The 144,179-nt window shown below is 43.8% G+C and overlaps 3 protein-coding genes across 7 annotated transcripts; 2 read left to right on the forward strand and 1 right to left on the reverse strand.

The window, feature by feature from the left end:
- The first annotated feature begins 223 nt into the window (after positions 1–223).
- On the forward strand, positions 224–8,098 carry TMEM25 (transmembrane protein 25). 4 transcript variants are annotated; one of them, XM_063437152.1, is made up of 9 exons: positions 224–674; positions 1,359–1,443; positions 1,545–1,778; positions 2,142–2,381; positions 2,508–2,636; positions 2,823–2,850; positions 4,252–4,352; positions 4,836–4,907; positions 7,662–8,098. In XM_063437152.1, exons 2-9 carry the CDS (start codon positions 1,395–1,397, stop codon positions 7,733–7,735), a joined length of 927 nt encoding a protein of 308 aa, XP_063293222.1. In that variant the 5' UTR covers positions 224–674; positions 1,359–1,394; the 3' UTR covers positions 7,736–8,098. The 4 variants fall into 4 exon arrangements, with proteins under 4 accessions (XP_063293222.1, XP_063293223.1, XP_063293224.1 ...); XM_063437153.1 differs by having other exon boundaries at positions 224–545; XM_063437154.1 differs by having other exon boundaries at positions 224–532.
- Positions 8,099–9,677: 1,579 nt separating this feature from the next.
- Positions 9,678–39,214, reverse strand: IFT46 (intraflagellar transport 46). 2 transcript variants are annotated; one of them, XM_063435982.1, is made up of 12 exons: positions 38,999–39,214; positions 35,806–35,902; positions 32,603–32,682; positions 31,036–31,208; positions 29,589–29,663; positions 27,731–27,824; positions 26,217–26,345; positions 25,968–26,089; positions 13,036–13,102; positions 12,450–12,510; positions 11,625–11,710; positions 9,678–10,789 (listed from the first exon to the last, which is right to left on the reverse strand). In XM_063435982.1, exons 1-12 carry the CDS (start codon positions 39,026–39,028, stop codon positions 10,694–10,696), a joined length of 1,110 nt encoding a protein of 369 aa, XP_063292052.1. In that variant the 5' UTR covers positions 39,029–39,214; the 3' UTR covers positions 9,678–10,693. The 2 variants fall into 2 exon arrangements, with proteins under 2 accessions (XP_063292052.1, XP_063292053.1); XM_063435983.1 differs by having other exon boundaries at positions 39,080–39,213.
- A 1,112-nt stretch (positions 39,215–40,326) lies between these two features.
- ARCN1 (archain 1) lies at positions 40,327–69,172 on the forward strand. The gene is made up of 10 exons (XM_063435769.1): positions 40,327–40,431; positions 55,461–55,724; positions 56,314–56,493; positions 56,582–56,790; positions 56,938–57,102; positions 57,219–57,384; positions 62,834–62,981; positions 64,877–64,985; positions 65,790–65,994; positions 68,494–69,172. Exons 1-10 carry the CDS (start codon positions 40,429–40,431, stop codon positions 68,581–68,583), a joined length of 1,539 nt encoding a protein of 512 aa, XP_063291839.1. The 5' UTR covers positions 40,327–40,428; the 3' UTR covers positions 68,584–69,172.
- The last annotated feature ends 75,007 nt before the right edge of the window (positions 69,173–144,179 follow it).

A 144,179-nucleotide genomic window follows, 5' to 3' on the forward strand; every position in this document is an offset into this window, starting at 1 on the left:
GGCCTGAGCAAAGTGAATCTCACATTTTATTCCACAAGAGCTGAACTCAAAACATGGTATACTGAACATTGATAATTATGGAAACCGAATGTCCAATTACTACTTTAACAGATTTATTCACTAAAGTGAGAAGAGTCATTTTAGGCCAAAATAGCCAAACTAGAAAAAAAGTCAGCTGTTTACAGTTCGGCTACTCTGGCCTAACATTGGAAATTCACTTTGATTCAGGTCAGTTCACTGTTTAGTGAACACATCTTCTAAATTAGCAAAGAGATACTCAATTTGCAAAACCCTCATCCCTCATAGTACCTGTCACTGTTACCCGACAGCCCAAATCATTCTTGACTCCTTGCAATAGGCCATGCAGTGTAAACTAAAACAAGGCCATTGCTCATTATCTGGGTGTTGGGCGCCATCTAGTGGCAAGTCATGTCGGTCATGGCTTGGCTCCGCCTGCTGGATGCTGGCCACTTGGAATACCACTGCAGAGGTTGAATGGTTGAACAGAACGTTGTGGTTGCTGATGTTGCAGGTGCAGTTATGGGGTGAGAGAGAACGATGCATGGCCTGTACAATCCAGTTCAGGGCGTCATAGAAACAGTCACAGCACCTTCTCAGAGATCAGCAGATGGGAGGACAGAGTTTGCATCAGACCCCAGCCTCAGCTGATGTCGGTGAGACTCCAAATTGTACACCAGGGAGAGGAGCTGGGGTGCAGGGAGACACTGTACACGTCCCCTGCAGTAGGAGTTGTGGTGAGACTCCAAATTGTACACCAGGGAGAGGAGCTGGGGTGCAGGGAGACACTGTACAAACCCCCTGCAGTAGGAGTTGTGGTGAGACTCCAAATTGTACACCAGGGAGAGGAGCTGGGGTGCAGGGAGACACTGTACAAACCCCCTGCAGTAGGAGTTGTGGTGAGACTCCAAATTGTACACCAGGGAGAGGAGCTGGGGTGCAGGGAGACACTGTACAAACCCCCTGCAGTAGGAGTTGTGGTGAGATTCCCAAATTGTACACCAGGGAGAGGAGCTGGGGTGCAGGAAGACACTGTACAAACCCCCTGCAGTAGGATATGTGGTGAGACTCCAAATTGTACACCAGGGAGAGGATCTGGGGTGCATGGAGACACTGTACACGCCCCCTGCAGAAGGAGTTGTATTGGCACTGTGGAAAGGGGGCATGCAAACCCATCTACTTGCAGTAATAGACAGTCCTTTTATAGTCTCGAAGGAGGGTGTATATAGCTGGATGATGAATTTGAAGTTCAATATTGATAAATATTTTCTGAATTATTCCAAATCTGAGCAGGTTGGGCCTATTTTAAAAGTGATGTTCTGTATATTCTTCTCCTGCAGCAATGAACCTGGCGTGATTGATGTGTCCTGTCCAGAATGCTGCTTAGTGTATCTCTGCTGCTTTTATACCAGCTATTGCATAGAGGTGAGCATCTGCCCTTGCAGCTGTTATATAGCAGAAGAACATTGTAGTATTGTGCACAAACTGCCGTGCTGTGTTTATATCCCATTCCTTGTGTGTTCCAGGTATTGGAGAGCCACTTCAAAATGAGGAGACTCAAGGATTTCCATGCGAGGGGGCTAGTCCTTCCTTAACATGGTACCTCAATGGGGTGAAGCAAGATACCGGGGTGGGCAAGGACCCTCCATTCCTTTTACCCCTAACCCCTGGCAGTTCTAGTATACTTACCCTAGCAGAAAGTGGGGCAGATAACTGCAGCGAACCATCACAGAGAGGAGAAGAACTCCTGAGCGTGCACTGTAAGTGTTAAATTAAATATTATGCTGGATATACAGTGGTATGTTTCATCAGAAATAGTTTGCTGGATATACCGTGCTGCGTGAGACCAAGAACTGGTATGTTGAATATACTGTGGTATGTTTGGTCAATAATTACTATATTGAATATATTGTGGCGTGTTCGTTGTCAGTATCAAGAATGTTGGTTTTTCATTAAATCAGAGAGATGGAAGGGGTCCCTAATTTCTATGATGATTTGACAAATAAATGGCAGAGCAGTTAAAACAGCTGAGCTAGAAGTTTAAAATTTTTGCCTAAAATTTGCTTTTTCTCCACAATTTCTGTCCCGTGAATAGCTTTATCTTTGTTTTTTTCCTTCTCCAGTTCCTGCTGACTCTCCAGGTCATATTTCACGTAGTTCCGGGCTCTCTTTACTCCTACTCCTAGTAATCCGAGCCCAGCCTCCAACCAGCTTTACTCTGCGTGGCCAGGACGGGAAGCTTGCGCTCAACTCTTCTCGTCTGCTCTTACTTGACACCCGAAACGTGGAAGGCAACGGGAGCTTAAAGGTAAAGGTCAGCACTGAAAATGGTGGCATCAGCCGAGCATCTGTATCAGCATTGGGTGAGTGATCTCTTAAAGGCACCCCGTTCACTCAGATTTAGTAATCTAGTGCTCATTCTGCCTTCTAACTTTTTTACATCCACTATCTTTTCTAGTTGCTAACTACACTGCTCCAACACACCTTAGGTCTCCTCTCCACCCGGGTAGAACTCCCCCTCTTGGCATTGGTTGTGGGGGTTGCTGGAGCGACTGCTGGTATTATTTTGGTGAATTCCCTGATCTGCTGCTTCTTGCTAAGGAGGAAAAGGAGGGAACGTAAGTGAGTGGTCTAGGAGCAGTGTGGATGAGTATTGGCATCTCTTTCATAGCTGATGTAATGTGTACTCAGATAATCTAACACATACAGAGGCACAGAGGGATGTGAGTGCTGTATCATAAAGACTAACAAGGACATTGTTGATTATTAAATAATGTATTTCTATTTTTTTTTTTTTTTTGTAGACGGCATGAGAAATCAACTAACGCTAAGGTGAGGATCCACATATTTATTCCCATTCTCAAGGGAATTCTGTAACAGAAAATATTTTGTCTGTAATTTGTATTCACCTGGGAGGCAAACCTTATGCTAAAAGGATACTAAGCACCAAAACAACTTTAATGAAGCAGTTTTGGTGTATAGCTCATGTCCCTGCAGTCTCACTGCTCAATGTTCTGCCATCTAGGAGTTAAATAACTTTGTGTATGCAGCCCTATCCACACCACATGTGGTTGTAACTCTCACAGCCTCCATGAAAAGTTTTTATCTCCTGCTCTGTTAATAGTTTAATCACATACAGGAGGCTGCTGCAGGCTCTATTGGGCTATTAACAGAGCAAGCGATAAGAAATCATTATGGAAAGCTTAAAATGTAGATTTTTTTTCCAGGAAGGCTGTGTGAGTATGAGCCAGGGAAGGTGTGGCTAGAGCTGCATAAACATGTGATGGAACTCCCAAATGGCAGAGACTATGGAGGTATAATATATACATAAAGTTGATTTGGTCCATTGGAAGGGACCTGATCCTGAGATGTTCATTGTACTAAAGCTCTGTATAAATAAATCATCACTGTGTTAATGTTATTAAGAAGATACTTGAGATGGTATCTAATCCACATTTGTCTACATTGTACAGCCAATACTATAAATAATATGCAGGCTATAAAATATAAAAATGGAAAAAGAAATTAAATTATACTCCGTTTCAAAGCTGCTGAACTTTCTGCAGTGACCTATACTCAGACTAGGAAGTACCGAACATCTGTCAGCCATTTGAAGTAATTGATTTCACAAGCACATCACATAAACCTTTGCATAACTTACTGATAAATCCATTTATGCCAAGAATAGAGTAATAGAGGTAGCTGAAGTTTTTTTCTGAAACATCTTTTTTAATCAGTTACAGGAGGAACTGGGTACAGTGTGTACCTGCATTATGGCATGATCCTTACAAGCTCTTCACTGGGTAGAAAGCAACTAATTCATTCTGGGATGTCTCTGAGTAACTGGCATATAGATGTAGTGATGCTTGGAAGTCCAAGGAGTTATACGCAACTGTCCAAGGTCACAGTGATAGGCAACTTCCTTGCACCATCCAATAACCTATGCAAGAAACTTTAAGTTTTATTTGGAAATGTCCCCCATAATACTGCACTATAGTATGCAATATCAATATTACGCAATGATATGCATAGATCTTAAAATGTGTTAAAGACTGTGTTCGGCAAAGATAGATTCAGTAGCTGTGGATATCCTATCCATATTCGTATTAAGAGTTGAGAATAGCTATTGTTCATGGTTGGGTATATCCGGTTATGAATCTGACTCGTTATCAAATAGGGAAAAGTAAACTATGTTTTGGAGGATATCACTGTGTCTCCTGTTTGTATTCTCAGCACATCGAATAACATGAAGTTAAATAACAGTTGTCTCCCTCGGGAACACATGTCTCTACCGTCCAACCTGCAGCTCAACGATCTACGACCCCAAGCCAGAGGTACACGTATCTTCTATTTCCTTAAAGTGTTTAAAATAAACTAATGTTTAGTTAACATGCAGTGCGGTGCCAATGTTTGGCTCACAACGGAGGCAATACCTTCTAATCGTGTGCAGTGAGCGATTGACTCCATGGGGTACATTTATAAAAATGTTCTGTTCTAAAAGGTGGAACAAAAATATAAAAGGGTAGAAGGTCTCCAGTGGAATGTGTTGGCTGGGTCTACTGGTTTCCATGGTGATTGCAGGACTTTTAGAATAGAACACGATAAACATCCCCCAATTTATTATCACTCATTGGGTGCTGTCTCTCAACTGCTAGTCTGGGCAACACATGCCTCACACTTGTTTTTCACCTTAACTCCTAGCTCCCCAGAATTTCTATGGTTGAAGGGTATTGTCCTACAGGGTGATGCAGGTCACATACATAATTTCTTAGTTAAATGCTCCTTCCTAACATTCTGTCTTTGAAACCTTCACCCAGGACTGCAGGATGCTTCGGCAGGTGATACACAGGAAGATGTGTCTCTGCGTTGTGGAATATTGTCTGACACAGGTAGGTGAAGATTACAGATCCATTCAGTTTCACAGAGGTAAATCACAATCCCAAGCATATGGATATTTTATTTCTTGTTATAAAAGCAAATCTTAAAGGGACACTATAGTCACTAGAACAACTACAGCTCATTGAATTTGTTCTGGTGAGTAGAATAATTACCTTCAGGCTTTTTGCTGTAAAATGCAGTGTTTACATTACAGCCTAGTGATAACTTCACTGGCCACTCCTCAGATGGCTGTTATATATCCTTCCTGGGTCATGGCTGCCTAAAATGTATCCAAACATTCTGTGTCTCTTCCGTCTGCATGCAGACACTGAACTTTCCTCATAGAGATTCATTGATTCAATTCATCTCTATGAGGAGATGCTGATTGGCCAGGGATGTCTTTGAATCATGCTGGCTCTGCTCCGATCTGCCTCTTTGACAGTCTCAGCCAATCCTATAGGGAAGCACTGTGATTGGATCAGACCACCACTTCTGATGATGTCCGCACACTGCTTGTTTTTTTTGAGGCAAACAGCATGCAGATCTACAGCTTCTGGCTTGAATACAGTAAGATTTTGCTATATTTATGGGAGGCATAAATACCTATTTTCTGTGCATTATTTTAATGGATACTCTAAGCACCAAAACAACTTTAGTTTAATGAAGCAGTTTTGGTGTATAGATCATGCCATTGCTGCAACATTACTCTATGCCATTTAGGAATTAAATCACTTTTGTTTCTGTTTACGCAGCACAAGACACAGAAACAAACCTATGAAAGCATCGACGGACACAGTCAACACAAAAGAAAATTGTTTCATTTCCAATCAGATCTTATACCACAGTGTATTTATTTTAGAAGTTTTTATCTTTTGCTCTGTTAATTGAACTTTAAGCACACACCCAACTCCTGCAAGCGCTAGCAGGCAATTAACAGAGCAGGAGATACATTCTAAATTAAACAGACGTTGCAGTGAAGGAAGTTTCAAACTTAAATCTCTCTTTACAGAAAGGGGGCAGGGAGGCTGTGTAAGTCACCAGCAGGGGAGGTCTGGCTACGGCTGCATAAACAAAGTGATTTTACTGTTAAGTGGCAGATACTATACACCAAACTGCTTTGTTAATCTAAAGTTGTTATAGTGCTTAGAGCAGGGGTCCTCAAACTCCGGCCCCCCAGATGTTGCTGAACTACAACTCCCATGATTCTTTTAATTACATAGATAGCCAGAGAATCATGGGAGTTGTAGCTCAGCAACATCTGGAGGGGGCGGAGTTTGAGGACCCCTGGCTTAGTGTCCCTGTAAGCCCTCTTTCGTCAGAAGCACCGCCTATCCCACTGAAGACTATGGAGGTTATGAAGTATCAGTGTTATTCACTAAAGTAAGAATTCAAAGTGAATTCTAAATTGATTGCCAAAGAACAGGAAACAAGCTGGCTTAGAGATTCTTTTCCATTTTTACCACAATTACCTTAAATTTGACATTTCATTGAATTCTTACTTTAGTAAATAACCTTGTTTGTTTTCACAAATCAAAGTCATGCACTGGGTATCTAAAAAAAAAAACAAAAAAAAACTCAGTGAGAGGTAAGCGGTTCAACTGCAGCATAAGGAGGTGTTTAAAGCATATGTATGAAGTAGCAAATATATACATGGAGGTAGTGTTACATGGGATCTTTTATTTCCAGTACTACAGCACATTGTAGTGGTTATGCTACAAATAGTCTATGGGTACCACCATCAAAAAATGTGTCATTACTTCCGCAGATTATTATCAACATACCTACTAGATTGAGTTGTAGAGGTTATGGTATATAGTACCCCTTCATGTCATTGGACGTGGTACATTACTGGTAATACTGAAGCCATATATACTCATAAATAACCACATTCAGTTGCTTAAAATTGGCTAAATAAATATTCATGAACTCTGGAAGCTTTGATTACATAAGAATTGCCTGGCCTATCTACTTGATGTCACATGTTATATACCAATTAAAGGAACACTCCAAGCACCATAACCACTACAGTGTGCTAAAGTAGTTATGGTGCCAGGGGTGGCCTGGCACGCCACAGTGTAAAGATTCAAATCATTTTGTAATGGTTTGGCTTCTTACCTTTGGTCTACCATGGGCACTCCACACCAACTCTCCACTGGATGCTCTCTTAATTGAGCTGATAATCTCACTCGAGAGCTTCAAGCCCACTTTCTGGCAGAGAGTAGATGTGGAGCAGCGTCCAGTGAAAAAACGATTACTAAACTGTTTGACTATTTGACACCATAAACACTACAGTGCACTGTAGTGATTATGGTGCCTGGAGTGCTCCTATAAACAGCTCAACAAGATTGTATTCTATACTGGGATGACCAAGAGACTGTTGTAGAATCTACATTTTTAATAATTCTGGTAAAATTCAGATCACAAGTCAAATGCGATGCAATGCATTCCACTATTCTTTGCCGATTTTCCAAGACACTGGATCTGAACTCAGAACTTGTATTTTACCGGAAATAGGTCTTAATAAAACTGAACTCAAATTCAGCTGCCAACGCTGCTTTTCATTGAATATTTCAAGTTCCCAAATAGCACTGCTGAATAGTATTAAAGAAAATAAATAAATCCCATCCCTCCAGTCGCAATTTCTATTCTTCTGTCACAGTGATCAGTGTTATGACAGTATGAGATATATGAATTAAGTTGTGCAATGTCTATGAGAACATGCCATTGGCAGTCAGTTTCTAAACTTTTCTCATCTTCTTTTCTAGGATTTGATCGTTTTCCACTGGTTGGTTACATTTATAAAGCACCCAGTGTGAGCAGTGATGAAATATGGCTGTGATGTCACTTTACCCCACACATTTTTCCTCTCATATACGTGTTGGGCAGAACATGACCTGCAGGTCCTTTTAATACTTGATTTTCCAGCACAATGCATGTAACTTAATGCCCTTCCACCCAAGATGTATTGCAGAAAGGGGTATGGATATTTTAGGATGGTAGGAGGTAACTAGTGCTTCAACCAAAGATGTGTCTATTCCTAGAGCCAGTGTAGGCAAAACATTGGTAGCATTGTGCCGAAATAAAGCCATAGGGTGTATGCAACATTTGTATATGTTGGCAAATTCTGGATGTATTATGTACGAGTGTGGCAGCTGCTTTGAGAGGTCATATGTGTGTAAATGTGGACTGTGCATGGTGTTGTGTATGTATTGTGTGTCCATGCGTTACATATTTGTTTTGGATGTGTGTGTGGTGTTTTGCGTGTATATAAGGTAGTAGTCTGTTTGTGGAGTGATTGGTGGAATTGCATGCATGTGTGTGAGCGGTTTGTGATATTGTGTGTTTATGGGCAGCCTGTTGTGTTATGTATGTATGTGTGTGGTTCGTGGTATTTTTTTGGTGTCTGCCAGTTATGTATATGTGCAGACTTCTGTGGCCAGACTTCTGTGCTGTTAAGCATGTGCATGTTGGTTGATTGTAATAGTTGTGTAGGTGTGGTGTCTGTCTTTGGTATTTCGTGTATGTGAGCGGTTTTTAGTATAGTTTGCGTTGTTTATGTGTGCTGCCTGCTGTTATGTATGTGTGGGCTGTCTGTGATGTTTGCTTTAAAGGACCACTCTAGTGCCAGGAAAACACTCGTTTTCCTGGCACTAGAGTGCCCTGAGGGTGCCCCCACCCTCAGGGACCCACTCCCGCCGGGCTCTGGGGGGAGGAAGGGGTTAAACTTACCTCTTTCTCCAGCGCCGGGCGGGGAGCTCTACTCCTCCTCCTCTTCTTCCTCGCGACGTCATCGGCTGAATGCGCATGCGCGGCAGGAGCCGCGCTCGCATTCAGCCGGTCGCATAGGAAAGCATTCATAATGCTTTCCTATGGACGCTTGCGTGCTCTCACTGTGATTTTCACAGTGAGAAGCACGCAAGCGCCTCTAGCGGCTGTCAGTGAGACAGCCACTAGAGGCTCTGGAGGCTGGCTTAACCCTCAGAATAAACATAGCAGTTTCTCTGAAACTGCTATGTTTATAAAAAAAAGGGTAAAAGCTAGCTGGACCTGGCACCCAGACCACTTCATTAAGCTGAAGTGGTCTGGGTGCCTAGAGTGGTCCTTTAAGGTACTTGAATGTGTGGTCTGTCTATAGTACTGTGGGAGGGCTGTTTGCAAGGTTATGTATGTGTGGTCTGTCTGTAGTGTTGTGTGAGGATTATATGTAAGAAAGGTGTTTGCAGAGGATTTGTAGTTGTTATGCTACAAATAGCAATACATTTTAAAGATATAATTAATATATCTAAAACTTTTTTTATGCCCCATATCCTTCTTGCCTACCTATTCCCAGGGAGGAGGGGCATGAAGCTTTATTAGTCCCTGGTGATCCAGTGTGTGGATCTTGAGGTCTGCACTATCCACAGGTTGAGAACACTTTGCCAATGTTTTCATTCTGGCAAGACAAAGTGAGGCCATGATAACTTGTGAAGAAATGTGAAATAGAGTTCCCTGTGGTGTTTGCACCTGTTGGAGGTGTATACCACAGGCTCCCTTGCGCTCCAGACGCTGGGGCACTCTGGGGGATCCTCTACGGATGATTTGGGCCCAGCAACCTCACATGCCATAGCTTGCCTATCCCTGTCCTAGAGTTGTTGTTTTTGTTAGCAATTGTTCTATATGCAAAATGAGCACCAGACGTCGTGCAATAAAACATCATGGTATAAATCTTATTACACTACAAGTAAAAAAAAAAACTAGAGTACACTTGCCCTCAAGCCTGTTAACATAAAATTTCCAAATCAGTGTATGTATAGGTCCATAGTTAGAAAAACTGACTACGTCTCAAAGATCTATTTTGTTAGCAGGGCAAGGCATATAAAAAGCTCTATTGATTTACCAAATGCTCAAGGGGGCTACATTGCTCTCATAAAATCACAGCAAATGTACTGAAGGAAATGCTGCAATGTGAGCAGTTTGTGCAGCCCAACCACAGAACCACATAGCGCTTTGATATCACTGCATACTGACAGAAGTAGATACAAGTGAAGTGATTGACTTTGTTTGAGAGTCAAAATAAAAGTGTTTGCAGGTCAGAATTGGCTTGTCTTCCAGTATAAGAAAATACCCAACAAAACACTACCCTCCAGGTGTAGCTGTGATGCAATTAAATATAAATAAATAAATACTTTAATAGGCATGAGATTTTTTTTTAAATGAATATAAAACTTATAGCTCTGATTAAAAGCAAGTGGCTAAAAAAGAGCAATACTAATATGTGCATTTGTTAAAATGAGGTGTTTTGAATGTCTTCTCATCTGCATGTTTAAGAGGACTCAATACAAGTGCGGAGATTGTGAATCTTCTATATGATCCAAATCCACCTGCAATAAACTAAGGCTCCGTGTACAATGTTCAGACGTCTTATTTTGTACACCAAACCTTAAATAGAAGGTATCTATTTGCAATTTGTTATGTTTCAATATTGCATATATTTTCCGAAAGGAGTTTATTTTATTATGGAAACATATCTATACATGGTGTTCCATATTATTAAATTATGGAAAAAAAAATAGAACAACATCATAACACAATACTATTACAAAGATAAAAAACAAACAAAAAAAAATATATAGCCCTTTTAATTTGTGCTTCCCATACATAATGCAATTAATTGCAAAGCTATTACAGATATGTATGGGGAAAAGGGCATTTGCGTTTATAAAGGTGAACGCCTTCCATGTGAATATATTACAATTTCAGACAATTATGGACTGCTTGCAGAAGTGCTATATTAGTGGGGCAGAATGAACGAATGAGATCAGTTAACGTGCAGGTCATCTGTGTCCCCAGTAGGTGGAGCAGTATTTCCAGAGGTGCCTCTACCCTTGTTTCCATTGGCTAATGCTTTGAAATGCTATGGAGACGGAGAGAGAGAAAACACTTTAGGGATATTCAGAATAGCAGGAGGCCTTGGGATTATTATAGGGCCCTCATCTACCTATTGTTCCTGTGTAATTGTCACATTTATTGTAAATGCCCCCCCCCCTTTCATAACATTGTAAATCACTGTGGAATTGGTTGGCACTATATAAATACTGATAATAATACAATTAATCATCTAAATTAACTTACAAATATCTAGAGTTTCATTTACCTAGATCTATGTACAGGCAATGGCTATTGCACATTAGAAAAAAAGTAATACATTGGGGCAAATAGGTAATTTAAGAGAATATATATATTCAATAGAGATGCAAAATGGTAAACATTTTACACATAACATGTTTCTTTTAAACAGAAAAATAGTTAATAATGAGAGTGGTGGTTTGCAGTGCTAAAATGTGTCCCAGTTGGTTAAAGCATTAAATTAAAAAAATATTAAAGGTTTATTCACTAAACCCCAAACTATAGTGAATTCTAAAATGTATGCTCTAATAACCAAGCTATGACAGAATGTATTTATGTTAGATCAGTTATTTTGCTTACATTTTAAAATGTAGTTTTAAATCCACTAATTATTTCGTGAATAACCCCAAAAGTGTATACAATTCAAGGCTGCATTAATTGAGGGGAACATGCATTATATATTCTCTTTGAGGGCAGAACATCGTTTAGTGCTGCCATTAACGTGCTTCAAGGTCACATTTCAGCAGTGAATGCTTTTAGTATATTGATCTGGGAGGAAAGACGTAATTGGGCTCTTCAAGTCTCTGATAACTTGTGGAGACCAGGCTACAGCCTTAACTAACCTGAGAATTCTTAAATTCTGAATATAGAGAGAAGAGCACATGAAGAGACTGTATTCTGTTTTTGTAAACTGGAATATCCAGGATTCCTGCATAAAGTAAAAAAGAAAAGCAGACCATTTACATCAGCATTACCTTGTTTTGCTACATGCTTGGAAAAAAACCCTAATCAATAAAATACAGCAGCAAATAGTATATAATGTTCATTGATATACCGGTCTGTGCAAGTAATCAGCATTGAAAATTAGAGGAACATTTTTTTTTTCTCCAAAGGGGAATTCTATTTTGAACATGAGTAAATATAATCTATGAGCTTTCATTCTCTAACATTATTATTTATAAAGCGCCAACAAGTTCTGCAGCGCAGTACAATGGGTGGACTAACAGACACGTCATTGTAACCAGATGAGTTGGATACAGAGGGATTGAGGGCCCTGCTCAATGAGCTTACATGGTAGAGGGAGTGGGTATAGTGACACAAAAGGAACATGCTATGCTCACTTTAATTGATAACTTCCCCTTAAGCAACTAATATATCAATTATCATAAATTTATTTTTCGAAAACTGGCTCTGCTTGGAAATGGCTCCCAACAAGAGCACAACTTTCCTACGATCCACTGATTTCATTACAGGGACATCAGAGTCTCTGCCCTGTATCCCCAAAATGAATTGACAGGAGAGGGATTTTTTTCTTACTCAAATTATTTATTGGAAAACCAATATATTTGCTAGTAACACTGCCAGCAAATGTATATATGAAAATGTATGTCATGTCTTAAGAGCAGATGGTGTACCCATGACAGATACATGTTGTCCTACGGACTTACCACAAATCACATCAATATATGTGGGAAGATCACAGTCTAAATCAGCAGTTGGAAGACCAACCTAAAAGTACAAAAAGAATGAGTTACACACAAGACAGAATGCTGCTTTAAAATGGACCTAGTATGTTCTTATTTTGAAGATATTTTAGCTCTACACCATTTGGATTAAACGTTAATCTAAGGACAACTATTTCATTTTTAAAGACAGTCAGAGGTTTAGGCATCAGAAGGCTTTTATGAATATTAATACTTTTTTTAGACTACAGTCTTGGCAGTCGGTTTAGATTGATTTTAAGACGTCTGATGCCACCAATCACTGACAGCAAATACATTGTTGGGAAGGAAGGAAACATTTACCAGTTTTTTTCGTTAATTAATGTTCTGGGGCAGGGGTAGGCAACCTTCGGCTCTCCAGATGTTTTGGAATACATCTCCCATAATGCTTTTACAGCCATATTGCTGGCAAAGCATCAAGGAAGATGTAGTCCACAACATCTGGAGAGCCGAAGGTTGCCTACCCCTGTTCTGGGGAAAATAAGTCACATTTAACAGTGATTTAATTTGGCAAACAGGAATGTATTGGTACCTTTCCAAGGAGCTCCTCAAACTCTGGCGGCCACTCCTGCATCAGCGTGTCTATGTCTGGCATTGGTCTATGATGAAAGAAAACATAAATTTTACTTACCGAAAATTTCTTTTTCCTGAAGATTAGAGGCAGTGCTTATACCACAGGGATATCCAATCTGGAGGGAAAAAACAGGCAGGCAAATCTCCAAACATTTTAATCCCTCCCCTAATTACCTCCTTTCCCATAAGTAGCAGCTCCTCCTGATCATCCCCAGACAATACATAAGCCAAATAGCTGCAAAATTACTTAGTTTATTAGAAAAAAGGGGCGGGAATTGTAGCACTGCCTCTAATCTTCAGGAAAAAGAAATTTTCGGTAAGTAAAATTTATGTTTTTCCTTTCAGATTAGAGGCAGTGCTTATACCACAGGGATATAATAAAGCAGATCCAGAGGGCGGGTTCATTTCACTACTGCTTGAAGCACCTTGCGCCCAAAAGCTGCATCCTCCGAGGCCAGTATGTCCAACTTGTAGTGTTTTGAGAAAGTATGGAGCGAGGACCACGTAGCCGCTGAACAAATCTGAGAAGGAGAAGCAGCTGCTCGCAGAGCCCAGGACGTCGAAACAGATCTAGTAGAATGGGCCTTTAACGGGCCTGCATGATCCATGCCATTCTTGGAATACGCCAACTGAATACAATCCTTCAGCCATCTAGCCAGAGAACTTTTCGAAACCTTCATGCCTTTTCTTGGGCCCTTGAATAATACAAAAAGACTGTAATCCTTCCTGAAGGATTCTGTTGCTTTTAGATATTGCAAAAGACATCTCTTTACATCTAGGCAGTGAAATTTGCTTTCCAAGGCATTAGATGGATTCTGACAAAAAGTTGGTAAGACCACTTCCTGGTTAACATTTGAAACAGAAAAAACTTTCGGGCTGAACGAAGGATCGAGCTTTAGAACCACCTTGTCCTGATGAAAAACTAAAAAAGGAAAATTTGCCCGAAGAGCTTGGATCTCACATACTCTTTTAGCAGATGTAATAGCCACCAAAAAAACAGTTTTCAATGAAATGAGCTTTAGGGAAGCTTCCTCCAATGGTTCAAAGGGCGGCTCACAAAGCGCGGAAAGGACTAAGTTAAGATCCCAGGGAGGACAGGTTTCCCTAACATAGGGCACCAAACGAGTCAGAGCTCTGAAGAACCTAGAAATCAGAACATTTGAGGCCAGGCATCTGAGGGAGAAGAAACTGATAGCAGAAACTTGTAATTTCAACGATGCAGGTTTAAGGCCTTTTGCAAATCCCATCTGAAGGAAGCTTAGGATCTTCTGAATGGATGCGGAAACCGGGTTGACTTTAAACCTACAACACCACTGACAAAATATCTTCCAAATACTAGTGTAGATCTTAGACGTCGATTCCTTGTTAGTTGCCAACAGGATCTTAATCACTTCAGGATCCAGACCTTTGCTCTCTAAAATCTGGAATTCAGAAACCAAGCCGTCAACTGGAATTTCCGAAGGGTCGGAAGAGGCACCATGGCGTCCTCTAGAATTTCTCCTGAAAGCGGCAACTTCCAAAAGGTGGCCCCCGGAAAGTTCAGGAGAACCGAGAACCAACTTCTCCTCGGCCACCATGGAAGGATTAGGATAATCCTTACATTTTCCAGCCTTACTTCTTGAAGTATTCAGGGAATAAGCACTACTGGCGGAAAGATATAAGCCAGGTTGAACTTCCATGGAACTGACAGGGCATCTATGAAATCCGGCCTGTCCGCTGGATTTAGGGACGCAAACCGTCTTGTCTTCCTGTTCATTCTGGATGCCATCAGGTCTATCTCTGGAACACCGAAGCGGTCTGTGATGAAATTGAAAGTTCTGCATGACAGGGACCAATCTGCTTGTTTCAAATGATGCCTGCTCAGGGCATCCGCCACCACATTGAATTTTCCTAAAATGTGAACTGCAGAGATGGACATAAGGCGCACTTCTGCCTACAGCATGATCATTGAACACAGGCTTTCTAATCTTGTTGATCTCGTACCTCCCTGTTTGTTCAAATATGCCACTGTCGTACGATTGACTGAACGAATTTGAATATGTCGCTTTTTGATGAGAAACTGAAACGCCAAGAGTGCCATCCATACGGCCTTTAATTCCCTGAAGTTCGAGGAACTTCTCATATCCTTCACTTGCCAGGACCCCTGCTTCTTTATGTCTCCCAGATGGGCCCCCCAGCCCAGCGCAGAGGCGTCTGTTGTTATGATAGTGAAGGACTTCATCCGGAATGACAGACCCTCGTGGAGGAAACGAGAAGATGTCCACCACTGCAGACTTTTTAAAGTTAGATTGTTGAACCTCATCAGCCCATCTAGGCCGAGTTCCTGTCGATTCCAGACTAGCAGAATGTTTCTTTGAAGAGGTCTCATTCTGGCTTTTGCCCAACCGACGGCCGGAATTGAGGCTGCAAACAGACCCAGCAAGCACATGGCTTCTCTGATTGAAAACACTCTTTTTACTCTGAGATTCCGGATTAACCGCTTGATCTTTAGTTTCTTTTCTTCTGGCAGAAATAACTTCATTGCGATAGAATCCAAAATTAGACCCAAGAACTGGATCCTTTGAACTGGCACTAGTTCCGATTTGTTGAAATTTATTAGCCAGCCATGCTTTTCCAGCGATTTGATGGCTGTCCCCAGATCTAACTGTAGTTGAACCTGGGACTCTGCAATCAACAGCCAGTCGTCCAAATATGGAATGACAGCGATGCCCAAACCTCTTAGAAAGGCTGAAACGACTACTAGAAGCTTTGTGAAAACTCTGGGCGCTGATGATAGGCCGAAAGGCAGTGCTCTGAATTGGTAATGTTTGGTTACCGATTGGCAGCACACCGCAAACCGTAGAAAACTTTTGCTGGATTCCGCTATGGGTACATGAAGATAGGCATCTTTCAAATCCAGGGACGCAAACCAACTCTTTGGGTGAATAAGCAGAGCCGCTGATTTTACTGATTCCATGAGGAATTTCTTTTTGATAATCCGCTTGTTTACGGCTTTTAGATCTAGAATAGGTCTGAATGAACCATCTGGTTTTGGCACCAAGAAAAGTCTTGAATAGGTGCCTTGATGTCTTTCCTTCATAGGAACTTCTTCCACCACTCTTTTTAGTAACAGAGTTGACACTTCTCACATCAGAGAGAGTTCCATATCTAGAGACTGAACCCTGGAACATAGAAACATGTTTATAGGGGCTTGTGATAATTCTAGAGCGTATCCGTGCTCTATCACTGTAAGGACCCAGCGATCTGATGTTGTCTCTTTCCAGTGCTCTAGGAAGTGACTCAACCTTCCACCCACCGGCCTGGCGTCATAATTTTTTATTTCTCTTGGCAGCAAACCTTTCCTTCTTCCTATAATCAAAGGCTCTTTGCTGATGACCCCTGAAATAGTTTCTACGAAAGGAACTTCTGAATGAAGGACGTGTCTCTGCGTGACGGCTTCTAGACTGCTTCCTATATGATACTGGTAAAGCTTTCCTTCCTTCCTTCATCTGTTTCAACAGCTCATCCAGCTTAGAACCGAAAAGTCTTCCTGGTTCAAAAGGTAGTTCACACAGAGAATTTTTAGATGCCGCATCTGCAGACCAATTTCTAAGCCAAAGCGCTCTCCTGGCGACTGTTGAGATACCAATATTCTTGGCCGACAATTTCAGGCTTTCTGTAGAAGCATCCACTAAAAAATCAGACGCCATTTTGATATTTTTTAATAGCTTTAACGGGTCTTCCTTAGCTTCTCCCGTATATACCTTTTCTAGTTCTTCCAACCAAAGTTTTTGGGCCTTGGCAACGGATGACCCCGTAATCAAGGCTTTAGCTTGGGCTGCAGAAGAGATGAACAACTTCTTTAAAGAGGAGTCCATGCGTTTATCCATGACATCCTTGAGCCCGCTTGAATCTCCAATTGGTAAAGTAGTCTTTTTACTTATTTGAGCAATAGGGACGTCCACTACAGGGACCGCATCCAGCTTGCAGTCTTGCTCTGATTCTATGGAAAAAAGAGTTTTAAAATGCTTAGACATAAACGGCTTGTGACTAGGGAACTTCCATTCTTTCAAAATCAATTCCTTAGTCTGTGGGTGAAAAGGAAACACTTTGGACTTTTTCCCCGTTACCCCAAAATCAAAGATGCACTGCACTTCTTTAATCAATTTCCCAATGGCTTCATCTGGGAAAGCAAATTCCTCATCTGAGGAATCACTGCCTGAATTATCTTCATACTCAGAACCACTAGTTCCCGAACTAGTATCAGATGTTTCCCAAGATCTCAGTCTTTACTTAGCATGCTTTACCATCTGAGAATCCTGGGCAACAGAAGCCTGGACTGACTGTAATGCAGCTGACTGCATATCCACAAATGTTTGCTGCATACTTTGCTGCAACCAGCTGAGAAAAGTGGACATTTCTGTTCTCTTTGCTTCCTCTGAAGCTTCTTTTGAACACACTGAGCAAAGTTTCTTTTACAACCATCAGGCATAGGTTGGCCACACACAGAACATATTAAATGCTTGGTTTTAGATGCACATTTCCCCTTCTCAGCAACTTTATCCATACTTTCCGGATTAGACATACTGGAAAACAAGAAAACAAGAAAGGGGAAAATAATCAAAATTTTCTCCTTACGGATTCAGGCTAAGAACCATTTAAAATGAAAACTTAACAGTCTTACCTTAAATGGCCTGAGAGTGTGTTGGAGGGCAGGTGAGAAACACAACTTCACAACCGATCTGAGAGCTCCTGGCAAACAGAGGTTGCTGCTGGTACATGCTCATATAAGTCCTGTAACCAAACGGAAACGTCCAGTTCGAATTTGGCGCCTGAATCCAGGTTCGCATTGCGCATGTGCATAGCGCTCTGCGACTCCCTGGTGGAACGCAACGCAACCTGTGTGTGCGTTCCACCGCAGGACCTCCCAGCCGACGCACGCCTGCGTCCTTAGTCATACCGGCACCTGGCACGGCAAAAGACGGCAACATAAATTTTGAGTGACCACGCCGGCCAGCGTGTTGAACGCTACTTACCGGACATCAAGGAAGCAGAGCCTCCAGAGCCTCAGCCCTTCTCACCTACTTCCTGGAGAACCTTCCTGTCTAACCTCCCCTGCCGAAGGCAGGCAAAGAACTGGGGATGATCAGGAGGAGCTGCTACTTATGGGAAAGGAGGTAATTAGGGGAGGGATTAAAATGTTTGGAGATTTGCCTGCCTGTTTTTTCCCTCCAGATTGGATATCCCTGTGGTATAAGCACTGCCTCTAATCTGAAAGGAAAACATGAATTAACAGAATTACAGGTCAAGTAAAAGTATTCTAGAAAACATTATTATACAAGAGAGAGAGACCTTCCATCTAAAACCTAGTTTTACCTACTGTTTCCATGATTTCAAACAAATACTTCTTCTAAAAGTCTAACTTTACATAATTTTATTCTATTGGTAAAGAAACAAAGATACTGGACCAGGTCAAAATGCTATATTAACCCATTAAGGACAAGGAATTGTACAAGTTCTGTTTAAAACAAAAGCTAGAATTTGAGCTATATATCTGTACAGCCATAGATTACCTCTTTCATATTAAAGTGCACCCACACATATATAAATTTTGTTTAAAATTATTTTTGGGGTTTTTAGAATATATACCGTATATACTCGAGTATAAGTCGAGTTTTTTGGCACATTTTTTGTGCTGAAAAACCCCAACTCGACTTATACTCGAGTCAATGTCTGTATTATGGCAATTTACATTGCCATAATACAGACAAGGGGCTGTGTAGGAGAGGGGCTGGCAGGGAGCGTTTACTTACCTCTCATGCAGCTCCCGTCAGCTCCCATCTCCTCCGCGCCGGTCCGGTCAGCTCCCACTGTAAGTCTCGCTAGAGCCGCGGGATCATAGCGCGGCCACAAGACTTACACTGAGACTTGCAGAGGGAGCTGAATGGACCAGCGCGGAGGAGAAGGGAGCTGACAGGAGCTGCAGGAGAGGTAAGCGCTCTCTGCCAGTCCCCCTCCACTGAACTGCCAATGCCACTGGACCACCAGGGAGTGAGAGCCCCCCTCCCTGCCATGTATCAAGCAGGGAGGGGGGACGAAAAAATATATATGTACAAATAATAAAATAAAATATTAAAATATAACAAAACAAATTATTAAAATAATAATTTTAAAAAAATTATAATAAAAATGCCCACCCCCCACCAAGGCTCTGCAACACATACACACGCTGCATCACACACACTCACACTGCACTCATACACACACTGTAAATAAATATTCAATTAAGATAATTATTTTAGGATCTAATTTTATTTAGAAATTTACCAGTAGCTGCTGCATTTCCCACCCTAGTCTTATACTCGAGTCAATAAGTTTTCCCATTTTTGGGGGGTAAAATTAGGGGCCTTGGCTTATATTCGGGTCGGCTTCTACTTGAGTATTCATCATTTTGTTCATAAGAAATAGGGATTTCATTTCACATCTCATTTATATATGAAATATATATTATTATGAATACAATAAGAAGAAAAAAAAAGGTGTGAGAAATGAAGACACTTTGATATTTTAACAGTTAAGGTTATAGAACTGCTGGCTTTTACTGCAATAACATACAGATATTTGCATGCTGTGATGTTCCATGAGTACAACAATGGCCCCCAATTTACAGGTTTTATGGTGTTTTGGAAATTTACAGAGTCAAATATAGGGCTTGCCCATTTCAGTTTTTACACTTGGAAATTTGCCAGATTGGTTTGCTGGGCCTATGTTGTCTTTGAGATTATAAGGGAACCCAGTAATAATAATTACCCCCATCATGGCATATTGTTTACAAAAGTAGACAACCCAGGGCATTTAAAATGTAGTATGTTCAATACTTATGTTGGCAATAATAATCAAATCACATAAAATTTGAACACATATTTCACGAAAAATATGTAAATGGGAGATACTTGATATTTATTGCCAAAATCAACGATATTTTATATACACTACTAAATATATATGCCCCAAATCAATCTCCAATTAAATTCTTAAAATAAATCATGTAAAAATTAGAAAATCTGATCATCAGTAAATTAATACTAGTTGGTCATTTCAATAGCACAGTAGAAGGTGGAGTAGATAAATCTTTACTGAGAGGGTAGTGGATGCATGGAATAGCCTTCCAGCTGAAGTGGTAGAGGTTAACACAGTAAAGGAGTTTAAGCATGCGCGGGATAGGCATAAGGCTATCCTAACTATAAGATAATGCCAGGGACTAATGAAAGTATTTAGAAAATGGGGCAGACTAGATGGGCCGAATGGTTCTTATCTGCCGTCACATTCTATGTTTCTATAAATCTAGAGTGAACTCTCAAAAGGTTCCCCTCATAAATCCAATATTACAAACTTTTATCACTCAATACTCTCTATGTGATTGTTGGAGGTTGCAACATCCAGGAGAGAGACTATTCTTTATTTTCCCAAGTCCACCAATCATATTCACATGTTTTTTATGAGACCACAAGACCTAGAAAATATACCAACTACAAAAATTGGTCCGATAACATGGTCAGACCACGCTCCTGTATTACTGGAAATAAACAAACAATTCAGAGTATAAAATTCTGAATAATTGGAGATTGAACGAAAGCATATTAAACTCTTCAAATTTAAAATATATTGGATCAGCCGCCAAGAGTTTTATTCAAATCAATGATACAAATTAAATAAGTAAATAAACCCTATGGTGTTCATTTAAATGCTATATAAGAGGCATAATTATACAATGAGCTACAAAACAAAAAAGTACTCATCAAAACGATCTACTACATATAGAGTTGGCAAAGTTAGATTGACAGAATAAGGCTTCTCCAGACCCTTCCAATATAGAGGCTATATTAAAACTTGGAAAAGAAATACATTTAAAAACATGACAAAGTAAATAAGCTAATACAGTATTTAAAACAGAAATGGTATTATTAGAGTAATAGAATTAGGAAAAATCTTACACAAAAAAAAAAACTACAAAAAAATAACACAATGAAGAAAATAGTAGTGAATAATGTAAGTTATATATCCCCTAAGGAAATCGCGAATGCTTTTGCGGATAACTATAATTCAATATATAATGTAAAAAATTCCAAATGATCTAATGGTTCACTTGACACTTTTTTAGGCTCACTGGAACTTCCTAAATGAACTAAGGAGAAATTAGACATCCTAATCTTATACATATAGATTACTCTGGATCTTTTCAGAATAGATCATCATCGGATAAGGAACAATTTCAACTTAATTCATAGGGTAAACGAATGCCAGTAGGGGATACACAATTTTTGGTTTCGGTATACACTGATGGTGTTTTTAATATCACTCACAAACCCAGTAGGGTCTATGGCAGCACTACAAGATCTCTTAATGACGTATGGATCAATCTCAGGTTATAAAGCGAACATGAACAAGTCTAGCGCCCTTCCCTTGGGCATGTTGGTGGCAGGCACGGCACACATTTAATCTACCTATAGCATTCAGATGGCACATCGCTCTCTCAAATACTTAGGGACTAATTTAAGAGCTGATCCCACCAAATTGTATGAAATAATCTACGGACCTTTATTCAAAACGTTGGTTAGAGATATAGACAATTGGATGGATAAACCAATTTCGTGGATCGGCCGTGTTCACTCCATAAAGATGAACATATTACCGCGATTTCTAATCTTGTTCCAGGCGCTCCCGATTAAGATTATGAAAACTGATTTAGCACCCCTTCAAAACGGTGCATTTATATGGCAGAACAAGAGGCACAGGTCTCCAGAAATGTTCTCTACCGTCCTAAAACGAGGGGTGGTTTGGGTCTACCTCACCTTTACTATTATTATTTAGCTGCGCAGCTTACACAGATAGCGATGTGGCACGCACCAGTGGATTTTAGGAAATGGGTCGATTTGGAGTCCTTAATGACAGGAAAGGACCTCCCCCAATACTACATGTGGGTTCCTAGTGAGAGCAGAGTGATATTACGGTCCATGTGCCCGGCTATAGTTAACTCCCATAGAATCTGGGATGTAACAGCATCTAAATTTGGCCTATCTTCCTCCCCCTCCCCTATTACTCCGATACTCAGAAACAGAGCGATCCCTCCAGGTATGGCAGCCCAGGACTTCCAAATAAACAGGCAGGCTTCCTGCCATCTATACGAAGGGGGTCAGATAGTGTCCTTTGACACTCTCGAATCGTACTAGACTTACCCCGGCGGACTTTTTTCGATATTTACAGATTAGGGATTACGCAAAGCAGACATGCGTGAAAGAAGCTGCGCACAAACAAACAATTGACTTTTTATGAAAGACTGTGTCTGAATGAGACTCCCCAGAGAGGCCTCATAACTTTATTATATGCACGGAAACAAGGGACTGGGGACAACTGATTTACATTTCCCAATGGGAATCAGACTTGGGGGAGGTGCTAGAGGGCATCGACTGGCAAGATATCTGTGAGGCGGCTGTGTCTTCCTCTATATGCGTTACGTTGCAAGAGCAATGCTAGAAGACCATGTTTAGGTGGTGTACTACTCCAGTGAAACTTTATCGCATAAACAAAACTCCAACTGACTTGTGCTGGAGGGGCTGCGGCCTCAAAGGCACATATCTCCATATGTGGTGGAAATGCCCCCAGATTAGATAATGCTGGACGCAGTAGGAGACGTTTTGGAAAACCTCTTTAACAGATGGCCGGACCTAACCCCATGAGTGTGCCACTTGAATAGGCCATTAGATGGGTGAACACGAACAGAACAAACCTTGTGGCAGAAAGTCACCCTAGTGACTAGACGGGCTGTGGCCCAGACCTGCCTAGAACCTATTGTTCCTTCCCTTCAGCAGATCCTTGATAAAGTTTGGGACACCTGCCTGATAGCGCAAGTGAGGAACACGGTACAAAAGTTTGAGAAAATATGGGAGGCCTGTTTTTTTTTAGCGGCCTTGCGGACTGAGGTTGGATGTGGGCGGGGACTGGTGGAGAGTGGTAAAGAGGAGCCGATGAATACGACCCTTGCCGGCTTCCTCGTCTTAAAAATTTGTATCACTTCGATTGGAGTAGAACAACTATCTGGGTATAAAAATATAATTTGATTTCAATAAAATCATTGAAATTAACTAGAAGGATTGCTATAAAGAAATGGAAAAATCTGGAGATTTCCTGGCTAGGAAGAAGTAAGGTTATAAATGCATATATACAGTAGTACTATATCTTTTTTAGGGTTATTCCTTTAAGATTAAATTCTAAAATTCTATTCCAATATCAACAATTTGTTTTCTTCCTACATATGGCGAGAAGGTAAATCTAGAATTTCACAAATCATATTTTAAAAATCCATAAAACATGGAGGTCTAGCGTATCCAGATATTTTGAAACTATATAATTCTAGTATGATATTTCATGCACTACAATGGGTAAATCCAAAAACTGTAAAATGTAATAATACAATTGTAAAAAGTAAATATGACATATAAATATAAGCCTGATTTATACTATATTTACTATGTGAAATGTTGAATGTATTTTTCTGTTCTGACGTATAAACCTAGAAAAAATATTGGAAATAAATATTTATAATACAAAAAAAGAAAAAGTAGTATGTCCAGTCTTTTTTTAGTAGCCACTTAGTCACAAACCCTGGCCAAAGTTGGTGTGAATATTTGTTTTGCATTTGTCACACAAAAACTGCACTTTCACTGATGATATCATCATTATAGGTTTTACTGCTCGGAAACATTCACATTTGTTTTCAGCCAAGTCTTTTGAGTACAACAGTACCCCCTCATGAACAGGATTTATGGGGTTTTGGAGAGTTACAGGGTCAAATATAGGTCTTGCCCATTTCAGTTTTTACACATTGAAATTTGACAGATTGGTTTGCTGGGTCTACGTGGCCTTTGAGACTACATGGCATCCCAGGAAAAAAAATAATAATACCGGTAATTACTCCCATGATTGCATATCATTTTAAAAAATTGGCAACCCAGGGTATTCCAAATTGCGTCATTTTAGTTCTTTGATTTAGCCACTTATGGCAATCAATGGCGATGTATTGAACAGATGGCATATGATAAATAGAATTCACTTTGTCCCTTCCCGGATTGTAGGAATGGTATGATCTTTGACAGCTGAAGGGGTAGAGCTGTCGTTTCCAGGACTTTTGCAGACATTAAATTGTTGGAATTGGCTGCTGGCAGAGAATTTTTTTTCTCTACAAAATGGTAATCATTCCTGTAGTATAAATGAAGGTAAGTGAGGCTTCGTAGATAAATAGCTTCTTCTAGACTGGTGGAATCTATTAAAAAGGGAGACATTAGGGGGCGAGGCCGGATCGCCAATTTGGACAGTCGCAAAAAAGATCAGCTCCTGCAACTTACCAATCTCTAAGCCTCTAAAACATGATTTTTGACCTAAATGCAGATCAACAGCGATGGTCCTCAGTGCAAATGGGACACTGGATCCAGGTTGAGGCTAGCTCCTCGAGTTTTAGTCCCCTGGAGGAGAAATCTTCGAGGTTGAAGCCTTCTCAAGCGGTGAGTGGGGTGGACGGTTGCTCCACTATCCTGCCTAAACAGTGCCCAAATCCGCGTGGACCTGGCCCTGCCCCCCCCTCCTGGACCGGTGGGGGTGATCTCAGTCCTCATCCTGTGGCCCCGACCGCTGCAACGCAACCAAGGTCCAGCGACACTACCACCCCGATCTTCAGCCCGGGCGCTTCACCTAAAATGACGGATGCCATGTGCGCCGAAGTCATAGGGAAGGAATGCTTTCTCCCTGCGCTCACGGCAATCAGTGAGGCTTCCAGGCACAAGCTGGCCCGATACCTACAGCAGCCAGCTATAAGCACACATCATAGCGCCCTGGCAAGACGCTTACCCCCTGAGACGCAACGCAGGGCTTCAGCTCCGGTTCAGCCGCAGGCCCGAAGCAGGTGGAAGAGATGGAGGCACAGCAGGCCAGCGCTCACAACACAGCAATGGCTACTGAAACTCAGCAAGTAAAACCCTACCCTCCAGACGTGCAGGGGAGCCCGTCTCCTATGCTAGGTGCTGCACCCTACTCCTGGATTGCCATACAACATCTCCCAGCCAGCTCTGACAGAACCGCAATGCATACTGACAGCCGGCTTGCAGCGGGACCATGCTAAACCCACAGAGGGCATCGTCTAAGCGGAGACTCAAGAGGACATTTTCCTACATTACCATACCGTCCGCCTACCGGCTGTATGTCCCAAAGCGACAGACTCTCCACTAAAGGGCTGACAGGCTCTACAGGGTTCCACTCAGATGGGCACTACATAGTTACCTTACTCATTGCCTGCTTTGGCACCTCTACTGAAGCAACCAGCAGAACATAAACATAAATGTTGTTTAGCATATAAATGTTGTCTAGGATATAACTGTTGTTTAGCACATAAGCCGTTTTAGCATGCCCAATGATGGGAATATTGGGATTTGCATTTAACAATGCTCCATCTTAGCCTTGGGCAGTAAAGAGTTTTGCTAGCTTGTTTGAGACCAGCGCTCACCTTCTAATACCTGCTATATTTTAAACTAAATGTCTAACTATAGAAACCAATCCATATAGCTAAATGTAATCTCAGTGCATAGGCTCTGTCTTACACTTATCGATTTAATTATTGTCTGCTAGCCTAGTACAGTTAACTTCGTCAGTATCTATTATTATAAAAAGCGCACGTTTTACCTCCTACCCAATTGTAATCCGTGATGCCAAGCCTGAGGAATGCCGTTGGGGTACCTCAAGCATGTCTGTACTAATCTTTGCATGACAAAAATACAAAAAAGGGAGACATTATATTTTATGAAGTCCAAATACTAAAGTGAGTGAGCGGATCTTTAAACAACGCGTTGCAAGTCTGACTCTCACCTTGTGTAGTGTACAGTAGCAGCAGGCTTGGATCGATGGAGTTCACTAATACTTTCTATCCACGTGTCGATTGCCTTAGTATTCTTTTCTGCATTCTCCAGGCTTTTTACTTTAATCTGATGCTGTTTAAAGAGACATTGTGAAATCAGATAAGATGGAGTCCCATAAAACATGGTCCTAATGGTCTCACTGGACATAGAACAATCTCCACATTCCTCTTTGATTTACAGCATTCACCCTGCCACTTACTGTGACACTGTGCTGCTTAGAATTCTCAGTTAGCCACAGGGCCATGACTGTAGGGTCAGACTGCTTGGTGGACGGCTCATCTAGGGTCATAAGACCAAGGTTATCTGGCTTCCCATCTGGCAGAGGGACCTACATAAATAGGGAATACAATTATAGTGAATTAAATATTTCAAGAGCTTAAACATTATTCTACACAATCAAAACCATGGAAATCTTTACATTGGGAGAGCGTAGAAACACCTTAAACACCATAACCACAAAAGCCTATTGTTTTGTTTATGGCGTAAGAAAGCTATAGGTGCAATTAATGTGACAGACTGCTGTTACTGTTAACCCTCTTGGTTCCACCAATCTGACAGTCTATGGTGCCCATGACAATTGGCACTAGATAAAAGGGTTAACTGTGATTCAGCACAGCAGGATCCTGCCTAACCATTGAAAAATGTAGTACAAACAGAGAGGAAGTGAAACGTCTTTATTATACAGTTTGAAGCATGGGGTTACTTGGATATGCAATGGGTCCTCCTGTTTTCACCAAATATCTCGAAAAACTATTTTTAAAGAACCAGAGGAATGAAATCAATAACTGCCGGGTAAGCAATCCTAGTCAAAAGACATACCAAAACGTAGGGCTCATTAAATAAGTCAGGTTTTGAAAACTGGTAAAGTGGACAGCTCCTGCAGTTAATTTACTATTCCCACATAGAAGAAAAGCCATGAAATTAAAAACTGCTTATTAAGTGCTTTTGCTACGAAGGTATCTGTTTACATATAGAAGAAGGTAGAATTATAAACAATACTTTGGCCAACCGCCAATATTTTCTGTAGTGTCCAATCCTTTAATGCAGCTGAATGATCATCTTCAAATATCCATGCAGGATCTTTACAGATTTGCATTACCACATCAGAAAAGGGGTAAAACGAGGTTTAAGAAGACTATTTATGTCAATGATATGCATTTACACTTGAAGGTTTACTCTAGCCACCATAGTCACTTTTGCTTTTAGAAGTGGTCATGGTGGTAGTAAACTGTGTGTACGGAGTTTCTGCTTGAAACACTGCACATACAGAGATATCTTCACTTGCGTGCCAAAGGCGAGTTACATCCATGGTCCATGTGACTTAGACATTCCGGAACTCTGTTCAGGGCTGCTTTATATTGAACCTTGCAAGGATAGCAGTAGTGTCAGAGTGGGAGTGGAAACCAGCACAGGGAGCTTTGCCCGGTGCTGAGTTCCAGGTAAGTTATCTTCATTTTATTTGGTTTTACGAAGGGAGGGGGGTACGTAATAAGTAATGCCCAATAGGGCATTCGAAATTAAAAAATAAATTAAAAATATATATATATATATATTTAATTTAAAAAGGTTTAGAGTAACCCTTTAAAAATATAAACATGGAGAGACTACGGACTTGAGTAGCGAGGAATAAGAAATATGATCCTATATTAGGTCTATAGTTTTCTTCTGGTTTAAGGGGAAGTTATGAGAAACTCTTCATGTTACATGATCTACCTTTAGAAATGCATCAATGTCCCCGACAGCAGGAATAAAATCTGGAATGAAAGGTTTCAATTTGTGATCCAATTCTACAGTCTGTGCAGTATACCTGGGGTAAAGGGATAAAAAGGCATATTATGGGATTATTGTACATTTTCATAAAACATCTATTTAAAAGGACACTCAAAGCCATAAGAAATTATGCTCCTTGTATAATGGCACAAGGAGGATCCGGTCCTTATCTCCCTGCCCACACTTGATTTGAACTGTCATGATTTGCAAAAACTTGTCATTGCCTGAAATCATGGCCTGCAAGCACGTATAGCTAAGAGCACAGGCAATCAATGCACAGCTCTGTTAACAAAACTGAAAGTGATCTCAGCTTAGGCATCAATTCCATTCATCCAATATTACTAATGGAATTTCTGCCAGGCGCCTTGATACATATCTCGGAAATTTCTGCTGGTCACAGATGTATGGGATATATTCAGACTTCAATGTACAGAATGATTACCTGAGCCATTCTCGTAGAAAATACAGGAATTGTAAACAAGAGTATTCTATCTTTTAGAATTAAATGTAAACTATTGAAGGGTTACTCCAAGCATCATAACCACTTCAGTGTTTTAAAAAGCGGCAATAGTGCCTGGAGTCTGTATGTACACGGTTTCAGTTTGAAATACTGCACATACAGAGATATATCAAAGTGCTGCCGGGGGTGTTATTTCACCTCCAGGAGCAACATTAGTCAGCTTGGAATCAGAGTTTCAGGCTGGTTAGGGTTAATTTGGTGCATAATGCTTCTGTGCTCAATATAAACTCAAATCTGGCATGAATATATTGGGTTGGTGTAACTAAAATGAAGTATGCCGAAAAGGAAATTTATTAAACTGAGTTGTTGGGAATTCAAAGTGAATTTAAAATGTATGCCCAAAGAAAATTATCCAAGTAAACTATGCTTACAGTTCTACTGTATTGCTACTTTGGCCTTAAAGGAACACTATAGGCACCCAGATCCCACTTCATTGAGATGAAGAGGTCTGGGTGCCATGTCACCTGAATTGTAACCATACTGCTGAAAACGGTATACAAACAACACTATTGTGCAATTACATGCAAAAGTAGTGCAAAAAGGTGGAGCGCTTAAAATAAAATAGAACACTGTCTCCTGTGGACTTTAGGAGATAATATAAATGATGTTAGAGTCCTTTTAGGTATTCATAGAATTTGAAGAGACCTCAAAATGGAGAAAAAAAATAGGAGAGACAGGGAAGCAATGCTAACCCTGGTGTAGAAATCCTTAATACGTTGGAAAATAAGGTACGAATAACAATTTACTTCTCACCTTATTGGGAGCCTATAACTGGGTAGGAAAGGCAATGTTTTATTAACCTGCCTCTAGTGGCTTTCATACTAACGGGCACTAGGGGCGCTTATGTGAAGTTTCACTGTTTTAATCAGATGGTCTCAGAGAAACCATCTGCCTAGAGCAGTGAGGTGTTTTACAGCACATGCGCACTAGCCACTCAATGCTTTCCTAAGGGAAAGCATTGCATTGGCTGGGATCTACAATGATCTCAGCAAAGGAGGTGGGACCGGCCTCAGACAGAGCAGCGTTAAAAAAGTTAACTTTTAACCAGTGACTAGAGCACTATAGAGTTACAGTGTTTCTATAACATTTAAAATTCCTGACATTTCTCACTTTAGCAAATAACCATGTGACTATTTTAGACTTCTATACTTGGAGGCTTCCTGATAAAAGTCATGCTTCTCTATGTTTAGAAATATATCTGTTTCTGTCATATTAATCCTTAAATTGTCAACATAATCATGTGTTGATGTACTACTGTCATGCCCTGGACCATAATCTCACCTGGTAATATACTGAAATAATTCCTTGATCTCAGCTGTCACTGGGAGATGTTCAAAGTCTGCTGGATTATAATAACTGTATAAGAAAGAAAGGGGAAAACACATTGGACACACCAATAAAAGAGAAAGGAGCAGTATTGTCCAGTAAAAGAAAGAAAAAACATGAATGCCTGTGGCAAATTTTAAATGGTTAGTGTATTCAGTAAATAGTTTACCAATGGCTTTTAAAATGAGAAGTGTTGAGCAAGCATAGCATTTTCATATACACACAGTACAAACAGATAGGCCAATTGACTATCTTCCAACACTTTAAGCATGAGCAGTTCCTGTTTATTACCATTACAGATGGAGTATAAGATGCAATTTCTTAAAGGATTACTCCAACCCTTTGGAGCGGGTAAGGGGGGGGGGGCTTTTCTGTATAATATGCCCTTACTGTCTCTCATTCAAAACTAAAGCTAAATGTTCTTTGTGGTGGAACGTGCCATTCCTTTCGACTGTTTTATCTTTTCTGGAGTTATTGTACCCGAACCCACTTTATTCAACTCCCGAACGAGGACCACACCTGTACCTCACTAGAATTTCATTAAAACACCAGTTAACATAAGTGCGAAACTGCAAGGAAAATAATTAGTGCTTCCCCTGGGTGGCTGCCATTTCGTGTAACTGAACGCACGTGGTCAACAAAAGGATGGCGGACATTTTGTCTCCCAAACGTAGGCAGAGGTACTTGCTCGTGGATTGCCTGGAAAACTCAAAACTCTTTTCGGATATGCACTAGCACAAAACCCAGCAAAGATTGTACCGCTGCCTGTTCCACTTCCTGACCAGCTATGTGAACGACGTTCGGGAGATAGGAACTACCGACTGGGGGAAGCATTCGCTCCTTGAAACCAAGGAAATATCTTGTACAGTGTTCGCACAGGAACCCCGGAACAAGACCGGTTATTGCACCTATTTCCCTTGAACTGTTTTGGGCTTTTATCTCGAGGCCGGCTGGTAGAATAGAATTGCTCCCAGGGTAAAATACTGACCTAACGGATCTGAGCGCTATTCGGCCAAGTTTAGGCGCTCAGATCAGGGATATCCGGAGAATAAGAATCTTGGGGGGTTCCTGTTAATATTGGGGGTATTTTTTTTTGTATTGTATAAATATAATGTAACTGAGAATGACCCTTCAATTCCCTTGCTTCTAGTACTTTTCTGTGTTATTTTGAACTGTATGACCAGGGCCACTCCTTGGCCCCTGCTCTTTGAAGACTGTTTCCTCAATTACAGCTTCCATTTATTCCTACCTCAACATGGCAAGTCTGCCTCTTGCCAGATATACAAAATGTTACAAAAAGCCATAGGTTATGCAACAAAAAGATTTAAATAAAAAACAAAAGAAAATCTAAGATACATTTGTTTTTATTTTCCTATACAAATCAAGCTTTAGCCTTGCTTACCCATCGTTAGAGTCTCCATGCTCTTCATCATCGTCGTCATCATCATCATCGTCATCATCATCATCGTCGTCGTCTCCATCATCCGTGTCCTCTGAATCATCATCATCATCATTGAACCTTTGTGGTGGGACCCCTCGTACTTGACCAAGCTTCTTTTCCTTCTTATTACCATCCTGGAAAAATGTTTTTTTTTTTTTAAAACAACCAACAAAGTTAATCAGGTCATAGAAGGGTATATATTTCCTGCTGAATTTCTCATGCAATAAGTTCGGGGAAAAAAAAAAAATTAATTAGAGTTCCATTAAACAGAATCACTAACATTAGAAATACAACAAGTATTTCTAACAATAGAGTTTCCTACTGCCTATTAAGATTTACAGGCCTCGCAGTAATTCTAAATTAAGAATATCTACATATCTTTCACCTCCGGCATGCTGGTCACGCCATGGTCACCACTCCGCCCCTGCTGAGATCATTATTACTGATGATCTCAGCAAATCCAATGCATCTTCATAGAGAACTAAAATGCATACCAGGCTCAGCCAATCACTAAAAGAGGTTAATTGGAGTTATATTCAACATAGGCTGAATATAGACTTATGTTTTAACTACCACCAGCCTCAGTCAGAATAACAAGAATTGTAGTCCAGCAGAAGCAAGTAACTTCTTCTATTTAAAATGATGGGACATAAAAGCCCAAAAGAGCGGCTTATGGTTTTTTTTTGGTTTTTTTATCTGTCAGCCCTGCATAGAAAGAGAAGTATAAAAACAGAAAACAACAGAACAGATTTATGCTTACAGAATAGTGAATACATTTTTTTTAATTGCATGACAGCCAGACAGCAGGTTTGATAACGTGCTTGTAACTCACTCAGCCATGGGCAGCATGCGAGTATAACTTGCCTTCCATATCGACAGATACTTCTCCAGAATGGCGGCATGGGTGCTCTGTGCCAGATTAAAAAGGGGCCTATTTTGCCTGCACTTCATCTAAGTAGCCAAAGGGAAAATCAATGCACCCGGCAACTGCTGCATATATTTATCTATGCTACCAATGTTAGCAAAACTTAACAGCTGGTTGTGTGGCAAACAGTATCTGGAGCATGCTGTGGGTTTGCAGACACTAAACACAAAAGTGCATAAAATTGATAATGCTAGTCATGACGAATTTGTACTGACTGGCTGAATGATGGCCAAGGAGACAGTCATTCATATACAATTACCCAAACAGTTCTATTTCTAGAAAGAAACATTCTTAAGAAGAATGGCTTGAGGGGACAGAGTTTTGGCACTATATCCATAAGGTGCTTAGAGTGACTAATTGACAGCTGATTAATTTAGAATTTTTGCTCCAGAATTGTTCCTTAAACATATCTGTCACTTGCTCAAGAAAGAAAATGTTACATCTAAAAAAAAATAAAATATGAAAACTCCAACAACATTGCCAATTCCTTCTATGTGCAAAGAACAATATACAGGGATGTCTTTGTTTTGCATTGGAAGCTATAGTGAGAATGTATCTGGTGTACCTGATTACACACAATACTGTATCTGCTTGTGGTATTACCATGGTACTATCCTCCTCTTCACTGGTTACATTTGGGTCTGTCATTCCTCCAAGTCTGTTCAGCTTGGGCTTAAAAAGAGCTAAAAAAAAAAAAAAAAAGGACAAGAATAACTCAATTACACACAAATTGCTATACTTATTTATTTTTTTTCCTTTTAAAAGATCTTCCAGTATTGTATTATTTTAACTACCCAAGGCCAATAAAAGGCCAAAGAGTCAACGAACCATTCATCTTTAAATTGAAGGGTCCACACTAAGGACCTTCGGACAGTGGAATGGCCGATACCAACCGTTTAAGTTTTTTTTTTTTGTTTGTTTTTCATTTTCTTAACCATTTAAATGCTTTTCATTTATTGGATGTATAGTTGGGATCTCTACTGTAGCAGGAAGTTAAAACTGTGGCAGTATCGGTCATTCAGTAGCAGTGTGACTGTATAGTCCCTGCTACTATAGCGATATTAAGCATACATACAATTGTGGCAGGCAGTGTAATAGTTAAGCAAACTCCAGAGTCAGACTCCTAAGAGAAGCTTACAGTGCAATATGCGGGCAGACAGTCACACACAACCTTTGGCTCACTATATTGGACAGTTCGGTAGCAGCACTGGTGTCTTTTTGTTATTTCCAGAGTTGTCCATGACAAGGGCAATAAAGGTCTCACCAACAGGTCCCATTTCTGGGTCACCATGGTGACCTAGGATTTCTCAAGCCCTCAGCTAAAGGGCCTCAAAGTAATTCAAAGCACTTAAACGAAAGATAGGCAGAGGACTAGGCAGCTATACCCGGCATCTGTGCTTTTCTGAATATATGTGGACTGTGCATCTTTGATTGCAATTGTAATGCATGAAGCTGTGTCACGGACATTTGCACAGTACACATATGAAATAGCTGGCAATGTCAGTTGTTAAATAACTGGTGTCTTGTATAGACAGCAGATACCCCCAGTCTTGTATTATTGTGAACCTTTGTGGGACCTGAAAGATGAATACTTATGCTCCAATGGTCATCTATGACTTCCTGCAACAGCTAATATAAAGTCACTGTGATCAAATTATAAATCGTACTCCATGATTACAATGTAATACATAGTTGCAGCTAAGGGTGCCACCACTGCTGCACAAATCCTCTCTCCACCCCCTACCATTTTATATTTATGAATAAAATTGAAATTTCTTCTCCAATCTCTACCAAAATAATTTGACCACTTACCAAGGATCAGCCCCATGGTTTTCCTAGCAATATCACCACTATAGAATGCCACACTCGTTATGATGTTTGGAGTGTTCATTTAAAGGTGAAAAGTCACAGTTTGGGATAGTATATTTTGCACAATTTTGTTTAGGGCTATCAAAAAAAATGTGAAGGTGGCGTGGCCTGACTGCCATGCTGAATGGCTGCACATGGAGTGAACGCTGTGCAAACTATCATAATAGTGAAATTACCTACAGCTATCTGCTTGAACAAACTTTTGCCACATGTGCTGGGGAAAACTTACACTCAACAAAGCTGACATCTAAAGTTGATGCACAGCAGGCAGTTTACCTTTGACCAACCTCTGCGGCCTACCTAAGGGAGCAGGCGAGGTAGAAGCGGCTGATCTCACCGCTGGTATTCCATCTGGTCTTGCGGACGACGGAGAGGCACCAACAACTCGGCCCTACTTTCCTACTAATGGAGGGGCTGCACAAAGTCTGCAACACTGTTCCTGCTAACATGGCAGACAGTAACACAATCTTTGCCAACTTCTGGCTGAAATTGAGCCATAAGTAACGTCAGGCTAAGGAGGCTAGATGGAGTGGCAGATCATCGCTGCACTCACCTGCGGATGGCCAACATTTTGCATCTGCAGCTATTAGTTGGAATGCCATCACACCCATCTGCCTGAAGCAGCCAAAGAAGAAGACACAATCCTGGTGCACAACTCACACCCCAGGAGGGGGAATTGTCTGAGACATGCTAAACCTCGATCTATCTGGCACTTTGATTGCAGCACCAAGTGTGACTGAATCATTGAGGATAGCACATGGGCTCTCCCTGAGGCCTGGGGCCAATGGCATAGCCAGTCTTGATGACCAGGACAGTACATCCTAATGGGAATCTCATAGCTGGGAATTGGGTGATTGCATTTATACAGGGTGGTGAGCATGGTGCATGGCACGGTTTACAATTAACCTTTTAGGCGAGATCAGTTCCTAGCACCAGGGAAGATGCTATAACATACCTACCAGTGGTATGTTTATCATTGGCACTGCTGTCTAGCTTCTCTTTTTTCTTTGAAATTGCGGTAGAAATCAGATGTATGCTTTAGAATGTTTTGTATACAGTTTCAGTACCATTTCACAATTTGAATAGAGTATTGGTGTCTAATATGAGCTGAGAATCCTACCTGGGCGACTGTTATTCTGCTAGTTGTTTTCCTCTACAGCTCTGGCTGTGTTATACCAGTCATCCTTTTACATCTCAAGATGATCTTCTTAACCTACTCAGCATTTTCTAAATATTTCAGAAACGAGACATGTTTATCCTTGTGAAGAAATCCCTCTTTGTGTTCGTTATTTCTCCCCTTTTCATTCGGTAGATGTAACTATTGAACAGAAACCACCCCCCGGCTTGTTAACTTCAAAAGCATGCTTCAATTAAACCCTCTACCTGTGTCATCTTGTTTGTGCGAACAAAGGCAGTGGGACTTGGTCGTCGAGTGTCTGGAACTAAAATCGGACATTCGACTTCCCGAACACTGGTCGCAACATACGAACACTGGATCTTTGTTTCCCAAACAGCTAGGAAAGCGCTGTTCGGTACTTTTGTGCATTTGTATGAGGGGAACAATCGCTGCTAGGAGCCAGGGAAAAAACGTTTGTGGGATTATTTGATTATTTCAACTTCATGAAATAGACCGGCAAAACCACCCAAACTCATGCTCTGGCCGTTCGGAAGGAAATTACCGAATGAGTATTGGATATACTTGGTTTCCTTACAATCCTCTTTATCTTCTGTTATAATGCTCTACTGTATACAGGAAGTCTAATGTTTGACTGTTGACCTCCTATGTCTCAGTAAAAAAATGGTTGGCAAAAAAAAATGTAAACAATTTGAATATGTTAAAGTGAGTCACGTACAAGGGTATATGCCAAACTAATCATTCATATTTGCATACAAATCTCTAGTTTAGGAAGCCATTATATAGTGCTAGTCTTCCTAACCTTGGTTTCTGGGAGTTGGAGTGTACAGACTTGCAACCTCTTCTGAGTCGTTGACCTCAAGACTTTCGTCGTATGGCTGGTTCTGAAATAACTTTGTCTGTAATAAACAACACAACAACCCTGTTAACTGTGCGGACATGTATGACCCCAGCTCCCATCATCTTGAAACACACTTTTTTGACCTATTTTACTTTTCTTGCAATTGTATTTATCTTGTAATACTCATCATTTAGATTCCCAATATAAATATTTGTTATTAATAGAACAGAGCAACAGCCCCTTACTACAACTCCTAATGATCTAACTTCAGTCTTTCAATAGTAATATTGTAAAGCGCTACGGAATCTGTTGGCGCTATATAAATGGCAATAATAATAATAATAATAATAATAATAATAATAATAGTACACTGCTATCTACCAATTAGACGACAATAGTATAGTATTATGGTTCTCCATACAACTAATTTTGTGGTTCCTAACATTTTCTTACCCAAATTATCTTCATTCTTCAAATGTATTATAATATATACTAAACTCAAACCTGCACAGCACCTATGGTATTAGACTTTGCAAGAGTATAAAGGGCACCAAACCCTTGAGAACTGCCCTGCGGCTGCAGTAATCCCTTTATTGTGGATAGCAAGCTGATGCCTGATTAACCCCTTAAGGACTGGACTGTTTTTGCGATGTTGTACATTTGCGACCAGGCATCTTTGTTTGTGTTTAGCTGTAATTTTCTGCTCTCTCATTTACTGGTCCCATACAAATTATATATTGATTTTTTCAGGACAAAAGGGGCTTTCTTTACATACCATTATTTATATAATCTCATGTAATTTAATTTTTAAAAAATGAAAAAATATGATGAAAAATTGAAAAAAATACATGTTTTTTGACTTTTATGTGAAAAATCTTTTACTCATCTACAAAAGCGAATGAAAAAAAACTGATAAATAGATTCAAAATTTTGTCCTGAGTTTAAAAACACCCAGTGTTTACATGCTTTTTGCTATTTTTTTGCATGTTATAGGGCTATAAGTACAAGTAGGATATTGCGGTTTCAAAACATACATTTTTAAAATGTATCAATAGTGACATTGTAACACTATTATCTGTCATAAATCGCTGAATAACACCACACATGTACATATTTTTTTTAAAGTAGACAACCCAGGGTATTCAATATGGGGTATGTCCAGACTTTTTTAGTAGCCACTTAGTCGCAAACACTGGCCAAAGTTAGCGTTCATATTTGTTTGTGTGTGAAAAAAGTAAAAAACTAAATTGAACGCTAATTTTGGCCAGTGTTTGTGACTAAGTGGTTACTAAAAAAGACTGGACATACCCCATTTGCAATACCTTGGGTTGTCTTCTTTTGCAAATGGTATGCCATCATGTAATTCTCATTCCTGGGCTACCATACGCTCTCAAAGGCAACGTAACCAACCTGGCCATTTTCAATATTTGACCCATATATTTGACCCTGTAACTTTCAAAAACGCTATAAAACCTGTTTCCACTAATATTTGTGTTCAGCAAAGTCTCCCGAGTAAAACAGTACCCCCCATGTACAGGTTTTAGGGTGTCGTAGAACGTTACAGGGTAAAATACAGTGATAGCAAATTAAATTCTCTGTACTTTCGGCCTGGGTTGGCAGGCAGGTCCCTTAAATTGCAATCAATAAAATAATGTAATTATGTAAAAATATTACATAAATACGCACGTAGAATTTAAATATATATGCATATTTATATATTTGAAGTCTACGTGTATATTTATATCATTATTTATGTAATTTTGTATATGGACATATGAATAGTTCGTATTCTTTTTATTTATTTATATATACATAGATATATACAATTTCATTCTAAGTGTATTTTGATATAAATATATATATATATTAATATCAAAATACAGTTAGAATAAAATTTCGTATAGATATATAATTTTTAAAAAAAAAACATTATTATTTTTACATGTTTAATTTAAATTACTTATTTGTATTTTATAATAATATATATACAATATATATAGTTATTATATATATTATATATATACACGTGTGTAATTTAATTATAAGTGTATTTTTATATTAATATATGTGCATATTAATATAAAAATACACTTAGCATGACATTATATATATTATTATTATTATTATTATTGCCATTTATATAGCGCCAACAGATTCCGTAGCGCTTTACAATATTTTGAGAGGGGGGGATGTAACAATAAATAAATAAATATCTGTCTATATATCACATATATACATATATATATATATATATATATATATATATACACACACATATATAATAATAATTTTTTTTTATTCACTTTAACTTAAATTTTTTTTTATGATTTTACAGCAGCAGGGAGACTGCCTGTCAGCACAGACAGTCCCCCTGCAGGCAGACACATGGACACCTATTGTGACCATGTGGTCGCCCTGTTGAGCGATCACATGGCCACAGGGGTCCTAATCCGCCATGGGGAGACTGTCTGAGCTGCAGGCAGTCTCCCCACAACGGGAGCACCGCCGATCGCCGCCGGGGGAACAACGGCGATCGGGTAAGTACATCTTAAAGTTAGGACGGTTCAGGACCGTCGTCGGTCGGCAATGGAAAAATGCAGATGACGGTCCTGAACCGTCCTAAGTCCTTAAGGGGTTAAAAGACCACTATAATCAGGTGAGGAAGGGGTTCTAGGGTGAGGAAGGGGTTAAACACTCACCTTTCTCTAGCGCCGGGCTCCCTCGGTAGTGGGGACTCTCCGCCTCCTTTCCCGTCATCGTCTGAATGCGCATGCGCAGCACGAGCCGCGAGCGCATTCAGCCAGTCCATAGGAAAGCATTCTCAATGCTTTCCTATGGACGCTGGCATCTTCTCACTGTGAAAATCAATGAGACAGCCACTAGATGCTGGATTAACCCTAAAGTAAAAATAGCAGTTTATCTGAAACTGCTATGTTTATAGAAGAAAGGGTTAATCCTAGAATGGACCTGGCACCCAGACCACTTCATTAAGATGAAGTGGTCTGGGTGCCTATAGTGGTCCTTTAAACACAACTGGTCTCTCCAACCACTGGGGACCCAAAAAAGAGTTATATCAGCTAGAAATTGGTACCCAAGGTCTATCTATTCTACCTTACATCTACCTTATATCCAAGGAGCAATAAAACACAGTTACCTTCAGCCCCTCTGACTCTGCCTCCTCCATCCTTCTCCTGCCCTCCTAACTGCCGAATACAGCCACAGCGGCCCAGGTTACCTCGATTCTCTATTTCAAGGGGGGGGCAATTCTCTCGCAGGCCTACAGTTCAGTCACCATGGAAACGGTGGCCACACTTCCGCTGCCATCTAAGCCATAGCAACCAGGACTTCCGTCTCCTGACATGTCGAACGTCACTTCCGCCCAGGAGGCAAGAATACCACTGACACGACCGAGTGTGTGACGAGCACCTGACTCTGCTACCATAGATGTCTTTGGAAAGACAGTCTTCAGCTTCCGGCAATCTCCTTTTGCCAGCTAGCGACATCTCATGGCCAGATGATGCACATCACCCCAAATCTGGACTGGATTCATTTTTCTAGATTTTTATTACTTCAATTTTCCATTTCTCAGCGTTATCAACCATTAGCAAATTTAGTGACATAGTAGTTTAGCAACTTATGCAGTTCAACTATCCCTGGGATTATAATATATATATATATATATTTTCTAACTTCATTCCTGTGCAATGTGGCATATATTGTTAACTGGGTTTACAAACTGAAGTACCATTGACAATTACTGAAATATGCACTATGTGCTACGGCTTCAGTATTCCCAAGTGACATTTAGACAGGCCTGCCCATTAAAAACTAAACTGAGAAAAGGTGTGCAGTTATTTAAAGCCTGCTGGAGTGTGTGCAGTGTGTCCTCATTTTTTCATTTTACAAAAAAAAGTGCAGGTTTCAAAAGAAATTGCCACTTTTATACCTAAACCTTGTTACACCCACCCCATCCCCGGCTGTCAATCAGCCAACCTGTCTTGTTATTCCCTGGTAGTTTAGCTCATTGGAGGCAGCAATTGCCCAGAGCACCTGCTTTCCAAAGACTTCTCATTGACCTACAAGTCTGTGAGATCATCAGCTTTTCCAAACTGTTATTAGATGTACTCTCTGTAATGGAGAAAAAAAAAAAAGCATAATTAAATGCATGAATGATTTAATGAGGGGTACAGGGGTAGGTAACCTTCAGCACTCCAGATGTGTAATCTCCATCTGTGTAATACTGGCAAATCATCATGGGAGATGTAGTCCACAAGATCTGGAGTGCTGAAGGTTGCCTAGCCCTGGTCTAGTAATTAGTAATATTTATGTATTTATTTATTTATTTGGGTAGTGGAGTGTCCCTGTAAAGTGATTCCAGGTGTGATGCTGCAGTCTACTTCCTGGCCTACAGAGGGCATGTACCCGCATCAAAAATGGCGCCTCTTTCGACTCCACCCCTTCCTACCCCGGATCTCACGTTGCTTCCTGTTGAGACGTGGCTCCGGGGCGGCCATATTGTGCGGAGAACCGACAGAACCCAAGTAACCAGTCAGGCCCGCCGTCCACTCCTAGACCCCGGCAATCATGGTGAGTATGGGACCGTTCCCGGTATATCGGCGGTTAGAGGGGAGAGAATGACAGCTCGGTGATATTATTATACAATGGGAACGGGGGGGCCCCAGCTGACAGCTCGGTGATATTATTGTTATTATAATACACCGGGAACGGGGGCACTGCTGACAGCTCGGTGATATTAATCTTATAATACACCGGGAACGGGGGCACTGCTGACAGCTCGGTGATATTAATCTTATAATACACCGGGAACGGGGGCACTGCTGACAGCTCAGTGATATTATTATACACGGGGTGAGGGCACAGCTGACAGCTCGGTGATATTATTATTATACACCGGGAACGGGGGGCACAGCTGACAGCTCGGTGATATTATTATTATACAGCGGGAACGGGGGGCACAGCTGACATGACAGTCCGGGACAGACTGACTGGCAATCACTGAGCCTTATACTAACTCCTGGGGGATACGACGGACAGGGAGCGGAATAGGACGACGGTATAAACCATGGGGTGCACGACTAGCATGGGAGCAGCCTCCTATATGACACAACAAGGAACTGCTGGGATATACCGAATATCCAGCACTGAGCACAATACTGGGATATACTGAATATCCAGCACTGAGCACAATACTGGGATATACTGAATATCCAGCACTGAGCACAATACTGGGATATACTGAATATCCAGCACTGAGCACAATACTGGGATATACTGAATATCCAGCACTGAGCACAATACTGGGATATACTGAATATCCAGCACTGAGCACAATACTGGGATATACCGAATATCCAGCACTGAGCACAATACTGGGATATACCGAATATCCAGCACTGAGCACAATACTGGGATATACCGAATATCCAGCACTGAGCACAATACTGGGATATACCGAATATCCAGCACTGAGCACAATACTGGGATATACCGAATATCCAGCACTGAGCACAATACTGGGATATACCGAATATCCAGCACTGAGCACAATACTGGGATATACCGAATATCCAGCACTGAGCACAATACTGGGATATACTGAATATCCAGCACTGAGCACAATACTGGGATATACTGAATATCCAGCACTGAGCACAATACTGGGGTATACTGAATATCCAGCACTGAGCACATTACTGGGATATACTGAATATCCAGCACTGAGCACATTACTGGGATATACTGAATATCCAGCACTGAGCACATTACTGGGATATACTGAATATCCAGCACTGAGCACATTACTTGGATATACTGAATATCCAGCACTGAGCACATTACTTGGATATACTGAATATCCAGCACTGAGCACATTACTGGGATATACTGAATATCCAGCACTGAGCACATTACTGGGATATACTGAATATCCAGCACTGAGCACATTACTGGGATATACTGAATATCCAGCACTGAGCACATTACTGGGATATACTGAATATCCAGCACTGAGCACATTACTGGGATATACTGAATATCCAGCACTGAGCACATTACTGGGATATACTGCATATCCTGCACTGAGCACATTACTGGGATATACTGCATATCCTGCACTGAGCACATTACTGGGATATACTGCATATCCTGCACTGAGCACATTACTGGGATATACTGCATATCCTGCACTGAGCACATTACTGGGATATACTGCATATCCTGCACTGAGCACATTACTGGGATATACTGCATATCCTGCACTGAGCACATTACTGGGATATACTGCATATCCAGCACTGAGCACATTACTGGGTTATACTGCATATCCAGCACTGAGCACATTACTGGGATATACTGCATATCCAGCACTGAGCACATTACTGGGATATACTGCATATCCAGCACTGAGCACATTACTGGGATATACTGCATATCCAGCACTGAGCACATTACTGGGATATACTGCATATCCAGCACTGAGCACATTACTGGGATATACTGCATATCCAGCACTGAGCACATTACTGGGATATACTGCATATCCAGCACTGAGCACATTACTGGGATATACTGCATATCCAGCACTGAGCACATTACTGGGATATACTGCATATCCAGCACTGAGCACATTACTGGGATATACTGCATATCCAGCACTGAGCACATTACTGGGATATACTGCATATCCAGCACTGAGCACATTACTGGGATATACTGCATATCCAGCACTGAGCACATTACTGGGATATACTGCATATCCAGCACTGAGCACATTACTGGGATATACTGCATATCCAGCACTGAGCACATTACTGGGATATACTGCATATCCAGCACTGAGCACATTACTGGGATATACTGCATATCCAGCACTGAGCACATTACTGGGATATACTGCATATCCAGCACTGAGCACATTACTGGGATATACTGCATATCCAGCACTGAGCACATTACTGGGATATACTGCATATCCAGCACTGAGCACATTACTGGGATATACTGCATATCCAGCACTGAGCACATTACTGGGATATACTGCATATCCAGCACTGAGCACATTACTGGGATATACTGCATATCCAGCACTGAGCACATTACTGGGATATACTGCATATCCAGCACTGAGCACATTACTGGGATATACTGCATATCCAGCACTGAGCACATTACTGGGATATACTGCATATCCAGCACTGAGCACATTACTGGGATATACTGCATATCCAGCACTGAGCACATTACTGGGATATACTGCATATCCAGCACTGAGCACATTACTGGGATATACTGCATATCCAGCACTGACCCATGTATATGGGATATATTGAATATCCAGCACTGAGCCATGTATATGGGAGATACTGAATATCCAGCACTGAGCCATGTTTATGGGAGATACTGAATATCCAGCACTGAGCCATGTTTATGGGAGATACTGAATATCCAGCACTGACCCATGTATATGGGATATATTGAATATCCAGCACTGACCCATGTATATGGGATATATTGAATATCCAGCACTGACCCATGTATATGGGATATATTGAATATCCAGCACTGACCCATGTATATGGGATATATTGAATATCCAGCACTGACCCATGTATATGGGATATATTGAATATCCAGCACTGACCCATGTATATGGGATATATTGAATATCCAGCACTGACCCATGTATATGGGATATATTGAATATCCAGAACTGACCCATGTATATGGGATATATTGAATATCCAGCACTGACCCATGTATATGGGATATATTGAATATCCAGCACTGACCCATGTATATGGGATATATTGAATATCCAGCACTGACCCATGTATATGGGATATATTGAATATCCAGCACTGACCCATGTTTATGGGATATACTGAATATCCAGCACTGACCCATGTTTGTGGGATATACTGAATATCCAGCACATTACTGGGATATACTGAATATCCAGCACTGACCCATGTTAATGGGATATACTGCATATCCAGTGCTAACACTTATTATTGGTTCATTACATCTGACCAGGTCAATGAAAGAGTTATCCGGAATGGACACAGTGTCTGACTACCAATTCTATGGATTTACCATGGTGTCATAATATGTGAAATGAGTTATGATCCTGGGCTCAACTCCGTTAACAAGCAGTCTGTTGGGGAAGTTTTGTGAATGTTTCTAGGATATTACACGTTAATCTTGTTATTGACTTATTTTTTTAATTGCTGACACGGTTTACAGAGATGTACACATTATTGAGCTACAGTAAAACTGTACAATCTATTACTGATAATGGAGAAGCCTGACTGCTTACTATCTAGCCTTGTGGTACATTTACAATTATAGTTATTTGGTAAATTCCTCATATCAGATATGGTATATTTTTCTCCACATTTTGTTTATATATTTTAAACAGCACTGACACTTGAGTATTTTGTAATACAGATGGACAAACGTGGATCTTCTGCCGTCAACTTTTGAAATTTCTAGCAGCTTTCATTATCGCAATCTTGTTCCGCATCTTGTCTCTGACTACTCTAGTGAACTCTGTGTTATAGCGGTAGCCATTTTTACAAATCTCTGCAGTTATGTCACTCTTGGCAAGGAGAGTGGCCTCAGGGTGTTGTAAGCACATAGCACTTTGTATTATTGCAAAGTACAAAGACTGACCCTTTAAATTCACATTGTTGAAGTGTGTGTATACTATTGTGTGAACAGAAACTAATTGTAAAAAGCACATACTTTAATATTTATAGGAAATGGCCACCATATTTCTGAGATTCAGCAGAGCCTTGCATTTGATGCAAATTTACATTTAGGAGACACAAATGAGAAAAAAAAGCAGAGCTAAGATCTATCCTTTAGTTCTTATAATTTCCCTCTGCGGGAAAAGTTCTTAAATTGCATGTGTCATGTAAAGATTACATGGAATATGTTTATGAAGGAGGAAAATATCCATACATTTTGTAGCAAAAACGTTTGTTTAGCTTTTTATGTGTATGGTGAGAATCTTTCAGGAACCAGAAGCAATCTTCAGCAATTTTATTTTCTGTAATTATTTGCTTGGTACTGCTCCTAGTGTGTGTGTATCTATCTATCTATCTATCTATCTATCTCCTCTGAGCTAGCAGACATCTTGGATTTAGCTATTTCTAATTACTAAAGTGGAAGGCAGTGCTTCTCACAGAGAAACGTTGGATTCAATGTTTCTCTGAGAAGCACTGCAGATGCACAGCAATGTATGCCACACATGCACCCTGCCTCCCAATGCTTCTCTGGAAGCATTTTGTAGGCTGGGGGACCATCTGTACTGACTATCTCCAGGTGAGCAGAGCTTGGCTTCTTTATTTTTACACTGCAGAATTAAATACGGTATCCAGTCAGGCATAGACAAAACAGTAATAACCTAAATTAAGTACTGGATGGACGTTGTATGTCAAATAGTGCTGCACTTATTAATATATATATATATATTTTTTTACTAGAATAGTAGTTAACTTGAAGAGGAATAACAAGTGTGTAGTTATGTCAGATACGAGATCTAGAAAGTAAGGGTTCATAGCTGCAAGGGTTACTAATGTAGTTTGATAATGATCAGGGACTAGTGACTTGCACTATGATGGAACATAGGTTATGGAATGCTTTTGGGTGTCCTATCTAAGTGAGACACCAGTTTGCCTGCTAGAGTTATCATTATTGAAGCCATAGGGTGGGAAGGATTACTCTGATCTCGAGGATGGGAGTCATTACTCCCTTTGACTAGTGTCTGTAGTGGTTGATCCTTCACTGTTTTAATGTAAACCATCAGGTTGATGTGCTGTTGAACCCTCTATATACAGTAGTTTAGGAGGTTGCAATTAAAATAAAACAAAAAAGAAACCTGCAGTTCACCCACAGTAGGCTAATTTCCACTATATGTGCTTGGCTTGGCTGGAGGAGGTAGACCCTGGACTCAGCGAATTGGGGAATGAAAAAGATTCTCATAGCCATCTCTGACAAATATTTAACATTAGAGAACCTATATAGACCAGATGAGCTCAAGTGAAGTGGTACCCCTAACCATGGGGCAGCAAGGGGAAGAGAGAATATTATGCCTAAGTAATGTGGTTAGAGCTGTGTGTGGCATAAAGCCACTGGTTCATAATTAGGACCCTTATCCATCTGTAGAGCTTAAACAAGTATAACAATATGAAAGGGAAGAGGGGGGTTGAAAGCCGACCAATAAGCATTACATAAAATGGTGTGAGCGAGCCATTAGGGTACACCTGTGTCAAGTCCCCGGATCAGAGACCTAGCCCCTTCTGGGCACAAAACGCACCGAGTGTTTAGATCCCAGTTTCGAGTGGTGGTAAACCACGAGGGATCCGGCGGTGGTGTGGTAAATCCCAAGAAAAGATGGAGCCTCCTGATGAGATTTTAAGGACAGGTCCGTTGTGGGTGACAGAGAGGCACCTCTGCATTGTCCAGCAATATGATATAATGGCCTCTTGCATTTGGATTGTGATTGTGCGAAGGGATCTTTGCCATCGGAGTGTAGCTCTGGTGAGGTCTTGGTAAACGGTGATCTACACAGATTCAAATGTGTATGGCTCTTGCCTTGTAAGGTCAGCATTATATGCTGTTTTGTCTTGGGAGGATGATAACCTGACTATGACATCTCGGGATACCCATGCTGGTTCCTGTGGAGGTTTGTTGATGCAGTAAACACCATCAAAAACTATTTTTTTTTTTTTAGCTTGAGTTGGAGGTAGGAGGAAAGATACCAGGAGTCGTAGGTAGTGAGGTACTTCCTCTGGAGTCGTAGGTAGTGAGGTACTTCCTCTGGAGTCGTAGGTAGTGAGGTACTTCCTCTGGAGTCGTAGGTAGTGAGGTACTTCCTCTGGAGTCGTAGGTAGTGAGGTACTTCCTCTGGAGTCGTAGGTAGTGAGGTACTTCCTCTGGAGTCGTAGGTAGTGAGGTACTTCCTCTGGAGTCGTAGGTAGTGAGGTACTTCCTCTGGAGTCGTAGGTAGTGAGGTACTTCCTCTGGAGTCGTAGGTAGTGAGGTACTTCCTCTGGAGTCGTAGGTAGTGAGGTACTTCCTCTGGAGTCGTAGGTAGTGAGGTACTTCCTCTGGAGTCGTAGGTAGTGAGGTACTTCCTCTGGAGTCGTAGGTAGTGAGGTACTTCCTCTGGAGTCGTAGGTAGTGAGGTACTTCCTCTGCAGAAATAGTATCAGGAATACCTTATAGTTTGATTTAGCAGTGTCTACTTTTTTCTTCAAGGAAGGCCACCTGAATATTGAGGTTATGGGAATTGTGTAGGCTGTGAAAAGTGTTTTAGAGATGACAAGCCAGACTGTAAATCTGTGGCTTTGAAACAGTCAGTAACCACTTGAAATGTTCATTTTAGCAACTGCGGTATCTTCAACAAATCGCTTTTGTATATCATGGAGTATTTTAAATGTCTTGTTTAGTTGCCAGGGCTGATGTCTCAGGAGCCCCTGAAGGTGCTAAGGCAGTACCTGATACTGGGGGTGCTGATAGTAGATCCGGCCTGCAAGCATCTGGTGACATATGGCTGGCCTCGCGGTCTTCGCCAGAGGTTAGTGTTCACCTGTTTTTGCAGCAGAGTGCCAATCTCTTGTTACTCTGGGAGTCCCTCTAGCCGAGTTCTCCTCCGTGCTCTGAGACTCTTCTGAGGCTTCCAATGCCTGTATGGTATGGGGATAAGTAGGCCCATACATTGCAGCACTGCTGTTTCATGGCTTGGCCAAACAAGAAGGGCATTGATCAGTAGAGTGTAATGCCCTTCTGTGATTCAGACCTTTCACTCAAGGCACTCATGTGATGTAATGGATATCTGACAGATAGTTTGCTATTTCGCCAGAGGTCAGTTCCACCATCAAGCTCCGCCCCCCCAATTACTCTTTATTTTTGCAGGTACTGTGATGAAAGGAGGCCCAAGAGATTTGTCAACACGCCTGCATTATAAATATAGTTATTAATAAAAATGGAGTGTTTCTTTAAGTACTAGGCTCCTAGCCAGGTCTAAATGCTATTTCCCCAGCTCTTCATTTTAGCCTTCACAGTGCCAGAGCAAAATAAAGGGCAGACGTAGGGGTCCAGTGGTACGTGCCTTTTTAAAAAACTTGAAACTGCTCGATTTCCATGTTTAATGCCACTTCTGACATCTGTAGATAACGGTTATGCTATATATGTATATGTTTTAATAAGCTGCTGTGTTCAAACATGACTGACTAACTTCATTGGCAGTGGAGGGAGGATTCATTTAACACTTGCCATCCTTGAATTTTAACCCATGTTCTACATTTAAACACTGTGAAAGGAAAACTCAAAGCAACCTAATCACTGGCAGCCTGCTGTAGTGTAAGACTACAGACTCTATGAAATAGATAGATATAGATAGATAGAGATAGATATATATTTGTGTTGGGGACAACAGCTGTGTCTGGTGCAAAGTCGGTTGTGGTGTAATGAACCAATGCTCGGGTAGGCCTGTAAATATCGAGCAGCAACTGTCCAGTTGAGGGGGGCTAACTGGGTTAAAATAGCCAGGTAACCCCTCCCACAACTCCAGGCCACAGCCTAACATATACAGTAAACGGTGTGTGTGATATAGAGATATATCTGTGTTTTTTTTCTTTTTGGGGGGGGGTATATACATGCATACATATACACTTCCTGACTTTACAAACTAATTGCTTCCGAAGCCTAGTTCATAAAGTGAGTACTAATTTCCCATAGACTGCAATGTAATAAGCATAGGTTCCATTCCTGACCAAGAAATTTTACTATAGAAAACCTAAATTATTAAGTACAAATACATATATGTTGTAGGAACATTAAAGAAATACATTCCATATTGAATTCTTCATCAAATCATGATCAATGGAGAGACCGGTTGCACTTGATGAATGGGACACCGCACAGGCCACCCTCAGTTGTTTGGTACTTGTTGAAGGCTGCACCTCACTTGTATCTGGTTCGTTTGAGACAGAACTAGTCCCAGCGGCTTTCTGTAGACCAGCTGTGATAGTGGTTTGCTTCCAACACATTCTTTTCTTTTCGTTGTAAATTTCTTTATAGCAGGCATATTGCTTAGATCTCTAGCAACTTTGGTAATTCTCTCAGTTAGAATCTTGTGACTCAAAAATATTAATTGCCTTTTCTGTGTTGAAATGCTTCCTCGAGGCCTTTCAAAGTGAAAGAAAGAACAGGCGTTACAGGTGCTGTAACATCTTCTACCTCTTCAACTTCCTCTTGTTCTTCCTTGTGCGCTTCAAGAAGGTCATTTGTCTGTTGCAGAGACATCCAGGTCCAAGGTTGGCAAGAGTAAAGATTGCTTCTGTGTCCTGCTGTACAATTTTTGCTGGTTCTTCAAACCCTTAAACATTCGTACCAAACAACTGAGGGCAGAGCTTTTTCCAAACACCTTTTAATGGTTGTCTCCTGAAATTTTGTTCCAGGCATATGCTGTAATTTTTATTGCATCTAAAATTTTAACTGATTTTCTCCAAAAAATTTTAAGACTTGAACCTGTCTCGTTATCCGTTGCTTTAATCAACATTTCAAATGTCTGACGATGGTACAGTGCTTTAAATGTCTATTGGTTGCAAAATGGAAGTTGTATTTGGTGGCAAGAATATGACTTTGACATTAGGGTATTGATGTTGGAGAGGGTGGATGACCGAGTGCATTATCTACAAGCAGAATAACTTGAAGGTATTGATTTATCTTCACAATATTTTTTCACTTCAGGTACAAAATATTGTGAGAACCAATCTTCAAACAGCGAAGCAGTAACCCAACCTTTTTTATTGGCTTTCCATATGACTGGCAGTGTGCTTTTCACAATTCCTTTAAGTGCCCTAGGATTTTCTGCACGATGCACCATCATGGGTTTTAACTTAGTCTCCAGCTGCATTTCCACCAAGCAATAAAGTTAGTCGATCTTTCGCTGGTTTAAAACTGGGCATTGATGATTCTTCTTTTGCAATGTAGCTTCTTGATGGCATGCGCTTCCAAAAGAGACCGGTTTCATCCACATTGAAAACCTGTGATGGCGAGTAATTGCCCTCTTGCCAACTTAGCAGGAAATAATTTAACTGCTTCGGTATCAACACTTGCAGATTCTCCAAGGATTTTTGTTATGCCAACCAGTTCCTTTTTTTTTTTTTTTTTTTTTTTTTTAACGTTCAAACCACCCACAGCTTGCAAAAAATTTTTCTTCAACGTTGCCTCCTTTTCTTTGTTTCAGCATCTCAAAAAGTGACAAAGCTTTAGCACAATTGGTAGCATAGGTAACAGGCATATGGAGCCATCCATTTTTGATCACTTATCCATGCTGTTAAAAGTTTTTTCCATACAAGGTATAAGGCTTTCATTGTCCTTTGTATCCAAGTAGAATGTAGGGATTGCACATTTTTTACTTTAAATATTTTTCTGCCTTTCAAAATTGTACTCACAGTTGATTTACTTAGTGAATATTTGGTAGCTAATTCTTTAGTGGTATTTCCATCATTATGGTCTGTTATGATGTGCAGTTTTGTTTCTAATGTTATGGCTTTTCGTCTTTTTATATTTTCATTACAAGCACCAACTGTAACATCCTTTCTTTTTGGTGGCAATATGAGTCCTCCTTCATCACTTTCTTCTTTCTCAACGTCCCTCTCTCCTTTATCACTTTCCTTTTATTTCACACCTCTCTCAAGTTATCCTCCTCTCTTACTTTAAGGCTTGCATCTCTCCTTTATCACTTTTTATGGCTCCTTTTATTTTTACAACTCTCAATCTCTACTCCTTTTATTACACCCTTCCACCCATGTCTCTCCTCTCTCCTCCCTCCCCCCTTCCACCCATGTCTCTCCTCCCTCCCCTCTTCCACCAATGTCTCTCCTCTCCCCCCCCTTCCACCAATGTCTCTCCTCTCCCCCCCCTTCCACCCATGTCTCTCCTCTCCCCCCCTTCCACCCATGTCTCTCCTCTCCCCCCTTCCACCCGTGTCTCTCCTCTCCCCCCTTCCACCCGTGTCTCTCCTCTCCCCCCCTTCCACCCGTGTCTCTCCTCTCCCCCCTTCCACCCGTGTCTCTCCTCTCCCCCCTTCCACCCGTGTCTCTCCTCTCCCCCCTTCCACCCGTGTCTCTCCTCTCCCCCCTTCCACCCGTGTCTCTCCTCTCCCCCCTTCCACCCGTGTCTCTCCTCTCCCCCCCTTCCACCCGTGTCTCTCCTCTCCCCCCCTTCCACCCGTGTCTCTCCTCTCCCCCCCTTCCACCCGTGTCTCTCCTCTCCCCCCTTCCACCCGTGTCTCTCCTCTCCCCCCCTTCCACCCGTGTCTCTCCTCTCCCCCCCTTCCACCCGTGTCTCTCCTCTCCCCCCCCTTCCACCCGTGTCTCTCCTCTCCCCCCCCTTCCACCCGTGTCTCTCCTCTCCCCCCCCTTCCACCCATGTCTCTCCTCTCCCCCCCCTTCCACCCATGTCTCTCCTCTCCCCCCCCTTCCACCCATGTCTCTCCTCTCCCCCCCCTTCCACCCATGTCTCTCCTCTCCCCCCCTTCCACCCATGTCTCTCCTCTCCCCCCCCTTCCACCCATGTCTCTCCTCTCCCCCCCCTTCCACCCATGTCTCTCCTCTCCCCCCCCTTCCACCCATGTCTCTCCTCTCCCCCCCCCTTCCACCCATGTCTCTCCTCTCCCCCCCCCTTCCACCCATGTCTCTCCTCTCCCCCCCCTTCCACACATGTCTCTCCTCTCCCCCCCCTTCCACACATGTCTCTCCTCTCCCCCCCCTTCCACACATGTCTCTCCTCTCCCCCCCCTTCCACCCATGTCTCTCCTCTCCCCCCCTTCCACCCATGTCTCTCCTCTCCCCCCCCTTCCACCCATGTCTCTCCTCTCCCCCCCCTTCCACCCATGTCTCTCCTCTCCCCCCCCTTCCACCCATGTCTCTCCTCTCCCCCCCCTTCCACCCATGTCTCTCCTCTCCCCCCCCTTCCACCCATGTCTCTCCTCTCCCCCCCCCTTCCACCCATGTCTCTCCTCTCCCCCCCTTCCACCCATGTCTCTCCTCTCCCCCCCTTCCACCCATGTCTCTCCTCTCCCCCCCTTCCACCCATGTCTCTCCTCTCCCCCCCTTCCACCCATGTCTCTCCTCTCCCCCCCCTTCCACCCATGTCTCTCCTCTCCCCCCCCTTCCACCCATGTCTCTCCTCTCCCCCCCCTTCCACCCATGTCTCTCCTCTCCCCCCCCTTCCACCCATGTCTCTCCTCTCCCCCCCCTTCCACCCATGTCTCTCCTCTCCCCCCCCTTCCACCCATGTCTCTCCTCTCCCCCCCTTCCACCCATGTCTCTCCTCTCCCCCCCTTCCACCCATGTCTCTCCTCTCCCCCCCTTCCACCCATGTCTCTCCTCTCCCCCCCTTCCACCCATGTCTCTCCTCTCCCCCCCTTCCACCCATGTCTCTCCTCTCCCCCCCCTTCCACCCATGTCTCTCCCCCCCTCCCCTTCCACCCATATGTCTCTCCTCTCTCCCCCCCCCTCCCCATCCACCCATATGTCTCCCTTTTATCCATACTCCCTCTCTCTTTCCCTATTTTCAGGCAGCTGTTCCCTCATTGAGCCAGCACCCGAGGTGAAGGTAGTGCCGGCTCTGCTCTTTTCTATATATAGATGGACCCCCTTCCATTTTACCTGACATAACTCATTCTGTCACTTTATTAAAACTGCAATAATTACATGCTCATGGTTAAGGGTGATGGGATTTTGCACCCAGACCACGTCAGCTGAAGTTGTCTGGGTGCCTACAGTGTCCCTTTAGGTGAAAATTGTATTATCCACTCTCCCTTGAATACCTAATTAACCACACATAGAGCCACACCTAAATTGAATACTTTGTCTTGTATATGTTTTTTTAAAAAAAATTGAGCTGCCTTATGGGAAGAAAGGCACTTTTTATGGTGGAATCCTCCATAGACATAAGTGCTGTACTTGTGTGCATGTGTGAGCGTACAATGCAGACATTTGCTGCTGGCAGATGAGGTGCGCCCAGGGCCAGATTAAGAGCCCAGTGGGCCTGGTGCTGACAATTATGATGGGGCCTAATTACAGAATCTTATTGACCAAGAACACTAAAACAGTCATACCTCTCAATCGTCATGTATCTGATGGAGTTGGTGTTGGAGGAAAACTCAAAGGATGCAGCTATAAGAAATGACATACTCGATGCTAATCTCTTTATCTAATTTATGCTTTAATCTTTCAAGTAAATCCATACCCCCTAACAGCAGTGTCCAGTGAAGCAGGAAGTCAATGGGAGGGGTTAATTGGTGGGCCGCTGATGCAAATCACGTGACCAGAACTGCCATAAGGGGTGAACATGCCCAAAAAGGGGGCATGTCTGTCTAAAGAATTGGAAGGCCAGCCTGGCATCAGTGTCCCTATGTATCATAGTGTCAGTGTCCCCATGTCGCCCAGTCCCCTAGTCTCCCAGTGTCTCTGTCCCCATTTCTCCCAGTGTCCCCATGTCTCAGTGTGTCCCGTGTCACTAGGATACTAGGTGAAACTGAGAGACCCAGTTACACTGGGAGACATGGGGACACTGAGAGACATGGGGACACTGAGAGACATGGGGACACTGAGAGACATGGGGACACTGAGAGACATGGGGACACTGAGACACTTGGGGACAGTGGGAAACATGGGGACACTGGGAGACATGGGGGCACTGAGACACTGGGAGACATGAGGGCACTAGAGGATAAAGACATGGGCACACTGGGAGACATGGAGACACAGACATTTGGGGACACTGGGAGAAATGGGGTCACAGACACTAGGGACACAGAGACATGGGGACACAGGCACTGGGAGACATATGGTCACAGACATTTGGGGAAACTAAGACACTTGGGACACAGAGACATGGGAACACAGACACTGGGAGACTAGGGGACACTGGGAGACATGGGTACACTGAGACACTTGGGGACACTGGGAGACATGGGGCACTGGGAGACATGGGACACAGACATTTGGGGACACTGGGAGACATGGGGACACTAGGGACACAGAAACATGGGGACAGAGACACTCGGAGACATGGGGACACTGAGATACTAGGGACACTGGTTGGGAGACATAGGGACGCTGGGAGACATGGGGACGCAGACATTTGGGGACACTGGGAGACATGGGACACAGACACTGGGAGACTAGGGAACACTGGGAGCCATGGGGACACTAAGACACTGGCTGGGAGACATGGAGACATTGTGTCCCTATGCATCTACCTATGTCTCACAGTGCCCCATGTGTGACAGTGTCCCTATGTCTCACAGTGCCCCCTAGTGTGGTCTAGTTCTCAGTGTCCCCTAGTGTCTCAGTGTCCCCACGTGTCCCACAGTGTCTGTGTCCCCACGTGTCCCCTAGTGTCTCAGTGTCCCCTAGTGTCTGTGTCCCCATGTGTCCCCTAGTGTCTCAGTGTCCCCATGTCTCCCTGCTGCCTTTCCCCCATCCTTCACATAAATGAGCTGTAGTCTGTCTCTGCAGGCTGGGAGCTGCTGTTTGGACTCTCTGTGCTGTGTAGTTGCTCCCCGTGGATCAGTGAGTAGAGAGAGAGGCAAGGAGATGCTGTAACTTCCTATCCCTGCCTCGCTCCATACACAGTGACCTCTACTGGCCTGTGCTGGTATTGCAGAGTAAAAAAAAAAAAAATGTTTAATTTTTTTTTTTTTAAATGGGCCTATTCCATGGGCCTGGGCCTGGAGCTGCAGCTCCATCAGCCCCTATGTTAATCCGGCCCTGGGTGCGCCAGGAACTAAAGAGGACCTTGCAGAAAATGTTTACAGCACCCATGAGAGACAGATTAAGGTAAGTTAAAAACTATCTTTCCCTGCACCTGGGGCTACTGGAATGCAAGCTGAGCGGTCACTATCTCCGGTCTTTGCAAAATATCAAAGATCGCCAAAGGTGACAGTCGCTTTAAAGGGTTTCCCCAACCTTTTTTCACTGTAATATGTTTAAGTGTAAATGCCCTTTTGGGCACCAGGCAGGTTTTTTTTGTTTGCATTTTTTTTTGAAAGGTCTACATAAAGGGGGTTCAAATTTACAATGAATCCATTGTTGGGCCAAATTCTCCACAATCGTCTTTAGAAGATCTTTAGCACATATTCTCTGTGCCACGTTCCATTTTTGCTACCGTGGAGACTTTGTGGTGTGGATTTGTTGATCCTTGCTATATGCCAATGGCAACGATCACTGCCCGTGTTTGTACCAGTGCTGTCTAAAATCTACGTAAGCTTTCCAAACTTTCAGAAATATAAAGTAAGGTCTGGAGGCTACCAAAATAACCACTCACATTAATTATTTTGCATACTTGGCAACAACAACATCCATAAAGAGTAGTTTTGGCCTTTATGTGACCTATTACTAATTCTTTGTAAATCTTTTCTGAACATTATAGAATTCCTGTATGTTCATAAATTATTCTGTACTGACGTGTTCTGGGGTAGTATGTAATAAAGAGATTTGAATCTGAGTGGATAATCATGTGACTGTCTCCTAATAAAGGAATGTTCTCAATCTTATTCTGTCCTGCTTCAGGTGCTGCTGGCTGCAGCCGTCTGTACAAAGGCTGGTAAAGCCATTGTCTCGCGGCAGTTTGTTGAAATGACCCGCACGCGGATTGAAGGGCTGTTAGCTGCCTTCCCCAAGCTCATGAACACAGGAAAACAACACACATTTGTGGAAACAGAGAGTGTGCGGTATGTTTACCAGCCTATGGAAAAACTCTACATGGTTCTCATCACCACCAAGAATAGTAACATTCTTGAGGATTTGGAGACACTCAGACTTTTTTCCCGCGTGGTAAGTGTCACTCCTTTTAAAGAACACTCTAGACACCATAACCATTTCAAATGAATAAAGTGTTTATGCCCCTGCAGCTTTGTTTGACAAACTTGTCACACTGACAAAATAGCAAAGCTTTAACTCTTCTTCCAAGCTTTATTGGTCAAAGAGTCTGGAATTGCGTTCTGGCTCTTATGCCAACTATTGTATATGACTGCTGACTTGGAGAATCTGCTTCCCAGAAACAAATGAGTCCAAAGGTTGTCCCTGTGTCTCTGGTGCTGCATGCTGCCAGATATGCCAAGCATCAATCATCACACAAATGAGGCAATTTTTGGACTTGCAAGAGCTTGTCAGTTGGGAACTCTTTGGTCAACTGATCTGTAAAGTGAATTTGTAAGCTTCATTTTAAAAGAATGTTTTTAAAGATTTCTCAAACATACAGCCACAATGACTTGGTCCTAGTACCATAACCTCTTCAATAAACTGAAGTTGTTATAGTGCCTAGATTATTTCTTTTATGATTCTCTGTCTGGTATGCCTGTGAGTAGGAAATGATTTCATAATAAATTAATATTACAAATTGGTGGCATTCTCTTCTTCCCAGATTCCTGAATATTGCAGAGCTCTGGAGGAAACCGAAATCTCAGACCATTGTTTTGACCTAATCTTTGCATTTGATGAGATTGTTGCGCTGGGCTACAGAGAAAACGTAAACCTGGCCCAGATAAGGACATTCACAGAAATGGACTCTCATGAAGAGAAGGTGTTTAGGGCCGTCAGAGAGGTGAGACTAGTTCTGCAACTTAACATGAGAACCATATGTAAATAAGCTTCTCTTCTTTACTATAGCATAATCCCCTGGCTTCTTACAGACCCAGGAACGAGAAGCAAAGGCAGAGATGAGACGTAAGGCCAAAGAACTGCAACAGGCAAGGAGAGATGCAGAACGCCATGGCAAAAAGCCTCCAGGATTTGGTGGATTTGGCTCAGGCAGTTCCTCTATTTCTAGCAGTGCAGCCACCATAATTACCGAGACCATCATGGAGCCAGAAAAGACTAAGACTGCTCCTATACCATCCAGGTACATAAGAGAAGGAGATGGTTACTGAAACCGTTTGGAGTAATTAGGTTTATGGAATTTACAGGATTTTTGTGTTCTTAGGAGTGGTATGATGGTAATCTATAGAGACATGTTGCCAAAGTATTTGTTAATTGCTTAATTTTTCAGATCTTCTGGTTCGAGCAAAGCCCTGAAACTTGGGGCCAAAGGGAAGGAAGTGGACCACTTTGTGGACAAACTTAAATCTGAAGGGGAGACCATTGTTACTCCATCTTCTGGCAAGAGACCTTCAGAGGTCGCCAAGGTGCTTTCCCCACCTGTCAACATGGAAAGGTCTGTATTCCTACAGAATTAAATTTTTTAAAAACAATACAGCTGTGTGCTTTTTGTTTTGGGGTTTGTATTTTATATTGTCTCTTTTGACTAACTGTTGCCTTTCCTACCCATAGTGTCCATTTAAAGATCGAGGAGAAAATCTCACTGACCTGCAGTCGGGATGGTGGACTACAGAATATGGAAGTCCATGGTCTAATAATGCTTAGAGTGACCGATGACAAGTATGGAAGGATTCGTGTTCACATTGACAATGAAGATAAAAAAGGTGTACAGCTCCAGGTGAGGCATATGAGAATAACTATCCCTTTTATAAATAAAGACCTGTTAACAGTGACCGACAATAGTGAAATAACAGTTGCTTTACGTACAAAGATTAAATACATTAACTGGCTGTCTCTATGCAACATTATAATTTTCAATTTTGTTTAACTTGGACTTAAAGGGACACTATAGTCACCTGAACAACTTTAGCTTAATGAAGCAGTTTTGGTGTATAGAACATGCCCCTGCAGCCTCACTGCTCAATCCTCTGCCATTTAGGAGTTAAATCCCTTTGTTTATGAACCCTAGTCACACCTCCCTGCATGTGACTTGCTCAGCCTTCCATAAACACTTCCTGTAAAGAGAGCCCTATTTAGGCTTTCTTTATTGCAAGTTCTGTTTAATTAAGATTTTCTTATCCCCTGCTATGTTAATAGCTTGCTAGACCCTGCAAGAGCCTCCTGTATGTGATTAAAGTTCAATTTAGAGATTAAGATACAATTATTTAAGGTAAATTACATCTGTTTGAAAGTGAAACCAGTTTTTTTTTTCATGCAATCATAGCCAGGGGAGGTGTGGCTAGGGCTGCATAAACAGAAACAAAGTGATTTAACTCCTAAATGACAGTGAATTGAGCAGTGAAATTGCAGGAGAATGATCTATACACTAAAACTGCTTTATTTAGCTAAAGTAATTTAGGTGACTATAGTGTTCCTTTAAATGAAACACTCATTGTGCTTGGCTAACCCACCTAGAGCACACTCTGCCTAATTTACCAAATGATGCTTTACTTTTGGCAAGCTGGTTACATTCTCTTTAAAATTAGTCATTCTACAATGGCTGTGTCCAATAGGTAGATCCCAAGATGTTTTAGAACTTCAGCTGCCATGATGCTTTGTCATTCTAGAGCAGCGGTTCCCAAAGTGTGGGTCGCGACCCACTGGTGGGTCGCAGGGCGATTCCCAGTGGGTCGCGCTGACCCACACATCCAGGGCCGCCGGGCAGTCAGTCAGGCAGACTGACATAAGGAGGGGGCCCGGCGGCTTGCCCTGTATGCCGCCGGGCTCCCTCCAGTCAGTCTGCCCAGCAGCTCCGGTCTGCAGCTCCGCCGGGTGCAGAGCTGCAGACCGTGTGATAGGAGTCTCGCGAGCTCCCAGAGCGTTACCATGGCAACACTCAGGGAGCTCGCAAGACTCTTATTACACTGTCTGCAGCTCTGCACCCGGCGGAGCTCAGACCGGAGAGTTACCCCACTGGACCACCAGGGAGACACTGGACCACCAGGGAATTAAATGAAGGTAGGACACAGCCCCCAGATCCTGCCCCCTAATGTGAATAATTTTCTCCTTACCCCCCCCCAAACTGTAACCCCTTCCCCTCCCCTCCCCACCCTGTAACCCTTTCACTCCCTGCCCCCTCCCCACCCTGTAACCCCTTCACTCCCTGCCCCCCTCCCCACCATGTAACCCCTTCACTCCCTGCCCCCCTCCCCACCATGTAACCCCTTCACTCCCTGCACCCCTCCCCACCCTGTAACCCTTCACTCCCTGCCCCCCTCCCCACCATGTAACCCCTTCACTCCCTGCACCCCTTCACTCCCTGCCCCCCTCCCCACCCTGTAACCCCTTCACTCCCTTCCCCCCTCCTCACCCTGTAACCCCTTCACTCCCTGTACCCCTCCCCACCCTGTAACCCCTTCACTCCCTGTAACCCCTCCACTCCCTGCCCCCTCCCCACCCTGTAACCCCTCCACTCCCTGTACCCCTCCCCACCCTGTAACCCCTCCACTCCCTGTACCCCTCCCCACCCTGTAACCCCTCCACTCCCTGCCCCCTCCCCACCCTGTAACCCCTTCACTCCCTGCCCCCCTCCCCACCCTGTAACCCCTTCACTCCTTGTCCCCCTCCCCACCCTGTAACCCCTTCACTCCCTGCCCCCTCCCCCTCCCCACACTGTAACCGCTTCACTCTCTGCCCCCTCTCCCTCCCCACCCTGTAACCCCTTCTCTCCCTGCCCCCTCTCCCCACTGTAACCCCTGCTCTCCCTGCCCCCCACACTAACGCCTGCTCTCCCTGCTCCCCCACTGTAACCCATTTTCTTCCTGCCCCCCACTGTAGCCTTCTCTCCCCCTGCCCCCCACTGTAGCCCTCTCTCCCCCTGCCCCCCCACTGTAGCCCTCTCTCCCCCTGCCCCCCCACTGTAGCCCTCTCTCCCCCTGCCCCCCCACTGTAGCCCTCTCTCCCCCTGCCCCCCCACTGTAGCCCTCTCTCCCCCTGCCCCCCCACTGTAGCCCTCTCTCCCCCTGCCCCCCCCACTGTAGCCCTCTCTCCCCCTGCCCCCCCCACTGTAGCCCTCTCTCCCCCTGCCCCCCCCACTGTAACCCTCTCTCCCCCTGCCCCCCCCCACTGTAGCCCTCTCTCCCTCTGCCCCCACTGTAGCCCTTTCTCCCCCTGCCCACCCACACTGTAGCCCTTTCTCCCCCTGCCCACCCACTGTAACACTTTCTCCCCCTGCCCGCCGCCCACTGTAACCCTTTTTCACCCTGCCCCCCTACACTGTTACCTGCACACACACTCCCTACCACACGGTCACCCTCACCTGTCTCTGCGTGTATGTGTATCTGAGTCTCCTTTTGTGTCAGTGTGTGTGTATTTGTGTGTCAGTGTGTATCTGTTTACATGAGTGTATGTGTATCTGTGTGTAGGAAAATAGCCCTCTCTCCCCCTGCCCCCCCCCCACTGTAGCCCTCTCTCCCTCTGCCCCCACTGTAGCCCTCTCTCCCCCTGCCCCCTACACTGTAGCCCTTTCTCCCCCTGCCCCCTACACTGTAGCCCTTTCTCCCCCTGCCCACCCACACTGTAGCCCTTTCTCCCCCTGCCCACCCACTGTAACACTTTCTCCCCCTGCCCGCCGCCCACTGTAACCCTTTTTCACCCTGCCCCCCTACACTGTTACCTGCACACACACTCCCTACCACACGGTCACCCTCACCTGTCTCTGCGTGTATGTGTATCTGAGTCTCCTTTTGTGTCAGTGTGTGTGTATTTGTGTGTCAGTGTGTATGTGTATCTGTGTGTAGGAAAATAAGTGTCATTGTGTGTGTATCGCTGTGTCAGTATGTGTATGTGTGTGTCTCTGTATGTGTATACACTGCACACATACTCCATGCAAAAAACAAGCTTACATCCAAACATACATTGTGTATATGTATATTTTATATACACAATATACACACACTGCATCCACTACACACGCACTGCAATCAAACGCAAACATTACATACAAACACACCCATGTTTTAAAACACTAAAATGATATACAAACACCCCTTCATTCAAACACCGACACTACACACAAAAAGCACACCTGCATTTAAAGTCCAGCACTACATTCAAACACCCCTGCGTTCAGACGCAAACATTACAAACAAGTACACCACTACATTCCAATGGCAACAGTACATACAAACACTCCCATACATGCACACACATACTTAAATGACCACTTCAGCTTAATGAAGTGGTCTGGGTGCCAGGTCCATCTAGGATTAACCCTGCCTGCTGTAAACATAGCAGTTTCAGATAAATTGCTATGTTTACAAATGGGTTAATCCAGCCTCTAGTGGCTGACTCATTGACAGCTGCTAGAGGCGCTTCAGCGCTTCTTACTGTGATTTTCACAGTGAGAAGACGCCAGCGTCCATAGGAAAGCATTGAGAATGCTTTCCTATGGACTGGCTATATGCGCGCACGGCTCTTGCCGCGCATGCGCATTCAGCCGATGACGGCTAAAGGAGGAGAGTCCCCAGCGCCGAGGGAGCCCGGCGCTGGAGAAAGGTGAGTTTTTAACCCCCTTTCTCTCCCTTCAGCCTGGTGGGAATGGGACCCTGAGGGTGGGGGCACCCTCGGGGCACTTTAGTGCCAGGAAATCGAGTTTGTTTTCCTGGCACTATAGTGGTCCTTTAATACACAAACATGCTTACATTTAAACGCTCAAACACTGCTCACAAATATAACCCTGCAACGATGGGCAAATGGTAGATTCCCAGCAGGCATAGCATTGTTGAAGTTCTCCGACAGATGGAGATCTACCTTTTGGCCACACTTGCACTAGAGGGGGCCCCAGAAAGCATACTTGCACCAGGGCTCTCTCTACATTAGTTCCACCACTGGGGTAATCAATGTGAGGGGCCTGGATGAGCAGGACACAACGTCTGATTCTGACTGAGTCTGTGAGTAAGCAGTTGTATGCCTCTAAAACTGATTGCCATGATATGCAAAGATTCTGCTTCTAAAACTCCATGATATATCAACATTATGCATCTAAAACTGCCATGATATGCCAATTTTATGCATCTAAAGCTGATTGCCATGGTGTGCCAATTGTATGCTTTTAAAGCTGATTGCCATGGAGTGCCAATTTAATGCATCTGACTGGTTGCCAATTGTATGCCTCTGAAGCTGATTGCCATGATGTGCCAAGTTTATACATCTAAAAGTGATTGCCATGATATGCCAAGTTTATGCATCTAAAGCTGATTGCCATGGTGTGCCAAGTTTATGTATTTAAAGCTGCCCTGATGTTCCAATTGTATGCCTCTAAACCTGGATGCCATAGTGTGCCATTTGTAAGCCTCTAAAACTGATTGCACTGGTGTGCCAATTTTATGCACCTAAAGTTGCCATGATGTGCCAAGTTTATACATGTAAAACTGATTGCCATAATGTACCAATTTTATGCATCTAAAGCTGCCATAATGTTCCAATTGTATGCCTGTAAAGCTGATTGCCATGGTGTGCCAATTGTAAGCCTCTAAAGCTGATTGCCATAATGTACCAATTTTATGCATCTAAAGCTGATTGCCATAATGTACCAATTTTATGCATCTAAAGCTGATTGCCACGGTATGCCTATTTTATGCATCTAAAGCTGCCATAATGTTTCAATTGTATGCCTGTAAAGCTGATTGCCATGGTATGCCAACTGTATGCCTCTAAAGCGGATTGCTATAGTGTGCCAATTGTATGCCTCTTAAGCTGTTTGCTATGGTGTGCCAGATTTATGCCTCTAAAAGCAATTGCCATGGTGTACATCTTAAGCGGATTGCTATGGTGTGCCAATTGTATGCCTCTAAAGCGGATTGTCATGGTGTTCACTTTTTAAAATATGCATTAAAAAAAGCAAGTGGGTCTCGAAAAATTACCATTTTGAAAAGTGGGTCTCGGGCCATAAAAGTTTGGGAAGCCCTGTTCTAGAGGCATGCAAAGCATCATGGGACATGTAGTTCTACAACACCTGGGACATACCTGTTGGGCACCCCTGGCCTACACCAATATAAACCTCTACACATAACTGATGTCAAATAGCAATACAATAATGTTTACACCTTTCATATTCTCTTTGAGGAACATAAGTGTATTTTTGTGAATTCAACTTTTTGTCTCATGTTTTGTGGAATCTCTTGCAGACTCACCCTAATGTGGACAAAAAACTTTTTACATCAGATTCAGTTATTGGACTAAAAAACTCAGAAAAATCCTTTCCCCTGAATAGTGACGTAGGAGTGCTAAAATGGAGACTACAGACAACCGATGAGTCATTCATTCCTCTAACCAGTGAGTGTTATAGGGAATATTTAGTTATTTTGTATTTGATGAAATCCTCCTGTATCACCGTTCAGTATTGTGCAGCGTTCGTGTGACTATTAAAATAAAATATGGAACTTGCCAACGCTTTGCCATTCGTATGTAGCACTTGATCGTGAAGTCCAGTCTTTTTAAGAAGCACCTTTCTTCTTTTTAACATCAAACTTGCATGAAGTGCGCAAAAGGTACCAAGCACACTAATCATATTTATTTTTTGTACTTTTTTTTGTGGGGGGGGGGGGGTGGGGGGGGTTCTGTCAATATTTGCAATTTCCTTAAAGGGACACTATAGTCAAAAAAACTAATTTGGTGTATACATCATGCCTCTGAGATTTCACTGCCCTTCAGGATTTAAATCATTTTTTTTTATTTGTTTGTATAGCACTAGCCACACAGCCTGCATGAAAACAAAATGGTTTTATTGTTAATCAGATGTAACTTAAAAAGTTTGTATCTCCTGCTCTGGAAATTGAACTTTAATTACAAACAGGAGACTCCTGCAAAGTTTAAAAAGCTATTAACAGAGCAGGAGATGGGAAATTCTAAATTAAACAGAGTTTACAATAAAGGAAGCATAAACATCAGATGACTCTTCATATGAAGTCTTTAGGAAGGCTGTTTGAATCACGTATAGGGAGGTGTGTGTGTGTGTGCGTAGGGCTGCATAAACAAAGATTTATTTTTTAAGTCTTATTGCGTGGGCATGATCTATACCCCAAATCTGCTTCATTAACCCCCTTAAGGACACATGACATGTGACATGTCATGATTCCCTTTTATTACAGAAGTTTGGTCCTTAACCCCTTAAGGACCAAACTTCTGGAATAAAAGGGAATCATGACGTGTCACACACGTCGTGTGTCCTTAAGGGGTTAAGCTAAAGTTGTTTTGGTGACTAGTGTCACTTTAACATTTGTACAGTCATGACCACATTAGTGGCCTTTTGCCAAAGAAAATATGGTTTTCATAGTAGTATGCTGGGACACCTTAACCTATTGAAAGCGCAAAGACTGTACCAGAACCCATCTGGTTGCCATCGATTAGTAAATCAGAAAGTTCCTAATGTCTCGTCCTTAAAGTTTCCCTCTATGGAAATTTTAAATTTTTTGACATGCTTGAAATTTGTGAAATTGTATGTTTCCTTGTCATGCACTTTATAAATAAAGTGGGCAATTCCTGATTAAAGAGACAGTCCAGTTTCAAATTGACATCTTTTTAATGCATTATAACTTTTAGAGCTGATGTATTAAAATATTTGCCTTCATGCTCACTCATTGGCTGCAAAATCTGTTGATTCTGTAGTGACCTCCACAGAAACCAGTAAATAGTGAGACCTTTTTCCTAATCTCTGTTTGATTTAAGTGTGACCATTGTAGGAGCCAACAAACCTAGGATTGTGGTATACATATACCAGCAATCCTGTTTTCAAATATAAATGTTAAAACCTTCTCCTTTACATTTTTTTTGTATTTTTTTTTGTTTTGTTTTTTGTGTGTGTGAATGAATCCTGTGGGGGGATACTCAAATACCCCAGCACAGTATGGCTTTTCTAGCTTGCCTCCTCTTATTGGAAACCGAAAAAAAGTGGGCTGGTTTGTTTTTTTGCATGCTGTTCTATCACTCACGCTGTAATAGCTAGCCACCATTCAGATGCTGAGTATTCATACAAGGATCACAACATAATTCTTATAACTCTGAGAGCAGAGATCCTTTAAATTATTTATCTACTCTACCATCAGTACAGCTCATTAATGAGAATTCTCACTGTGGTGGGTTTTTTCTGCTTCAAACTACATACGTTTTAAATTGTCATATTCCACATAATGTGTGCCTTTATTTATTTATTTTTTTTCCTTTCTCGTCAGTTAACTGTTGGCCATCAGAAAGTGGAAATGGCTGTGATGTAAACATAGAATATGAGTTGCAAGAGGATAGACTGGAGCTGAATGATGTGGTCATTACTATCCCTCTACCGTAAGTCGACCATAACGTATGAGAAGTCATGTATTTCAATCAAGAAATAGGGGCATGTTTTAAAGTACCAGCTACTTTCTCAGGATCCCAGACCTTTTTATGCTCAAAGAGACACTTTAGTCACCCAGATCACTTCAGTTCAATAAAGGTGTCTGGGTACCAAGTCCCTCAGGTTTTAACCATTCAGATGTAAACATATCTTTACATTAGGGGTTAAGTCTTCCTGACAGCAGCTAAAGGCGCATCTGCGACGTTGGAGGCGAACTTCACGTCCATAGGAAAGCATTAAGAAATGCTTTCCTATGGATTGTTCGAATGCGCGTGCGGCACTTGCCGTATATGCGCATTCCGCTCCACTCGGGAGCTGACGTCGGCGGGGGAGGAGAGGTCACCGAGGGAGCCTGGCGCTGGAATAAGGTAAGCTGCTGAAGGATTTTTAATGGCATGGCAACCGTCATAATTTTTTTTTTTCCTACAATAATGCCACCTAGAGGTTGATTGGCATATTTCCATCTTTTATTTTCCTGCAATCCTAGAGTACGGTCTTTTCCAGGGTAGGCAACCTTCTTCACTGCAGATGGGCTACATCTCCCATAAGGCTTTCAGCCATAATGCTGGCAAAGCATCGGGGGAGATATATTCCAAATCTGGAGTGCCAAAGTCTCCATATTATCTATTCCATACTATCCTTTTTATAGACACCTTTCAAATTAATGTAAAATTTTAAACTTTTAATTTGTGCTTTTTTATTTATATTTTTTTTGTGTGTGTGCGAGACTGAACGTGCCTCCTTCTAATTACCAGGGCTGGAGTTGGTTCCCCAGTTATTGGGGACATAGATGGAGATTATCACCATGACAGCCGCAAGAACACACTGGAATGGACTCTGCCAGTAATTGACTCTAAAAACAAGACCGGAAGCCTTGAGTTCAGTATTGCTGGGCATCCCAATGATTTCTTCCCTGTTACTGTGTCCTTTGTATCTAAAAAGAACTACTGTAGCTTACAGGTGAGATTTTTATTTTATTCCTTGTTAAAAAAAATAAAAAATAAATCTAATCTCCCTCCCCAACAACCTCAGCCAAACCTCCCTCAACTCAGAAGGAATCTGAGTTCTATAAACCTCCAGCAGCTGTCAGCTGATATTGATTCGCAACTATTATCCATTCCTGCTTACTCATGTCCCTCACTGGCTATCCCCTCATATAACTCTACCCCCACCTCAGCCCTGGACGCTGCAGCCCTTTTCCACATACGCACCTCAGTGAAAATACGCCCCCAACCGTGGCACACTAAATCAACACACTACCTGCAACGATGTTCCCATTCTGCTGAACGCTGCTGGAGAAAGTCTCACACAGAGTCACTACAAATTCATGTTGCGTTCATACAGCGCAGCCCTTGCCCTTGCCAAATAGTCATACTTTTCTTCTCTTATTAGCTCATTCTCTCACAATCCCAGGTGTTTCTTTGATACCTTTAACTCTCTGCCCTGCTGCAGCCACCCCCCAAATTAACCTTACAGCCGATAGTTTTGCATGCAACTTTACTGACAAGATTGAACAGCTATGGAAAGAATTCTCACCACCTTGCCCCTCACTTTCTCAACCTCACCTTCCAACCTTCTCCCAGGCTACTGAACAAGAGGTGGTTGTGCTTATCCTTTCCTCTTTCCCGCTTGACCCTGTCCCATCTCGCCTGATCAGATCTCTCTCCTCTTGTCTTGTTCCCTCCTTAACACACATCTTTAACTGCTCTTTCTTCTGCAACTGTCCATACTGTCCTTAAACATGCTCCTGTAGTACCCATCTTAAAAAAAAAAAAAAAAATGTCTCGACCCATCCTCCCCTTCTAACTATCGTCCCATATCCCTGCTCCCTTTTTCCTCAAAGCTTCTTGAAAGACTAGTCTTCACCCTTCTGGCCTGCTTCTCCAACTCTCTCCTTGACACTCTTCAGTCAGACTTCTGCCCCCTCCCCTCTACTGAGACTGCCCTTATCAAAGTCACTAGCGACAATATCATAGCTAAATCCAAAGGTCAAGGTCCATACTAATTCTTCTTGACCTCTCTGCTACCTTTGACACAGTTGATCATGTTCTCCTTCTCCAATCACTCTGTCTCTGTGACTCTGTCCTCTCGTGGTTCTCCTCCGATCTCTCCCAACGCGGTCTACTTTTCTAATGAGACCGCCACCATTCGTCCTGTCTCAGTTGGAGTCCCCCAAGCCTCTGTCCTTGGTCCCCTTCTATTTTCTCATTACACTGCCTCTCTTGGCAAACTTATTACCTCATTTGGATTCCAATACCACCTGTACGCTGATGACACCCAGATATCAGATACGCTATATAAATGGCAATGATAATAATAATCAAAGATTAAGTCCAGAGACCAAAGTGCAAGATGTTTTTCCCTATTTTTTAACTGAAATTATACTGCTTTTACTAAGCCTACAGTTTAATCTGTACACAGGAGAGATCTAATTAACAATTTGACGATTAACAGCACTTTAGGGTCTGATTGAGTTCCTATCTAAAACCTTCTATTGCTTCCTTGTTCTTTAATTGATATTGGAACACTATGTGACTCTTATGGCTAAATGTAAAAGGCTCTTATGGTGATTTACAATATCCCAAATGCTGGAGAATGCTGCCACTCAAAGGACCACTTCAATAAGAAAAAAAAAATCCCAAATTGATATGTATTTAACAAACTGGTGTCTGGAACCCTCTGGCGTATTTGGATGATTTGTGTATGCACTTGTTTATATGTCAAATGTAGAATATAGTTGTGTCGGACGTCGACTGGAATGGGTACATCCACCAATCCCGCTTCCTAGTGCTCACAGAGTACCATAGCACCGCACCGGACACCATAACCACTGTAGCCACCTTAGCCAGCGCAGCTTGGCTGCGGTCTCGCCTTCCCTCCCCCTCAAATGGTAAAATGTATAGCCCGCAGGACACTGATCTCGACGCAATCCCCTGCATCCTTGGCTGAGATCTTTAATCTTGATGTTCTCAGCCAATCCAGTGCTTAACCATAGGGAAGGTTAGACCGCATGTGCTGCAAAACAGACTCTGTTCTCAGTGCAGAAGCACCTGTAATGGATGTAAGGTAGACAGCCAATAGAGGTGTGTTATCCCTGTAATCATAACATTGCCGAATCTTTTAAGCTAACATTTAAGATTGCAGGGTTATAACTAAATAAACACTGCACCTAAACCATTTGATTGAGATAAAGTGGTCTGGGTGCCTTAGTTACCCTTTTAAGGAAATATTGTGGATTGTTTAAAGTAAAAACCTATACATTAAGATATATATATTTTTTTTTCAATTAAATTTGGTGCTCCTTTTCGTGTTTTTTTTTTTTTTTGGTTTTTTTTTAAATTTCTAGGGTGTTTTTGGAATAGTGTAGCTGCGGTTTCTAAAGCACTCTGTATGTCATTATTGTGAATCACAACAAACACTGACGCACAACTGCATGGTTTGTTTTTGCTTCTTCTTTAGGTGACCAAGGTGACCCAGGTGAACGGTGACGGCCCTGTGAGGTTTTCCACTGAGACTGCCTTCCTGGTGGATAAATATGAGATTCTGTAATCCTCCTGCAGAGTGAGGGTCCACTACGTTAACCTTTTTCTTTGCGATTTCAGATAGAAACATCTGAAGGATTTTTCTTTATAGTCTGATCAGTTCAGGCAGACAGAAAATACATTTTGACAGATATTTGTCCACTCCTCCCTCAAGGAGGGAATCCACAGAATTAATTTTCTGTTTTGCTCCAAACACAAATCCCTATTTTGAATATGGGCAACGTATTTGCATATTCTGTTGCAGGGAAGATGTATTATTTCTCCCTACACCCCCTATCTCAATATTGTGGAGTGCAGTCATTGAAAACAAGAATAATTTATATATCTGAAGTCCTTTCTGTAGGTTTCTGGATTAATCTAATTTTCTGCTTCAGTTTTTGTTAAGGTACATTTTCCCTTCTTTCATTGGAGGAGAATCTGTGCTGTTAATTGAAAGGAGACCGGGGAGGTTTAAGGAGACATATGATTTTCTGGGGAGGGTAGGAATTAAGGGGACATGTTCTTTTTTGTAACCCTGTATAACTGCATAGAGGAAACGCACATTCCATAGCACACAGAAGTATTGTTCTGTAATCCAATAAACAAATCAAAATTGAGATGGATGTTTTTTTTTTTTTTTATTTATTTTGTTTCACAAGTCAAAGGGAAAACAAAGTATTCAAAATTATTAATCTCCCTATCACAGCAGATTTGCCCGATATTTAAGTGAAGATGTTTTGAATGTCGGCTCGTGTGATTCTTTACTTGAGGAAGTTGACCTATGAATAGCTCATCTTGTATGAACGGGAGCTAAAATGTAGGCAAGTTGTGTTTGTTGTGGAATTAAGAAGAATAATCACATAATCTTCCAATTTGATTTTGTCAACCCGTTTACGTGTTTGAGTGGATATGGTGCCATGTGCATTGGGGCTGAAAGAGTATAGGCACTCCTTCGGGGTTTTGTTTTTTTTGGGTGGGGAGGGGGGGTGAATGCTTGAGCCAAACAAAGTGATCACTTCTCTTAACCTTTTCAGGCAATCTTAGAAACGAAAATTTATGTAAATCTAGACTATTTTTACTTTGAATTGATTTGTTCATCCTTTATAGAATTTCGAAAAGCATTAGACACTAAAGTCCTTTTTAACTTCCAATATTACACACAGGGTCTAAAAGTCTAAAAGCCAAACATACATTTAATAAATATGTGAAAAATATATAAAGGAAAATTATCAAAAAGCCTGCTTTTTATTTATTTCGGAAACCCGAAAGCATTACTAACCTTACAGATTATTAAAAGTGGCAACAGAATGTTAAAATATCTGCATTTGACCTTAAAGCTGACATACATACAGTTAAATTAGATTTCTAAAATAACGGTATTTTAAAGGTGCTAGTGCAATCTCTTCAATTCTGTAGAATGTTAATGCTAACAGTAACATTGTAGAGCCCAGTCCTCCACTCCCTGACTGTAGAAATTATATCAACCATTGAAACATTTAGTGGTTTGTTTTTTAACACCGTTTGGAAGGAGAGGGTGAGCTCATATTTTCAACTCATTTGCAGGCATTTAATGAGTGACTAATGGCTTCTGGCAAAGAAATTGGTTCTTACAAAAGTTGATCATCTTAGAGTAACAATGAAGGCGGGTGAGGCTTGAAGGAATACATTTTATTCTGCAAAATTACATGAAAGTAAAAACATTTATACTCTTATCTGGAAGTGAATGGGTTACTTAATGAGGATGTAAATGTAAGAGATTGAATATCACTTTTCAAAACACTGCCTAGATTTACCTACACATGCTACAGCAAAGGTGCAGTGAGAGATCAGATTGTGCGTAATTTTTTAGACCTGGATTAATTTTGCATTTGGACACAGTCTTGATTATCTGAATTGACGTGTTGTGCTTAGAGGAGATGATGGCAAGATATTTGCATAAAACTGTAAACTAGAAAGGGGGAATGATTTAGATAGGGGAATCTTCATGTAATACAAATGTGACTGTGATTGCATACATTTTATCAGCTAGAATACTAAATTGAAATTTGGTTGCATTAATTTTTGGATATTATTACTGGTACAAAATTAGGAAAGGTTAGAGAACTAGACAAAAAATAACCAACCGTTTATTAAAAGGATTCTATAGTGTATAGAAAATAAAGTTGTATTCCTTACACTATAGTTCCTGTGTGGTCTGTGTGACTGACTATAGTGTACCTATAATGTTCAAGTAGAGATTGTAGCCGTACTATTCCAGTGCGGTAGATGTAAAAACAGATAAAATTCGTATCTTGTAATACCTTTTTTATTGGACTAACACTTTGTTTAATGACAAGTTTTCGGGAGGGAGGTTCTCCCGAAAGCTTGTCATTAAAAAATTGTTAGTACAATAAAAATGGGTATTACAAGATATTAATTTTATCTGTTTTTTACACGTACCTTTTAATGTAGACTTGTAGAGTTTGTGAAGACAGTGGTGGGTAATGCACAGGGTACGGTGTTAAAGTGATTTAAGGGGATAGTCTAAGCAAAAAAGCAACCTTGGCTTAATGAAGCAGTTTTGAGGATAAAGTATGCCTCGGCAGTCTCACTACTCAATATTCTGCCAATTAGGAATTATATCACTTTGTTTATGCAACCCTTGTCACACATTTTCTAAGGGCTTTAATAGCGAGAAGAAATGCACACTGAATTCCAAAGCAATCCTGGGACTAACAATAGGACAACCTGGAACTGACAGAGAAGCTTGGGAAGCAGGGGGTCATCTTTACATATTGAATTCACCCTATAGAAGATATCACTTAACTTGTCCCCTGTTTCCAGGTCCTTGTTCAACGTCTGATATAAAGGATTAATTAGTAGAATGGACATGAGAACATTTAGCTAAGAGGCAATCTTGCTGAAGTGAGAGAAACACCGGACCTCAGAAGCATGAAATGCAATTCAAAGTATTTCTGCCAGCAGTGTGTGAATGGTGAGCCAATATCTAGCAACTTACGGCAACCCCACCACATATGGTACATTCTCTCCAACAGCCATCAGCGGAGACTGCACCCATGAGGGATAACCTCACCAGAGTTATGGAACACCTGGATAGCGGTGGTAATGTCACTGCCTTAAAAAAAAAGAAAACCCTCACTAGTAAATGTCCCGGGACAAGATTTACATGGTTCTCGTCAGTTGCTCGGGAGCCAGGGCTATCTAATGAGAGGGCTACTGGAATGAACCATTCATGGGGAAAAAAATGAAAACCTAGACCTGCTAGGCTGTTACTAAAACTGATCCAATGAGAGGGGTTACATGAAGCGTATGTGCGAACTAACATTAAAACTAGCTAGTTACACAAAATTTAAATGTAGTCAAGAAATTGCTGAAATAAGATGACTCTCATACCCACAACATCCTTACAAAGGATGTAGAAAGTGAAGACCATAGTAATCCTACCTGTGATAGAAACACTTAGGGATTTACCCCTTATGCTGGGATAGAGGCTTTAGCAGATTCCATGGGGGATGTCTAGAGTGCAGCTCAAGGAACAGCTAAGATATTTCCAGAACCTTCAGATTCCCAGGCCATTGAGAGAGGATCCAAGAATAAATGGAAAAAGGATATACCTGCTGGAGCAATGAAAAAGTCTTGTATATCATACCTGACCCACATCTCCTCATCCTTTTTCAGGGTCTGAGTGTCAGGAGAACCTAATGGTAGAAAGGTTGTACCATGATTATGAATAGGGTGATCTAATTGGGTGTTAATGGAAGTCCCAGCCTCTCAATGTTATGAACCTTCCACGTTATATGTCTGAGCAAGAGTCCTCCAAAGGACCATCAAGTAGGAGCCAGAGCTGCAGCTCCCAAAGCAGAAACTTTGGTCCGGAAGGGCGCAACAGGCCACGAGGGTAAACTCCAAGAGGCAAGGCCAGAAACGCCAATGAGATAATTCCATGGGAGAGTAGGAGGTAATAAATAAAAAAAATGGAATTCACTCATTTTAAATCTGAATCCACCCTATTTGTCTTGTACATTTAAACAAACTAATTGAAGACCTTAGCATATGAGACATTGTAACAATCAACCTAATAAGTGAATACATTTGTATTGTACTGTAATGTTTTTTTTTTTTTTCCTATGGTTTAATACGTTTTTATAAATAATGTTGCGTTATGTACATATATGGAATATCAGAAGACTGAAGACTATCTGTCCTTTAAAGTATGATGTGTATGGGGGAACTTAATGGTAAAGCAGGAAAGTACGGTGGAGCAAAAACTCAGCAAAAGTGGAAAACAAGCTTCAATAACAAAAGAATGGAAACTCAGAAAATAATTGGTCATGAAGTTAAAAGAACATTCTAGGTGCCATAACCTTTTTTTTTTTTTTTCCTTTCCATTGATGTAGTTATGATGTCTGAGCTTACCTGGCACCATCCTACTTGTCAGTGCTATAAGGTTTTCAAACAGTTCACCTCTGAACGAGCATTGCTGGCATGGGTGTCCGCAGGGCAGGGCAAAGGGGGTCACTTGCCCCCCCCCACCCCTGGATTTTTCAACTTGTTCTGCTATTTTTCATGTGAGATTGAAAATGCACTGCAATACTGGCGCAGGCCAATAGGAAGTTACATCTTATCCCTGCTTCTCCCTCCTGACTGCATCCGCAGGGGATCAGCACATGCAGCTAGCAACTGCAGAGACAGCCTACAAATCAGGTAAGTGACGGATGGGGGGCAGACTATATATCAGGTAAGTGAGGGATTGGGGGGGGGGGGCAGAATATAGATCAGGAAAGTGAGGGATGGGCGAGACAGCCTACAGGAGGGGTCAGGAAGGTAAAGTACGAGAAGGAACAGAAAAGAGCAGGAAGGGACGTCAAGGGGCAGCAAGGAGCCCAAAAAGGAGTACAAAGGGACAGCAAGGAGCACAAAGGGTCTGTAAGGAGGAGGATGGGTAAGCAAGGAGAAGGAAGGGTCAGCAAGGAGCTGGAAGGTAAAGCAGCACAAAGGTAAAGTAGAAGGAGCACAAAGGTAAAGTAGGAGAAGGAACAGAAATAAGCAGGAAGGGACATCAAGAAGCAGAAAGGGTCAGCAGTGAGCTGGAAGGGGCAGAAGGAGCAGAAATTAGCATGAAGGGACAGAAGGAGCACAAAGGTAAAGGAGCAGAAAGAATCCGCAGGGGCACAAAGGTCAAGTAGGAGAAGGAGCAGAAAGGGTCTGCAAGGATCAGAAGGGTGCAAAATAATTAGAAAGGTGAAGGAGCCAAGGAGGAGAGAAGACGATGTCATAAGGAAAAGAAGACTGTGTCAAATGAAGAAGAAAAGGAGATTGGAGCAGGAAGGACAAGTGAAGTGAACCCTCCACTTTATTCTGGACACCACATCAGGCTTTGTCACCTGAGCCTGGCAGGGAAACTTTGGACCTTCTCATCTCCCCATGTAAAAAAAAATATCAGTGTTAATGTGTTCACTTTTATGTACTGTGTCAGGAAGCACAGAGAGCGGCCAGCTGGCACTCTAAGCCAGAGTAGCTCCCTTATTCATAAAAAAGTTAAACCTTTTTATAAACCGAGAATTAGCGATTGGCTTAGAGTGTCAACTGACCACTCTAGCCAATCTGCAGCACCCATGCCTGACGTCAATCTGCACTTCCTGACACTCCATTTCAGAACCTGAATACCACTGAGCGACCTGGAGGTGGAGGAAGCCTTTGGGGTTAAATCATTTGAGAGCGGTTTAACCCCTTAAAGTAAAGAGAGCACCCAGGGGCTTCCTGGCATCATAGCATTTTCATTTAGATGAAGTTGTTATGGTGACCAGAATGTTCCTTTAATTTGCTTAAAAGCTAAAAACATGTATTCCTGACACCATAGTTGTGAAAACGCTATTCACCCTGGCTTTATGTGATAATGACTATGCCCCTTCCCTTTCATGACACTGTCAAAAAGGGACCAAGCATGGATGTCATTACAATTATGAAAAATTCCTGGGGATGCCCATGCATGAGAGTGTCAATAATATGCTCTTGTGAACTAGACACTGCCTGTGGATTATCGGGGCTGGTCATCATAATCTTGTACAATTCCGCTTTCCTGGCCGTGATCTTTGCTGCGATCTTTGGAATTGTCCAAGCTCTTAATGAACTGGGACTAGAGGGTTCTTGACTTTCTCCTGTTGTAGGAGCCGTAGTTGAAGTAGGAGGTCTGACTGGCGTGCTGGGTAGAGAGAGATCGTCTACTTGTTCTGATGCGTGAGACATACTATAAATAAAATTTAAACGTGAGTCTTAGCTGTTATATTTATAAAGACTTGCATTGACTGGCTTCTATTAATTGCCGTGTGACGAAGAATTTAAGTATTATTGGAATGGCGAGGCCCTGCTGATGCCAAGTGGCTGAATACAGGTGCTATCTATGATTTGGCCCTGTGCTGTGCCTTTGACGGAAGGCGGGGTGTTGGCCTCTGGAGACGTAATTTGTTTATAGTGACAGAGAGAAGTGACATCCTAGCGGTTCGAGACGATAGCCATGCTTTGGACCGTTTGGGCTGGCAAATCTCTATGTGAGGATGGGTGTTGGTCTCGCGGATTCCGGTGTCTTGCCTGTGTATGGCCTGTTCAGTCATCCTATCTGCCAGTCAGGGACGTTTTAGCTGCGAGACAAACAAGGCTTTTGCCTTGGGCGGCATTTTCCAGGGGGCGGCAAAAAACTCCGCTCCCAAATGCCCAGGGCAAATGCCTTGTTAGTCTTGCGGCTAACAGACAAGGCAGGCTGGTGGGCGGTCGTGCGGCACTGGCGGTCGGGCGGCTGGCGAGGGAGAACTCCCCATGAGCTGTCTGCTCAGCTCCCTCGCGCGCCCGTGTCATATTCCGGCTCCCAGCCTCTGCGGCGCGCGAGGGAGCTGAGCAGACAGCTCAGAGGAAGTGCTCCCTCGCCAGCCGCCCGCCCAGCAGCCACTGGACCACCAGGGAGAAAGAGAAACCCCCCCCAGCATTCCCAAAGGTAAGGAGGCTAGGGGGGGGGGTTAAATAAAAAAAATGTGTTAATGTGAGTGTGTGTGTGTGTGTCAGTGTGTGTGTGTGTCTCTGTGTGTTTGTTTGCCTGTTCGTGTGTGTGTCTGTTAGTGTGTGTGTGTCTGTCTGTCTGTGTGTTTGCCTGTGTGTGTGTCTCTGTGTGTGTGTTTGCCTGTTAGTGTGAGTGTGTGTCTGTTTGCCTGTTAGTGTGAGTGTGTGTGTCTGCTAGTGAGTGTCTGACTTTGTGTGTGTCTGTTAGTGTGAGTGTGTCTGACTTTGTGTGTGTCTGTTAGTGTGAGTGTGTTTGCCTGTGAGTGTGTGTCTGTTAGTGAGTGTGTGTTTCTGTTAGCTAGTGTATGCGTATCTGTCAGTGAATGTGTGTGTGTGTGTGTGTATTTAGAAGGCGGGGCGGGGGAATGGTTGGGGGCATGGCGCGGGGGAAGGGGGGCACAAAACATGGATACACCACTGCTGCCAGTACTATGCTGCTTGGGGTGAGTGGTATGTTGGATACAACGTACCTGATCGTTTTAGAAAGGGGATATGATCAGTCGCAGGATTCCTGAGTTTTTAAAGATGTGTACCACCTGTGGACCGAGATTATTGTTGTTAACTTCTTTATGATTGCGTGTGCTTTTTTGATTGATTTAAGTGATACGTACCTGAATCAACTGTTGGAGCTCTAATGGGGTAGCTGGTATGGGTGACTACTGCTGGATCTAACGGATTAAGGGATTGAAGTGACTATTTTAATATCACGTGTGTTAAGTTAAGCATAACTTAATTTATTAAAGTAAATGTTAATATTTAAGGTAAATGATTGTTCGTATTGTAGAGTATTAAGACCTTTGTGCTAAGGTGACGTTGCCCAGTGATAGTCTTTTCATATATTTGTATGGTTGTTAGCGTAACCTTAACACTAGTTTTTGTATGTGGTATGTCTTTGACGTTTTTTGGAAAATTAGCTGTGTGATTACCGTGCGTCTGTTAGTGTATATAACTGTCTTTGGCTTCTGCTTATGCCGGTTACTCTAATGGTGTAGTATGTTATGGGTTGACAAGAGATATGGTATGGTGAGTTTTATAACTTACTGGTTTGTACTTGTGAGCTGAAGACATATTCGGTTAAGTGATAGTAACTATTACTCTGGATATTTGCTGATGGGGTTCTGACTGGAATAGATTTGAATGATCATGATCAGTGCTTCGTGCGTTTACTAAGTAGTTAAGTCTATGTATCCTTGTTAGCAATCCTAACTTTGTTTAACGTGCCTAACCAGGTTATATTGTGACTTCCAAGCACCCCCCTACCCACTGTTTAGAACCGTATTAGTTATTTAACGTACCGTATGTAACTAAAATTCGTAATAACAAGATGTAATTCAGGGGAGTATTGCTCTGAATTCTGGAAAACATAATGACCATGTGAGCATAGTTTAGATAATGCGTAGTATCCCGGCTTGTTTCCCAGAATCCTCGCAGTAACAGAACAACTTGGTTTAACCTATTACTCTGTTACTGTGTGTAGGGAGTATAACTGACAGCCTATATACATCCTGTTTATTACCAACTTGTCAGTAGTTTTAAAAGTATTTATCAGTTTTATAAGTATTAGTTGTAAACACGTATAACAAGTGACTATTTAATACATAGGGGGACATTTGGGGGAAACCAGTATTTAATATCCTGTCTACAGTACATTTAAACCTGTGGATTTGTGCTGCCCATGTGAAAGGGGGGGGGGGGGGAATAACACATTTTTTACAAGTGTAATGTAAAAATGCCGTTTGACCAGTAGATGGCCGTATTGTGCAGGTTTAACTGATCGTTCGTTTGAATTTAGCCGACCTGGATCTATTCGTTTCGTTTTGGTGAGAGTAAGTGGATACATTAGTTTGAATTAATTGTGTATGTGCTGGGAGAGGAAGGTTCGTGTCTTAGTTTGTGCGTACAGTTTCCCGTTCGTGTGAACGCTAGTTTTCTGTGAGTGAGTTCGTATGGGCGCGTGGGTTCTCCGTTCGGTAATTTTAGTCGGAGTGGTGTTACAGTTGTCGGTCTGTTGTGCAAGGGCCTGCTGAATTGCTTGATAGCGTCCTGATTGTAGTTGCATCTGGAATTCTGTACAAGGAGATTCTTCTGGTGAAACCGGAACCTGAAGTGACCAGTGGACGTCAGCCCAGTATGGAGGTAGGTTTGAGTTTATATAGGCCGGTCAATCCCCTCCCACAACTAAAGGCTCCGCCTTCCATATGTATATTTTACTTGAGTTTTGTGTATCCTAATATTACACAAGAATTCCCAACTCTGTAGATTCAGATTCGGAATACCTTTGTATATATCAACCACTTGGCTGTTTTAGCCTGAATTTTGCTTGAATCTCACTTAAATTCATTATTTTAGATTTAGAGGATAAACACTCAATGTTTTGTGTCTTCAGTTTGAAACAGATATTCAGAGGATCTTGTAAACTAAGAGGGTTATTTGCTAAAGCGGGAAAATTCTCATTTGTAATTCACTGTGAATTCCTGACAATTATCACATCAGTAAATAACCCAAATGTTCTTATAATATGAGAAAGCTTTCATTATTACAGTAACTTCAGTGTCTGATATGTTGACAATTTATTAAAAAAATGTTTTAAATCATTTATATTTTGTAGTTAAAACCTTCTATTAAATAAAAATGTCCTTGTATTAACCAGGTTTCTAGCTCGGGTTTTTTAATTTAAATTTTTACTTGTTCATCACAGAAGGATTGCAGATCAAACTGCACAGGACCGGAGGCAAAGTAATGTACAATCATGAAAAACATACTGTGTGACTTACAGGGTTATTTGCTAAAGCATGAAGTGTCAGGAATTTAAAGTGAATTTAAGGCCAGAGTAGCCAAATTTGAAACATAGCTGACATCGAGAATAATTACAGCTCAGCTATTTTGACTTTCTCAATTTAAAATTCTCTGTGAATTTGCTTTGAGTTTTCATTTTAGTGATAAATGTGTAGAACAGTGTGATCATACTGTTGTCTGAGCGTGTGTCATTGTCTGTATACTTTGCGTGTGTGTCTAATGTTATTGTGTGTGTGTGTGTGTGTATATAGTATATAACAATGCGTGTTACCATACCATTTATAACTGAGAGGGATATTCTTCAGAGACTGCTGAATACATACAGATTGCTGAATAAAAACGTACAGACACAGACTGCTGAATACACACATACTTCTGAATATACATACATACTTACACAGACTGCTGAATAATCAAACACACACACACACACACACACAGACTGCTAAGTACACACACACACACACACACACACACTGCTGAGTACACACAGAGACTGCTGAATACACATACATACTGCTGAGTACATGCAGAGACTGCTGAATACACACACAGGCTGCTGACCACACACAGACTGCTGAATACATACAGAGAATGATGTACACACACACAGACTGCTGAATATACATACACACACACACAGATTGCTGAATACACACACACACAGATTGCTGAATACACACACAGACTGCTGAATACACACACAGACTGCTGAATACACACACACACACAGATTGCTGAGTACACGTACACACACAGATTTCTGAGTACAAGTACACACACAGACTGCTGAGTACACGTACACACACACAGACTGCTGAGTACACACACACACGCACAGATTGTTGAGTACGTACACACGCACACAAAGACTGTTGAGAACACACACAGACTGCTCAATACACACACACAGACTGCTGAGTACACACACACACACAGACTGAGTACACACACTCACAGACTGCTGAGTACACACACACACAAAGACTGCTGAGTACACACACAGAGGCTGTTGTGAACACACACAGACTGCTAAATACACACACACACACACACACACACACACAAAGACTGCTGAGTACACACACATAGACTGCTGAGTACACACACATAGATTGCTGAGTACACACACACTCAGATTGCTGAGTACACACACACACACAGACTGCTGAGTACACACAGACTGCTAAGTACACGCAGAGACTGCTGAATACACGCAGAGACTGCTGAATACACGCACAGACTGCTGAGTACATGCAGAGACTGCTGAATACACGCACAGACTGCTGAGTACATGCAGAGACTGCTGAATACACACACACATGCTGCTGACCACACACACAGACTGCTGAATACATACATAGAATGATGTACACACACACAGACTGCTGAATATACATACACACACACACACAGATTGCTGAGTACGTACACACGCACACAAAGACTGTTGAGAACACACACAGACTGCTCAATACACACACACAGATTGCTGAGTACACACACACACAGACTGCTGAGTACACACACACACAGACTGCTGAGTACACACACAGACTGCTGAGTACACACACACTCAGATCGCTGAGTACACACACTCAGATCGCTGAGTACACACGCACACACACAGACTGCTAAGTACACACACACTGCTGAGTACACGCAGAGACTGCTGAATACACACACAGACTGCTGAGTACATGCAGAGACTGCTGAATACACACACAGACTGCTGAGTACATGCAGAGACTGCTGAATACACACACAGACTGCTGAGTACATGCAGAGACTGCTGAATACACACACAGGCTGCTGAGTACATGCAGAGACTGCTGAATACACACACACAGACTGCTGAGTACACACACTCACAGACTGCTGAGTACACACACACACAAAGACTGCTGAGTACACACACATAGACTGCTGAGTACACACACACAGACTGCTGAATACATACAGAGAATGATGTACACATACACAGACTGCTGAATACCCCCACACAGACTGCTGAATATACATACACACACACACACAGATTGCTGAATACACACACAGACTGCTGAGTACAAGTACACACACACAGACTGCTGAGTACAAGTACACACACACAGACTGCTGAGTACAAGTACACACACAGACTGCTGAGTACAAGTACACACACACAGACTGCTGAGTACAAGTACACACACAGACTGCTGAGTACAAGTACACACACACAGACTGCTGAGTACACACACACACAGACTGCTGAGTACACACACACACAGATTGCTGAGTACACACACACACAGATTGCTGAGTACACACACACACAGATTGCTGAGTACACACACACGCACAGATTGCTGAGTACACACACACACAGACTGCTGAGTACACGCAGAGACTGCTGAGTACACGCAGAGACTGCTGAATACACACACAGACTGCTGAGTACACGCAGAGACTGCTGAATACACACACAGACTGCTGAGTACATGCAGAGACTGCTAAATACACACACACAGGCTGCTGACCACACACACAGACTGCTGAATACATACAGAGAATGATGTACACACACACAGACTGCTGAATACACACAGACTGCTGAATATACACACACACACACACACACACACAGATTGCTGAATACACACACAAACTGCTGAGTACACGTACACACACAGATTTCTGAGTACAAGTACACACACACAGACTGCTGAGTACACACACACGCACAGATTTCTGAGTACACACACACGCACAGATTGCTGAGTACACACGCACACAAAGACTGCTGAGTACACACACAGACTGTTGAGAACACACCCAGACTGCTCAATACACACACAAACACACACAGATTGCTGAGCACACACACACACACAGATTGCTGAGTACACACAAACTGCTGCATATACATACACAGGTACCTGCTCTCAAGACACAGCTCCTGCTGCCATGCTTCCATCTCCTTGACCTGCAGCTCCTGCTTCTCCCACTTCTCCCATGCGGACTCTAGCAGTGGAGAGGGTGGGGACAAGCTGCGACATCCCATCTCAGCCCTTTCCACACACCTGAGCACCAACTAGTTTTCCTACCTGAGAGCACTGCACACCCTGGTGGCCGTTGCTGATATTGCAGCACATACTCTTCAAAGAAAAATATTGGCAATTGTATTGTCAATATTTTTGCAATACCGGCACCGGCCACAGTGCATCAAATACCGGCTGTGCTGGTAAAATACTGGCCAGGTGGCAAACCGGTTTGTATTACACAGCTATGTTACAGTGCTGCTGCACACCCCATGTGTTCCCTACTGAGGATTAATAAGTGTGTAGGGGTTTAGAAGAAAAAACCCTCTCTGTTTCATTAGAGATTTTGCCTTCTAGCTGAAAGCAGCAAGGTGGATTGTTATTGTAGGACCCACATAAGAGGATTTACCTTGACATGACAGGCGAGCTTACACTTAAATGGCCATTGGAATGATACTAAAAAACCTCCACTTATTTAAATGTGCATAGGGATTTGAGAGAGTGCGCAAGTTACTTATTTTCTTTAGTCAATTTTTTGGGGAAAAAAATCTCTCTGCCCTATTTTTTACTCTAATGTTCCTCTTTTCTAGGAGCTCCATATTATAGTGCTGTGATGGGAACAGAAAAGACTACAAAAAAAAAACTAGTTTGTAATTTTGTGTGTTACATTGGCGCCATCTTGTGACAAGATATTGGAAAAACATTACTAAAGATACCTTCCTGAACACCTTAAAGGAACACTCCAGGCACCCAGACCACTTCTGCCCATTGGAGTGGTCTGGGTGCCAACTCCCACTACTCCTAACCTTGCAACTGTAATTATTGCAGTTTTCTATAAACTGCAATAATTACCTTGCAGGGTTAACTCCACCTCTAGTGGCTGTCTACTAGACAGCCACTAGAGGTCTCTTCCTCCTTCATAGCACAGGAAACCTGTGCTAGAGCGTCGCTGGACGTCCTCACGCTGTGTGAGGACCTCCAGCGTCGCTCATTTCCCCATAGGAAAGCATTGAAATTATTTTTCAATGCTTTCCTATGGGGAGACGTAATGCGCATGCACAGCATTGCCGCGCATGCGCATTAGGTCTCCTCGGCCAGTGGGCGGGATCAGTCTCGCCCACCGGCCGACGCAATACAGAGGAGGAGCATCGCGGAGGAGACAGCGGCGAGGGACATCGCCGCTGCCTCAGGTAAGTGACTGAAGGGGTTTTCACCCCTTCAGTAACCGGGGATTGGGGGGTGGGAGGGAGAGGGACCCTCCAGTGCCAGGAAAACGGATCTGGCACTGGAGATTCCCTTTAACTTAACTTCCTGAATAACTTCCTTTAACTTATTTTTTTATTTTTATAGAAAATTTTTCATTTCATGAAAGAAAACTTCAGTATGGACGCGTAGGTCCCTTTAATCTCATGTAACAACGATCATACTGGAAAAATGATGATCTTATATGCATACATCAGTGACACGCAGGTCACAATATAGCATTCACATGTTGGACTCGCATATAGACACAAGTAGGCAGTACCCTCTAAAACCTGATGGATACAGCATTTATGGCTCCCCTGTTATGGTGAGAATTTTGGGGCGGCTTATCTCTCGTGGCTCATATGGGGAGGTTGACTTTAGATCAATGGTTGCAATGATCTGGGAGTCTCGAAGGGTGGGTGCTGGGTTGAAGTTATTTAGTACCCTGTAAGGTTGTTTCCCCCCCTCTGAGCCTGGTGCCGCCTGCAGCTTACCCTGCCCAGGGTTGCTAGGCCCTTCAGCTACGGGGAATCACCACTCTGGGTAACCTTCTACTCATATCCCAGTACAGGAAGGTTTCTGGGACCCAGAGAGAAATACAGTAGAAGAAGATAAGAGGGGGAGGGGAGGGGCCTGAGGAGAAGGTAAGGCGGGGGAGGTGATGTGTAAGTCTGTGGTCGTCATGTCCGTCAGGTGAAGTTGCTATTGTAGTTGTGATGTGAAGTCTGCCGCTACAGTGGATAGGATCCAGTGGGACTAAGTCTCCATATACGCTGTGGTGGCACTAGCTACCCCCATGTAGAGCTCCTCTATTGCCCTGAGTTCCTCCATTTGGGTGAACCTTGTCAGGAGTGGGCGGGTGATTGCCTGTTTCCAATACTGTGGAAGGACCCGTTTAGCTATGTTCAGGATTCTAATCGACATGGACTTCTTATACCGGGACCTGGTCATGTGGTGCAGGAGCATTGCCGCTGGGTCCAAGGGTGGCGGTGCATCAGAGAATTTCCCCAGCATATTATGTATACCCACCCAGAAAGGTCTTATTTTTTCACAGTCCCACCAGTGGTGTAGTGTGGTGCCTATCCCCTTACCGCGTCTCCAGCAGAGGTCGGAGTGAGTTTGGTCTATTGTGTGCATCATGGTATGCTGCACTTTTTTTGTTTTTTTTTAACATGAGTAATAGCAAATAACAAACAGGCGTATTAACAAGGAAAACAGTGAAAGTAATCATGTCCAGTCCGAGCTGGAATAGCGTGTCTGATATTTGAAGATAGAACTTAAAATATACATGGGCAAGCTTTGTGTTTGTAATTTAGTTTGAGTTAATAGCGAGATGTATGTGAGTAGCATGCTGGTTTTCTGTTCAGGCATCAATAGATTGTGTGATGTATAGAGCTATGCTGGGGTTTGTATGTGTTGTGTGCAGATGAGGTGTGTGTCTCCTAGTAAGTGGTTAAATGTGCCTGTGTGGTGTCAGTGGGGTGGTTAACCCCTGAGTTGCCTCTGTGTGTGGAGTGTATCGCCTGGAAGCTTGCGTTCAGAAAATTGGACGTTACTTGCTTTTGTGCATTAGTTACATCTGCTTTGTTTAAGATGGGGACATCGGGTTTCTGTGGCAGAAACTGTACCCTATAAAAATGTGTGAGTGTTGGAGCTCAACGTGTGTTGTGGGTTATGTATACTATTGCGTAGGGTGGTGTATCGCCTCAGTCCTGGGAAACGACCCGAGTGAGTCTGTGTTTATAGTGTCCGCCTGGGGATGCTCAGCCGATGCCTGTTAGTGGTTGGCCAGTAGGTTTGAATGGCATAAGTCCACGTTGGTTTATGGGCTTGTTGGATAGGCCGGCCTCCGCTGCCATCGGTGTCCTGCTGGTGCTGGTGGAGGGATGCAGGTGGGTGTGATCTTTGGGCGATGAACCGGTCTTTTGCAAACGCTGGTGCTTTTGGGCGGTGAGTGTAGGAGTGTCAGTGCGGTTACCCCAGGGCCGAGGGGGAGTTGTTTAGAGGCTTGTGTTTTCTATGGTTGCGGGGCCTTCTGGTGCAGCGCCGTCTCTCTGATGGGGCTGGATGCTTGAGGGGGGAGTATTGCGGGGGTAGCCTCCGGGTGAGTCCCTTTTGAGGGTTTAGGCGACTCACCAGTTGTTGAGCGTTGAGGTGTCGTAGCTTGTTTTAAGCTTCCCGCCTCCTTCTCCCTGCTGCCCAGGTCCCTCTCGGGTCTAGTTTCAGTATTGCACGTGTCTGCTTGGGGTCTCTTGGGACTGACGCCGCTGGCACTTTCTTCGGGATGACCCCGCGGCTCGTGATCTTGGCACAGAAGCTTGCAAATAGTTGGTTTAGCCTGTCCGACAGTGGGAGCAGGCAGGCCTCGGATGTTGAGGCCCACGTGGCTGCCGCCATGTTGGTTGTCGCTGGCCCTGCAGTGTTGGTGTGTTGAGGTTGGTGCTTCCGTCTAGGGCTACATGCTTTGGTCGCCGGGATATCCCTCACCGGCAGGGCGGGGGGTGGGGGGGGGAGAGTGGTGTTCCGGGGAGACCTCCGGCTATGTGGGCTGCAGTCGGCTGGGGAATCGGCCGTCTCCCCTGTACCTTCTGAGTAGGCCACAGGTAGGCCTTAGGTCTCTCTCCCGGTCGCGGTTGCCTGTTTCGCTCGGGGTCTCGATTTGTCTTCGTCTCCATGTTGTACCAGTGTCGCTTGGGCTGATAAGGAGATTTGTGGGGTTTTTTAACCCGAGAGCCGCAAGACTTGCAGAGGGAGCTGACAGGAGCTGCAGGAAAGGTAAGTTACAGCTTCCTGCCAGCCCCCCTCCTACACAGCCCATCCAGTGGACCACCAGGGATTGAGAGCCCCCCCTCCCTGGCCAGGCAACGAGAGCCCCCCTCCCTGGCCAGGCAACAAGCAGGGAGTGGGGACGAATACAAATAAATAAAAATTTAAATAATAATAAAATATTAATAATATTAAAAAAATATATAATAATAAAATTAAATAAAATATTAATAATATAACAAAAAAAATTAAAATAATAATAATTAAATTAAAAAAATAATAATAAAAATGCCCACCCCCCACCAAGGCTCTGCATCACATACATACACACACTCTGCATCACACACACACTGCATTCATACACACACACACACACACACAGTGCACTCATACACACACCCACTGCATTCATACACACACTGCATTCATTATATACACACACTGTAAATAAATATTCAATTAATATAATTTTTGGGGGATATAATTTTATTTAGAAATTTACCAGTAGCTGCTGCATTTCCCACCCTAGTCTTATACTCGAGTCAATACGTTTTCCCACTTTTTTGGTTTAAAATTAGGGATCTCAGGGGCGTGGCCTGACCGGGTATGGAGTAGGACGCATCTCCTTACAGCTCCGAGGCCCCAGCTCACTACAGCACCGATACACACGCACAAATTAACCCAGGATGGGAAAAACTAAAAGGCAAAACACCCCGGGCCCCTCGCAATCGGGCTCGCCGGGTCGCACCGCGGGACCCATGGACGGGTACTTCGGCACGCCGCAAGACACGCGGGCGGCCCAGGCCGCGGCCAAAATGGCACCGGCATCCCCGGACACAAGCAGCAACGACAGCCTAACACAGGGCCCAGGCAGAGGGGAATCACTTACCCAAATAGCAGCAGACTTAGCCACAATCTCTGCTAACATGTTATCCCGCGCGGATAAAACGGAGCTGCTGGCTGAAATAAGGACCGCAATCAGAGAGGAAGTTCTGGAGGTGCGGGGGGACCTGACGGCCCTGGAACGCAGAGTGGAGGACCTGGAGGCTGACAGGGCCCAAAACTTACAGCACCGCCAAGCCGCAAATACCGCCACTACCAGACAAGGCAATGTCTTACTAGAGCTCAGGAGGCATCTGGAGGACCTGGACAACCGCGGACGGAGGAATAACATCCGCAAACGGGGCCTCCCTGAGTCCGCTGGGGAGGCACTACCAGAGCTCCTGCCGGGCCTGTTCACCCACATCCTAGGGGACAGAGCGCCGGCAGACTTCGGCATAGAACGTGCACACAGAGCCCTGCACCCCGTGACCGCGGAGGGACAGCCAAGGGATATAATTTGCTGACTGCTATCCTACTCGTTAAAAGATGAAATCATGAGGGAAGCAAGAAGTCAGCAGAACCTCACTTACATGGATGCCAGGATTTCCCTGTACCAGGATCTCTACGTGCTCTCTCTGGAAGCGAGAAGGGCGCTACGCTCGCTAACCACCCTGCTCAGAGAACGACGGATACAATACAAGTGGGGATTCCCTTTCAGCTTGCAGGCTAAAGTGGGCAACACATGGCACATCATACGCTGGCCAGCGGATGTCCCTCGCTTTCTGCGAGCTGCAGGCCTCCCAGCAGTGGCGGTCTCAAATTGGGTCCTGGAGAGGCAGCCACAGCGACCAAATGCACCAAGTGAGAGGCCGGGTACGGGCCTCACAGGAGCGAGGTTCCGATGGGGCGGCCCGGACAGCCACGAGGAATAACATGCTCCAGGAGGCAGGGCCTTACCCCTGAGTGATCCCACCGACGGCTGAACACCTCCACTTTGCTCCCAGAGGTCAACCCAGAAACTACTGCACAACGAGACGGACAGTCCAAGCCACGACACCGGTGGGGGGATTTGAATGGGGCGGGAGATGCCCGGGAAAGCTAAAGGAGGGATATACCCCGTGTCTTGACGGACTCAGGCTCATTACCCACCGACTCCCTTTTGGGTGGTTGGGGTACTGGGGGGCTGCCAGGGACTGGATTGTAATGTACACACCCAAGGGGACCCATAGACCGGACCTCTCCCAGACCCGGAGGGGTTAGCAAGTTCACTGGCAATATAGGCCAACACATCGCCCGGTGGAGACCCGGGGGGGGGGGGGGGGGGTTCGATCTCTGGGGGAGGGGGAGAAGGGAAAGTTTAATAATGCGGATTGGTCTGTAATGTTTATAATGTTAACGATGTTTACAAGTTTCTCACTACACATGTATACACACACGCATACACATGAGGGAGGGAAACTCATCAACGTACTCTGGACCGGAGTGGTTCGTCCAGAGAGGGGGCCCTAGGTGGGACCAGGTCCTTGAAGGAGCCACGGGGCCAGACATCCAACCAGACTCACACTAAACAGACCCCGGAGACCCATGGGCCCACGAAGGCAAATCGACAGACACGGGGAGGCATTCTCATAAAACATCCCCATACCGATGGGAAAATTTCTGATAGACAGGACTAGTGGGCTGGGTGCCGTGCGAGCAGAGCGATACATACGACCGTTTGCTCCAGACCGGACGACCCACATACCCCAAGTGACGGACTCACACTGTACAAATACTCGGAGGCTACTCCGGTGACACACCCAGAGGGGACTTGACACCGGTGGGCGACTGACTCCGAAGCGAGTCATAGTTCCCTTCTTTTCAGACCGACACTCCTACCCCCGACATCGACCTGACCACACCGCTCTCACCCCCCAACCTCTAACCCTGTGATTCATTGTCATACCCACTCCCCACTCCAAGTGCAGACAGAGATGGGCTCCAAATATGAGCCGGCGCCGCTTACCCTGTGGTCTAACAACGTAAGAGGCTTGAACGTCCCTGAGAAGCGATCCCAAATACTCCGTGCCCTATGGGCGGAGCGCGTCTCGGTGGCGTTCTTGCAGGAAACGCAATCTTAAAGGTGCGGAGGCCCCCACCTTGAAAAACGTGAGATACCCCACAGGGTATTACTCAAAAACGTAGACGAAAAAAAAGCCGGAGTGGCTATCCTTTTCTCACATAATGTCCCATTCGTATGCTCAGAGCAACGGACAGACCCAGGGGGTAGATACTTATTTATCAAAGGGACCATTGCACAACACACTTACACATTTGCCTGCCTGTATTCGCCAAAACGAAACCAACATGTCTTCCTGAACAAAACACTCACGCTGCTAAACAAATTCAGAGAGGGCCTCTTAATTGTGGCAGGAGACCTTAACACACCGCTAGACACTAGGCTAGACACATCTAGAGGGGAATGTTCTATACCAGGTCATTGCATACGCTCTGCGGGGAGAGCCCTGACAAGGAGTGGACTGGTGGATTGCTGGAGGGCGGCAAACCCGGACGGCAGGGACTATTCCTACTATTCGGCTGTGCACAGTGTACATCTTCTTAGCACAGGAGGCCCTACCCCTACTCCGCTGGGCAAACATAGGTCTGATAGCAGAGTCAGACCACGCACCGATCTCAGTCCAGATCCAATCCCCACTACACAAACCGGTGGAAAGACACTGGAAGCTAAACGAGAACTTGCTGCTCAAACTAGAAGACACAGAACCAGTAAGACAAGCATTGACACAATACTTCGATACCAACAACACCCCGGACACACTGCCCCTGACTGTCTGGGAAGCCCATAAATGCGTCGTGAGAGGACACTATATTAAGGTCTGTACACAACGGAAAAAAGAACACACACGACAACTAGCCACATTAAACACACAAATTGCCAAACTGGAACAAGCCCATAAGCAAAGCCAGGACAAGGACACGTTCCTCCGACTGACGGCGCTCCAAAGACGGAGACGAGACATACTAGCTCAGGGACTCCTACGCACCCTTAGAAAATCTGCTTGGTTCTTTTTTGAACACTCGGACAAAAGCGGCAGGCTGCTAGCCCGCCAGCTCCGTGATCGACGGATAGTGAGCCACATACATAAAATAAAACCCCGGGACAAAGCTGAAACACGTCTGCCGGACGGAATTCAGCGAGCGTTCGAAGAATACTACACGGACCTATACAACATCCCCCAGCCCACTACGGACGCTGCCCGAACACGGCATCTTAACCAAATCTCAGAATTCTTAGAACTAAATGTAGACAAGAAGTTAACCGTCGAAATGCGGGAAGACCTGGAACAACCCCTCTCAATAGAGGAACTAGCAGCGGCCCTAAAACTCTCCAAAACCCACAAAGCCCCAGGACCAGACAGCCTCCCTTTGATATACTTGCGTACGTTCCGAGACATTTTATTACCGAACCTCTTGCAAGGTCTCAACTACATACTGGAGGGGGGCCGTTTCCCCACAGACACATTGGCAGCCATAGTCACGGTGATAGGGCAAGGACCCGACGAACTGTGCGAGTTACCGCCCCATATCATTACTAAACGCGGACCTGAAGCTATTTGCAAAAACCATTGCCCTGAGAGTCGCGAAACACCTCCCCCACCTGGTACACTCAGACCAGGTTGGGTTTATCCCAGGTAGGGAAGGGAGGGATAACACGATCAAAGCACTGAACATCCTACACATAGCGTGGACGCGTCGTAAGGAACTTCTGCTACTGTCAACCGATGCCGAAAAGGCTTTCAACCGGGTGGACTGGTCGTATCTGGAGAGCACACTCGCACACATGGCATTCGGCCCACACATGCTGTCATGGGTGCTCTCCCTGTACACGAGTCCCACGGCAAGGATCCGCATTAATGGGGCACTGTCTGCCCCTTTCCCGATCCGGAATGGCACCCGCCAGGGATGCCCACTATCCCCCCTCCTGTTTGCCCTCTCCCTGGAACCGTTCCTGGGGGCGGTCAGACGGAATGGGGGAATCACTGGATTTCGCACTGGTCGTCATGAATACAGAGTAGCCGCATATGCGGACGACATGCTGTTCTTTCTTACTCAGCCGCTGCTCTCGTTGCCTAACCCCTTTGCTTCTTTTCGAGAGTTTGGAGCGATTTCTAACCTTAAGCTCAACACTGATAAGTCCGAGGCCCTCCATCTCCCGTCCCATAAAGATCCCCCAACATAGCTCTACGCCCAGTACCGATTCAAATGGTGCAACACCAAACGGAAGTACTTGGGTATATGGTTGACCAAGGACCCGTCTCAACTATACCACCATAACTATCACCCGCTACTACAATCGCTGCAGGCAGACCTTAAGAAATGGTCCCCATACTACGTCTCCTGGTTTGGGCGTATCAATGCGGTTAAAATGAACGTGCTGCCCAGGATACTTTATCTATTCCAGACAGTGCCGATCACTGTGCCCAGGGCCTTCTTCGGCTCCATAACGACCGCCATTCGCCGATTCATTTGGAACGCCCGCCCTACCCCCACAAAAAAATCCACCCTAGAACTGCCGAAACAGATGGGAGGCACGGGATTGCCCTCCATAGAGACGTACTACCGTGCCACACAGCTGCATAGACTAACAGACTTGCACATACAACACCCTTCAAAACAATGGGTGACTTTGGAACTAGAACAGACAGATAGAAAAATACCTTCCAGACTGTGGTTACACACCGCCACGTACGCAGACCTACACACCAAAAATCTCCTGATCGATGCCACGCTTAGAGTGTGGTTAGCTGCATGTTACCGACTGCAGCTTACCACCTCTCCTAGCCCCCTAACGCCCATCACGCACAACCCGGACCTTGCCGACGCCCTATCCCAAAACGCCCTAACCGGCCTCCAACAGGCAGATTGGATGTACCTACAATAATGGTATGGCACACAAGGACTTAAACCACTCAGAGACCTCTGCCCCGATAGAACGCCATCGCTACTCGAACAGTTCCGATACCACCAAATAAAAACATACTTCCAATCCCTACCGGCTACCCCTCACCAGCTTTGAACTCCTGTGCATACACCGAACACACATTCACAGGGGTATCTCGACCCTATACGCCATGCTCAAGATCCAGACCAGTGGGGATGTGGTGCTCAGATTCAAGGATCACTGGGAGAAAGACTTGGGAGAGGCCCTTTCCGCACACGAATGAGACAAGATCTTCACCCTCACACATAAATGCTCTATCAGTTCGAAGTACCAAGAACTGAGCTACAAAATTTTAACTCGCTGGTACAGAACACCCGACATTCTACACCGCATGCGCGAGAACGCTCCAGACACTTGCTGGAGATGCGGCTCACACATCGGCACACATTTCCACATATGGTGGACGTGCCCCATAATCGCCAAATACTGGGAGAAGATCAGGGGGGAGATAAACTAAATCACAGGCTCAGGGGTACCCCTAGACCCCCTAACGATATTGCTACACTACACCCCCACTCCCATAAAGGCATATAAAAAGTCCCTAACGCTACCACTGCTCAATGCAGCCAAGTCCCTAATTCCGGCGATGTGGAAACAGAAGGGGGCGCCCACCCTCCAGCAATGGGTGACAAAGGTGGAAGAAATCCACTCAATGGAAACTCTAACGGCAGACCTCCATAGAAGACAGGAGCAACGTGCACTGACCTGGTATCCCACGGGCAACATACCTAGCCAACAGATTAGCGACCCCTAGTGCGATACCCCAGGGGCCCTCAGAAGCCCGAAACACACAAACCTAACCTCACCACCTGCCCCCTTCCTCAGTGTCGACGACTCCTGCCCCCCCATACCACCCCATGACTGGACCTCGGACTGATTCCCCAACGACTAACGCAGACAGTAGAAGGACCATCTATTCACACGGACAGGCCCACATTAGGGACACGATCTGTCCTGGATAGGATGGTAAGCACACAACAGTTGATTGAACCCAAACGGACACACGAACCTTAAACCACTTACACCAAAACAGGGAAAGTGTACCAGACCAGGAGACATAACACCGGAACCCTGTATACTCAACAGATAGAGAGAGACACAGCTGTAGAACTGAGTAGCATCGGGGGCGGAAACTTGTCCTGACCCGACACAAACACACAGCCACCCAACTGACTGTGGCACAGGCAGAAACCCGGACACACCCCCTAAGACCGACTAGTCCTGCACAAAGACCGACTGCCGGCAACAAGAGCCCAGAGAGTGTAACCGCAACAGCCCGTAGGCTCCAAAACAATGAAATAACCGAGGGGTAGCTATACAACCACGGAACGTGGAATACAGACCTTGGTGAAGGTCCCCAGTATTACAGATTACATACCGTAAACACAACAGTAAAATAACCGACGCAATAGGGGAACCGGCGTACTAATGCCTAACACAGAGGGCTGAGAGGCAGAGGGGAACATATGGAGGGGAGGCGACCACAAACAACAAAACAGCAGTGGTCAATTAACAGATAGCCTAACAACCTGACAAGGCCACAGACGCAGGCCTGAACCCAGGCTGGTACACTGGGTAATACCGACTGTTAGAAGTGCACAGTTTTCCTATATTACAGATGCTGTTGTTGAACAAGACACAATGTATGGCTTCTCATTGTTACTTGTATTACACATAAAAAAATTAAAAAAGATACTAAATAAAGATTGTCAAAAAATAAAAATGAGGGATCTCGACTTATATTCGGGTTGACTTATACTCGAGTATATACGGTAATATGAATAAAACAGAATTTTCAGACGAAATCATATTTGTACAAAAACGAATGCACATGTCTAATTGACATGTGAACATATTAAGGAACACTATAGGGTCAGGAACACAAACATGTATTCCTGACCCTATGGTGCTAAACACACCATTTAGGTGACTTGACCCCCCCTTTACCCCACTTAAAGCATGAAAATCTCACCTTATTAATAGGTTGCTAGAAAAGTATTCACTGAGAACATTATGTAGGGACTTGTAAGCAAGCACCAGAATCTTAAATTGAGCCCTGACAGAGGGAGGAGGCGTGGGAGCTGCCTGAGAAAATCCGCCATCTTGACGAGTACTGCGTCATTTAGAGGCAAGCAGGGACGGTCAGCCAGTGGCAAGAAATGTATGTATGCTGGTCCAGTTGGGATTGAGATAGCCCTCACAGGTCAAGAGGAGGGGGGAGCTGCCAGAACTATCTAAATAAATCTAGAATGTTTTGGCGTGCTACTTGGAAAATATTGAAAATGGACAGCTCCAGAGACAGTGGCAGTGAATAATTTAAAAAGGATTCTACACAAGTTCAGATTTTCTTACAAAATTAATTTTTTCAAGAACAATCCCAAAACAATGAAATAAGTCAACATTCTCCTCCCCACATTACATGCATTTGGAGGAGTTTGTCATATTCAATTGTTTTTGGGAGTCAGGACTCAGGAGAAGTAAGCATATAATGCAATCCATCAATGCCTCTCTTGGTATAATAGATAAGGTCACTTTTACTTTAGTAGACTTTTACTTTAGTAGAGGGGGCGTTGCTAGCTTCCGGAAACACCTGGGGCTTGAGCCAAAGCAAAACTAGGTGGAGATATGTCATATCCCTGTTCTCTATGTTATGCTCCCTCCTCTCTACCCCTGAAAATTGTGCTGCTTATGCTGCCAAGAATTTTAATTAAAGTATAGCTGGAAACGAGCATAGAATGTCGGGCACGCGGACTGCATAAGGAGCAGCCTCATGAGGTTTGATGGAGCGAAGTGGGTGGCAAGTATAGCGCTCACGCTAGGGGTTAAATGCCGAACTAGGGTTATTGGCAGGGCAGCTCATGCTGTTAGAAAGGCGGCAAGCTCGCGACCAGGGCATGAGCCCTGATTGGTAGATAGCAGCGCGAGGACCACAGTGGAGGGGAAAATAAGGGGTATTACCTCAGCTTGTGCCAGACAAATCCGAAGGTTGGCTGTATTAAAATATTTGAGCTGCTGTTCCCACCCACCCTCCCCCTTTTTATCGTGACCTTATTATGCGATATAAGTCGCCCTCCTGGTCATCACAGGAGGGTGGATTTGGTGGATTTGGTATATTTGATATATTTATGGCTCCTGGCTTTGGAGGGGGGCGGAGCCTTGGAAAGTGGTTATGGTTAATATGTTAGTTTGGTTTAAAGTTATGGTTTATTATTATTCGTATGGTTATTTTTTAATTGGAATTATGAAATTCGTAAAATAAAGCTTCACGGCCATTCTCCAAGGTGTATTATTAAAGTTATTAAATAAAATATTTTGATGAAAAAAGTTTGCTTGTGTTTATTTATTTATGTATCACTTTGATTGCAACATTCAAACCTCATGCACAGCCAGGTGTTCAATGTCGCCACACTACCTAGCTAATAGAGGGCTATGCTACAACATTCTGTTCCCAAGCAACCCCACTTTGCCAAGCACTATACTAGTGATTTTTATTTTTGTATCAGGTGGCTGCTTTGAGCAAAATAAATTATAATAAATAATACTAAAGAAAAAAAACACAGTACCAGATTCACTACCTGTAGAGATCCAGGGCTGGAGAGTCCCACATATAGGGCTTCAGCCCCCTGAGCCCACCCTAGCAACGCCTATGCTTAAATAGCAGAATAAGGATTTCCTTTCAAAGGGAGCGGTTTTCTGTAAAAGGCTCAGATATCCCAGTTGAGTCACATTTTTAATTCTATCCCGCAGTTTGTACTTTCCTAAATCTTTAAAGTCCTCTCTGTTCACCCTTAGCTTTCACCAGCACTACACAACATTGTATTTATTACAATTATTGCCATTGTACAGCAGTTTTAACTACTACTGGCAGACATTCTGCAGCTCTACGGAAAACAATGTATGTGTTCATACAGCGTAGATATTCAACATCATCACAAACAGTCCCATGGGCACAGTTTCCCAGCCTGTGTGTCATTCTCCTGGCTTCCGACCAGCCCCAGTCTTCCAAGCACCCACCTACAGTGTTGCGATCCTGGAAAGTTTGAGACATTCTCCTCCTCCTGCTCTGTTTTTTCCAAGGAAGTTGGCATTCCCACTATCCAATGCATTTGTTTCTCCAATTAGTTTCATTTCCACTTTGCCACATTAAAAGAACAGCAACATTTTTGTCTTTTTTTTTTCACTTAAGGAAAAATTGACTTCTTGACTGAGTTTTCAGTTTGATTTGTTGAGTTGATAAGATACAACCAAACTGAGTTAAATGTCCTTAGTATAGGGGGGGCGGGGCCCGACCGCACAGGCTGACCAGTCGCGTGCTGGAGAGGCTCCTGCAGGACCTGGCCTAATTTGGAGGAAAAATCCAAGCTTAAAGCCTGACTCAGAGCCAAGAGACCACCTCTCATGTCTGGGTGGTTGCCAGTGCCACTGCGGTCCCCGAGATCAGGAGTTTTGCAGCCCCAGGGGGTGATGCGAGACTTCAGGGTCTGCGGCCTATGTGGGTGGAGAGCGGGGCAGATGGCCACCGTCCTGCTTCGGAACCTGGCTGCCGCGCAATAGCCCAGTGATCTGTCTCACGGGCCCCTGCTTCCCCCCCATGGACCGGGGGGATATCCTGGTCCTCACTGGAGGGAACCACCGCCTAACTGACCCTCCGAGCACGCCTAGCACCCCACATCCTACGCCTGGGCGCCAAAATGGCGGCGACGCAACTGAAGCCGAGAACAGCATCTGCATCTACCTGCAAACAGCTCTGCCCGCAGGACAACAAGCAGCATACACGGGCCACGGAGCCCGAACCTGCAGACAAGCGTCGGACCCTCTAAAAAGCCCCTGCTTACCCCCTCACGGATTAAACCTGGGTCCACGACTGCCTTCCCGGGCGGGGGGCCCCCAAAGTTGAAACCTCGAGAGTCCGACCAGAAGCAGACACCAAGCGTCAGGGGGGTGGAGGAGCAGACCACCACCAGCAAACACCTCAGATCTGACAATCAATACACCCCAGAGGTCCCAGGCCACAAGACCAGATGGAAAGGGAGACATAAATGGCAAAGCTCCAGTGGACTTTTCCAACACACATGGGTCACCTGATTGACAGTATGCTTTAGGCTCTGTGGCTACCAACTCTCTGCATAAGGCATATAGTCTAGGCATAGTTCCTTCCATCTTGACACACTCATGATCCTGCTTACACTTACTATGACTAATTCAACCAGTATCTGCACATTCAACATACATAGAATTAAGCTAGAACACTCAACATATTAGAACTAAGCGCAGAAGCATGAATCCAGACAGCCTAAGTAAATTTACTATTCAGCGTGTTTAGTCAGTCGGGCAGGCCTAAATGTTTTTTCTCACTTTGCTTCCCTCTCCTAATAAACGTGCACCGCTTGCTTAACAGTTACATGATCCTCGCTCGCAGTGATATTTATGTTCAGGTGAATGTATATTGCTTGCCTTACTCACTTGTGAACCGTAATACTTGACATATGTCCTGCTTTCCGCTACCTGCTACCACTCATTACCTATATATACTTAAAAAAATTGCATGTCTCAACTGCCATAATTGTGAAGCATTGTATTACCGAGCTTATCACTGCTATTGTGGCAGAATAAGCTGATATGTTTACTCATGCATCCAAAAATAAAGAATTAAAAAAAAAAATAAAAAAAAAAAATGTCCTTAGTTTAGATTTACCCACACTTTAGTGGATGACGTTTTGGTATTCTTTAATTTTATAACATGAAATGTTAAGCTTCACAGCAGCACTTTTTTACTTAGTAACAGGGTAACCAATCAGAAAAAAGATAACATGGTATAAAAGTCCCTCCCTGTGACGTCACTTTCTCTTTCTTTGCTGCCAGTACAGGTCAGAGTGCCACTATCTCCTACTTTTCTGTGGGTTCTGTGGTTTTATTCTTTATTCTTTATTTTTACCTATCTGTTTCTGTCATAATTTCACTATAATATATGGTTTATTATTGCTAAGGTATTTGTTTCCTACCTTATCTTATTTTCCCTAAGTTTCTCTTAACTTATTCTCTTATTGCCACCTTCTTTTCTTTTTCTCACTCTTATACCATCACTTACAGTTCCGTTTCTGTTTTGTGTATTTATTAAAATGTATTAAATGTAAAAATACCTTTTAAACAGTCCGGGTTGCGGTCAGCATATTCTGCCCCGTTTTCCTGGGCTTTCTGGGCCGTGGAGTGCACACGGTGGCCATCTTGGATCTCGCGCATCTCTGCGAGATCCAAACCGCCGTTTTTCTTCCTTGTGCGATCGCGGCGGCCATTTTCTTGGGCAGTATTTATATTTCAAACACATAAATATATATTTTATACAACTATTCTTCATCTTATAATAATATTACCTCAGAGTAGGCTTTACTTTACTCTCATTGGAGATGCCTCACTCTGTAATTTCAGTTTCATGAGTTACTGGCTTATACTGAATTGAAGGTACTACTTGGACCAAATATTTAAATCTCGAATTCATATTAAACTACTCAATACTATTGTTGGGAATAACCCCAATACCATTCAGCCAAATTTTCATCACATTAATACTGTGAATTATTTTGAGGGTAAATCCCTAAATATATTTATGATTGCTGTTATAATATACAGCCCATGATTGGCCCGCTTTGTCTGTGCCGCTATACCTCTACACGGGTTTGGAATAATTACTCCCGAAGGTTATTAAGACTGGGTGACCCCCATGTGTTATACTGGACGGCCTCAAAATACATTCTAATGCTGGCCTATTCTGCCCCATAGGTACCATCACTGTTGCTATGGAGGCTTCAAACCAAGACCAAAACTTGCAAGCAATTATAAATGCGGCCATTGCCGCTTCACTAGAAAAGGACCTGGCTCGGGTGCTGCCCATGGAGCCTAAAGACCCCAAAACTTCTGAGCCCCCGCCTTCTGATGAAGATGCGGATGATTCAGATTCCACAAGAAGGAACCCTTCCAAACCCAATAAAAGATATTGGAAAGGGGATGGGCCAGAACCACTCAAACGCAAGGGGAAAGAACCGGCAAAACGCCCAAAACAGACGGACACCAAAGCGAAACATCCCGTACAATCAACTCTGTCAGAGGAAGAAGACGACTCTTTTGACTTACACCACTTGGCCATCCTAGATGAATGGCAAGCCGGCCACTCTTCTGAAGACGAAGAGGACTGGCCTGTGGCATCTTTTAAAGGAGCACCTTTCCCTCAAGATTTCAAAAGAGATCCCACAACGGAGGATTCAGTACCTGAACAGAATCCTTCAGAAGACGCCGAAACCTTTATGGATACACTGGGTCAACCCCTATTTGACCCGCGTCAGATCAGATATACTCGGTCTTCTGAATGGTCACTCCCAAATCATCTCTCCCAATATATCCATTTCTGGATCAGGAGACCACTAGACCGGGAGGTCAGCAAGCGCCTAAGAGCTGAATGCCCTAGGCCTACTTTGCCGGACAAGGTCGCTATGACCCCGGAGTTTGATTCAATGCTCTTCACATATCTAGCCAGATCTGGCCCTGACCCTAAAAAGGGCATCGAACGCAGCCTACGCCTCACCCAGGACAAGATGTTAGATATCCTGGTACCCCATGGCTAGAATTCTACTATTGGCTGATGAAGCCCTCACTAACGAGGGCCCTTTAGACCCATCTGTTATAAGAGAATGGGCACTATGCTCCATTTGCCTGCTGGGCAATGCAAATACATCCCTCTGTACGGAGCGTAGAAAAGCAGTGCTGCTGCGTATGGATGCCAAACTAGCCGATCTGGGAACCAAAGAATTGGGCCCCAAGGCTAAGGGTCTATTATTTGGAGAACCCTATATCAAAGAGTTACACAAGCATGTAAACTTATACACCACTTTGAACAAGGCACAATCATCCATGAAAAGAGTATTCCACCAACAACCCTCACGGGTTTTTGGAAGGTCTGGCCATTCAAGGGGTCGTACAGTCAGCCGTTTCTGGGCCACAGGCCAACGCCAGCGACCCCCCACTTCATCCTTCTTCCCCAACTATCAATCAAGGGGTTTCTACACCCAAAGAGCAGACAGGGGAAGAGGAAGCAGAGCCCGTGGACGCAACAGATACCCTACAGTTGAGATTTCCTACCTTTCACCTTAAAACGGTTTATCATGCGGGCAGGTTATTACATTGTGTAGATATGTGGAAGACGCTGTCTTCAGATACCTGGGTCCTAAACACAGTTTAGGGTTATTTGATAGAATTTTATTCTCTCCCTACTCAAACAGGTTTTCCCCATTACCCGATAATGTCAAAAGCTCAAAGCATCCTCCTCGATTCAGAACTACGTTCCTTACTGACAAAAGGAGCTATTCAACCAGCTCCACACGACAAAGGCTTTCTAAGTTCCATCTTCCTGGTCAAGAAGAAATCAGGGGAATTTCGCCCGGTAATCAACCTTCGCCAGTTGAATACATTCGTGATATACAGGCACTTCAAAATGAAAGGGATTCATCTCCTCAGAGACATCCTCCGACCAGGCGATTGGTTCACCAGACTCAACCTCAAGGATGCTTACCTCTCCGTACCAGTACATACATCCAGCCGACGTTTTCTCCGCTTTCTTTGGCACCACTGGATCTTCCAATTCACCTGCCTTCCATTCGGTCTGAGTTCCGCTCCATGGTGCTTCACCAAACTGCTCAAACCAGTCACCGCACATCTTCGAGCAAGAGGCATTCGCTGCCTAATCTACCTCGACGACCTCTTACTACTCTGCGACGACGCATCCAGACTACAGTCACAAACGAACTACACATCTTCATTGATCGAATGCTTGGGATTCGTTATCAACAAGGCGAAATCCTCACTGACTCCATCCCAAATCATTCAATTTCTCGGCTTCGAGATCGACTCCTCTACCTGTGTTCTCCGCCTACCTCAATCCAAGTTAACTGCGATCAGGAAGGAACTACGCAAGACGCTTCGACAAGTGGATATACCTCTCCGCGGTTTAGCTCGGATTGTAGGCCTGCTTTCGGCTTCCATTAAGGCGATCTACCCAGGTCCCCTCCACTATCGGGCCATGCAACGCCTGAAGACTCAATTCCTCCAGACCCATCCATCATACGACCATAGGGTCCCGATCACTACCGAGGTGAGGGAGGAACTCGACTGGTGGCTCCGCCACATGTCTGCCTGGAACGGCAAAGCAATTTTCGGCCCCACTCCGGACTTTGTGGTGGAATCAGACGCGAGCCTCCAAGGCTGGGGCGCAACTTGTCATACAACTTCCACCGGGGGACCATGGACCGCGGCAGAACACTCTCTCCACATCAACTGTCTGGAGTTAATCGCAGGCTCGTTTGCAATCCGCAGTCTAGCCAACCACCTCTCAGACTGCTGCATTCTCCTTCGAATGGACAATATCTCAGCCGTCCAATACATCAACAAATTGGGAGGGGCCAGATCGCGCACCCTATCCGAAGTGACAAAGGACATCTACAATTTTTGTTTCCAACGCAACATAACACTTCGAGCAGAATTTCTCCCGGGGGAGACGAACATTACCGCGGATTGGTTCTCCCGACATTGGAGAGACGCCAGCAACTGGCGCCTGCACAAATCAGTTTTCTTCCACATCTCCAAGCTCAGGGGACCATTTAATCTGGACCTTTTCGCCTCCCGGACGAATTTTCAAGTCCCACATTTCTTCAGCTGGCTACCAGACCCAGAATGCTCGGCAGTAGATGCCTTCCTTCAAAAGTGGCCGACGACGGGAGCCTACGCCTTCCCTCCTTTCGCAATGATCCCGAGAGTCCTTCTCCAGATTCGCAGACAACAAGTCACGCTGGTACTACTCACCCCGCTCTGGCAGGGCCAAGCATGGTTCCCAGATCTCCTGGACCTATCCTGCCAACATCCCCTCCTTCTACCTCCATGGCTCAACCTTCTAGAGGACCCTCAAGGAAACCCTCATCCGATGATAATTCAGGGCCACCTCCAATTAGTGGCTTGGACTCTTTCAGGGGATCCTGGAATTTCGGAGAATTATCGCAGAGAGCTAAGGAACTCCTCTGGGATTCTTGGGCGCCTGGAACCAGAAGATGCTACCTTTCCTCCTGGGGTGCTTGGTGCAATTGGTGCCTGGAACGGAATACCGATCCCATTACAGCCCCTAGACAGTTCATTTTGAATTTCCTCTCACATCTGTTCGACTTAGGCCGCTCATACCGTTCCATCAACGTTGTCCGGTCAGCAATCTCAGCGGCCCATGTTCCTCTAGATGGAGCTCCAGTTGGCCAGGACCCATTGGTTTGTAGACTATTGCGGGGCATTAAACTAGCTCGCCCCCCAACACGAAATATTCCCATCTATGGGATGTTAATGTCATGATTCGCTTCCTTGAAGCTTGGCCGAACAACGAAGATCTAACCCTACGTCAACTCTCAGCAAAATTCACTCTGTTACTTTGCCTAATCTCCTTCCGAAGAGTGTCAGACGTTCGAGCATTTGACCATAACGCTATCAACTTCTCCCCAGAAGGTGTCACCTTTTCCGTGTCCAGACGGACAAAATCAAACTCCTCTTCAGTATTTTACCCTTATTTCCCTAACCATCCAAAAATTGTGTGTGGTCTCGCTTCTCTCTCGTTATTTATTAATCACCTCCTCTCTACGTTCAACCTCCTCCAGCCAACTATTGATCTCATACGTCCGACCCCATAATCCTGTATCAACCACAACCCTTGCCAGAGGGGTTAGGTGGTTGCTCTCCCTGGCCGGGATTGAAACTTCCTTCGGAGCCCACTCCATCAGGGGTGCGGCGGCATCAGGAGCATTCAACGCTGGAGCCTCTCTTCGGGACATCCTTCACTCAGCAGACTGGTCCAGGGAACAGACGTTCCGCAACTTCTACTTTCGTCCAGCTGTGCACGCTTCCTTAGCCCTCCTGGGGAGCGTTAAAACAGAAAATACGGGGAGGCGGGGCTTAGCGGGCAAACAGCACAGACGCCATTTCGGGAGCTCCGCTAATCCAGCAACGAAACTAGCGAATAACGCCTAAACGAGCACACCCCGACTACCGGGGCGACCAGAATCAGCTCCAGGAGAGCGTAAGGCACACATCGATGCCTTTCTTTCAACAGGGTGCAAAGCAGAAACGTCGGCCCCCAAGGGTCTCCCACGCGGCCAGCCAGAAATACAGGCCGCATGCAACAGCGGCCTGGTGGGATACAGACTGGCTTACACCCGATCAACAGCAAGCGCAGGCACCAGAGCCAGAAGAGATGGGTTTTTCATCTCATTTTTAAGTTTCCTTATGTATGGTATATGGTGCTTAATTGTCCTTAATGTTTAGACACCCTCACTACCAACAAGGGGATCACCTACTAAGCGCTGAAACCCCCCTGTGCACCTCCACATAGAAATGGATACCTCGTTTGTTTCAGCTGATGATCACCACAGCGATAGTCACAATATTATTCTTATTTATTTATTTTACTTAGATTTACAGATCGTTCCGTTAATCAGTTAGCAACTTAGCTTTCTCTTCTTTTCTTGTATATTGTCCTAAGAAATATAGATGACTCTCGTTAGGGGGTCTTATACCCCAGACGACAAAGCGACATCAGAACAAGCTTTACTAGTCATAGCCCCTAGTTTGTGGGCTATAGCCCACTGTACTTCTTTCTTGTAAAGCTTCAGACGGCAATAGCAATATATTGAGATAACTTGCTAATATAACACTTTGATGGATCTTAGCTATGGTTACTTGAGTGTCACGAGTTTCACTGGAACTCCGATATAGATCAATCAACAGTGTTTTATAGCCTGCTTTCCTCTTGTCATATATATATACAACTACTTAGTCATGTTTTATGTTTAGTTAAGATAAATGTACGCTAAGCGACTCTCAAAAATATAAAAATGAGGCATTGACAATAATGTGGAAATGTATCTAACGGTGCTAATGTTGTATCGATTTTACTCTGTGAATATCCTTGCATTTCCCTTTCTTTATTCTGTACCCTTCATCCGTGCCTTAATAAAAGAAAGATTGACAAAAAAAAACAGAAAATACGAAGCCTCCTGTCATGTTATAAAATTGTAGATTATGCTAGCTTTAGTGTACCTATAATCTTAATTTTATTAATGACAGGAGGCGAGTATTTCCCACCCATTCACCTTCGTTTTTTCCCCCCCTTGGGTCGCCTCTTTAGGTAAGTTTATCTAAGATTAGAGTAACATGCTATGTATATTTTACCGGGGGGGGCTAAGGATTACTCTCCATGGGTGTATAGATTAACACTTTATGGGAGGCGGGCTATTATATATGATTTTTCTAATTACTGGACGTCATAATTTTAGAAGTCCAATTCACGGATTAATCCTTGGTTTCGACTCTGCTCTCTCGTTTCAGCGTAAAACCCCCTCAAGAGGACAAGTCTAGTTGCTGTTCCATCTCAAGCATCATCTCAGCTCTCCTAGAAGTCATGTTTTCGTTCCTGTTCCCTCTCAAGCATCAGCTTTCTCGTCTGGCATTCCGGATTTCTTATCGGTTCCCTTTACAGTTTTCCTGTTCCTATTTGTTCGCAGCCAGAAAGAGGAAGTGACGTCACAGAGAGGGACTTTTATACCATGTTATCTTTTTTCTGATTGGTTACCCTGTTACTAAGTAAAAAAGTGCTGCTGTGAAGCTTAAGTAAAGAAAGTCTTAAGCAAATACTCGCCTCCTGTCATTAATAAAATAAAGATTATAGATACACTAAAGCTAGCATAATCTACAATTAAACTCTAGTAACAACGAAATAAGCCTCACTATTCTTTTAGCAGTCTTATTCTTTCAACTAATCCAAATGAAGGAGTAAAATTCTTCCTCGAATCTTCTGAAGCCTGGTCTGAAGAACTGCAACCCCGAGGGCTGTGCAATGGCTGCCACTGGGGTGTATCTCAGCCCACCGTTTCTTCTGTCCTATCAGCTTGGAACCAACAAACATGTACTTCTACTTGTTACTGTTATTCAATCTTCCAGTATCTTTCCCTCCCAAGATAATCAACCAATGCCTATTCTTTCAAATTCAATCTTCCGTGTCTTCTCCCCAGTCTGTGTTCGCTCACAGTTTGTCTCCCGTGTGGATCCCAGTGCCCTCTCCATCTCTTATGCATCTCCCTTTTGCATCTCTCTATTTTCTCTAATGCGAGTGTTTCACATTATTTTTCCATTCTGTTCTTAGCTCACAATGTCTTTATCTTCTCTTGGTAAACCATGAGTAATGTAAGTCTTGTTTAGTCTAAAAGGCATGATACGATTAAGTTGCAATCTACAGGACATAGTTTACATGTTATACATGCAGTACACCAAATGTACAGTACTACAATTATTAATTAGAAAGCGCCAGCATTTTCCACAACGCTATACAACAGCTTTACAAGATGTACATGTAAATTTAGGTGATAAGTGTGACATACAAGTACAAGAGGTGGTGTGGGCACTGCTGACATGAACTTACAATCTAGGGGGAATAGAAACAGCTACCCTAAATACATACACTAAAGATAATGGTAGACTGCATTCCATTCAATGTAAACAATAATTGATTGCATATTGATAGCATGTCCGTAAACAGTATATTACTAGAGTACGGGTGACTAAAGACAAAACGGAGAACTTGGCATGTGTAAATTAAATGGTTTAGATGACATGGATGCACTTTGGCTTTTCTAACCGTGTTGTTGACTTTCTATACCCTTTGACCTTGGCCTGTCCATTGCCCATTTTTGCTTTTGTTATGACGTTAAGCCCAGCCACCTCTAAGGACCATAAATATGTTCTATTTACCTATATTTGTGTGTTGGGACTTCCTACTGAGTCCAGACACTGGTAGCAGCTTACACGACAGAACTTGTGGTATCGGTGTACAGAACTCACGGTGATGAAAGGCAGTGACTGCGTGGTGGTATCATCATACAGAACTCGTGGTCAGGACACATGGTTTATCAACAGGGCAGAGCAACTAGCATAATTCATTACAATTTAGCAAAATTTTCCAATGTTGAAGGGTTATGGTGGACTTTCTTTTTTTATTAAAGGGAAACTATAGGCAAAGGAAGAAGGAAGTTCAAGTATGCTTTGGTTTTATTTTCTCCATTTGTACATAGTTACATAGGCTAAAAAGAGACATGCATCCATCTCACATCTGTTTTTGTTGTTGATCTACATTCACTACATCCACCATTTATCTGTCCCAGACTGCATACCAGAAGCTATTGACTGCTAATAAGAAGGTAGAGAGAGGACTGAACAAGTGAGTGCTAGGTGACAGTCCCCAGAAAGCGTGCAACAAGCGCACGATTAGACGTATTTGTGCTAAGCTCATGGCACTGTCTGCATAGTACACCCTTGGTTGGCCAGACTGTGTTATTGGTAGGCAGCCTGAGATGCAATCCTGCCAGGCTGACCTTCCAATTCTTTGGCATACCCCCCTCTTTCTGGGCATGCCCACCCCTTTGGCCAGTACCACTTATGTAATTTGTATCAGTGGCCCACCTGCGGTTAAGGGGTATGGATTTGCTTAAGAGATGAAAGCGAGAGATTGGCATAGCCATAGGGTATATGTTTAAATATAGCTGCATCATATGAGTTTCCCTCCAGCACCACCTCCATAAGATACATGACGCGTGGTAACAATCAGAGTGCTCTGACAGGTAAATCTCGAGACTTACCTGGTGAATCTCAAGATTTACCTCTCAGAGCACTTTTAGTGGTTGACCTAAGTCAACCAATCAGAGAGCTCTGAGTCAAACTGCACGGCCCGTGAAAGCTTTATAAGGCTTTTCGCCCTGCAAGCTCAGTCTGTGCGCAGCCCTCGTTCTCTCCCTTTTAGGCAATACGTCCACCCCCCCCCCCCCCATTTTATTAATTAGGGCCACCTTATAGCTCCAGTGGGTGGGGGCTGAGGGGACAATAGGTTTTTGTTTTATTATTATGAAGCAAACAACAAATAGTACAAAATAACAGAAAAAGTCAATGTGCATAACTATTCACCCCCCTAAAGTCAATACTTTGTAGAGCCACCTTTTGCTGCAATCACAGCTCCAGGTCACTTTGGTTAAGTCTCTATGAGCTTGCCACATCATACCACTGGGATTTTTGCCCATTCCTCCTTGAAAAACTGCTCCAGCTCCTTCAAGTTGGATGGTTTGCGCTTGTGAACAGCAATCTTTAAGTCTGACCACAGATTTTCTATTAGATTGAGGTCTGGGCTTTGACTAGGCCATTCCAACATATTTAGATGTTTCCCCTTAAACCACTCAAGTGTTGCTTTAGCAGTGTGTTTGGGGTCATTGTCCTGCTGGAAGAGTGACAATGACGCCAAAAACAGAGTGGTACAGGTTTTGCTCAAGAATATCCCTGTATTTAGCACCATCCATCTTTCCCTTAGCTTTGACCAATAAGCGCGACAGGACTACTGAGGTAGACCAAGCAGTGGCGGATCCAGAACCTGATCTAGGGAGGGGCAGTTGTAGATTATTAAAATAAATCCGCCACTGAGACCAGGCACCCTTACACAGGGCCGGTGCAAAGATTTTTGCCGCCCTAGTCGAAATAATTTTTGCCTGCCCATTTGTTCCACCCACTCATGCAGACCTACCCTGACACACACTGACCCCCCTCTACATACAAACTGACCCATGTAGATACACGCTGACGTATACACACACAAAGACCCATACACACAAGCATACACATAAACACACACTGACTCATAAACACACACACTGCATACATACACACACACAAGGACTCATGCAGACACATGCTGACCCATGCAGACACATGCTGACCAATACATATACACAGACCGATACATACACAGACCGATACATACACACACACAGACACTGACCCATGCAGACACACGCTGACTCATACACACATGCAGAGACCCATACAGACACACACAGACCCCCCCCCCACACACACATAGACCCATACACACACATAGACCCATACACACACACAGACCCATACATACACACACACAGACTCATACATACACACTGTGGCAGTGTGAGGGAACACTGCTATATTAGCCGAAGAATGTCACTTTCAGTGTTCCCTGACTAGAGGGGGTTAAAAATCAGGTTGCTCTTTAGAGAGTGTGCTAGAAAGAATTTCCTCCAGGTCCCATTAGAGACTACAATGGAGTCTAATGGGGCCTGGAGGGGGGTCTCTCCAACACTCTGGTTCCTATTCACAATATAGCAACACAACATAGCTTGCTGATACCTAGGCCAAGTTGGCACCTCTTACCTTAATTACTGTTGCTGGCTGGCAGTCTGTGGGCTTGCTGGAAGGCTGTGGGCTTACTGGCTGCGGCTGGCAGGCTGTGGGCTTGCTGGCTACTGCCGGCAGGCTGTGGGCTTGCTGGCTGCGGCTGGCAGGCTGTTGGCTTGCTGGCTGCGGCTGGCAGGCTGTGGCTTGCTGGCTGTGGCTTGCTGGCTGGCAGGCTGTGGCTTGCTGGCTGCGGTTGGCAGGCCATGGGCTTGCTGGCTGTAAGCCTAACTGGTGGCCTGTGGGCTGGCTGGCTGGCTACTGGCCAGCCTCTGGGCTGGCTGGCTGGCCGGCCTGTGGGCTGGCTGGCTTGCTGGCTACTGGGGCACTTGTAGATTATTTAAAGAAATAATCCATGGACAATAACCACTACTGCTCTGTGTAGTCGTTATGGTGCCAGGAGGGCCGGGCCCCCCTTTCAGAGTAAGTAGTCAAACCGTTTAAGAACAGTTTGACAACTTACCTGGGGTCTGCTGGGATATGAGGCTGTAGTAGGGTATAGGAGCAGTGGTGCAATGTGTAAGGGGTGCAGTGTGTGTGAAAGGTTCAGTGTGTGTGAGGGGGTGTAGTGTGTGAATGTGTAGGGTGTGTGGGGCAATGTGTGTATGAGGGGGCTGCAGGGCTCGAGTCCTGCAGGAACGCATGGGAACGGCGTTCCTGCACTTTTTCCAAAGCAGGAACGCCGTTCCCAGTCCTGCAGGACCTGCCCTGCTAACTGCACACAGGGGCCATCACACGCGGCGTTCTTCTCCAGCTCTCTCAGCTTCAAATCTCGCGAGACCCGCAGCTGTAAGAGCGTTGCCACGGGTTACCATGGCAACGCTCCGCACAGGCGAGTCTCGCGAGAGTTGAAGCTGAGAGAGCTGAGAAGAACGCTGCGTGGGATGGCCCCTGTGTGCAGCGGCTGCTACCCTCCACCGGACCACCAGGCGATCTCCCCCCTCCCTGACAAGGTAAGAAGCAGGGAGGGGGGAGTAAAGTAAAAAAAAAAAAAACACATAAAAGTTAAAAAGCAAATGCATCCCCCCATCATCCAGCACACACACACATAATCCAGTACACACACATAATCCAGTACACACACACACATAATCCAGCACACACACATAATCCAGTACACACACACACATAGTCCAGCACACACACTCACACAATCCAGTACACACACACACATAATCCAGTACACACACACACACATAATCCAGTACACACACACACACATAATCCAGTACACACACACACACACACACATAATCCAGTACACACACACACACACACATAATCCAGTACACACACACACACATAATCCAGTACACACACACACATAATCCAGCACACACACACACATAATCCAGCACACACACACACACACATAATCCAGTACACACACACACACACATCATCCAGCACACACACACACATAATCCAGTACACACACACATAATCCAGCACACACACACATAATCCAGCACACACACACACATAATCCAGCACACACACACACATAATCCAGCGCGCACACACACATAATCCAGCGCACACACACATAATCCAGTACACACACATAATCCAGCACACACACACACACATAATCCAGCACACACACACACATAATCCAGTACACACACACACATAATCCAGTACACACACACACACACACACATCATCCAGCACACACACACACATAATCCAGTACACACACACACATAATCCAGTACACTCACACACATAATCCAGTACACACACACATAATCCAGCACACACACACATCATCCAGCACACACACACACACATCATCCAGCACACACACACACATCATCCAGCGCACACACACACATAATCCAGCACACACACACATAATCCAGCACACACACATAATCCAGGACACACACACATAATCCAGCACACACACACATCATCCAGCACACACACACATCATCCAGCACACACACACATCATCCAGCACACACACACACAATCATCCAGCACCCACACACACACACACACACACACATAATCCAGCACACACACTGCATTCATTATACACAATCTGCACTTACTACAAACACACTACATTCATTATACACACTCTGCACTCATTACAAACACACTAAATTCACTGTACACACTGCACTCACTACACACACTACATTCACTATACACACTCTGCATTCATTATACACACTCTGCATTCACTACACACACACTACATACACTGCATTCATTATACACACTGCATTCATTATACACACTCTGCACTCACTACAAACACACTACATTCACTATACACACTCTGCATTCATTATATAGACTCTGCATTCATTATACACACTCTGCACTCACTACACACTACATTCACTATACACACTCTGCATTCACTACAAACACACTACATACACTGCATTCACTACAAACACACTACATACACTGCATTCATTATACACAATCTGCACTCACTACAAACACACTACATTCATTATACACACTCTGCACTCACTACAAACACACTACATTCATTATACACACTCTGCACTCACTACAAACACACTACATTCATTATACACACTGCACTCACTACAAACACACTACATTCACTATACACACTTTGCACTCTCTACACACTATATTCATTATACACACTGCACTCACTACACACACACTACATTCATTATACACATTCTGCACTCACTACAAACACACTACATTTATTATACACACTGCACTCACTACAAACACTTCATTATACATACTCTGCTCTCACCACAAACACACTACATTTATTATACACAATCCGCACTCACTACAAACACACTGCATTCATTATACACACTCTACACTTACTACAAATACACTACATTCATTATACACACTCTACACTTACTACAAACACACTACATTCATTATACACACACTGCACTCACAACAAACACACTACATTCATTATACACACTCTGCACTCACCACAAACACACTAAATTTATTATACACACTGCACTCACTACAAACACACTACATTCATTATACACACTGCACTCACTACAAACACACTACATTCATTATCCATACTCTGCATTCACTACAAACACACTACATTCATTATACACACCCTGCACTGCACTATATGCATAGGAGTGCAATTTTTTTTAAGGCGGGGGGGGGGGAGGAGGCGGAATCTTGGGTGAGTTCCCACACTTTTTTCCCCAGGACTTGACCCCTGGGGGGCTGTGTATGTGTGTGGCAATGTTAGTATGGGGGGCTGTGTGTGTATGGGTGGGCAGTGTATGTGTGTGTGTGTGAGGCAATGTGTGTAAATGTGTATGGTGTGTGTGGGGGCAGTGTGTGTGTATGGGGGGCAGTGTGTGAATGTGTATGGTGTGTGGGGGCAGTGTGTTTATGGGGCTAGAGTTCACTCTCACCACTGCGACCACCAGGAATCCCTGGTGGTCACAGTGTTGAGAGTGAACTCTAGCCCGTAGCTCCAGGGCTAGAGTTTACTCTCGCAAGAGCCGTAACGTTGCCGTGGTAACCGCGGCAACGATCTGTGCTCGTGCAAGAAGGACCCAGAGGAGCTGCAGGCTGAGCTCCCGGGTCCTCTCTTCCTCCCTCCCCTGCCGGCTGCCCGCACGGTGCCTGCGGACAGGGGAGGGGGCAATTGCCCTCCTCTTACTCCCCCCTCCCACTCTTTTTACCCCCCTCCCCCTCTTCATACCCCCTTCTTACTCTCCCCCTCTTCTGACTCCCCCATCACTCTCTTCTTACCCCCTTCTTACTCTCCCCCCTCTTCTTACCCCCCCTCCCCCTCTTCTTACTCCCCCTACTTACTCTCCCCCTCTTCATACTCCCCCCTCCTTCTCTTCTTACTCCCACCTCTTCTTACTCCTCCCTCTTCTTACTCCCCCCTCTTCTTACCCCCCTCCCCCTCTTCTTACCGCCCTCCCCCTCTTCTTACTCCCCCTCCCCTCTTCTTACCCCCCTCTTCTTACTCCCCCCTTCCTCTTTTTACTCCCCCCTCCCCCTCTTCTTACTCCCCCCTCCCCCTCTTCTTACCCCCTTCTTACTCCCCCCTCTTCTTACCCTCCTCCCCCCTCTTCTTACCCCCTCCCCCCCTCTTCTTACTCTTCCCTTCCCCCTCGTCTTACTCCCCCTCCCCTCTTCTTACTACCCCTTCCTCTTTTTACTCCCCCTCTTCTTACTCCCCCCTCCCCCTCTTCTTACCCCCTTGTTACTCCCCCCTTCTTATCCCCCTCCCCCTCTTCTTACCCCCCTCCCCTCTCTTCTTACCCCCCTCTTCTTACCCCACTCCCCCCTCTTCTTACTCTTCCCTCCCCCTCTTCTTACTCCCACCTCCCCCTCTTCTTACTCCCCCTTCCTATTTTTACTCCCCCTCTTCTTAACCCCTTCTTACTCCCCCCCTCCCTTCTTACTCCCCCCTCTTCTTACCCCCTTCTTACTCCCCCCTCTCTTCTTATTCCCCCCTCCTCTCTTCTTACCCCCTCTCTCTCTTCTTACTCCCCCTCCCTCTCTCTTCTTACCCCCCTCCCTCTCTCTTCTTACCCCCCACCTCTCTCTTATTACCCCCTCCCTCTCTTCTTACCCTCCCCCCTCTCTCTTCTTACCCCCTCTCTCTCTCTTCTTACCCCTCCCTCTCTCTTCTTACCCCCCTCTTCTTACCCCCTCCCTGTTCTTACCCCCCTCCCTCTCTCTTCTTACCCCCCTCTCTCTCTCTTCTTACCCCCCTCCCTCTCTCTTCTTACCCCCCTCCCTCTCTCTTCTTACCCCCCTCCCTCTCTCTTCTTACCCCCCTCCCTCTCTCTTCTTACTCCCCCTCCCTCTCTCTTCTTACCCCCCTCCCTCTCTCTTCTTACCCCCCACCTCTCTCTTCTTACCCCCTCCCTCTCTTCTTACCCTCCCCCTCTCTCTTCTTACCCCTCTCTCTCTCTCTTCTTACCCCTCCCTCTCTCTTCTTACCCCCCTCTTCTTACCCCCCCTCCCTCTTCTTACCCCCCTCCCTCTCTCTTCTTACCCCCCTCTCTCTCTCTTCTTACCCCCCTCCCTCTCTCTTCTTACCCCCCTCCCTCTCTCTTCTTACCCCCCTCTCTCTTCTTATCCACCTCCCTCTCTCTTCTTACCCCCCTCCCTCCCTCTCTCTTCTTACTCCCCTCCCTCTCTCTTCTTACCCCCCCTCCCTTCTTCCCTTCTTCCTGTCAGTCCGGCCGGGTACAGGAAACAGAAACTCCGCGCGAAACAGGAGTTTCTGTTTCCTGTACCCGGCCGGACTGACAGGAAGTGCACACTCAGTGTGCACCTTCCGATCACTCCGGCCGGGCACCGCGGACCGGAGAGCAGGTCGGCCATGCTACAGAGGAGGGGAGGTGAGAAGCTGCAGCCGCCTGAGGCTCTTAAGAGAGCGCTCAGGCGGCTGCAGCATTTAAAGGGGCGGCTGGCCCCCTCAGAGTGTGCCGCCGGGCCCCCTGATGGCGGCCCCCCTCCCGGCCGGGCCCTCGGACCATGTCCGAAGTGCCCGACCGGTCAGTCCGCCCCTGAGTGTACCCCAGGGAGGGCCGGCGCTACCATTAAGGCGGACTAGGCAGCCGCCCAGGGCGCCCCTTGGGAGGGGGCGCCGCCAGGAGCGCCGGCCCCCCTAATTCTGCAGCCGCCCGAGCGCTCTGTAGAGAGCCTCAGGCGGCTGCAGCTTCGCCCGGGCTGGTGCGTCCATGAGGGCGCACCGCCCGGGCGCAGCATGAAGAGAGGAGCTGACAGGAGGGAAGCGCTCAGCGCTCCCTCCTGTCACTCCCTCACTGTAGCGTGGCCGAGCCCTGTATGATCCGCCGGTACAGGGAGCATTTGTCTCCTGTACCCGGACGGACTAACAGGAAGTGAACACTGAGTGTTCACTTCCTTTTAGTCTGGCCGGGTACAGGAAACAAAAGCTCCCTGTACCCGCGGACAGTACAGAGCTCGGCCACGCTACAACATAGGTAGGGGAGGGTGGGGGGGAATAAAGGGAGGGGGGGGTATAAAGGGAGGGGGGGAGAAATAAATGGAGAGGGAGGGAGGGGGGGAGAAATAAATGGAGAGGGAGGGAGGAGGGGAGAAATAAATGGAGAGGGGGGGAATAAATGGAGAGGGAGGGAGGGGGGGAAATAAATGGAGAGGGAGGGGGGAGAAATAAATGGACAGGGAGGGGGGGAATAAATGGACAGGGAGAATAAATGGACAGGGGGGGGAATAAATGGACAGGGAGGGGGGAATAAATGGACAGGGAGGGGGGGAATAAGTGGACAGGGAGGGGGGATAAATGGACAGGGAGGGTGGGGGAATAAATGGACAGGCAGGGTGGGGGGAATGAATTGAAAGGGGGGGGAAATAAATTGACAAGGTGGGGGGAATTAATTGACAGGGAGTGGAATTGACGGGGTTAGGAGGGGGAATGAGAGTGGGGAGGGGAGAAGAGAGTGACGAAGGGGGGGGGAGAGAAGAGAGTGACGAGGGAGGGAGAGGGGGAGAAGAGAGTGATAAGGGAGGAGGGAGAGATTGACGTCCATCACACGCACACACAATGCACCCCTTGCACACAGAAAAACACACAATGCATTACACACACAGACACACACACACAAGCAATTCAACCCTTACATACAATGCATCCCTTACACACACACAGAAACACACAATGCATTCCTTACACACACTCAATGCACCCCTTACACACACTCAATGCACCCCTTACAGACGCACACACTGCATCCCGTACATACACAGAAACACACATTGCAGCCCTTACACATACAAACACAGATTCACACAATGCATTCCTTACACACATATCAGGACATCCCCTACTCCTGTGAACAAACTATTTGGTGGAACATGAAGGTGGAACCTGGGTCCCAGACCATGAGCTGTGTAAAGGGCCTTTAAAAAAATGGAGCTGCTTTCCGTTCTCCCAGAACACAAACAGCCTCCAGAGAGCCTGTTCTACACCAGACGAGTGGAGCCAGACTGCAGCTAGAGCCCATCACCATTCTCATCTGATTGTAAGTAGGCAATCTAGTATATTATTCGTGGCACTAATCTCTAATTTACCTCACATTAAAGGGACACTTTAGTCCCCAGAACCACTGCAGCTTAATGTAGTGGTTCTGGTGTCTATAGCCTGTCCCTGCAGGCCTTTTAATGTAAACACGGCGGCACTGCAGCACTTGCGTTAGTTAATATGGGGCATTGTGATGTCATATGGGGGGGGGAGGGGCGGCAAACTTTACTTTTGCCTAGGGCGGCAAAAATCCTTGCACCGGCCCTGACCCCAGGCTTTCTCAGTTTAGCCCTTCACTTACTGCAATTAATTGGCTGAGCATAATGGATGCTACACAAATTCAGTGCAAGGATTAAGTTGTGTGACGGCTGGCCAGCATTTGTTATCCAGCTGAAACAGTAAAAAGAGTATAAATTTATATTTATATAATATATATATATATATATAAAGCACAATCCAAGAATGTTATGGTGTGGAAAACAGTGATTGCAAACCCCTTCCACCTAAAATCAGTCATAGTCAATACATTGTTAAACATAGATCTGCACACACCAGTCAAGTCGTGAGAAATCTCAAATTTGCAGTGATGTCACTGCTGAAATGGATACTGGATGGGCATATGAAAATGAGTTCAACAAAGAATTACACTTTTGCCTCATTATTTCATTTTAAACATGGATTCCTTGGAGTTTTCGTTTACTGTACACAACAGCTTTGAAACACATATGCCCACCCAGAATCCCTTGCAGTAGTAACATTGCTGCAAATTTGAGATTTCTCTGGGAAAAGCAAGTCTTTGTCATGTGAATCATACCCAAACATACAAGAAGAGTGGAAACCCACAAAAGGTGGATTCGAAAGATGTATTACCAAGCCTTAGAGTTGCCGGACTTAACGTATTACTATAGCTAGAATCAAGGTCAGGCTAAGCCAAGGTCAGGATACCAGAAATCACAAGTCAAATACAAAGCCGAAGTCAATATCAGGAAAGTAACAAGAGAGATTTACTATTTGCACTAACGTGAATCAGGACAGAAACCACAATAGGGCAATGAGTACAGGCTAGAACAGGCCCTAAATAGGTACAAAAGAGTACCAATTGGTCCACGTCATCTCTGAGACCCCAAACAGCATGGGGTTGCCTAAATGACCAGGTCCCTTTAAGGGCGTGACGTCATGACAAAAACGTTTATTTATAGGGGCTGCAGTTTGGGCCGCGAACAAGCAGAGGATGCTTCGCAGGAACAAAGGTGAGTACAATCCTATTCAGGCCATGTGGCCAAATGAAGCGTTCTGAGGACTGTAATAATGTGGCCACGCAGTGCGTTCTGCTCGCATGGCCGAGGAGGGGAGCTGTGCAGGCGCCAGATACAGGTAACTTTGTGACAGTCTTATGGCTTGATTGGTGTCAAACACTATATGGACAAAAGTATTGGGAAACACCCAGTCAGACCTGCTTTAGAGACATTGGCGCTGGAATGAGGTAAGTGATAAAGGGATTTTTAACAGGACAACGGGGGCGGAGGGAGATAGGGGGCACGATGGAGGGGGGCCCTAAAAGAGCTATAGTGCTAGGAAAAGAAAGCAACTTTGTTTCCTAGCACAATAGTTTCCTTTTTAGAGTTCTGTTTCAAGTTTATGCTCTAAGGGCTTACATCAAGTATGTCAAACTCAAAGTCTAGCAAGGGCCAAATAAACAAGGTTTAAGTTTATGTGGGCCGCAAAAAAAAAATTAAAAAAATTTTTTTCATAGAAACGTAGGTTTGTTTTGAAAAGTACAGTATAAAACCACCCAGCACCACCCTCTACTAAACAGCAGCACCCCCCATATACTAAATCCCAGCACACCCCTCTAGCAAACAAGCAGACTCCACTCACATTGCCATTGCCAGTAAGCAACTCTGGAGCGACTCTGGTATATCCTAAATGGCGCCGTCCGCACCCTGTGCCAAAGCGGATCCTCCCGCTACTTCACGTTGGAATGTGACGTGGCGTTGCATACCTCCGTGCACCTCCAGGTCCTCAACTGTCCAGCCACGGCCACTGACCGACACGCACACACTTACTGACAGACACACACTCACTGACAGACACACTCACTGACAGACACACAGACAGACACACACTCACTGACAGACACACACATACTGACAAACACACACACTCACTGACACCAACACTCACTGACAGACACACAGACACACTCACTGACAGACACTCACTGACACACACAGACAGACACACACATACTTATTGACAGAAACACACACAGACTCACTGACAGACTGAACTCACTGACAGACAGTGGGGGGGAATATTGTATGATTTTTTTGTATTGATTGTTTTTATTGCTGTATTACTTGATTTTGGTCCCTGAGGAAGTTCCCAACCATAGGAACGAAACGCATAGGACCTAACCTCTATTTATTTTATCTTTTGTGGCTAATATATATGGCCTCTTTTTTACAATAAATGTATACATTTATTTTACCTATACCTACCGGAGTCTCATTCCATACTTTGGTCCGCTTGGATTTCCAGTGGAGGGTGGAGACGTTTAGCCGCCCAAGTTTATCGGGGCAGGCACCTTTTGGGCACACTATTCATCTTGATCTCGTGAGTGCATTATAATCTCAGCGCATTAGCATTTGTTTTACTCTATTACACTATGTGTATTTTTTTTGTTCCTGTTTTAGATTGCATACAGCCACATCTCATTTTCTTCTGTATTGATATATATGTTGTAAAAGGTCAGGAACTGGGCCACGACCTTGAGAGGCTGTTTGATTGAGTATATCAGATAAGTATATTTGGATACCATTATATTCTATTTATTACACTTCAGTAGAAATTGAGGTATCACATATATATACATATATTGTTTTTAAACATCAGTCCCTTATCGGGATTCTTACAGGGAGTGCAGAATTATTAGGCAAGTTGTATTTTTGAGGATTAATTTTATTATTGAACAACAACCATGTTCTCAATGAACCCAAAAAACTCATTAATATCAAAGCTGAATATTTTTGGAAGTAGTTTTTAGTTTGTTTTTAGTTTTAGCTATTTTAGGGGGATATCTGTGTGTGCAGGTGACTATTACTGTGCATAATTATTAGGCAACTTAACAAAAAACAAATATATACCCATTTCAATTATTTATTTTTACCAGTGAAACCAATATAACATCTCAACATTCACAAATATACATTTCTGACATTCAAAAACAAAACAAAAACAAATCAGTGACCAATATAGCCACCTTTCTTTGCAAGGACACTCAAAAGCCTGCCATCCATGGATTCTGTCAGTGTTTTGATCTGTTCACCATCAACATTGCGTGCAGAAGCAACCACAGCCCCCCAGACACTGTTCAGAGAGGTGTACTGTTTTCCCTCCTTGTAAATCTCACATTTGATGATGGACCACAGGTTCTCAATGGGGTTCAGATCAGGTGAACAATCATTAGATTTTCTTCTTTTATACCCTTTCTTGCCAGCCACGCTGTGGAGTACTTGGACGCGTGTGATGGAGCATTGTTCTGCATGAAAATCATGTTTTTCTTGAAGGATGCAGACTTCTTCCTGTACCACTGCTTGAAGAAGGTGTCTTCCAGAAACTGGCAGTAGGACTGGGAGTTGAGCTTGACTCCATCCTCAACCCGAAAAGGCCCCACAAGCTCATCTTTGATGATACCAGCCCAAACCAGTACTCCACCTCCACCTTGCTGGCGTCTGAGTCGGACTGGAGCTCTCTGCCCTTTACCAATCCAGCCACGGGCCCATCCATCTGGCCCATCAAGACTCTCATTTCATCAGTCCATAAAACCTTAGAAAAATCAGTCTTGAGATATTTCTTGGCCAAGTCTTGACGTTTCAGCTTGTGTGTCTTGTTCAGTGGTGGTCGTCTTTCAGCCTTTCTTACCTTGGCCATGTCTCTGAGTATTGCACACCTTGTGCTTTTGGGCACTCCAGTGATGTTGCAGCTCTGAAATATGGCCAAACTGGTGGCAAGTGGCATCTTGGCAGCTGCACGCTTGACTTTTCTCAGTTCATGGGCAGTTATTTTGCGCCTTGGTTTTTCCACACGCTTCTTGCGACCCTGTTGACTATTTTGAATGAAACGCTTGATTGTTCGATGATCACGCTTCAGAAGCTTTGCAATTTTAAGAGTGCTGCATCCCTCTGCAAGATATCTCACTATTTTTGACTTTTCTGAGCCTGTCAAGTCCTTCTTTTGACCCATTTTGCCAAAGGAAAGGAAGTTGCCTAATAATTATGCACACCTGATATAGGGTGTTGATGTCATTAGACCACACCCCTTCTCATTACAGAGATGCACATCACCTAATATGCTTAATTGGTAGTAGGCTTTCGAGCCTATACAGCTTGGAGTAAGACAACATGCATAAAGAGGATGATGTGGTCAAAATACTAATTTGCCTAATAATTCTGCACTCCCTGTATAAAAAATCCTCTGCATCTCCTTTTTCACTACTTTAGTCTATATCTTAAGGAACCTCTTATATATTGTTTATTTAGATAAGTCAAACTATGTTTGTATTATTCCTGTTTATATAACGAATATGCTACTTTCTTTACCAGCATTTATTTGACTCATTTTCCCTTAAATAATAATGACCTTGTACTTAATGGCAAGGTTTCATCTCTTCCCAATACTTAAGATGGAACCTACATCCTCAGTGACTCAAAATTGTCATTACGTTGCGATGTCAGACGTAAATGACATCGTATGACCCCTTAAACCCGGAAGTACGATTGAATACACGTGGGAAAATGACACAATCTGGATATAAAACGAAGATTGGAACAAGCCGAAATCATGCACTTGAAAAAGACTAATTGAACGGTCGAAACGCGTTGTGCTGATAATATACTGATTTACTAATAAGTATATATCTTCAGAGCAGAGACTGGGCCCCTTAAAACAGCATTAACACCCAGCACTCCCAAGCAACCAAGTCCTGCAAAATCTTCAGAGCAGAGACCTTATATTTCAGACTGGGCCCCTTAAAACAGCATTAACACCCAGCACTCCCAAGCAACCAAGTCCTGCAAAATCTTCAGAGCAGAGGTATCATCTCTGGAAGATTTACTCAAGAATACCTGTATTCCTGTTTCCTTTAAACTCTTATTTTAAAATTTGTGTTCTATTCCATCTCCCTCCCTATACTATCACTACTTAATTGATAACTATATCTCCCATCCTGATCTTCTGTTTTTGTTTTTCTTAAAGCTGGTATGATCATGTCATTTTATGTTCATTCCCTAAGACTCGTTGTTAATTGTTTGTTTAGCTAGTGTTACTACTCTCACTGATAATCTAGTAAATTTATGTTCATGGTTTATGACTTTCACCTATCTGATCCTTCCTATCTTTTTATCCTAAATGTTCTCTCCTTTTAGTTTTTCATCTCTAATTAATTACCTCAATAGCCCCATGTCTCCCCACCCATAATAGTGTGTTTTGTTTCTTTTTTTTTTCTAACCTCAGACCTTATATTTCAGACTGGGCCCCTTAAAACAGCATTAACACCCAGCACTCCCAAGCAACCAAGTCCTGCAAAATCTTCAGAGCAGAGGTATCATCTCTGGAAGATTGCCCACCCTACCCTCCCCACCCCATCCCACCCCATGGTCAACAACTTACTTATAGATAGTGCACATCAGCTGGTTTCCTTAACACACCAATCAAGTTACCAAACCTCTCCTCACCTGAATTCATTTAACACACTGCATACTTACACTGGTTTAAACACTAATTGATATTTGTGTGTGTTTGTATATATGATCTACATATCTATATAATACACATTTTCTCTAATGTTCTCCCTTCTATTTTTCACTTTAACACTAACTTCTCTGATCACTAAAATATCCCTATCCTTTCACTCACCTGTCCCTGGCAACACAATCCTCATTACTTCCACCTTACTCCCCTCCCCTCTCTATTCATCCCATGCACTCTACACATACCTTTCCAGCCTATCTCCACCAACTCCTCCCAAATCTACATACATACCCTCCTACAAAACTTTCAAATCCTACTCCCACCTTCACTTCCTTTCTATCCTTCTGCTCCTAGCAGCTGGTGATGTATCTCCAAACCCCGGTCCCCTCTCAACAAACACAGCACATACTAACCCAAGGACCCACACTAATCTCATACCCATCTCATGTTCCTCTAGATCCTCCTTCAATACTGCCCTCTGGAACGCACGCTCTGTTTGCAATATAACTAAATCCACTGCTGTCCATGACTTCTTTATCTCTCGTTCAATAGATTTACTAGCCTTAACAGAAACCTGGCTCTCCCCCTCTGACACTGCCACCCCTGCATCTTTGTCCTTCGGTGGTCTCCAACTTACCCACAACCCAAGAAACTCTGAATGTAAAGGTGGTGGTGTTGGGTTTCTCCTCTCCCCTCACTGCTCTTTTAAACCTCTTCCCACCCCCCCCTTCCCTCTCTTTCCCGTCATTTGAAATACACTCAATTCGCCTTTTCAAACCCTTCTCCGCTAACATTGCTGTTATTTACCGTCCCCCTGGTTCCCCTCTTCTCTTCCTTGACCACTTTGCTGCCTGGCTACCCTATTTCCTCTCTTCTAACATTCCATCCCTAATTCTCGGGGACTTCAATATTCCTATAAACCCACCTTTGACCTCTGCAGCCCCTAAACTACTTTCAATGACTTCCTCCCTCGGGCTATCACAGTGGGCAAATTCTCCCACCCATGTAGCTGGCAATACCCTTGACCTAATCTTCACTTATGCATGTACAGTAACTAATATCTGCAACACTCCATATCCACTCTCTGATCACCACCTCTTATCATTTGCTCTTGCGTACCCCCTCACCCAACAACCTCAGCCTAACCCCCCTCAACTCAGGAGGGACCTTAATTCTCTGGATCTCCAACAGTTGTCAGCTGACATTGATTCACAACTGCTGTCCATCCCTTCCCTCTCCTGTCCTTCACTGGCCATCTCCATATATAACTCTACTCTTACATCTGCCTTGAACACTGCAGCGCCACTCCAAACAAGCACCTCAAGGAGGACCCGCCCCCAACCATGGCATACTAAATCAACGCGCTACCTGCAAAGATGCTCCCGTTGTGCTGAACGCTCCTGGAGGAAGTCTCGTACCCAATCAGACTTTCTCCATTATAGATTCATATTGTGTTCATACAGTCCTATTTTTCCTCTCTCATTAGTTCATGTTCCCGCAACCCCAGGCGTCTCTTTGACACCTTTAATTCTCTTCTTCGCCCTGCTGTGGCCACCCCCAAAACTAACCTTACTTCTGATAACTTTGCATGTTACTTCACTGACAAGATTGAACAGCTAAGGAAAGAATTCTCCCCTCCTTGCCTTTCTGTTTCTCAATCACACATAGATCATGCATTTCCTACCCTTCAGACATTCTCCCCAGCTACTGACCAAGAGGTGGCTGCTCTTCTTTGCTCCTCTCGCCCCACCACTTGCCCGCTCGATCCTGTCCCATCTCACCTTATCAGATCTCTCTCCACTTGTCTCGTGCCTTCTCTAACACACATCTTCAACTGCTCACTCTCTTCTGGCATCGTCCCTGCTGACCTTAAACATGCCACTGTAGTACCTATACTAAAAAAACCATCCCTCGACTCATCCACCCTCTCTAATTACCGTCCCATATCCCTGCTCCCTTTTTCCTCAAAGCTTCTGGAAAGGCTTGTCTTTACCCGTGTGTCTCATTTCCTCAATTCCAACTCTCTCCTTGACCCCCTTCAATCTGGCTTCCGCCCTCTCCACTCTACAGAGACTGCCCTTATCAAAGTCACTAACGACCTAATCGCAGCTAAATCCAAAGGCCACTACTCCATACTAATTCTTCTTGACCTCTCAGCGGCCTTTGACACCGTTGATCATGCTCTCCTTCTTCAAACTCTTCAATCACTTGGTCTCTGTGACTCTGTCCTCTCGTGGTTTTCCTCTTATCTCTCCCAACGCTCATTCAGTGTCTCCTTTTCTAATGATACCTCCTCCCCTCGCCCTGTCTTGGTTGGAGTTCCCCAAGGCTCCGTCCTTGGTCCACTTCTATTTTCTCTTTATACTGCCTCTCTTGGCAAACTTATCACCTCTTTTGGATTCCACTACCACCTGTATGCTGATGACACCCAGCTATATCTCTCCTCCCCGGACCTCTCCCCTGCCATCCTGCAACGTGTCACTGCTTGCCTTTCTTCCATCTCTGACTGGATGTCCTCCCGCTTTCTGAAACTCAATCTCTCAAAAACTGAGCTCCTTGTCTTTCCTCCTCCTAATACTGATCCTCCTCTTTCACTCTCCCTTCAAGTTTGTGGTACCAACATCAGTCCATCCTTGCAAGCGCGCTGTCTTGGCGTCATACTTGACTCTGGTCTCACCTTTGAGCCTCACATCCAGCATGTTGCCAAATCCTGTAGATTCCATCTTAAAAACATAGCCCGCATCCGCCCCTTTCTTGCACCAGATACTACCAAGGAGCTTGTCCATGCTCTGGTAATCTCCCGCATGGATTACTGTAACCCTCTCCTGATTGGTCTTCCCAAAAGCCGTACTGCACCCCTACAGTCCGTAATGAACGCTGCTGCTAGACTGATTTTCCTCTCTAGTCGTTTCTCTCACACCTCACCCCTCTGCCAGTCCTTACATTGGCTTCCTGTATGCTATAGGAGTCAATTCAAGGTACTAACTCACACCTATAAAGCACTGAACAACTCTAGCCCCTCTTATATCTCCTCACAGATCCATAGGTATGTCCCTTCTCGGTCTCTCCGTTCTGCCCGTGACCACCTCCTGTCCGTTGTCCGCACTCGTACGGCCAACTCGCGCTTGCAGGACTTCTCGCGGGCGGCTCCCTTCCTATGGAATAGCCTGCCTACCGCAATCAGACTCTCCCCTAGTCTTGCATCTTTTAAGAAGTGCCTTAAAACTCATCTCTTTAGGAAAGCATGTGGCCTCCAAGACTAACCCTTACCTCACATACCTGTCTCTTGCCCTCTCCTAAAGGGCAGTCCACCTTATTTGATTGCAAATTCCTGTCCTAATGTGTTTTACACCCACCTCCTATAGAATGTAAGCTCGATCGAGCAGGGTCCTCTTCAACCTATTGTTCCTGTAAGTTTATTTGTAATTGTCCTATCTATAGTTATATCCCTTCTCATAATATTGTAAAGCGCTACGGAATCTGTTGGCGCTATATAAATTGCAATAGTAATAGTAGTAATAGTAGTATATTGTTTTATTTGCTTTGATACCTCCTGCACTTTATGCCCAATAAATTGTTTTGCACTTATCCAAGTTTGGAAGTTACCAGGGCCGGACTGGGAAAAAAATTAGGCCCGGGCATTTTTCAATCAGAGCGGCCCCCTAGGAAGGGGGCGGGGACAGAGAGGGTGTGTTTTGTCATCACTAATGACAAGCACACCCCCTCTCAAAGTGAGCATGTTGGTTCAATGCGCAGAGCCCCGCTGAAGAGTTCTAGCATTAGAAAAAGGCCCTGGATTTATTCTGCGCAGCGCAAGCAAATTTAATAACATGCTTGCGCTGTGTTTGCTTTTAAATTGTCTCTGGTGTCTCCACAAGTGGGATACCAGAGGACAAAAGGGCCAGGAAAGTGAATGGTGCATATGTTTGGAGCCTGCTTGTGGGATTGCGTGTGTGTAGAGTGTGGTGTGGTATTGTGTAAATAGGTCAATTTCATTTGTGTTTGGGTGTAATATGTGTGGCTAGGGGCTGTAGAGAGTGTGTGTATAGGGGGCATAGTGTTATAGGGGATGTAGCGAGTGTGTGCATACGGGCTGTAGTGTGTGTGTATAGGTGACGTAGTGTGTGTAGGGGTTGTAGAGAGGGTGTGTTTAGAGAATGTTGTATGTGTTTGCTGACAAGGAATGTAGTGTGTGTGTAGGTGGTGCAGTGTGTGTGTGTAGGAGATCTACTGTGTAAAGGACCCAGAGTGTGTATAGGAGATTGTGTGTGTGTGTGTGTGTGTGTGTGTAGAGGATTAAGAGTGCATATAGGGTGTATCTGGAGCGTAATGTGTGTAGTCGTGCAGTGTGAGGGGTGCTGTAGTGTGTGTGTGTGTGTGTATATATATATATATATATATATATATATAATCATTTGACACACACCAATTAAAAAATGGACTCTTTAAATGGGAACCTTTGAAATGAAAAACCTGTATGAGGCAGCTATGGATACCAGCATCCATAACAGTACAGTTAGTGTTGTGTCTGCTGTACAGTCCAGCCCTGTGCTATCACAATGTACACAGTTACATGGACAATTTAACATCAAACTCCAAATTGAAGCAGATTTCAATGGATGTCTGCAAATTTTAATTGATCATTGGCGCTGGTTTAATGTAATTGAAACAAGTGTGAATAGAAAAATACAATAAAAAGTCCACATATAAACTAACAGTTTGCTGTTTCCCGTTTACTGTCATTTAGGTAAATTTTTTCTCTCTTGTAGGAATAATCATTTACCCATTATCTTATTAACCCATTTGCACATCTACAGAGTATTCCCAAGTGGCAGGTTTCTTTTAATTGTCCTTAGCTAACTCTATTACTGAATTCTATCTACGGTCTCTAACAGGTCTATTCACGCACAGCTAGTACAGCTGTTTAGAGGTCACATATTTTTGAACACATGTTTTTAGATCAAATATGGTTTATCAACCTTGGTATGCAGCTAGAAGTCTGCTCCACAATTTACATCAAAGAGATTCACTTTGAACAGGGTAATTCTAGGAAAATAAGATTTTTTTTCTGAAGTTGGAGATTTGCAGTAAATATCACCAGGTTCAGTTGTACAAAGTCATGCTCAATAGACTGCAGATTTTGGAAATGGAAACGATTAATTTAGGAAAATGCAGTGCTATGTGGGATTGCTAATACTAAATCCTGGCTATAATAGAAAGCCAATGAGTTAACTACCCTGGTCTGTGGCATAAACTGGGTTATTAGATCTGGTCCAGGCATGTGCAAGCTTTGTGCACACAGAATGGGAGCACCAATGCACCAGCCTGCCAGATTGTGTGACAGTGAGCTGTGGGAGATGGAATGTCACAGTGTGCCTAATAATCTGCTATCCATCGGACTGTGTCCTGCTGTCAGGAATAGCCCTAGTGTAGCGGTTTCAACACTTTGGACAGCCAGTGCACCTCAACTCAGGGACCAATTATTGTTTATTACTCAGCTGTGTGTCTTGGTGTATGAGTATCTATATGTGTGCTTGTAAGTGTGTCTGTGAGATATCATAAATGTCTGTGCCTGTGATTCCCTAATGTGTGTCTCCTGTGTGGCATTAAAATCTGATGGATGTGCTGCATACATGGGCAGTACACCCGTCAGATTTCTATATCTGAAGGATGTGCTGAGTGCACACGCAGTACACCCATCAGATTAGAGGCCCAGCTGATTGCACATTATCGGAGGCGGCACGCTTGCGCACGGCGCCAGCCCAGCTGATCGGGCATCATCAGAGGTAGCAAACAGCTGATCTCACGTCACATCCGGTAACGATGGTGCACCGGAAGTGACGTCTGTATAGAATTCTAAATAGAACACTCCCTTCCCTCGTGACCTCCACCTCTGTGGTGCAGAAGGGGTTAAAAAAAACTTCTGTCACTTACCTGATTCCAGCGCCAATGTCCCTTGGCGCTGTTTCATGCTCTGCCTCCACCTTCCATCAGTTGGCAGGGGTGACCTAACGTGCATGCGCAGCAACTGCTTTGCTCGCATTAGGACTTTCCCCATAGGAAAGCATGGTACAACGCTTTCCTATGGGGTTTTGGGTGACACTGGAAGTCCATAGCGTGAGGATGTCCCTAGAGGGGGAGTTAACCCTGGCAGCCAATTATTGCAGTTTATTAAAAACTGCAATAATTAGATTTGCAGGGTTAAGTGACCTGGGACACTGCACCCAGACCACTTCATTGAACCAAAGTGGTCTGGGTGCTTATAGTGTCCCTTTAAAATTTATTTACCAGTGTTTACCTATTTATTTAAAAACCCAACTGATCCCTAAATACTTGAGTGTTAATGGGTTTTACAATTATACATATCACTATAGAAAGAAAATATATTTAGAAATAATGGAAAAATCATGAAAACATATAAAAAGAACATTAAAGGAAATCACAAATTCTAAATTCTGACAGTTGGATGTTAAATACCTAGATTGCAGTAAGAATAGATGAGCCTTGTGTGTATTTTTTTCATGTCTAAATGTCTTTGTGTCTAAGTTTCCAGAGACAGGGCCTCTGACTGGCTTTGTCAGAGATTTCCTAAGTGCAGAAGCTGCTTGACAATCAGTAATTCACTAAACACAGGATTTTGTCTGAATGAGCAAAATCCAGTAAAATGTCCAAATCACAACAGCATTTCAAATTCCTATGGCAATTTTCATATTTACAAAAATGATAAAATAAGCAAGAACCCTACTATATACTCTTAGTTGTAAATGAACAAGGAACCTTCTATTGCAGTGGTTCCCAAACTTTTTAGGTTCAAGGCGCCCTTAATATTTCAATATTTTTCCAAGACACCCCAAGTCAAAACAATTTTCTGAATTGCATATATGTACAATGTTACAGCATACACTGGGCCCCTAATCTTGGGAGTGGCACTGGTAGATTATTTAAAGAAACAATCCAGGCACAATAACCACTACATTACGTTGTAGTGGTTATGGTGCCAGTAGGGCCGTAGTGCCTTCCCGGGGTAAGTAGTCAAACTGTTTAAGATAACGTTTGACAACTTACCTGGGGTTTGCCGGGATAGGGGCTGTAGTGTGTGTGTGTGTGTATGAGGGGTGCAATATGTGTGTGTGTGAGGGATGCAGTGTGCGTGTGTGTGTGTGTGTGTGTGTGCGAGGGGGGACATTTCCTGCAATCCCTGGTGGTCCCAGTCTCAGGAACCCTTAGAATGCAATCTTCACCTATTTCTCATATAGTGTATGTAGGTCCACATAAACAGAACATTAACAAAATGGAACTCAGATTGTAATACATTGCAAATACCAAAGCTATAAATATTGCATAAAGGATGGCCACTCACATGGAAGAGAGCTAATACAATAGCTCGAATAGGACAGCATTCAGCAGCACAATGACTGCTGGTAGATTTAGGGCCAGTACTAATCCTCAAACTCAGGCCACTGGCTGCTCACTGTTTAGCAGATATGCCCCCATCCATCGCATGGGAGCTGTAGTTCTATAACACTTTGGTAGGTCAACAGACCAATCTTGAAGGAACACTCCGGGCACAATAACAACGTAATTGAAATTCAGTTATGGTGCCCGGAGGTCCGTGGCGCCAGTTTACTTTCTTGAATCCATCGCTAGTTAGCTCTGCCCTTCACCTTCCGCTGTTGTCCGAGGCTTGAATCAGGAATCCTTGAACAGTGGCTCAGAGTGTCAGCTGACGCACTAAGTCAATCAGTAGCTCCCCATTCACAAAACGACCTGAGAAAAAAGTGTTTGTTTCTCAAGACATTTTGTGAATGGGCAGCTAACTGGTACTGGATTAAACACTTTGAGGCTAAAGTGTTCATTAACAGTTTAACCCCTAAAGATAAGCCAGCGCCAGGGACCTCCTGGTACCATAACAACTTCATTCCAATTAAGTTGTTATAGTGTCCAGAGGGTTCCTTTAAAGGGTTACTCCAAGAATCATAACCGCTACAGTGGACCCCGTTGGAAAGTTGCACAGACATCTAGTTACAGGCTGGCCGATGCCACCCCTATGGAGATACACCTCTGACAGCTAAGGGGTTAAACTCTGTTTTAAAGCGAAAGCACATACAGACTCCAGGCACCATGATCACTTGCCACTGGTCGTCATGGTACTTGGAGTATCCTTTAAAATAAATTCTTTATTTTTAATGGATTGCCAGTGCATACAATTTTTCAAACACAATCCATTCTTGATTTCCTTCAGTTAAAAGCAATGCCATAAATCTTGGATTAAATGCCATGGGCCAGATACTCTTCTCTTTTTGTATCAGAAATACGATATTTATATATAAATCTGTCCGCTACTCCTTCCTGTGATTATTTGCTAAATTAGTGCTATGGATACGAGTATGATTTAAGAAGAACTAAATTAATTAAATGGTATTTCACATTTGGGATGATTCTAGCAGAAGCATTATTTTTCAAACATACACATCTGTACACAACTGATCCACATCTGTACAGAACTGTGACTTTGTATCAATCCACACCCCAAACTCTTTACACTGGAAGTGGGGGATGGCATTTTGAGTTATTTATTTTCTACATAACAGAATAAACTGCTCCTTGTTCTTAGTTGGGTGGGGGGGATAAGGGCGGCCTTTCAAGCCTCATTCCCTGCTTTCCATTGGTAAATCCATTCTAGCCAGCTGTAGGAGGGACAAGCCCCTCATCCCAGATGGGACAGTAACTGCTCTGTCTGCTCACAGCTGCCTGCATCCTACTCCTGGATTCCTGTGTAGACGTGGTGCTGGGAGGGGGAGAGAGGAGGAGAGGCTCAGGGGCTGCGCCTGTCAATAGGGGATTCAGGAGGTAAGGTGGTCTTCTTCAATCTTTATGTTTGTCTATGCTGGAGCCATGGTATTGTGTAGAGAAAAAGTGAACTCTTGTTGTCAGTGCTTTAAGAACAAAGTATTTGTAAGGACTGAGGAGTATTGAGGCACTTTTGTAATATGTCTGTGATGGATTTGTATTGGGGCAAGGATGGCCAACAGGCAGCCCCCCTCCCCAGACTACTTTAGAACTATATTTCCCATGATGCCTTGTCTGCCTTTGCAAATTGAAATAATTATGGGGGCTGTAGTTATTCAAGAGCTGGTGGATCTACTTTTTGACCATCTCTGTATTAGGAGAGGTCTTAAAAAATATGCTGCTGGCACTGTTTTTTATGTGAGCATGTCCAGGTAGGAAGATATAGCAAGGTGGAAAGCAGGTATTAATTTACATACACAGTGCTAAGTGCCAGATTGTGATCTACATCACCCCCAGGCACAGGATTTGCTGTGTCTCTTATCTGTATCCCTTTTAATGAACCTATAACAAAAAAGCTTTTGTGTCACCAGGGTCTAGAATTTTGTGACATAGAATCAATTTAGGCAAAATTGACTAAATAATCACTGAAAACTAACAAAGAATGAGTACAATGTGGCTGTTGGGAGTCAGGTTTACTTGCTCTGTCTTTATATTAAAATTGAATTTTCCTACTTACATCTATCTCCCTGTGCCAATTATATGCCTTTTAGTCGTACTGTAGTGCAGTGTGTACATGAAATGTAGAGAGGTATGTAGACTGGGCTGTATCTGCACCGAATAACCCAACCCCTATTGTGCCTCAGGTACAAAGTAACAGGTTAAGAAGTAAGTTAGTTACTTTAAGGGTCACGCCTGACAGGGTTACACATTCCTGTGCGATGGAGCATGATGTAACCCAATACCCCTCCCCAAATCAAATTTTATAATTGTAGCTTATTTTATTAATTTCTAATCACACTGGCAGGGCTTTTTGTTAACAAGTAAATGTTTGGGAATTCAAGTTGAATTAGACCTTTAAGGCCAAATTAGCAGAACTGAACATAATTGATTTAGAGATTTTTTTTTAAATTCAGCTATTTTAGCCTAACTTTTAAGATTCACTTTGATTTCCTGAAAATTCACGCTGTGGTGTATCTTTAGATTGTAAGCTCATGGGCAGGGTCGTCTACCATTTGTATTGATCTGTTTACACTGCATTGGTTTTTTTTTCTACAATTGTACAGCGCTGTGGAATATGTGGGCGCTTTATAAATTCCAATAATAATAACAACAACTTATCACCCACTATAAATGGCATGGGTATAAACAAAACACAATTTTTACCGTACAACTTATTTTTATTTTCCGTCACATTGATTTTTTTGAAGTTGTTTATGCATTCCATTTGTTATAACGAAGATAGTCCTGCATGAATAATGAAACATTTTAGGAATTTTCCTTTAAGAGCAGCAGCGAGGAGGTGGGATTATCCCCATCAACCTTTTATGGAAGCCACATTTGGCCTCAGTAATTCTGTGTTCTATATGTTTGCTAACAGGATAGTGTAAAACTGGTCACATCCCAATTGTTCAATCTGTTGGCCATATTGTGCACAAATGGCATTACATCTAAAAAATGAGGGATTAATTGTTTCAGTGCCGGAGACTAGGAGAGTAGCCCAACACCACCCACTGGAAAAAAAGGATTAATCATGATTGAGGTCTGGTCGTAGTTGTCTTACAGACATACCCCCAAAGGAATTGGAATCTTGCTTACATTTTAGCACTGGTTTTACCTTAACCCCTTAAGGACACATGACATGTGTGACATGTCATGATTCCCTTTTATTCTAGAAGTTTGGTCCTTAAAGGGTTAAGTGGTCATTGGAATATAATCATAAAATTGGATGTGCTGCTTTAATTCAGTAAACATTGAACAGCGCTACGGAAAGTGTTGGCGCTTTATAAATAATAATAAACAGTAAGTTGTATAGAGCAGACAACTTGTTACATTAAGGCAAAACAACAGAGTTTGAAAGAAAAAATTAACTTGCTTGAGTTGCTGATCTCTTCCAACTTACCTTTTTTTGGCCATCTTTTTTAGAAGCTAGCTGTCAACTTGTCACAACCCATTGTTTGGTTACTAAACCTACAAGTCTCTAAGTGTCTGTAGAAAAAGAAATCCTTGAAGTTATATTAAAGTTTTACTCCTCCTGTAGTGGTTATGGTACCAGAAGTAATCAGACACCTGCTCGCGATAATGGGACAAACTGTAATGATTTGCTCTTTTACCTGGAACCCGCTGGGTATCTTCACAAGGAAGGTTAATAAGGTTAATGACATCCTGACACTAATTCATTGACTGAGAGAATCAGCTCAATTGACATTTGCCAGACTGGAAATTTTGGAAATTACGTACTAGTGATGCTGCCAGAGATAGAGTTACACCTCCAGCAGCAATATAGAATTTCTTTGTATGTGAAGAATTTCATACTGATATGCTGCAGATACACTGCAAGCACCACGACCACTTCAAAACATGTAAGTGGGCACGGTGCTTGGGGTAGAAATAAATGGTTATAGACTAGAGTGCTTGTATACCAAAAATCAAAACTTTGAATTTCAAAGATATGGTCTCAAAGTTAAAGATTTAGCACCTTATTGCTAACCCCCTGAAACATATCTCCATGGCAGTGCTGAAAAGTGAGCAGTTCGGCTTATCTCCAAATCAGAGATGGTTGTCCATTATTTGGTATGCTCAATGGGTTGAAGGCCTATATTACTGTCTGTTTTAATGCATTGCTATCCCAGGTAGATCCCCTCACACTGCAATTCTTAATTCTGTATATTTCCTATGCCTAACATATCTAAACACTGAGTACAGCTACTGCCATCTAGGACTGTCAGTCCCCACAGCCATCACCAATCGCAGTATCCTCCATAGATACCAATGCTGTACTCTTGGACATGAGCAAAAGTTCAGTCGTGACGTCGGCTCCTGGCACTGAAGCACCAGGAGCTGAAGAAGACCCGCCAGGAAAAGCTGGCAGTACCCGCGAGGGACAGGTTCTGGTAAGTAAAACTCACCTATGCTTGCCCCCCTGGCCTCCGGACCCCCAGCGGTGATGTCACTGTCTGGGTCTTTGCAAATTCTACAAAGTCCAGAGACAGCAACAGTGGCGCTTTAATTCATTTTGTTTATTCAGCCCTAGCCACAACTCCCCTCTGCTATGACTCACACAGCCTCCTTACAAACTTTGGATACAATCTGGTGAAGATGACTGACTAAAGTCAAATGCAGGAGGTTTAAAACTTCTCCTGGCATATCTGATAACTGACTAAAACTAGTGACGACTTGGCATCCATTGCTGCCCAGTCGCAAAGGCCCATCCAATGGGAATGAGCCCTTTTAAATGCCCATGGGCATCAGGTAGGGGTTTTTAAAACAAAATTATGGGTATTGTCCACCCCCTGCCCCTACGTGTAGCTAGAAGCTTTGGCCTAGTGTCCTCTCTCTTATTTTCTTCAGTCTCCAAAAAAGGCAAATTAATATCCATAATTTATGGCACAACTAATAAAAAAAAAAAAAATACACAAGACGAACAAAAATGCAACACAATAAAAGTAATTTATCTTCGCCCCACGAAAGCTCCCATTATAAAGGCTTTACCACACTATGTAAGCGCACTTTGACAGTCTCACTTCTCTTGAGACTTGCCTGTCAAATAGCTCTGATTAGTTGGCTTACTAGCCAACCAGTCAGAGTACTATTACTGATATTTCAAAGCTTGGGGAGGGAAAGCCTTTATAAGTACTTTCTCTGCTATGAGAGCTCAGTTGGAGCCCCACCTGCCACCAATGGGTAGAGGCCTCGGGGGGTTTATTATGTTATAATAGTCCCCGCCCTCTGACCATGGAAGGGGGCAAGGGGACATTAGGGTATCTTCCCTTTTCTTTCTTTTAAATAGTCCAATGGAGTGTGGACTTTATAGTAACTGGGCATCTCGTTTTAACCAGTTAGTAGATATTCCTCCACTGGGTGCATAGCAGGTGTCTGCATAGTGAGGTTTTAAATTCCCCCTTATTGGTGTATTGGGAGCCTGTTTCAGCGGTTATTGTGTGCTTATTTGGGGCTGGGGAGATAAGTACCAGGAGCAGGGCTGGACTGGGAAAAAAATTCAGCCCGGGCACTTTTCAATTACAGCGGCCCCCTGAGAAGGGGCGGGGCCAGAGAGGGTGTGTTTTGTCATAAATAATAACAAGCACACCCTCTCTCAAAGTAGACATGTTGGTTCAATGCGCAGAGCCCCGCTGAAGAGCTCTAGCATGAGAAAAAGGCCCTGTATTTGTTCTGCGCAGCGCAAGAAAATTTAATAACATGCTTGCGCTGTGGTCAATTTCATTCATGTTTGTAGTGTAATATGTGTGGCTAGGGGCTGTAGAGAGTGTATGTGTATAGGGGGCATAGTGTTATAGGGGATGTAGTGTGTGTGTGTGTGTATTGGTGATGTAGTGTGTGTACGGGCTGTAGAGAGTGTGTTTAGAGAATGTAGTATGTGTTTGCTTACAAGGAATGTAGTGTGTGCATAAGGGATCCAGAGTTTGTATGTCAGGAATGTAGTGTGTGTAGGTGATATAGGGTGTGTGTGTAGGGGATCTAGTTTGTAAAGGACCCAGAGTGTATATAGTGATCTAGTGTGTGTGTGTGTGTGTGTGTGTAGATCTGGATTGTAATATGTGTAGTGGTGCAGTGTGAGGGGTGCTGTAGTATATATATATATGTTTGGAAGTATTGTATGTGTGATAGGTGCAGTGTGTTGGGTGTGCTGTGTGTATGTGTGAAGGGTGCAGCATGTGTGTGGGTGTAAGAGGGGCACAGTGTGTGTGTAAGAGGGGTGTAGTGTGTGTGTAAGAGGGGTGCGTGAGGGTGTTGTGAGGGTGTTGTGTGTATGTGTGAAGGGTGCAGCCTGTTTGTGTGTGTGTGTGTGTGTGTGTGAGGGTGTTGTGTGTATGTGTGAAGGGTGCAGCCTGTTTGTGTGTGTGTGTGTGTGTCAGGGGTGCAGTGTATGTGTGAGGGTGTTGCGTGTGTGTGAGTGTGCTGTCTGTGTAATGGTGCTGTGTGTGTGAGGGTGCTGTGTGTGTGGAGGTGCTGTGTGTGTGTGTGAGGGTGCTGTGTGCGTGGGGGTGCTGTGTTTGTGTATGTGTGAGGGTGCTGTGTGTGTTGGTGCGAGGGTGCTGTGTGTGTCTGTGTGTGAGGGTGCTGTGTGTGTGAATATGTTTGGAGGGATTGTGTGTATGGGGAGATGACAGATTTAAATATATTAAATATATATATTTTTTAAATTAAAAACAAACAAACAAAGTTTGTTTTAGCCTGGGAGGGGGCCGTGCCGCAGTCCCTGGTGGTCCCAGTGATAAGTGAACTCTAGCCTGCGAGGCTAGAATTCACTCTCGTGAGATTTGAGCGTTGCCATGGTAACTGCAGCAACACTCCGACCTCGCGAGAGGAACCCGGCGGAGCTGCATGTAAGAGCGCCCCGAGTCCTCCTCTCCCTCTCTCCCCAGCTGGTGGGCGCATGTCTGTGCCTGTGGGCCAGTGAGGGAGATCTTTGATCTCCCCACCGGCCCATGAAGGCACACAGCAGGACCGGCGCTCGGATAGCGCTGGCTCTGCATGGACCAAAAGGGGTGATCCTGTGATCTCCCCTGCCGGTCTCGGCCCATGGCCATCGCAGCCCACCGGGCATTTGCTCAGTATGCCCGATGGCCAGTCCGGGCCTGACCAGGAGCCTTGGCTAGTGTCCTCCTATGCTTGGTAGCACACTGGATACAGCTCCTCCAGTGTCTGTGGGTCCAGAGAGGTGTATAGGAGGGGGAGAAACAGCAGAAAATCACTCTCTGTAGTGATGAATCACACTTCACCATATGGAATCCTGACAGATGACTGTGAATATGCAGTATGCAAGGAGAATGCTAATTGTGTAGTGAAAACTGTAAGGTTTGGTCAACGAGGTACAACACATCTCCAGTAGCCTCAGCCAATCAAAAATGTCCAGCTTTGATGAAATTGATAATGCAGGAGTGGTAATTCTGCATTATAAATTCAGCCACAAGGGAGATTGTCTCTTTGAAGAGCCCATTTTAATAATTTTAATATGTAACTTCTCTAAACTGTGGGGTAGCATGCAGACACTTTACTCAACATACACTAGAATAAGCATAATCTTATGTTATGTTGCTTATAGTGTCCCCTTATTTTTTAAATTAGATGTTCTGCAAGCAAGTGTCAACAGCTTTCAGACACTGATAAATGAAGAAATAAGGGGTTTAGTCACAGTCCAGTTAATTGATAACAAAATTTACTTTAAGAGGCTCTGTCACCATCTTTGGTCTTTTAATATATTGCAAAGACTCCCGATGGTGACTACTCTGCTTGCAGTGTGGTGGCCATGGGATGCAAGGAATAATGTAATAATGAAAGTTCCTCATGACCGAACTAAATTTACTCCAGAATAAAGAGACACTATAGGCATCTAGACCACTTAATATCAGACAAGTGGTCTTAGTGCATTGTCCCTGTCCCCTTAGTCCTGCATTGTAAAACATTGCAGTTTTACCAGACAGCCGCTAAAGGCGCTTCCTGAAGTTTCACAGAATTTGACATTATTGCAGGTTTTATTGGGGCACGCTGTTAGATACTTATACACATATCATTGTAAGTTTCAGTGTGGCCTAATTATTAGACGTATTTTGCTCTTACCATTTGCGGTATTTCCTTTATGTCTGCTGCCCTGGTTCTCATGTTTCAAAGTCACGGCTTTTGAAGTTCAAAGAGATTGGGGTGCTAGACTTTAACCCCCCCCCTCCTTAACATTTGACACTACTCCATGACTTGTTGGCCCCTGTCTATATCAGCCCATGTACTCAACCTCTGACCCACTGCCTACTTTAACACCATAAGCCTTTGGCCTATACACAACCACTTTAAAGAGGACCAACTCCACCACCTGATGCTGTTACTCAATGACAGCCTTAGAAGATAGGGCAAAACTAATGGGTGACATCGAAACTTCTCTTAGATAAAATATTATTACATCAAACTAAGCATGTCCAAGAGGTTTATACCCAGAAAGTGATAAGTTGTTTATCCTATCAGTAGTATTACTACCTATGGAAAAAATACAAAAAACAAAAAGGACTCACCCATAGAACGAATCATAAGAGACAAAACATTTTTCTAACATATACTTCTTAGTCTTTAACATGCTTATAAATTTCCCCTGTGGTCTGTCCTTCACTGCCGTTTACTGTGTAGTATCCGTGCAGCATGTGCATATACCGTGTGTAAAAAGGATCCTTCTTTCTTCCCTGGAGAGAGCCGATCAGTGTCTGTGCGCATGCAGGGTTGTTGGCTTTGACAATCCCTGCAGACAAATAAACTGATGGCAGTTATGGCGGCTGCAAGTGGGGGATAAACTGCTTATCCCTTTTACCCCTGCTGAATAGGATGTATGGGATAAGATCAAACCCCACAGTCCAGAATTAGAAGGATCTGATTGGTGGAACCTCTTCCCGCTTAGGGAGAGGTCAGCTTGTATCCCATATACAGTCTCTTTCAGCTAGGTTGTGCATAGGTTAACAATCACAATTCCACAGCCACGACAGCTGGTGCAGTCCGATCATTAGACAGACATAGACACAGATGTGACTTCAAATACATTGCACATTTTTATTTATAAGAAAGGGGTAAACAGTAAGCTAGGATCATAGGTCTAGACAAGCAATGTCATACAGTCTAACATGAGGTAAGCTAGCTAGACTGGTGTGTAGTAAAATTATAAGATGCTATGTGCGCGGCTGTACGCTAATCTATAGATGTGTACATTTATTACACAGTCGATTCACTCAGATAAAGAGAATGAAAAGAAAAAAACAAAAGGAGAACACTCAGAGGTTTTTGTGTAATACATCTGGATCAGAACTGCCGCCTAGGTGAATGCTGCAGATAAAATATGTAAGGGTGAGGTTCAACTAGGCCACTGTATGTGAGAAGAGATGTACACATTGCTGTTAGTTATGACGCCTGACTATGGCAGTATTTTACATGGGTGGTGAGTTAGACTAGATTCAGGCGGGGGTGGGGGTGAAGTACTATGGTCGGTAGACCATCCGTTCAGGGAGGAGTAATAGACATACTTGCATTTTGTGAGAAAAATATTATTAAAGCTGCAGAACAAGTTAATTGACCGAGAAACCTTGGTGCATTGCGGCAACGTGGCAGGCATGCTTCAGGTGGTTACTGCAACGTTCAGATCTTTCTTGGATCTGCGTGGGACGAAAGGGGTCACCCTGTCGGGTTCCATCGGTGAGCTGGCTTGTTTGCTCCCTGGGGCTCAGCGGTGCGAAGAGAGTCCTGTGGAAGTCCCAGTGTAGGTAGCAAAGTTGCCGCTTCCTGGAAGTCTCGGCCGCATTTTTGTTTCTCAATGTAGGATCTGCAGTGTATGAGTCTGGTGCCATTTGTATCTTACTCCGTGTTTTTGCAGGAGCGTAGTGAATGGCCTAAGTAACCTCCGCCAGGTGAGAGTTCCTCCAGTGAAGTCCGCATAGAAGGATAATTTCATCGATTCAAATTTATAGGGTGAACAGTCCCTGGTCGCTGCCATCACTGCTGCTTTGTCTGTATATTGTTGGAACCATATTATGAGGTCCCGAGGTGCCAGGGTTGGTGCTTTGGCCGGTTTTGGGGCACAAAAGAAGCCATCCAGGTTGATTGTTTTAGCTTGCCGTGGTGACAGCAGGGCCTCTAGGAGGCGTCTCAGTAAGTGTGGCATCTTGGCTGTCGGTGTTTCCTCCGGGATGCCCCGGATGTTAAGATTGTTGACCCGGCGTGCATCCTCCAACGCTGCAAAACGGCGCTTGTGTGCCTCATTCTGCAACTGAAGTCTCTGGACCACCTGCTGCAGTGAGGTGATTTGGTCCGAGCAGACACTGGAGGCAAACTCTAAGGCTTCCATTTGACCTGTCAGGCCGTCGATGTCAGCGCGGAGCGTGGCGACGTCTGACTGGATGGTCTTCTGGAGGTCTGTGAGGAGTGACTTCAGGACTGCGGTCGTCACCGGTGAGTTATCTGCTTTCTGGGTGACCGGTGCCGGTCTCTGCACCAAAAGTATGTGGCCGCCTCTTCCCCTGAGGACAAATCATCTGATTGCTCAGAGTAGGTTTCAGGGTAGATGGCCATCTTATGCCCAGTGGCTTTGCGTGTTTGTCACAGGAGCTCGGCGATGTTTGGCCCTTGCCGCGGTTTATCCGGTTTTAGTTTCTTAGTCTTGTCGCCTGCAGCACCAGGTATGACCCCAAATTATTGTTTGGTCATTCCAAATTGTTAGATTTGTGCCTAAAAATGCAGGAGCTTGTGTACCATGCGACTGCTCAGCTCAGTTGTCTATCTTTATTTTTAAAAAAGTTATTATTTCCTTTGTATTTTTCAGCCAAATGCTTTTGCTTATATTGTATTTTAAATGCTTAATATTTTCCTCTCCCTTGTATTTCATCCATGCTTAGAAACCATATGCTAATGATAATTCTTTCACAATAGTTCAAGCTTCATCTATATTTTTTCCTTTTTAGAGGGGGGCACTGTAGCAGTAAAATTGCTAATTGCATATCCATGTTGAATAGAATTAAACAGCTTGAGTGGGTGTGATTAGTTATAGGATCTGTAAGACTAGCAATTAGGAAACCCCCTCATAATTTAACCCATGCATTCTGGGGTTCAAATCCCTTATACTGGGTTATTTTGTAAAGTGTGAATTGCTGGGACTTCAAAATGAATTCAGAGGGCCTTTTTCAATAAACTTTAGATTGTACCAAACAAAATTTAAAGGGACTCTCCAGTGCCAAGAAAACATATTTGTTTTTCTGCACTGCAGGACTCTGCAGTGCCCCTCTCCCTCCCACTCCCCATCCCATGTTGCTGAAGGGGTTAAAATCCCTTCAATGACTTACCTGAATCCAGCGCCGATGTCCCTCGGCACTGTGTCAGGCTCCTCCCACGCTCCTCCACCGCCAACGTCGTGGCAATGGCTGCGCGCACATTAGACCTCCCCATTATTCCATTCTTTCCTATGGGGATTCCAGCGACAGCCACTAGAGGATAGACAGCAGCTAGAGGCGAACTTAACCCTGCAAAGGTAATTATTGCAGTTTATAAAAACTGCAATAATTATACTTGCAGGGTTAAGGGTGGTGGGAGTTGGCACCCAGACCACTCCAATGGGCAGAAGTGGTCTGGGTGCCTGGAGTGTCCCTTTAAAGTGGCGAAATGCAGGCAACAATAGCTGAATTCTGCATCTGAACTATGGTCACAGTCCTAAATTTTAGGCCAAAAGAAAAATTCTCAAAATCTGCTGTTTTATTTTCAGCTATTTTAGCCTTAAATCAACACTATATGTTAGGAATACAAAACTATATTCCTGATTCTATAGTGTCCATCTGCAGTTCATCAGAACAACTACAGCCTTTTTTATTTGTTCTGGTAGGTATAATAATTCCCTTCAGGCTTTTTGCAGTAAACACTGACTTTTCAGAGAAAAGGCTGTTTTGCATTACAGCATAGGGATACCTCCACTGGTCACTCCTCAGATGGCCACTAGAGGTGCTTCCTGGGGCAGTGCTTCACATTTAGGGTCTTCACCTTCTGCATGCAGACACTTAATTCCTCATAGAGATGCACTGACTCTATGAAGAGATGCTAATTGGCCAGGGCTGTGTTTGGCTTGTGCTGGCAGCGCCCCTGATCTGCCTCCATGACAAGCTCAGCGAATCCAATGCTTTCCTGTGGGAAAACCTTTTGATTGGCTCATGTAATCACTTCTGATGATATCAGCCAAGAAGTCAGATCAGAGGCAGAGCCAACAGCAGCAAACTGGAATAATAGTAAGATTTAACTATATTTAAGGAGGTGGAGGGGGGGGGGGAAGGTGGGGAGCAGGAGGGCTAAATGGTGGTTTTAACACTATAGGGTCTGGAATACACGTTTGTTTCCTGATCCTATAGTTATACAGTTACATATCTGAAAAGAGACTTGCGCCCATCAAGTTCAGCCTTCCTCACATATGTTTTTGCTGTTAAACCAAAATAAAGGCTAAAAACCCAGTCTGAAGCGCTTCTAATTTTGCAACAAACTAGGAAAAAATTCCTTCTTGACCCCAAAATAACAGTCAGATATCTTAGATATCTTGGATCAAGCAGCTATCACCCCACTAATTAGAAATTATATCCCTGTATGTTATGCTTTTGGAAGTATTTATCAAATTGCAGTTTAAACATCTGTATGGACTCTGATAAAAGCACCTCTTCAGGCAGAGAATTCCATATCCTTATTGCTCTTACTGTAAAAAAACCTTTTCTTTGCCTTAGATGAAATCTCCTTTCTACCAGCCTAAATGCGTGACCTTGTGTCCTATATATAGCCCTGTTTATGAATAGATTTCCAGATAATGGTTTGTACTGGCCCCGAATATATTTGTATAATGTTATTATATCCCCTTTGAGGCGCTGTTTTTCCAAACTAAAGAGATTCACATTTCTTTTATCAAATTTGCAGCTCGTCTCTGCACTTTTTCTAGTTCCATGATATCCTTCTTTAGAGCATGTGCCCAAAATCGCACAGCATATTCAAGGTGTGGTCTTACCAGCGATTTATAAAGAGGCAAAATTATATTTTCATCCTGAGAATCATTTATAAATATGTTAAATATGTTTACCCAAGAACAAGAATACTCATCTAGACCAATTTCTTTTAGTTTGAAGACTAACCTATTGTGAGTAACCGTATCAAATGCCCTGCAAAATCAAAGTAGATCATATCCACTGCAACACCCTGATCTATACTTCTACTTACAATGCAATTAGTGTTCCTTTAACTATATGTCCAGTGCCCCAACCAGTGATGAAAGGGTTAAAAACACATTTTCTCTTTCCTGATTCCAGCACCAAGGTCCCTCAGGCTAGTTGCATTTCCTCCTCCTCCAAAGTCAGTGCAATGGAGGAAACGAATACGCATGCGCGGCAAGTGCCGCACGTGCATTAGAACTTTCCCATAATCAGTGCTTACTTGTGGGGATTTTGAAGATGCTGGACGTCCTCATGCAAAGCGTGAGGATGTCTAACGTCGTTTCACTGAATTAAACCCCGTGAAAGGGTAGAGGCAGTCTTAACCCTGCAATTTAAACATTGTATTTTTATCTGAAACTGCAATGGTTTACATTACAGCTAAGGGGACAGAGGCACTGCAAACAGACCAATTAATTGAGATCAAGTGGTCTAAATGCCTATAGTGTCCCTTTAAATTCCCAATTCATACTTTATTCAATAATCATTATTATTTATAAAGCGCCAACAAGTTCTGCAGCACTGTACAAAAGGATCATGTTAGTATATCCACACAATGTCCTTCTCTAACTGTTTTAAGAGATAATTCACTAAATTCTAGATTGTAAGCTCATTTGGGAAGGGCCCTCTTCGCCTACTATTCCATTATGTCAATCATCTTTTCTTAGAAGTTACCGCCTTTTGTTTACTTATAGTGCAGCGCTACAGAATTTGTTGGCCCTGTTAATTCTAAAGAATTCACGAAGGATTTGCAAATGTTACATCAGAAACACCGAACTGGAAAGAACCTCCACATCTCCAACTTTGACCTAAAGTTTACAATTTCTTTATCAGTTCTCTAAAATTCCAGGTTTAATTAATAAATCCTGACTGTCTCAATGTTCCCTCTACATCCCTGCTCATCTTTTTATTCATATATTTATTAGTCTTAATTTTTTCCCAGTCGGTTTACACCTTTTCTTTGTCTCTCTCTCTCTCTCTTCTCTCCCCTCCTCCTTCCATCACTCACTGGCACAGCTATATAATCTGTGCTGGGCAAAATTCCTGACATTTTTAAGATTTTCTGATTTAATCTGTAACAGTCAGAGACCTGAGCAAGGAGGCTGGGAGAGGGAGGGGTGCAGCCAGACCCAGAGGAGGAGAACACTACAGAAAGAGAAGGGAAAATAAAGGGATTGAAATTGCTGTATATCTTTGCAAAATTGGCAAAGATACAAAAAATACAGAACAAAAACAAAATAGGGCATAACCAGAGCTTGACAAATATTCACAATGAGGCCTGTCTGATCCTGTCTATCTCACCATATCAAGTAGATACCCTGCTCTCTCTAAATCTCATGTAGAAACATGCTGTCAGATAATCACCAGGGGCATGTTGGCAGTAGGCCGGTGGCAGTCTGAAGGCAACATTGCCCATTAAAAACGGTCAACCCCAGTCCCCTTATTATTTATATATTATTTAGTATTTATATAGCACAAACTTATTCTACAGTGCTTTGCAACATTAAAGGGACACTATATTCACCAAAACAACTTTGGCTTAATGAAGCAGTTTTGGTGCATAGATAATGCCCATGCAGTCTCATTGCTTAATTCTTTGTCATTTAGGAGTTAAATCACTTTTGATTCTTTCCTTTCTGCCCTAATCACACCTCTCCTGGCTGTGACTGACACATAGGAATCACACACAGAAATCTTGTGTAGAGTCTAGCAACCTATTAAAGGGAAACTATAGTGCTAGGAATACAAAGTTATATACCTATTATTATTATTATTGCAATTTATATAGCGCCAACAGATTCCGTAGCGCTTTACAATATTATGAGAGGGGATTTAACTATAAATAGGACAATTACAAATAAACTTACAGGAACAATAGGTTCAAGAGGTCCCTGCTCGATCGAGCTTACATTCTATAGTGCCCCCCCTCCCTTGCGCAGATATTCTAAATGAAACTTAACTTGCAATAAAGGAAGCATAAACATTAGATCTCACTTTACAGGAAGTGTTTAGGAAGGCTGTAAGTTACTTGCAGGAAGGTGTGACTAGAGCTGTATAAACAAAGTGATTTAACTCCTAAGTGCCAGAGAATTAAGCAGTGAGACTGCATGAGCATGATCTATACACCAAAACTGATTAAGCTAAAGTTGTTTTGGTGACTAAAGTGTCCCTTTAAATAAAGCAGTTAATGTATTTTTACATACAGAAAACTAATAATTGTAGAATTACATGAGTGCAAACAGCTATCTCATGATTTTACCTGGGGACAGGCCCTTGTTCAGTCCATGTCTGGGCAGGAGGGCATAGGAAGAAAGAATTGAGTTGGTGTTTTTTTTTAACCAACAATACTACATATGGCCATTTAGGGTGCCTGAACTACAGTATGATACATTCACTTTCAATGACTAGATAGTACTGCCTCGGCCTGTTCTTCAGTTTTGTATACTTTATATGTAGCTCCTTTCAGTCTGTGCTAGAGGTCTGTTTACTAAGAGAATCTGCTGCTACAATCCCTGGCTACTGTGTCAATTTTCCTTTCCGATTAAAACTAGATTAATCCTCTGTTAATGGGACAGGGGTTCGCAGTCTGGAAACAAAGGCCTGTGGCCCTCATTCTTCCTCCTTCCTGCTCTGTAAATAAATCTAAGTGCAAGTTTCATTGTTAAAACAGCATTGGAGATAAAAAAAAAAAAAATCACAGGTCACAATTTAGAAAAGGAAGGTTTATATTTAACATTGTATGAACTAAAAAATGCAAACTGATCACAAGGTAGCCCAATTAACAGCCTCAGTTAGCTTCCACATTTTCTGAAGCAGCCAAGGGCAGTAGTGATTGTCACATGCCCCGTTTCCCGTGCGATTTGGGTCGGTACAGTCTGGTACGCTATTTTGAGTGTTTCCATTATGAAAGTGGCCCATACAACCAACCCGGACCATTCCTGGGCCCCCTTCAGATGTAGGTCCATAGGAAATGGTATGGTACACTAAGGATGGCGCTACTGGCGTCACACTATACAATCCATGGACTGGCGGACAGGAAAATGTCAATGCTCACGACAAATGACACACTAGGCATTTGGTCTAAACCCTGCATGCCCC

This window comes from Pelobates fuscus, chromosome 11, assembly GCF_036172605.1.
Source record: "Pelobates fuscus isolate aPelFus1 chromosome 11, aPelFus1.pri, whole genome shotgun sequence".
NCBI lineage: Eukaryota > Metazoa > Chordata > Amphibia > Anura > Pelobatidae > Pelobates > Pelobates fuscus.

What these genes read in the sequence shown, in the direction of transcription:
- IFT46 (XM_063435982.1), bottom strand. Translation starts at nt 39,028, where the DNA reads ATGGAGGAGGCAGAGTCAGAGGGGCTGAAG. An exon ending in TTATTTCAGTATATTACCAG is followed by an intron (nt 27,825 to 29,588) that starts GTGAGATTATGG and finishes CCTTTACCCCAG; the next exon opens with GTATACTGCACAGACTGTAG. An exon ending in CAGAATTTAAGAATTCTCAG is followed by an intron (nt 10,790 to 11,624) that starts GTTAGTTAAGGC and finishes CCGTCTCCATAG; the next exon opens with CATTTCAAAGCATTAGCCAA.
- ARCN1 (XM_063435769.1), top strand. An exon ending in TCAGACTTTTTTCCCGCGTG is followed by an intron (nt 55,725 to 56,313) that starts GTAAGTGTCACT and finishes TCTTCTTCCCAG; the next exon opens with ATTCCTGAATATTGCAGAGC. An exon ending in ACTGCTCCTATACCATCCAG is followed by an intron (nt 56,791 to 56,937) that starts GTACATAAGAGA and finishes TTAATTTTTCAG; the next exon opens with ATCTTCTGGTTCGAGCAAAG.
- TMEM25 (XM_063437152.1), top strand. Translation starts at nt 1,395, where the DNA reads ATGCTGCTTAGTGTATCTCTGCTGCTTTTATACCAGCTATTGCATAGA. An exon ending in ATACCAGCTATTGCATAGAG is followed by an intron (nt 1,444 to 1,544) that starts GTGAGCATCTGC and finishes TGTGTGTTCCAG; the next exon opens with GTATTGGAGAGCCACTTCAA. An exon ending in TGGAATATTGTCTGACACAG is followed by an intron (nt 4,908 to 7,661) that starts GTAGGTGAAGAT and finishes CTTCTTTTCTAG; the next exon opens with GATTTGATCGTTTTCCACTG.